The sequence below is a fragment of the Phodopus roborovskii genome, unplaced genomic scaffold (genome assembly GCF_943737965.1).
Source record: "Phodopus roborovskii unplaced genomic scaffold, PHOROB, whole genome shotgun sequence".
NCBI lineage: Eukaryota > Metazoa > Chordata > Mammalia > Rodentia > Cricetidae > Phodopus > Phodopus roborovskii.
In genome coordinates, this window is record NW_026126540.1 from 35,043,114 (window position 1) to 35,187,292 (window position 144,179).

The window sequence follows — 144,179 nt, forward strand, 5'->3', positions numbered from 1 at the left end:
CTAGGTATGAGAAAAGGCTATCTTTGAAAGACTTGAAAACCACATTTGGGGTCTCCCAGTCCAAATGGCAGAAATCTGGGTCTCAGCGCTCTCTCGCTCTCTCTCTCTTTCTCTCCCTCCCTCCCTCCCTCCCTCCCTCCCTCCCTCTAAACAGGGTCTTCCTGATTATTCTACTAATTCCAGGCTGGTCTAAAACTCACAATTCTCCCACCTTAGCCCTCTGTGAGAGTTCAAGCATACCCCACCTCATGCCACCCTTTGAGCTCTGTCTTTAGTGAGAATCGTCCCCCACAGACTCCTGGCTGGTGGTGCTGCTTAGGGCAGTGGTGGTACTCACTGGAGGAAGTACCTCATTGGAGGCAGATTTGAGAGTAAATGACCCTGCTTCCAGTTAGTGCTCTCTCTCTCTCTCTCTCTCTCTCTCTCTTTCTCTCTCTCTCTCACTCACTCACTCTCTCTGCTTCATACTCAAATCTGAAGATGTAAGCTCTCAGCTGCTTCCCTGCCATGACAAACTTTTATCCCTCTGGAACAATAAACCAAAATGAACTCCTGTAAGTTGTTTTTGGTCATGGTGTTTTATCACAGCCACAGAAAAGTAATTAATACAAACTGCCTCTAGTTTCCATTTCTCAGTTGTTCATCCTCACACTGACTTTATTTTCTTTGGACCACTGTTCCTTCCCCTGAGCCTCTGGACTTGCGATGGTTAGCTCTAATTGTCAACTTGACAAAACCTAGAATCACCAGGGGAAAGAATCACAATGAAGGATTTCCTTCATTAGTTAATTGATGTACAAAGGCTCAGTGGTGCCCACTGTGGGAGGCATCATTCCCTAGGCAGGCAAGCAAGCAAAAAGCTTGTACAAATTTGTCTCTCTCTGCTTTTGACTGTGGGTGGGACGTGACTTGGCTCAAATTTCTGCTTTGAGTTCCCTCAGTGATTAATTGTAACCTGACACTATAAGCAGAATAAACCCTTTCTCTCCTAAATTGCTTTTTGTCAGGGCATTTTCTTGCAACAACAGAAATGAAACTAGGACTGCACTACTGAAGATTACTGTAAGTAGTTTAGCCATCCCAGGAGAGCTGCTTTCCAAGAGGAAGGAGAGCGGCTCTTTCCAGGTGGCTATACTAGCACCTGAAGCTGTTTCCATATCCTGTTTTCATATCACGTGCCCAACTCTGCCAATCACTGTGGTAGAGGCTAATCATTCTGATTGGGCAGATGAAGGACAAGTACCTCCCCTGTGGTGGAGGGAGGTCAGCCCTATCTGAACCACCTGGAATGGGTTCTCCGAGGAAAAGTAGAGTTATTGCCAGAAGCAGGACAGCAAGCGTGGCAAGAAAACAGCAAATTTGCTTCCTTTGTGGGTAAGAGAACCCCACTCTGGAAGTAGGTAAACTTATGCTTGTTGGTAACATAAATTGTAGATAATCAGAAAGAGGATAGATTTATTTATTGACGGTATGTTGAAATCCGGTTTTCAGGAAGCAGGCTGAGCCCTTCATGACCACATTGAAAGCACTGGGAACAGAGTGCTGGCCACACAGCCAAAACAGCTTAACCAAGTAACCCCGACTCAATGAGAAGATTCCGCTCTGCTCTGGACCACAAGTGCTGGCAAGAGGGCTCTCCCAGAGGGCTCTCCCAGCCCTGGACCCCTTAGCTCCCTCTCTAGCTTATAGGTTCAATGTCTGTGTTTACTTAACAGACTCGGTGAAGCAAAAACAGTCCTTCAGTCCCAGCATGCCCCCAGACACCCATGAGGGCCTTGACAAATGTTCACAGAGGTGAAAGTAAATACCCCAGGAAGAATTTGAAGCAAATGCAACCTGGCCTCCCTATCATCCATCCATCCTTTAGTTTAGGAGAGTGCAGTTAAAAACAAACAAACAAACAAAAAACACCTTGATGGGCATTCCAGAAAACACAGATGTACTCAAAGACCCACCCCCACGGCCATGCACAACTGTTTCCATCCAGTTAGTAACTGCTGAGTACTTGACAACCGCTTTCCAAAAAACCCAAAAGGTGTTCCAAGCCAATGGGCAGACGGCTCATTTATCTGCCGAACAAGGCTGGAGGCAGCACTTGGAAGGGCTCAGCCTCACAGCGGCAGGGAGGAGCTCAGAGTTTTATCAGACATCCCCTCCTGTTTCTTGTCTGCCAGGCCAAGTGAATTGGGCGGCTAGGATGTGCCCCACTGGGTCCTAAATGCCCGTCACTGCAGCCCTGGGCAAATCAGGAAAACTAGTTTTATCGCTCTGTTGTCAGTTCAATTGTGTAGCAAATCCTAAACCCCCACCACTCCAACCACATTTTTACTTGAGGTTCTAAACCCCAGGACTTCAGAATGTGAGTATATTTGCAAGTGGGGCCTTTAAAGAGGCAAAATAAGGTCATTAGGGTGACCAAGTCGTCCAAGGTAACGAGTTTCCTCATAAACGACAATTAGGAGACAGGTGTTCACAGAAGGAAGACCATGTACAGAGAGAAGGTGGTCATCCGCAAGCCAAGGAAGAGGTTTTGGAGAAAACCCACCTTCCAAGGCAGTAAATGCCAGCTGTTTAAACCACCCAGCTATGGGATTTTGTTACCTTAGGAAACTGATATACAGGCTTTAAATCTGCAAAGCTTTTTTCTCATAACCTCAATTTTTATGACATCACTCTGCTCATAAGAGCCTTGAACCCTCAGTTGCTGGTCCGGAATCCTGATGAAAGCATCTGGTTCCTACTTGCAAAGGAAGTGCTTGGCCCCATTGTGTCCTAGTGCTCCTGCCCATTGGTCAGTGAGAGGGGCGTTAACATTGGATCGTGTAATCTGGAGAGATGCTGCTGCAATCAGGCTTACCCAGTGGGCTGGTTGCATTCCTCAACTTCCTCTCTGTAATAAAATGCCTGAGGAAACAAACTTAAAAAGGAGGAAAGGTTGGGGCTAGGGAGATAGCTCTATCAATAACACATTTGTCCTTCGAGCATGATGACCTACGTTCAGATAGATCCCCAGCACCCATCTAAAAATCCAGGCATGCATGTGTAACCCCAGCACTAGGGAGGCAGACACAGGCAGATCCCTGGAACTTGCCGGCCAGCCAGTTTAACTGAATCGGTGATCCCCCTCTAGGATCAGTGGGAGACCTAATTTAAAAAAAAAAAAAAAAAAAAGTGACCAGCCAGCACTTGGGAGGGAGAGGCAGGCAGATCTCTGTTGATTTCAAGGCCAGTCTGATCCACAGAATGAAGTTCCAAACCATCCAGGAATTCATACATACATGCAGGACTATAACATACATACATACATACATACATACATACATACATACATACATGTGGATAGCAACTGAGGAAGACACCTGACACTGACCTCTGGCCTCTACACACACACACACACACACACACACACACACACACACACACACACACACTGACATAGGCATGAACACAGGCACATAGATAGACATGGGAGTGGGTTATTTTGAGTCATTGTTTCAGATCGGCTCTGTTATAGGGCATGGGGATGGGGGTGGGTGGCCAGGAAGAAAAGGAGAGAGAGGAAGGAGCTGAGGACCCAATGTCTCATTTACAGAAAAATCCCAGTGATCCACCTTCCTTCTAGTAGGTTCCACCTGTCAACAGCACCAAGTTTGGGAGCTAAGTCTTCAACCCATGGCCCTTTGGGGGATATTTAAACTCCAAGCCACATCAGTACTCAAGTGGCTCGGGATCATTGTGAAAGGTGGACCCCTTGTTTCTCCCATTCATGCTTCCAAAACCAACCAATGAAGAAGTAGTGAGCTACTTTGCGGCTACCAGGCCCACCTCTGTGGTCTACTCCTAGAGTACAAAGCTCCCAAGACCGCTTGTCTGCCTTTATCCTCACTGCAGGAACACCAAGGAACTTGGGCCCTGAGTCACCATACACTTGGAGGAAAACCACTAGAGAAACAGGTTCACCTGAGGTTTGCTTTTAGAACTATTGAGGTTTAAAATGGATCAGGAGAAACAGATAGGCCGAATAGATGTTTATTCAGGGAGAAATAACTTACAACATAGACAGATGAACACTAGCAGGTTCCTGGTCCCAAGGATGCCTCTGGATACTCTCCTGTCCCCATGCTGCAAGCAAGAGAGCTCCCAGAGCCCCTCCTCAGACTTAGATCCCCCAGGTAATATCTGCCCCTGTCCCCACCCCCAGTGGGTTTGGTCTGTGTCCCAGGTGTGGACAAAGTGAATATCTCACTACAATTCCCCTTTTAGTCTAAAGAAAAGATTTAGGCTTGATACAAAACTATATACAAAACAGTGAATAACAAGTGTGCTCTAAGAAAAGGAAAATCAAGAACATACAAACTTAAGACCTACAATAGAGTTGTCCTAGGCTGGAAAACTTAAGTCTAGTACCTAATATATTTAACCTAATATAATAGTTGTGATAGTTTAATCTTCAACCTCATCAAAGACCTGAGAAGGAAAATAACAATACTGGGGTAGACAGGAAGTGTGGATGGGCAACTTCCAAAAGGTGCAGCGAGGACAGAAACAGCAGGCTACCTGGACAGTCACCCAAGGTCTCACAGCAACATTGGTACACCCAGTTTTGACTAAGGCCTAGAGTGCCTGACAGACCACAACAACAGCAGGGAGGTAGAAAGGCTGTCTTACCCTGACTTGGCAGGGTTCAGACGTCTTCTAAGTTTGTCTCCTGCAAGCACATAGGACCACATGTCCAAATCAGTGGTCGAGGTGTGGGCAGTTCTTTGCTCAAGAGCCCATTAGCCAAAGCAAGGATGGATTCCAGAAGGAACGACAACAGTGTCCAACATATTTTCGGGAAAGTGCACAGTGCTGTCAGGAGCAACAGTGTCTCATGTCAACAGAGTGCTAATATTAAAACATTTAAATGCCATGTTCTGCAGGTCTATGAAATGTTTGAAGATTAAGCATCTATGTCTGACTAATCTAATAGGTACAGGAAACATGGGTGAAGATAATCTGTAATAAGCAGGAACTTCCATGAATAAAGCAGGGACAAATACCTAAGCAATGTAACTATGTACGTATATATACATGTAAACCCCTAAAACAGAAGTAGAGTAGAAATGTCTAGACCAGAGGTAGAACTATAAAGTATAGCATGATAAACATACCCTAAATTGTATCAAAATACAAAATGTCTTGAACATAGGTAAAAGTATACTTACATAAAATATGGTAAGGATAATGTTCATAAAACATCATAAATGGAATAATTTTACACATTATTACAAAATATAATATACAATTCTATTGGGAATGGAATATAAACTTAATTTACATAGGTTATCATATAAGAATCTATAACAATGATAACAATGTAAGCTATATAATACTAATATCTCACTATTACTAAAATAATTCACAAAAAGATAGGCTAACCTATCTATATCCCATCTAAAACCATACCTTTCCCAATTATATTCTATCCCTGTCTAAAAGAGATACCTGAGTATAAGCATCACCTTCCATACCCAACCCTAAATAACTAAAACCAACCCTAAGAAGATAAAAATTATCCTTTAAATGCCAGGAGTAGGGAAAGGATTACTTCCTGTTGACACGGGATGATGATTGCTCCATGGGATCCTGTAGGAAGAAAATTTTTAGCAACAAATTTCTTGACAGGACTAGCTATGACATATGTAGCTAACCTCTGTGTGGCAGAACATTACAGAAGAACTTCGGGTGACTGACCAGGCAGTGAGTTGTCTCTGTCATTTCTAGAGTTTATATATTATCCTTCCGTGGTCTTTGATGGAGTTGAAGACAGATAGTTATGGTGATAGTTTTCCTTAGTTAAGATTAAAGATAAGTTGCATATAAGACTTTAGACTCACAAAGATAGGATAGATGATAGAATATTTTCTTTAAATCTTACTAAATGTTAATGGACTAAATATTGTTAACTGTGATTCTTATTTGATAACTGTTGTATGATATATTTTGCTATGCTAAGCTTAAAACCCTTCTTTTTTATTTTAGACAGAAAAGAGGAGATAATGGGAGATGTCATTCTGTAAATATGTTTCTCTTACTGGTTAATGAATAAAGCACTGTTGGCCAATAGGAAAGCAAGATATGTGGGACTAGGAGACAAGGAAGATTCTGGAAGTAGGAGGGAAGAGATTCAGGATGTAGAACAGAAAGAGAGCAGAATGCCGGCCCTCTCTCCAGTAAGATGAGACCATGTGGAAATACTTAGATTGATAGAAATGGGTTAATATTTAAGACAGAGCTAGCTAATAAGAAATGCTAGTAACAGGCCAACAGTGTCTCCGTGTGTTATTGGGGGCTGGCACGGCTCAGGGACAAGACGGGCAAAGAAAAACTACTCATAACACATATCTTTTCCTATGAATATTGAAAAGTTGATAGCACACCAAGGAGTCAGATGGACAGAAAATTCCAGTGGTTCAGCTTCTTTTTCCCCTTCCATATGTAGGGGTGGGCAGGGAGGGGCTGAAAGGGGGCAGGGTGAAAGTACAAGATAGTGAGGAGATTTTAAAGTATTTTTCTATATTTATTTATTTTTATTATATGTGCATGTAGGGGAGGGTATGAGCATGTGAGTGCAGGTGCCCACAGAATCCAGAAGGGGGTGTTGCATACTCTGAAGCTGAGGTTACAGGCTATTGTGAGCCACCCAAAATGGGTACTGGGACCCAGTCCTCTTGAAAAGCAGCAAGTGCTCTTAACCTCTGAACCATCTCTCTAGGCCCCTTAATTTTTTTTTTTTTAATTTAGATATCAGAATATATCAAGAAAGGAGAAATCACACCCATGATCATACCATCCTATTTCCTTAAAATCAATAAGTCCTTTCTGTTCTTCTCTAGATATACATATAATTTTTACAGCTATATCCATGGCAAAAAAAAAATGAGATTTGATATTTAACATCCTACTAGAGAATTTTTCCAAGTCACTACATAATCATCATGGTTATATTTTTAATCGCAGCATAATATAACCCAGAGCAATGGAAGCAATGTATGAGTAGCCATTCTCCTTACCTAATTCATTTAGGTTTTGTCCAATTTTTCACGTTAAGTGAAAGCATCTCCCTGAACACTGCAAGAAAGCAACATATGCCTGATGTCCCCTGGAGTTATTGGCATTGAACAGTAGCTCCATGTAGATATGGTTTGCCCAGGACTCACCTGTCAGCCTGGTAGAAAGGCTGTTTAAGAAGGGTGTCCTGGAAGCCACAGGGTGAGGCCAGCCACCATCAGCCATTTCTTCAGTCCCTCCGGTGCCCTTGTCAGTAGTGCAACTGGTGTCAAGGTAAGGGGCACTTAAGGTGAATGGCCAAGGGTCTCGATTTAGCTCCTGCAAAGATAAAGTTGGGAGAGGGGACAGCTACCTCCTCTAAATTGTGCCACTTTCTTGAGCTTGAATAGTCAGGATGTTCTGGGGGTAATCTAGCATCATCCCTCATGCTGACAGTGCCAACTGGAACTCCTGGCCTGAAGCCTCTCTCCTGGCTCATTTGGGGAAAGTACCCTGGTAATGAGAACTGCTGACAGCTTTGGGAGGTGACAATTGGGAAGGCACAGGATGTCTGTTGCTTTTAAGGTCAGCTCTATTTGGAGAAAATTCAAAATGCAGGCATATTAATGCAGTCACCATGGTCGAGTTAATTTATTACCTCCAGCTTACAGCTGCCCTGCCCCTTAGAATGATTTGAATTTTGAGGTTTAAAGGTGGGGCAGAACCTGGTGCAAAGTCTGCCATCATCTACAGTCAATGTCAAGGGCACTCGGGGCTTGCTCTCATTAGTAACAGAAGCAGCCAACAGTATTTACCGTTTAATATTATGCTAAACAGTACCTGTGTTCTACACAAGATCTCAAACAATTCTCCCAGCAACTCTGAAAGAAAGGGCTGTGCCTAGTCCTGCTCAGTAGATGAGCAGATCTCAAGGGCAGAAAAGCTGAGTAACTGACCCAAGTCAGCCTGGCGAGGAGCACTACTAGCTAAGATGTAGGTCAGGTTGGGTCTGGTAGCACAGGCCTGTAATCCGTCAAAGGCTGAGGCAGAAGGATCATAAGTTCAAGACCTTCTTGGGCTATAAAGTGAGTTTAGGGACAGCCTAGTGAGGGGCTATCTTAAAACTAAGAAGAGGTACTAATAAGATTGGCTCAGCTAGTAAAGGTGCTTATCACTAAGCCTGAACACATGAGTTCAATCCCTGGGACCCATATGATAGAAGTTTTCTTCTCACCTCCACATAAATACATGGCACATGCACACACACAGGGATCAGTCACACACACACACACACACACACACACACACTCAGATTCAGGCAGGCTCACTTGTGCCCATAAGCTCCCTTCAGGGGCACACCTGCCAGCCTTGCACAGGCTCTCTGTCAGTAGCCTTGCCACAACCATGGTAGAATAATAATGCCCGAGCCCTTGGGGAATGCCAGACATCATACTAAGAGGTTTGCTTGCATTCCTCTGGCTCCTGAATGAGGAAATTGAGAATTAAAGAGGTTATGTAAGAACTGTGGCTAGTGTGCCTGCAGAGTCATTTCCTCCCCAGTCTGATTCCTCCTTCTTACAGAATAACAGACCCCACTTTTAGCTAAAATATGGCTTTCTAGAGTTAAGGCTGCACTCCCAAACGCTAGACGATCCAGATGTACTCATGTGACTGATTATCAGACAATGAATGTAAGCAAAGATAGCCCCCCCCCCAGGCACAACCAGACTTCTTTTCCCCTCCCAGAAGGTGGGACACAGCCATGACAGTAGAGCTGAGCCCAGGGATCAGCAGAGCCCCAGGGCAGCAAGAACCTAGATCTCCAGGGAATCCATGAAGTAGAGATGCGATGACCACCTCTAGATTTTTCCATCAAAAGGAAAAAAACATCTACTTTGCTAAAGTCATTATTGTGTTAAGATGTGTGACATTTTCAGCTCAGCCCAATCATTGTTGGCATACTGGTGGAGCCAAATGTCAAAGTCAACTGACCACCAATATTTGTTGGAGTAAACTCTCCTAGTCAAGAAAATAGAATCCCTGGCCTACATGGAGACCTCATATCCCATTTGGGCCTGGGCTGTTCACTTGGCCAAGGACTCACCCCTAGAAAGATAAACTCATCTTAAGACATGCTAAAAGATGGGAAAAATAATTGGTTGTTCAATGAGATGCTGAATTATTCAGAAAAGCAGATCTTCTCCTTTCTATCTCTTTTGTAACTGTACTTTGGGCTTTTCCCCCAACATCCTAGGCTTCCTTACTCTGCCTCTAACGCAGCAGTTCTCAACCTGTGAGTCAGGGATCACCTAAGACCATTGGAAACCCTGGATATTTACATTACAATTTGTAACAGCAGCAAAATTACAATTATAAAGTAGCAATGAAAATAATTTTATGGTTGGGGGTTATCACAACATGAGGAGGTGTATTAAAGGCTCGAAGCACTAGGAATGTTGAGAACCATTGCTCCAATGCCTACTCCCTGATATGTGCTGCTCATGGCCATATGTCTGATCTACATGCCAGGTCAAATGGCATGGCTTTCTCTTCTCTATTCCATGTTCCTTCTCTGGATAGCTCCTGGTCTTCATGGGGTTTTTATTTTAAACTTTAATAAAATTGTCCTTGAGCTTCTGTTTGAGTCCATTCTTAAATTATTGTACTAATGAGACTCAGCACCACAAAGGGGACCCTGGCTTCCCCTGTATCAATGTTATTTCTACTACAAAACTGTGCCTAGCTCAGTGTCTTGCCTGGTTATGATCAATGCTTTCCCATTCTTCTTTTGGTCAGTCAGTTGACAGTCATCAGGGCAAGCTCTGTGGTGGGGAATGTATTAATTACTCCATGTACCACTGTGACAAAATACCTGATGAGAAGCAACTTAAGGAAAGAAGGGTTTGTTTCAGCTCTGTTACAAGTAGTTTTCCCACCAGCCTGGTCCCAGAGCCCTAATAGCACATAGAGATGCTGTATTAGATATAAAGCTGTTGGCCTGTTACTAATTTTTGTTATTGGCTAGCTCTGTCTTAAATATTAACCCATTTCTATCAATCTAAGTATTTCCACATGGTCTTGGCTTACCAGAGAGAGGGTCTGGAGTTCTGCTCTCTTGGCCCTACATTTTGAATCTCCTCCTATCTCTATCTGAATCCTCCTTGTCTCCTAGTCCCGCCTATCTTTATTTCCTATTGGTCAACAGGGCTTTATTCATTAACCAATAAGAGAAACATATTTACAGAATGACTTCTCCCATCATAGCTCAGTTTGAAGTTACAGTCCATCATGGCGGGGAAGGCATGGCAGCAGGAGCAGAAGGCAGCTGGTCACAAGAAAAAGCAATGGATGAACACTGGCACTCAGCTCACTTTCTTCTCCTTTGTGTTCAGTCCAAGAGTTAGGATGAGTCTTCCTACACCACTTAACCTAAACTAGGAAATCCATCGTGGATATGCCCTGAGGTCTGTTTTCAAGGTGACTCTAGACAGTGCCAGGTTGTCAATGGACATAAACCAAAGTTAGAATATGAATATGATTTGATTGATACTCTAGAAGAGCCAACAGTCCATCTTGGAAGACAGGTGGCTAAGCACATAAATAAAAGGCCATGACTTGAGTCTTGTGACAGGGATGTGAGCTCACTGCTGTGGGAACATGAGGGGTTGGGATGACTTATTAGATGCTAATCAAGACCCTTAAATCAAAGCATTGTCAGGGATCTGGGAGTGCCATATTGCGAGGAGCAAGTGTGACATGCCTGGTTCTCAGTACTCACCACCTTGCTACCTCAGCCCCTGGGTGCCAGGATAGTAAGTGTGTACACTACCAGTTCATTCAGACCACTATTCTCCAAGCCTCCATTTGGCCCAGAAATGCAGCACACTTTTCTTTGCCTGGCATTTTAAATCCTAATCTCTCAATACTGGAGACCCCCCCCAGAGCCATACCCTTGGCAATCTAGAACTTTCTGTGAAATAGATGCAATATAATGAAGAAAAATATATGTGGGGTATCCAAGGCTAACCTCCTGACAAGGAAGTGGGCTAGAGAAACATTTCCAGCATTGCTGTAGAAGATCTGTGTGTAATAACTCTGCACTTGGAAATGGTGTTTCCATTTCCATTCCAATGTGACCTTTCTACCTGCTCATCCAACAGTGGAGCTACTGTCGCTGTTAATAAAAGCCAGACATGGCTCTCCCTGACTGCAGCCAATTAGAATTACCTTGAGAAGGCAACAAGGGTAACTTGGCTGCTAATGAGGGCAGCTGACATCTTGGCATTGGCCTACTTGCCTGATCATGAAGGAACAGAAAAACTTATCCTACCAAAAGGTCTCCTTCCCTCACCCAGCACCTCTAATAACCGAACTATTCCATGAGGGCCGGCTTTGACCAAGGCAATGAGATTCACAGGGCAAAGGGGCCTCCTCCAGGTAGTGATACCCAGAAGCTCTGCCCTCATCAGCAAATACTCCTTCTCATGGTTTAACCTTCATTATCAAAACAACTGGATTTGGAATCACCTAGGGAGCACACCTCTTGGTGTGTTTGTGAGAGTGTTTCCAGAGGCTGACCTGAGAAGACAACAATGAATGCAAGCAGCACCATCCCACGGGCTGAGAGCCTGGACTGAATAAAACAGGGAAAGGGAGAAAATGCCTGAGCAGCGGCGTCATGACTCTAGGCCTTCCGGCTGTGGACATGATGTGACCAGCTGTCCCACATCCCACTGCGATGCCTTCCTGCCATGACAGACTATTTCCCCCTAAACTGCCAAGTGAATAAACCTTTACTTCCTTCCGTCACTTTTGTCAAGTATTCTTTCACGGCACTGAAGAAGTGACTAATACACTCACTAAGAAACAACCATAAGCCAGGAGTGACATAACGATATAAGTAGACGCAATGAAGGTACTGCAGTTTAAACTTGGGGACTAGAGACTGGGGCGGGGGTGTGGCTCCATATGAATCACTAACCTAACATGAGCAAGGCCCTGAGTTTGAGCCACAGCACTAAGAAAGAACACTCTGGGTCTACCATTCATACGGTCATGTGATTTGTAAAGTAAAAAAGCCTACCAGCTGGTCTTACTACTCAGTCAAAACTGCTATCTATTAGCATTCAGTCCTACATTTTGTCATGCTGACTGGTTCTGAGGAGGTCGCAGCCATTTTAGGGGCCTCACTAAGTCAGATATAAATTAGGCTTTGGGATCCTGTGGGCCATGGTTGAGCTCTCTGCTGTCACTTCTGAGTATATATAGTCTGTCTTCATTGGCTGATCCAGTGTGGAAATGGCCTCAAGAATAACGCTGTTCACAGTGTCAGCCTATCGTGGCATAGCCTTTCTGAGGTGCAAGGCCAAGGCTCAGAGAGGAGCGTGCCCTTTGGAACCTTACACCAGATGTGTGGGTAGAAGCACACCTTGAACAAAATAGCCTGTGGGGCAATGTGTCCTGTCACCCACGATGTGAAATATAAGGACAGGACCAAGTTCTCACTAGCACTAGTCATGCACACTAGGACTTAGCTGAGTAACACAGTGAGACAATTATATGCTATTCATTTGTTTTTTTTTTTTTTGATAGAAATGATGCCCAGTAGGATTTTTTAGAATTCCTGTTTGTAGGATACAAACTGCAGCAGTCCTAGGAATAGCAAGCGTACACGGCTATGAAGTCACGTGTGTTATGAACTCCATCCGTCAACATAAATATCCCTTTTATTATGCTGGAGGGAAGATTAATTATCTTTCCTTTCCCTCTACAGAAAACATCACATAATCATTGAATATGAAGAGGTGATGAGTGTTCAGCCAAACATGTGGAGAAAGTATCATAGTGGTGTACTTGGCAGTTAATTAATACACAATTCTATTATTTCTCTTTACTTTGTGTTATTTGTTACATTTTTTCCACACTAAATAAAGGTTTGTTTTCAATCCTAATCTTATGTTAGTAATTTTTTATTTTATTTTATTTTTTAGAAGCCCTCTCCATGGTATAAGCTTTAAGTCCCACAAAACCCGAGTTCATCCCTGGATCATTCTGCCTTTATTTATTGCTTGTCATGTTTAATGAGAAAGCTTGCTGCTTCATCTCCCTCCACATACATGATGTATACTCAACACATGCCAGGCTCTAAATCAGCAGTGGAAGTACACTGAGAATGGAGCAGGCCTCTTTTCCTGTGAGGAGACTAAGAGATAGAGAGGATGTTACAAGAGGAACCTTCCAGAGGACAGAGGAAATACTTCATCTGAGAACCCCAGAAGATGTAAGATTTATCTGGATGAAGAATTAGAAGTGTAGGGTTCTGAGTTGGGACAGCTTGATACACTACACTCAGTAAACACTGAATTCAAATAAGAAAATAAATATGTGGCTTGGGTCAGGGTTGAGATGCTACAGGAGACAGATTGAGCATAGTAGACCCTTTCTATGCAGCTAGCGATAAAGGAATGAAGAATAAAAAAGAGTAAGGGTGGACAAGACAGAATTCCTGATGTCCAAGTGGTGGATCAGCATGTGCAAAGGCCCTGGGGTGAGGGACAGGTCAGAGAGTAGTTCTGTGTGGTTGAACCACAGTGGCCAGTTTTGTAAAGGAGAAGTTTCTGAAGGAAAATTGCAAATTTAAAAGGTGGCTAATTGTGATAAATCTGGCAAGAATGGGGCTGGAAATAGCCATACCTTGAAAGCCTAGTAAGTTAGGGGGTTCTGGGTTGGATGCTATGGTGAGGTGTTTTCAGGGAGTGAAATGACATGCTCAAATCATCAAGTTAAAATGACTGGGCTTCTGTGGCTGACAGAGCCTGGATGATGGAGAAGGAAGACTGAGAACAGCTCAGCTCCCCTCCCTGGTGAGAAATGCCCATCAGAGAGGGTGTGTCACCACAAGAAGGGATAAGCCTGAGGGATTTTGTGTGCCTGTTACAGAGATGTGTAAGAGGTCACAGGACGGCAGGTGTCAGGCTGGGGCGTGACACTTCCTTCCTAAAGCCAGTCACTCTCACAGAAGACCCATGGTTTGCAGTGGAGGGTTATTTCTTTCTATACGGAGATTGCTGTGTCCCAGGATGGTGTACCTATATGTTTCCCATTTGCTTGTTCCCTCCTTGATTTCTGTCCATTGACTTCTCATTGGAATTTGCCAATGGGAACCCACCAAAAACTGAACAGCAGGGGAGTAGGATCAAATCCTCATTGACTCCCCATGAGGAGGCCCCAGGCTGGTCACAGCCCAATTCTCCAAGACAAGCCATTCACTCTATCTTCTCCACTTAACCTTTCTCCTTCTCAGTTCAACATCTGCTTCCCTTCTTCTTCAACTAAGATCTGAGTGGCTATCACTCCCCTGACCAGCATTGTGGTAAAGAATCCATCCATGCCCAGCCTTAATCCTGCACCACCAGCCAGCCAGCACCACCCTGCACCTCTTCTCTGCTTCTGGCCCTGGAGTTGAGTTCAGCTTGAATCTAAACCTGGTAGTGTTCCTGCCATTTGTCCCATCCAGGATGTTCCTATTGGGACAAGGATAGAGTTGGGAAACCTTAAGGTCCATTTTCTTGAACACTGGTGAGACTATTTCCTCTACTACAGGCTTCAGAGGGTTTTGAGGCTACTTTCCCCATGCCTCATTAGCATCTGTTTATAGGGACTAATCATATGAATTTACCTTTTGATTTAACATTAACCCTGATTTATATTTAAAAAGCCACCTGTAATCTCAGTAGCACAAGGCTGGGGAAAGAAGACTACCATGAATCCCAGGTCACACTGGACTGCGGAGTGAGACACTGTCTGTCTCGAAAGAGAGTCCCAGGTCACACTGGACTGCAGAGTGAGACACTGTCTTTCTCGAAAGAAAAGAAAAATTGCTTCCCAGATTTCCTAGTGTAAAACTGAGTGAGTTCCTCTTCCTCTTTCTAAGGCAAGTGATTGCCCTATGAGAGTAACTCCTTGCATTATATATGAACTTCACTCATCATTTTTCTACAAGCCAAGGTGGAGCTCTTAAAGACATGAGATGACCCATGACCCCACCATTAATGGTTTTTCCCACCTAGACTGCTGAAAATGTACTATTCTTTTTTATTTCCAGGCTCTAAATGCCATGAACAGCCTCCCTCTTAGATAATTAACAAAGAGCTGACCTTTCCAAATCTCTCTAGGGGAGCTATTGCACCTCAGGCTAAGGAATTTCACAACCCAAATGATTAAAGGTCACTTAGAAGAATATTCCCTGAAACATCTGGCCTTACCCTATGCTGTCCTTTCCCAGTGCTGCGCTGATCTACTCTACAAGCTCCCTGGCAACCAAGTCCAATGTAGCCTGAGGCTTCTTCCTACTCTGAGTGATGCCTTGTTAGTACCACTCACGGTACGGCGTGACTTCGCTGTATCATCACCTTCCATATTAACTTCCTCTTGGGGTTTGTCACAGAACATTTCAAAATCTGAACGTGTGTGTCTCTCTGACTAAATTATGAGCTCCCAGAGGGCAGACACCCTGTTTTAGATTCTATTGGCTTGGGTAGAAGTTGATTTTAGGTGATTCAGTGACTCAGGCAGAGGCCTCTAGAGAGCAAATTGGTGTGTGTGTGCACACACACGTGCAGGGTATGAGAAAAAACTAGGGTTTCAAAAGGAAAGGGCAGAATGATGACAAACATGCAGCTGAATCCCAAAAGCTGCCAGGTGGACAGGTCACCAGGACAGAGAAGGCCGTTGTGTCTGCCAGCTGGGAAGATGATGGTGGTCTTTGGAACCCTCATAAGTACAGTGTCACCAAAGAACAAAGCTACAAAGAGTGATGGAGTGAGGAAATCAAGCAGAGGCAGCATGTTCAAGAAATCCAGGTGTGAAGGGTGGTCTGCCCCATAGGAGGTATTTCTGAGCATAGCTTATCATATAAATGTGAAATGGGTGGGTGTTTTAATAAACCGCTTCAGAGTCATAAAAGAGAAGCCAAGTCTATGGGACAGGGTGGGAGGAGCCTCTGGGGGGTACCGTGAGTTTGTGTGCTCCCTTCCTGTAATACTGAGGCTTGAACTCTGAACCTTGTGCATGCTAGGTAGACACTGTAGCACTGAGCTACAGCCCAGGCCTGGAAGGAGCCTTTGCAAGGGAGCATTTGAAGAGGGAGGTAAGCCAGGTCTGGGTGGGAAAAGATGGGCTCCTCAGTCCAGACAGAGACCACAGACGGAGGAAGCAGAAAGGCGCTTCCTGTGAGACACAAATGATGGAAGGAAAGAAAGGCAAAGACAATAATAGATAGTTGAGGTGATGGCTTCCCTGGCAGTTTTGCCAAGTACTCAAAGTGACCCTGGCCCCTCCCTCTTCTGGTGGCTTCTAACCCTCTTACAGAATGAAGAAACTCTCACCATTGCATCAAAGATGTCTTCTCGTCCTTTAGTGTGTTACAGTGCTAGCCTGGCCAAGACATTTGAGGGCAGGCTCAGAAAGAAGCATCACCGAGGGCCCAAAAAAAGCAAAACACCCCCATCAAAAGCAGAGAGGTCAGTAATAATAGTTGTTTTGTTGTTGTTGTTTGGGGGTTTGGTTTGGTTTAGAAAGGGTTTTCACCAGTTAATCCACACCCTGAATACAAAGGTGGGATGAACGAAAACCGGGGAAAGCAACTCTAAACTATATGACCTGCACTCTTCCTTTTTATAACCCTGGGAAACGCTCGAAAGAGGCAAATCCCATTTACAAGGACAGCAGACGCTCCATCTACTCCCTGACCTCTCCATGCATCATAAATATTCCCATGGTCATAAATATTCCTGATGAGAAAGCAGAAGGCTCTTAATTGACTCCAAGTGATCTCATGGTGGAGGGTGTTGGGGGAGGTACACAGAATGAGAAAAGGACAGGGTCAGGGACCTCCCAGGAGAAAATTGAAGTCTAATCTTCTATCTTTAATGGTGCGGTATCTATGTGTTGATTTAAACTATGAAAATAAAAACTAGCTCGTGATCCATTGGGAAGACCATGTCCTTTCTATGTCACAGGTCAATTCCCTTCTGGTTAAATCTTATGACAGTGGATGTTCTTTATGATGTATTCATCATTAGAGGATGAGTCATCGTTGGCGTTTATTAAAAAGAAATGTTAGGCCGGGTGGTGGTGCACGCCTTTAATCCCAGCATTTTTGAGGCAGGGGCAAGCAGATCTCTGTGAGTTTGAGGCCAGCCTGGCCTACAGAGTGAGTTCGAGGACAGGCTCTGAAGCTACAGAGAAACCCTGTCTTGAAAAAAGAGAAAGAGAAAGATGCAAGAATAATGGCTAAACAAATGGCGGTGCCTCCATGCAGCAGAATACTATGTATCAATAAAAAACAATGGACTGATGATCATAGAACACGGATGAGTTTCAGAGACGTTCTGCAAAGCTGGGTATTGTGGGCCAGGTTTATAATCCCGCACTTGGGAGGCTAAGGCAGACACATCTTGAGTTTAAAGCTAGCTTGAGCTATATAGCAAAGGCCCTCACTAGCCTGAGTTTTATAATGAAGTCATTTCAGAAACAAAATGAAAATCATAAAACGTGAAGGTAGTGCATAAACAAAGCAGCATGAGTATGCAGTGGTTTGTAAACACGCCTGAGTCTGGTGAAATGTTATGTCTATACACACAGTTAAAGAGCATAGGCTTATTGCTATAGATAAGCAGACAGGAACATTGAAAGCCGAGGAGTCATTGTGAGCCAACCCAACCCCTGAGGTTCAGGAGTGGATGGAATTTCACCTGTGCCAACTCTATTACCAAAAGACCCTAAAAAAGGAACCCACCCTGGGCTCCTAGGGACCCTAGGGAATTTGGCTTGCTGAGCTAAAATATGTTGAAGGAATTCTTGTTTAGAAGCAGGGCTGAAACAGTTCAGGCTGTTCTAGTGAGGTTCTTCCTACTCAAAATGTTGCATTCTGTGGTTATAAGTGAGAAAAGGGAGGGGGAACTGGTCGCTCTAAGGTCACCTAGCAAACTGTATTGCACAGGATTTCCTTTATAGAATGTTCTATTTTTATTAGTCCTGTAACAAAATGCCTACCAAAAGCAGTTTAATGAAGGCAAGTTTATTATGTCTCATGGTTTGTGGGAATACTATCTCAAAGATAGGAGATTGGGAAGCAAGAGCATGAGGTGGCTGGTCACATTGTAGCTGTACTTAGGAAACGGGAGTGTCCATGTGCATGCTGTATTGGTAGACATGCGTCTCCTCTATTCCTTTTTATTCAGTTGAGGTTCTTATCCCATGGGCTGGTGTGACCCACAGTCAGTGTATGCTTTCCATACTCAAACACCTCTAGAATCACCCTCATAAATATGCTTAGAGGTGTCTCCTGGGTGATTTTAGATCCAGCCAACTAGACAGTGAAGATTAACCATCACAAATCTACCGCCTTGTTAACTCGGCACCCAAACACATCACTTTAATTCCTAACATTCCACTCCTGGCTACATAAAGGGCTCATAGCCATCTCATAATGCAAAATGTATTAATTTCATCTCTAAGAGCGCCCCTCCCACAAGTCTTAACAGTTCTAAATTGTTCAGAGTCTCTTCTGATACTCAAAGCAATCTCCTAACTGTGAGCCCTGAAAAGTTAAAAATAAAACATTTCAAGGGCTGGAGAGATGTCTCAGCAGTGAGGAGTACACACAGAGGACCCAAGTTCAGTTCCCAGCACCCATGTCAAGTGTTTCACACTGCATGAAATTCCAGCTATAGGGGACTCTGGGTTCTCTTGACTCTGTGGGTGATATACATATGTATCAGAATAAACATTTTCATTCCAGCGGGAGGAATGGGATTATAGCGAGGAAAGACTGAGCCAAAGCAAGACAGAAACCCAGCAGAGCAAGCACCATATCTGTCAGCTCCAGATGAAGCATGTTGTCCTCATGATACAATTGATGCAATCGATGCAATTGTCTGGGCTCCAGCAGACTCAGACAGCCTGGCTCCTCCAGTACTGCTGCCTTTCACGCACACAGCCTCTCTTTGGGGCTGGGTCCACTTTATACCTTTTGCTTTCCTCAGAAGCCATGGCATGGCATCTCAGACATTCTGGGATCATCATTGCAACTGATGTTTCTCTTCAAGACTTCACTCACTGGCCTCTTAGAGCATGTCCAACCTCTCGACATATGGTCTCACCTCACCTCAGTGGCTTGCAGGACCTGATGAAAGCCTCCATTAGCCACCCCCACCCCACCCCCACAAAGCTAGAATTTTTACATGCTTGTAAAATCAACACAACATGGATAATGCTGTTATTCTACCAGCTCTGGTCCCCTTCTACCACAGCTATAATGGACTCTGTGTGCCTTGACTCCCAAACCTGGAGAAATAAAATTCCCTTGGGCAGTTGTTTTTGAGTAGAGAACTCCTTTGCTACATTCTCAGTTCGGTGTCTCTTCTTTCAAATGAATTTGCATTTTCATAAGGTAGAGAGCTTTTGATGTGTAGGGTCTTGGCCTCAAGGCATATGTTCTATTCCTAGTGCAAAGTGAAAGATTTCTCCTTAATTGTGCTAATCTCTTTAACAAGTACAGCTGCTTCCTCTACACCTTCATCTGCAACTTTAAACACACACATGATATTATCCTCACCAAACTAATCATCTTCCTAGATTTCTCCTCCATTTGCTGCTCTTTCTCTTTGCAAACCTGGATAAGAGCAGGGAGCAGTAATCACAGTACAGCCTGATACTATCTTGAAATGTCCTGTTTCAAAACAATTATCTTTTGAATTCTGTCTCTCTCAAATTTCTCATAACATGGAAAGAATATGGGCAGAGATCCTGTGCCAGAACAGAACATCAATGACCTCTAAGCAAGTTCCTGATAGAGTTCCTATTCCCCTCTAAAACCTCATGAACAAAGTCTATATTTTTCTCCATTCTGATCCTACCAACTCCCACCAGAATGGTCCATACATCTCCACTTATAGCATCCTTGGGCTTCTCTAGTCCAAACTTCAAATTCTTCTCATTCCTGCCATAAATCATTTCCAAAGACCTATGAACTACAGTCAGGTTTGTCATAGCAACAACCCTACTTCTAGTACCAGTTTTCTATATGAGTTACTGTTCATGTTGCTATGGCAAAATATCTGGCAGCACTGACTTAGGAAAGGAAGGATGTGCTTTGGCTAATGGTTTGAGGGAACACAGCCCATCATAGAAAACAGGTATGGCATCAGCAGTATGAGACAGCTGGTCACATCGCATCTGTAGCCAGGAAGTAGAAACAGATAAATGCGTGTGCAAGCGGCTTCCTTCTTCTTCCTTGTTCTATCTCAGTCAATGGGATGGTGCTGCCCACCTTCACGTAGGTCTTCCCTTCAGTCAAACCTCTCTGGAAATGCCCTAAAAGAGCCTAAAAGGTGTGTTCCTAAGTGGTTCTAAATCTAATTAACAATGACCAGCCATCAGTAATCCACATAGGAGGAGAAAGAATGAATGATGGTTGGGAAACAGCCTTAGCGTGGGGTAAGGGAGGACCTGAGAAACAGCAGGCGTGAACTTCCTGGTGGAAACGCTCCATAGATCTTCATGGGATTTTGATTTGCATAGGTGTTTACAGATGTTAAGACTCGGAAAATGTGTAGTTAAGATTCTCATTCAGGGAATCTTAGTGTTCTATTGCTGTGAAGAGACACCATGATCAAGCAACTCTTATAAAGGAAAGTGTTTAATTGGGGTGGTACAGTTTTAGAGGCTTAATTCTTTATTATCATGGTGGGAGCATAATGGCAATCAAGCAAGCATGCTTCTGGAGAAGTAGCAGAAAGCTTGACATCCTGTCCTCAGGCAGTAGGCAGAGAGGGAGAGACAATGGGGGCTTGGCTTTTGAAACCTCAAAGCCCACCCCCAGGGCACAGCTCCTCTAACATGGACACACCTACTCACACAAAGACATACCTCCTAATCCTTCTCAAACAGTTCACCAACTGCGAGTAAGCATGCAAATATATGAGGCTATTTGGGGCCATTCTCACTCAAACCACCACAACACAGTAGTTGATTCTAAATTTGCAGACAGAATAATAAATGAAAATTCAAGTATAACCATCCACTTGCTGAACGGGAAAGTACACTAACATCTGCAATTTGCTTTGAAATGCATCACTAAACTAAGATAGAAGGATGAGTAAATGGACAAGCAAGAAAAACAGTTTAATAAAATGTTAATGTCAGGGTCTGGGTGGCTCATAAACACCTCTTCACCAGTTTTTTTTTTTTTTTTCTTTACTGAATCTTTCAAGGTTTTCACAATAAAATTAAAATGTGATGTAATTTTTAGATAGCAATGATTTACTAGGTACCTATGTATGGGAAATGCTTTGTAAACATTTTCCTAATCTTGATTTTTCAGGTCATAAAGTTGAATTCAGAGGCTAAGTGGCTTGCTCAGAGACACAGGGTTATAGTCACTGGAGCGGGACCTGCTTCGTTCTCCCGCATGCTGACCCTTAGAAGCCCACAGACTTCCTGCATTCAGGGGAAGGAACACTTGTTTTCGCCCTTTTCTGCACATGCTCCTCTGAGGTAGGACTGGAGAAGAAGACTGCAAAACCGTTTCTTCCTTGCTAGTCCCTCTCAACCTTCCTTCTTAGCACTGACCTTAGACCGACCTGAAAGGGATGAGGGATGCATTTCTGATCCTCAGCGGTGATCCATCAACAGCCCGGTGAATATTAACTGAACACTATGTTTAGGGACTTTGAAGAAATTTAAGACAGGGTCTACCTTTAAGAGACTAGTAGAAAGGCTAACCCAGCCTGGAGAACTAGACTCTTAAACTAGGTGTGATGGTACCTGCCTAGAATCACAGAATTCAGTGGGGTGAGGCAAGATATACGACAGCCTGGATACACAGTGATTTCTGGTCAGCCTGGGCTGCATTAAAACGGGGGGGGGGGGGGGCAGAACAAAATCTAGACTCTGACCTTGACTTTGGCATGGATTGTGTGACCTTGAGCAGGCTAGTTCAACCCCCTCATCTATATTGTGAGAATTTACCGCACAAGTCTCCCCAACCCTCTGGGACTTCGACCCATGAGTGCGGACAACATATGCTAATGGATACTGATGAGCAAAAATGCCTTGGGTGGAAAGTTGTCTCCTCAGAAGTGGAGTGTAAGAAAGGCCTCAAAGAATGTGCGTGGAAAGGAACAAATGACATTTTAAATAGAGAAAGGGAAGCCTCAGGGTCTGGAGTAGGAACAGACTATGCGGTATAACATGGGTACATGTGAACAAATGTTGACAATGGACCAAAGAAATTATTTTACACAAGCCTAGCTTGGTGAAGCAGTGAATTTATCAGTTACTTTTGGGAGCATGGGTGACTCAAGGCTGCATCACTGAAAAGCCCATCCAGCATGGGTGATGGCTCAGCAAAGCTACATCCCTGCAGCTCCTCATACAACTGATCACAGCATCTCTTCTTCCCAGCAACTGTTTGCTGACCATATAACCTTGGAGATGGTCCTTGGGGAATCTTGTTAACTTCAGGAACATCCTGAGCCTTTTAAGTTTCATTTACTTCCTGGTCCTGTATGTTTTACTTCCTGAATCTCATAAGCCTCCTTTTTTCCTTTCAAAGGGAAATGATTCCATTTTGGAGGAAATAGCTGTACAACAAAATACAAATAGATAGGGCTGGGGCAGGGGGGGGAGGGGGAGGGGGGAATCATGCAAGGACCAGGCTGAGATACAAGTTTTGACCTTAACTTCTGAGAAGGAGGATCCATCCCAGGGTACTGAAGCACAGTGATGTGTGGGGAGATGGTTCTGAGAAAGATTAATCTGGTTATTTATAGCATGGGAAAGGAAAATCACTGGCATTATCACCCCACTGGCACTTTATCATCAAGCTGTATAGCAGGCTCTCTGACCCTCTGGCTCCTTGGTCCTCAGCATGCTGGTGCCTCTGTGATGCCCCTCAGGACAGAAGGAGGCTGGGCACAGCATAACTGCAACAGCAAACTCACTTGGGAGTTCTAGATAAAACTTATTCTAAAAGCACTCAATAGACCTCAGCAGAATGGCATCAGTGAATGACAGAAATAAGTAGCCAACACAAGAGAGATGTCTCAGTCAGTGAAGGATTGTGACACCAAGCCTGACAACCTCAGTTTGTTTCCCAGAACCTACATGTTAGAAGGAGAGAACCACCTTCCATAAGTGTCCTCTGACCTCCACACACATGTCATGGCACGCGTGTGCACACACACACACACACACACACAACAAATGGAAAGATACAGAAATGAGTCCCAGACAAACATAAGGAGAGGAGGTTACTGGAGGTTGATGCCAAGCTACACCTCCCAAGACCAACTGAGGTGACATTACATTTTACCTGAGATGGAGCTCTGCCCAGAACTGAGGGCCTCAAAGAATTGGAATAGCCACTGTGTCTGGAGCTGGAAATCACTGGGCTAGTCTGACTCCCTCCATCTACCTTTCAACTATTAACCCCCAGCCCACCTCAGGCCCAGTGGGACCCTCTGCACAGCTTGATTCCTTCCACAAGAGCCTGCTCCTTTCCTCCCTTCTGTAGCTGCCCCAGAGTGGCGTTGGAGGGTCTCCCCCAGCACTTCACCCCCTTTTTCCCTCACCTAAACACACATTTAAGAGGTTTTCACTCTGTAAAATCAGCCCAGGGCCACAAAAACAAACTTGGGGAATTACACAGGATCTAAATCTTTGAGAACATTATCTTGAATCTCTCAACTTGTCTTCTTCACAGGGGACAATAGATGATGTTTGTCTGCCAATAGTCCCATTATTCAGATCTGTTAAGGGTCCTCAAGGACAAGCTTTAGTCATCCTGTGATCTTAGGTGTTTCCTTCCTCTGTCCTTCATGGGAAAAGTTCCTTTTAATAAGGACTTCCTCACAGCTGTGTTCCACTATACTTATGAGTGACCTCACGGTGTGTGTTCCAACTGTGTTGTATAAGAAATCGCCTAAAAGCTACAAGTTCCAGTCAATCATTTACCACCGTTAGTAAGTCTGTTAGGAACTCAAGGGTCTCTCATTCCGTCACGATCAAGCGTCATCTGGGTCCATCTTCATCAGAAGGGTAAGAAGCCCCCAATTCTAAATTGGCTCATTCGCTTGACTGGCAAGTTGGTGGCTGCCCTCTGTCTAGGCCTCTCTGTGCGGCCATTGCGCGTGACATTTACAGCCTAGCCGCAAACATCACACCCTGGCATGTCTACCTCGTTTTATGGATCACAAAGGTCCCGCCCCTTCTGCCTGAAAAGAAGAATGCAAACGGCCAGCCACTGGGTGACTGCAGGCCAGCTTGAAGCCTGGCTCCACAGACTGTAGGATCAGAATCCAAGAAAAGACAAGGAAGTCCTCACAAAAACCCAGGAAGCAAACTAGCATGGGGTGAGGAAGTCTCTGTCCTCCTGCCGCTCCCGAGCTGGTGTGAAGAGCTTCACAGGAGCGATCGCTCTTGGGATAAACCCCAATCTCCCTGGCTCTGCGCCACTTACTTTTCTACTCACTGAACTCCAACCTCACTGGTCTTTTCTGTAACCCTTTCACAGATCAAGCCTACCTTCCTCGGGGCTGGGTATTGGCTGTTCCCTGGAAATCCCTCCGCAGGCGTCCTGCCATCCAGGTCACTTGCCACAGGACCCTTTCTTGAGTGCTCCTTATCTGCCTCCTGCTACCATGGCATAAACTGGAGGGTAACACGGATTAGTCTTCCATGTTGCTTCATCCCTTGTCCCAGAGCAGTGGGAGGCAAGTCAGGAAGGAAGATAGTACCTCCTTTCTAACCAAGTTGTGTACCAATTCTTCCCTCTAGGATTCTGTGACCTCAAGCCCCAGCCACACGGCTTAGCCAGCTTGCCTTCCAAAAGTGGGTAAATTGCAAACCCAGTTTCCAACTTAACTTTTACTGCCTGCCGGCTGAGCAAGCAGCAGCCTCTGCCTTGTGTTCTTCCAGCAACTCCTCAACCAGCCCAGGCCGGATTCGGGGACAGGCCTTCACTTTGGGTTCCCTTGGCTTGATTTTCAACATCTACCTTCCTCCAGGGGAGTTCCATACTAGCCTCATTTTGCTGAGCATATGTTTCTGGCCTTCCTGGGCTGAAATATGGAAAACAGTCCCTCATTAACACTCCAGCTTTCCTGCTAGTCAGACGAAACAACATGATGCACCAGGACCCCCGCACATATTTATTTTTAAAATATGTTTTTTAATTTGAAAGCACATGACCACTGGGGTCTGCAGGCCACCTCACCTGCTGCTGTGTGTGATTAGCCAGGCCTTGTCTCACTGGGTGGCATGGCCAGCTAATGGACTCAAGCTCCCCATGTATGTTTATCTTCAGTTAATTAAAATTTTCCCAAATCTTTCTCACAGCCCTTGCTCACAGCAAGGCCAAGCCTTGGCTTGTGGCCCTGATCTGGGCTAGCAGGCTGGATGGGGTCGGTCATCCTATTAAATATTAATCTAAGAAGGCAATCAGGCCTACGGGCTTCCACCCCCGAAACTCTCCCGCTGGGAAGTCCCAGATCCTTGCCAGAGCTCAGTGTCTATAGCGACTCTTCCTGTCAGGCCTTAGCATCAGACACAGTTTTCAGAACTGTTTGGTGACAAATCTGAGCAGAATTCTGAGTGCTCTCTCTCTCTTAAAAATCGGGGTGAATTACACCACATGTCTGCCTTGGAACGGGATGTTAATCGAGGTGTGAAAGTGCACCCTATAAATGATGAATGGACCAATTGGACAGCGTTTATTTGGAAGTGCTGGGTTAGGTAAAGACTCACAAGTACCTCACACATCAGATGCCAGTTTTGAAACTGTCTCAGGGGGATGGCAGAGAAGGGCAGAGCTGTGGAAGTTGCCCTCTCTCAGGCTTACCTTCCCTCCATTCATCTGCTGTCAGCTCTACCCCAGCTCCCTGGTCATCCCGAGGACACCTTGTGCTGGCAAATTTTGCAGACAGAAGAAACATTCTACTGTGGGTTTTATCTCTCAGAAGGATCTATCTGCCGCTGTCCAGTACCTGTGTCTGTGACTGTATTTGGAAAGAGGATCTTTGCAAATATAATTAGGTAAGAAGGATGGGCCCCGATCCAATGACTAGAGTCTTTAAAAGCATACATAACAAACACAGAGGCTTGCACATTGCCAGTGAGGAGGGAAGCAGAGCCTGGAATGACATATCTAAATGTCAAGCATCTCTGAGGAATGTCAACAGATACCTGCAGCCAGAACAAGGCAGAGACAGATCCTCACAGACCCCTGCTAACACCTGGACCCTTTAGCCTCAAGAACAAGGAAGAATAAACATCTGCTGTCTTAGGGCATCAGTTTGTAATGTTTACTGTGGCAACCCTAGACATCAACAGTCCTGTGTCATCCTGGTACTTCCTCCTCAGCAGACATCCTGTCACCCTGAACCCTTCTCTTTCTGGGATGTCAAGGACAAGGAAATCCCAACTTCACTTTAAGACATGGAGTTAAAGCTAAGGAGGCGACCTCACCACATCTCAGCTCTTACCAGCGATTCTGGAAGCCTCACCATCCATGTTCTTACTCAAGCAGAGGTCAGTGGATATGAAAGAATCACTCTTGCTAATGGGGGATGTTGTTCCATCTCAGGGGAGTGAATCTAATTCAAGTCTCATAGGTTGTCATCATAGGCAGAGGGGACAAGACACTAGCATGAACTGGTACTGGCCCAAGCCAAAATGTGAGTTTGCATATTTTGGATTAATTCCTCTTTCTTGTAAAAGATGAATGCTGGGAGGAAAGTATAACTCAATGGTAGATTAATTGATTGAGTGTGGTTGAAGCACTAGGTTTTATCTCAGCATGAAAAGAAGGAAGAGAGAGCCGGAAGGAGGGAGGGAAGAAGTAAGGAATGAAGGAAGGAAAACAGTTGGGCTTAATCCACTTAGCCCTCCTTCTAGAGTTGGGGGACAGCTGAGGAGAGAAAGAGACAGACAGGGATAGAAACAGACTCAAGAGCACCATCAGTCAACTAGGTCCTCGGACAACTTCAACCGACTACTTCACTAATCAACCAAGAGCAGCAGAAGCCACACTCCTCTCACAAGCCCTGAAGAAGCCGTGGGAAGGTCTGTCCTTTGCAGTGAGATAGCAATCTTTAACACGCTTAAAAGAATAGAAATTGTATGCCCTGTGCTCTTGGGCTACAAGGAACAGAAACTAGAAATCAGGACAGCTAGAAAACACCAACACGGCTGTACAATGAACAGTATATTTACAACAACCTATGGGTCAGAGATAAAGTAGTGGAAGGAATGTCCAAGTGTCTGAAATAAAGCAAAAATGTAACATCAAAATGTGCAGGGTGCAGCAAAAGTACTATGGAGAGAAAAAAAATACATCCATGGTGCTGGATGTGCGTGTAGGCAACAAAGGAACAGCAAAATCAGTCATCTAAGCTGAGTTTAAGGTCAACAGGAGAAGCTGGGCATGGGGCCATGCCTTTAATTCTAACACTGGGAAGCAGAGGCCTCATCTACATAGTGAGTTCCAGGCCAGTCAGGGCCACATAGGAAGACCCTATTTCAAAATAAATATATAAACAAACAATAATGTCTGCAGAAGAAAAGAAATAATGTGGGCTCAGCGGTGCATGCCTGTGGCCCTAGTTACACAGTGAATGAAAATGAGGGCAGTGACTGTTCCTGGAAGAAGGACTTTATAGCAGATATGAGGGGAAAAACAGCCAGAGGCATCTGGAAAAGTCCAGACTGAACATGACCAGCAGAATGGACTGGGCCATGAGAGGAAGGTGGGGAAGAGCTAGACAGGAAGAGAAGAGAGAGGGAGGCAAAAAGACGATCAAGAAGGCAAAAAGAACTAAGAGAGCCCAAGGCCACAATAACTGGGTTATGTAGGAAAGAGAAGCTAGGGGAAGGGAAGAGAATCTGGGGAGGGGCAGGTGTTGAGAGGATGCTGGGAGAGCCTGGCAGCCAGTGTCTGCTCTGATATGTTAATTGGCATCTCAGTTAAGGGAATGTCCTGGGTTCTTTGGGATCTAACACTTAGGCAGAGGCTAGATGACCACTTGAACTCAGGAGTTTGAGGTCAGCCTAGGGTATCACAACAAGACACCTGTATCTTAAAAAACAAAAATCAATCAAAGAAACGATGAACAGAGAGAGTCAATGAAGATAGGAAGTAAGATGAGTAAAACAGACTACAAGAAAGAGGAGATATAGATTACTGGTAGCAGAGATGAAAGGGAGGTCATTACTACAGCTTTTACGGACATTAAAAGCATAACAGAGAAATAGCACAAACCACTCTATGTCTATAAATTTGACAAGCGAAATGAAGTGGGTCGATTCCTTGGGAGAGAGAATCTGCCAAAACTGGAGCCAGAAAAAACTGACGAATGTGAACAAGCTTTTGTGTATGAATGAAGTAGAATCAATAATAAACTGATTGAATGGATTAGTTGGTGGATTTCATCAAATGTTTAAGAAACCATTGACACCAATTCTTTATCGTCTATTCCAGAAGACAGGAATGTTCCTTTACCCACCCTATGAAGCCAACATGACCATATTACCAAAACCAGCAACTATAAGAAAAAAAAATGTTTACCCAATAGTCCCTGTAAACATAGACACAAAACTTCTCAACAAGGGGCCAGACAGATGGCTCAGCCAATAAGAATACTAGTTGCACTTGCAGAGGACCTGGGTCTGATTTTCAGTACCCACACTGTAGTTCACAGCTTTCTGTAACTCCAACTCCAAGGCATCCAATGCCTTCTTTTGGCCTCTGTGAACACTGCATACATATGGTGCCAGATGTACAGCATTAAAAAAAACTTAAAATAAAAAATCAGCTGGGTGGTTTGTATGTGTGTATGCCACAGCATATGAGTGGAAGTCAGAAGACAATATTCAGAAGTTGATTCTTCTCTTCTAGATGGGTCCCGGGGGTGTCGAACTCAAGACATTAGTTCTTGGTAGCAAGAATCTTTGCCTTATGAGCCATTCTGTTGGCCCACGATAAGATATGTGGGCAGAGAGAACTATGACAGTATTATTAATTCCTTTTATCTCTTATCAAGTCTAATTTATAAATTATATTTTATCATTAGTATGTGGAATCAAGAATAATATCATACATAGGTTTCAGGTATCCACTTAGATTCACTTAGATAAGGGTTTCATATATCCCTTAGAATATATCCCTTGAGGATGGCAGGACTACTCTTTTTTTTCATTTTCACATGTATGTGGTATGTGTGTGTACGTGGAGACATGATGTCAGGAATCATCTTCAGTAACTCTTCCACCTTGTCAACTGAGGCAGGATCTCTCAATCAAATCTAGAGCTCACTGATCTGAGTAGTCTTCCTAGTCACCATCTTTGAGGATTCCATTTTCTACTCTGAGGCTGGAATTAATTACAGGTGGGCCGACATGCCCACCCAGCATTTACATAGATTCTAGGGATCTGAAGTCGGAGCCTCATGATTGTGCAGCAAGCTCTTTACCACCAAGCCATCTCCCCAGCCCCTGACAGCCTTTCTTGAGAACCATGTTGGCCATGGGGGAAGGAGGCATCTCTATTGAGGCATCTCACCCAAGAAATTTTTATGTGATTCTGAGTATATTTGTACATAAAATAGGTAAATTAATCAATTACTGATAGCAAATCATACATTTATTTTAAACAATTATTTGATAGTCATATTGATGGGAGATGTCATTCTGTAAATACGTTTCTCTTATTGGTTAATGAATAAAGCACTGTTGGCCAATAGGAAAGCAAAATAGAAGGTCAATTTTTCTCCTCTTATTTAGGTATTGTGTTTATATAGCTCACTTAGAAATGTAATGTATAATTTAATACAGATTTTAGATAGTTACCTATTAATAGTCAAAACTTAGTTAGGATTTCTAGATATACAGAAATGTGTTTGAGATGAATAGGCATTCTTCAAACCTTCCAAAGACCTACAGAATATGGCACTAAAAAATGGTTTATGGATTTTCTTGACAGTGAGACATAATTGCTCCTGGCAACACCACCTACATCAGAAAAGAAGATGGACATTGAAGAAACGCGTTATGTAGTTTACTTCCAATATGGCAAGACTAGCCATTTGGGCAAGATACTGCTCTTGTCTGGACTGTTTGCCTTTATGCTGTATATACTAGGCATGCAGGACCCATAGAAAAGTGACTACTGATAAAAAATGGATATTGCTACAGGGTTCCTGCTTCATGGAAGAGTCTGCCAGACAGTCTTTAATGGAGTTGAAGACAGATAGTTATGGTTATAATTTTCCTTAGTTATGATTAAAGATAAGTTACATATAGGAGAGTCAACATGTAAGACCAGAAGAACAGAGGTCCAGGACCTCTCTCCGGTAAGATGAGACCACATGGAAATACTTAGATTAATAGAAATGGGTTAATATTTAAGACAGAGCTAGCTGATAAGAAACTAGTAACTGGCTAACAGCATTATATCTAATACAAAGTCTCTGTGTGTTATTTGGGGCTGGCGTGGCACTGGGACCAGGCCAGCAGGAAAACTACTCCTAACAGTCATATACTTTTATAATTTACATTAAAGACTAAATCAAATTTGCATACCAATCAGAGGATATGCATATATGTTTTTACAGAAAGGATTAAATCTTGATCCAAATATTTGTTACTGCATAAGAGAGAACATGAAGGTTCTTCAGAGTTCATGGATATTTTGATTTTATAATCAATGCTGAGAATGTCACTTTGCATAAATATCATGCATACTGCTAAATGCCATAAAACAAAAATTTCAGAAATTGCTGGAAAGTCTTTCCTAATCCTAAGTTCAAGACAACAGCTCAAACAGCAGTTTTTCCACTGAAACTTCTACAGTCGGATCCAAAGATACACTACTTTGATGCTTAATATGCTGAGCAATGGTGGCAGAGACAGTTTGGACTCTTTGTTTTCTGTAATTAAACCAAAATTTTCTTTAAGAGCAGAAAACTTCCCACTGCAATTCACAACACAGTCTTGAGTCTGAGCAGAGCTGTCTGGGACAGCACTTGGTGTCTCCTGGCCAGATAGCATGCACAGGGCACATACTGTTTTCCCAAACCAAGGATACAGAGAAGCCACGTGATGCAGCCAGGTTTGTCCTCCCAGAAACACCTGATTCACCGCGAGTTGGATTTCTGAGTGAATTTTTGCTTATTATACATTCAGAAAGCTTTCACTTTGGCCAAATTTTCTGGTACCCTTACACTCAGTTATGCGCCCCCCCACACCCCTTGGGATATGACTCAGTTTAAGAAGCTCAACTCTGTATGACATTCTGAAGAAGACTAAACTACGAAAGAACATGACACAACAATGTTGGATGTGTTGTGTCTGTTAGATTCCAGGATGTGAGCTCTGGGCTCTGGACTCTTAACAGTGATGTAGCAAGGTAGATCCATCCAGTTCAACAAATGAGTCACAGGTAAGTTGTCCATATTTGGGGACTGGGTTGGGTGTAACTACCCTATCACCAAGTCACACCCCATCCCTTTTCTACTCAGTTTTACTGTGACCCAAAACCTCTAAAAGATTGTGTTTGTGGAGACTGGAGTGATGGCTCAGCAGGTAAAGGCATTTGCCCTGCAAGCCTGGCAACCTAAGTGTGGTCTCTGGAACACTCATAAAAGAAGGAATACTCACACACATCGTATACACACGTTTCATTCTTGTGTATAAAATCGAGTCTTTCTTCCCTTCCACCAACTGACTCAGCACCTTGTTACCTGCAACTTGCCTGGCATAATCAATTTCTTGAGAGTTCTTCACAAATATGGTGAGACGGCTCAAGTCTGATGACCTGAGTCCAATCCCCCTGAACCCACATGGTAGAAGTACAGATTCCCATGGGTTGTCCTCCAGTCTCTACATTGTGTCATGGTATGAGAACCCATGGTTCCTCCTTCTCTGTCCCATGAATATATATGCACACTGTGTGTGTGTGTGTGTGTGTGTGTGTGTGTGTGTGTGTGTGATCTGCAGTGTGTCCAATAGGACAAACGGACTTTTTATGTCATAGCTCTCTTCTCTAGACATGTCTGGAGTGAACCTACAGAAACTTATGCCTTCCCTCAACCCTCTTTAAGCTGTCTGAACTTCAGGTGCTCAAATGCCAAACGGCCATGTTTGTATGTTTTTCCTAAAAGCTGACAAGGCGTCCTGAACAAGCCTGGTCCCTGGGGTCTGATGGGAAAAGTAAAGATCCAACAGTAGGTGGAGGACTTCACCCTCAGCTAAAAACAGAACAGAGCCATCTCCCTCACCTCCAAGGGACTGCTGGGAGCAGAAACCTTGTGCAGGGGAAACATCTGGCATGTCTGGCCTCTCCCCCTCCCTCCTCCAGTTTCTCCAATGCTTCTTCCAGAAGACAGGGAAAGGAAAGGCAGATCCCCACCATCCACACTGTTTAAGCACCGGCTTTGACCTAATTCTACTTCAAAGTACTCCCCTCTCCCTCCTACCTCCCACGGACGCCCACCCGGCTGCCGAGTGGAGAACACTGCGGAATCTTAGGCCAAATGGGAAGCTGGGATGGCAAAGCCCTTGAGAAAACAGCTGTTTGTTTGTTCGTTTATTATCATGTTTCTGCTCCTGTCTTTGATTACAAGAGCCTGTTGGGGAAAATAATGATCCTTTGCACTTTAGAGGCGTCTGTGCTGGGCTCTTCCAACCTTCATTCCACTTCAAAGCAGCTCGGGGGGAAGGGGGTGGAAATAGCATGCTGTAGCTACAAGGCCCCTGTCACAGTCCTCTCCCTGCCTCCCTCACTGTGACCTTTATATGCAATCCCGGGAGGAGGCCTGTGGTTGCAAGGGACAGAGAACTCCTGGGCTCTTGCAGCTGGAGACACAGAGTCCGACTCCAGGTGCACGTCTACAGTGGCTCTGCCTGCCCCTCACCCCCACCGTGGCTCCTCCTCAGCAGACCCTGCAGAAGCAAATGTCGTTCAGGCTGCCCAGCATTACTCCAACCTCCACCTTCAGGTCATTTCCCTTCTGAGGAAACTGCCCAGTGTGTAACACTTCCCTTCTGTGGTGACCGGAAGTACTCAGATTGTTTCTCTTCCTGACTGGGCGGGAAGGGGGGAGGAGGCGGGAAGTGGGAGGCTGGAAGTAGACACCTAAGACTTGCCCAAGTGACACTCCCTCCCAGACTCTGGATTGTTCCAGAAGGCCAGCTGCCGGCAGTGAGCAATTGGTGTTTCTCCCAGGATCATTGCTTGGGTCGCCACCGGGACTCAGACCCCTTCTGGTGGAGTTTTGTCCTGATTTTCTCCTGCCCTCTTGCCTCTTCTTCATTTTCTTCCAAGGAAGCCATGGAAAATAGAACCCATTCTCCCTAAAGCCAGACCGAAAATATGTCTCTATTCCCTGCTTTTTCATGTAAAAGTTGACTACAGGCCCTGGAGAGATGGCTCAGTGGCTGAGTTTGGGCTGTCCTTGAAAGGGACCTGGATTTGCTTCCCAGCACCCACATGGTGGCTCACAGTCACCTGTAACTACAGTTCCAAGGGACCTGCTGCCCTCTTTTGACCTCTAAGGAAGCCAGACACACATGTACTACACATACATACAGGCAGGCAAAATATCCATAAAAATAAGTCTAAAAAAATAAAAATAATTCTGACAGCAAATGTTGGTGAGAATGTGGGGAAAGAGGAACTTTTATTTGCTGCTGATGGGAGTGCAAATTAAAACAGCCATTGTGGAAATCAGTTCAGAGTCTCAAAAACAAACAAACAAACAAAAAAACCATAAAAATAGAATTACCATAAAACCCACCTGTACCATTTCTAGGCCTTTGCCCAAAGAACTCTACAGCCTACCTTAGAGATGTTTGCACACCGTGCGTTTATTGGTACTGTATTCCCTACTGCAAGGAAACAGAATCAGCCTAGCCGTCCATCAACAGATGAATGGATAGTGGAAATGTGGTATATGCCATAAAGAAGATGAAATTTGCAGGAAATGAATGGATCCGCAACGCATAATAGTAAGTAGGTATGATAATAAACTCTGGAAGACAAAAACAGCCATATTCTCCCTCATATATGAATTGCAGCTTATATACATGCATATATGTAAATGGGTGTTAAGTATGGGTACAGGCTAAAATTTAGAAAATGGGGTGATATTAGGTGATGAGAAGGTCACAATGTAGGTGAAGGACACATGAGTCATAAGAGAGGGCATAAACTCATTATTTTTTCCCTCAACTCTGTCATAGTTCTGTGCGTTCTTATGTGTATGTGCGATAGATATGTGAATTCCCCACGCCTCCTGGACGTTTAGCTGCCATCCATCCACTGAGTCCTGTTAAATCAGGTTTGAAAGCCACTGACCAGAAATGCTCCAAGGCCTCCTTCAGTATTCAGATTCCTAAGAAAGTTAATAATGTTCTCATCTAGCAGAGAACCGTTTTGAGTGGCCTGCCTTGTGGTCCAGGGAGGATTGCTACTTGCTGGTGAAGGGCCCGCTGGCGTCCTGGGTAGCTCTTCTAAGCTTAATCATCCCCAGCATGGGAAGAAGCTGCTCTCACCATCCCATCAAACATCTCAGCTCAGCAATTTGCCTCCCCCTCTGACGCTTTTGTGCTGAAGGCTGTGGGGAAAGCTGGCCTCAGAGCTCTTGAAGACACTGGCAAGTATCTCTTGACTGTGAGCCTTTTCTATTCATATTGTATCTCCCCTCAGTGATGCTGTTAATACCTCTTATGTTTATTTATTTACTTTGACATTTTTAAAGTGTTTCCAGTAACTTAGACTGGCCCCAAACTCCCTATGTAGCCAAGATGACCCTGAATTTCTGATCCTCCTGCCTCTACCTCCCAAGTGCTGAGATTATAAGCGTGTGTCACCATGCATGGGCTTAAGCATTGCTAGGGGTGAACCTAGCTAGGACTTCACACATGCTAGGAAGCATCCTACCCACTAAGCTACATCTCCAGCCCTGTTAACACCTCCTATTCAGACCATACAACAGTTTCTTACTCCTTGTGGTGGTTTGAAAGAAAATGGCCTCCAAACGGAGTGGCACTACTAGGAGGTGGGTGTGGTTACGTTGGAGTAGGTGTGGTCCTGTTGGAGGATCTGTGTCATTATGGAGGTAGGCTTTGAGGTCTCGTATATGCTCAAACTATGCCCAGCGTCTCAGATCACTTCCTGTTGCCTGCAAGCCAAGATTTAGGACTCTCAGTCACTTCTCCAGCATCATCTTTGTCTGACACCACCATGTCACACCATGGTGATAATGGGCTAAACTGAAAATGTAAGCTGCCCCAATTCAATGCTTTCCTTTTATAAGAGTTGCTGTGCACACTCTAACTAACACACTTCTCTCTGACCTGCAGTTTCTCCTCCTTCACAGCCCCACAGTGATTTTCCTAGGCCAGCCTTCATTTCATCCCCTCTGCCCAAGTCCTCTATCTCCCGATCAAAACCAGATTCCGCCCATCATTCAAGGCCTTTGAGGTCCTCAAGCCATGACTCTTCTACCCCTCCTTCAGGCCGGGCATCACTTGGAGGTGGTATAAGTAATGGATATTGTATAGTATGAAAATGTAACCGTGACTTTTATTGTACCGTTAATAGCTTCAAATAAATAATAAATGATCCACTTTGGGCTCAGGAAGCTTTGTTGAATTCTTTTCACAGGATTCCCTGGGATGATGGAGCACACACCTCACCCCCACCCCCACCCCTACTGCCTGATTTTCATGGCAAAACGTTTATGGAAATGTCAGAGGTGCTACAAAATGTCAGGGGTACTGAGCGATGCACAGAGCTCAGGCAGGGAAACTCTCCCTGCCCCTCTATCTGCTTACCAATGGCTTCTCCTTCTCTTCTAGGGTCTGCCCAGGTCTCAACCCCCAGCCCAGAGCAAGCATCCCACCTTGCCATGTCTTCCTGAGTATTTTCAATATGGACAAGTCTACAGGGACCCGGAACATGAATGTTCCTTTACCTTGCCAGCTTCCTCCGTAGCCTAACTTCCTGTGCTGCTGCTCAGTACCCATTGTGAGCTAATTAAATGAGCATACTTGACCAGCCAACCATCTTTATTTTCCCAACTTCCAAATAAACAGCTTCCTCTCCTCTTTAAAAAGCAGAGCCACCATTCCTGGGGCCATTCCCCATTCTGTGACAGACGTGGTTGTCAGCGCATTTGAGTGTCAGGTGTCAGGCACACTCAGAATCCTCCTCAACACAGTTTCCCAGGAAGGTTATATCCATCAGTCAGAGTGCACAGGTGCCTAAGACATTCCTTCCTGCTTACCATCAGTGGTCCCAGCTGGTTAATAGCTAATGTGTTTACCAGGCAAGCTCCAAAAGCTTTAATTTCATCTCCCTATGGGACCCTAAACTAGAGTAGCATCCAGTTACATTCTGTCTACCCTGAGCCTTTCTGGATGGACAATCTGGGCTATGGGTGGGCTCTGTAGAAGTCTTATTTGGTATGAAAATTGGAATAAGACAGTTACAGTCAGAAAAGTTTTGGTGGTGCATGCATTTAATCCCAGCACTCAAGAGTCAGAGGCAGGTGGATCTCTGTTAGTTCAAGTCCAGCTTGGTTTACAGAGTGAATTCCAGGACAGCAAGAGCTATGCAGAGAAACCCTGTCTCAAGAAACAAAAAAAAAAAAAAAAAAACAACTACCCTGGATGGAGGGCTGGAAAATGTGGCTCAGCTGACTGAGTGCTTGCCTACCATGCACAAAATCCTGAGTTTGATCCTCAGCGCCACATAAACCAAGTGTGGTGGCATTCACCTGGAATCCCAGCACTGGGAGGTGACCAAAGATCAGTTCAAGGTCATCCTCAGCTATAGTACAAGTTCCCCACTAGCCTGAGCTACGTAAGACCCTGGGGAGGAGGGGTTAACATTCTGAAGACTGTTCAACCCAGCTCTGCTTTTCTCCAACTCAGGCCTGAGCAATTGCCCAATGAGCTGGCTGGTCATAAGCCATAAAGAAAGGTATCTAAGAGGCTAGGAACGAATGACAAACTCCCTCACAGAACATGATTCCTGGGCTGGCAACTGCAGGCACCTTCAGTGCCCCAGAGCCCTGGCAAGGTTTTCAACCTGGCCTGAGAGATGAAGCCCTGTGCAATGGAAACACGATGCAGCTGGCAGATAGCAGGCAGCTATGGTTTCTTCTGCTCTGCCCACTCCTCTTTCTATTGCAAGCTGATCACAATCCCTCGGTGACTCCCATGCTTAGTCAGGAGACTGAAGGGACTGCTTGCCTCCTACAGGATCTTATCCACATAAACTATCCTGGACTCGTTAGTGTTGCCATCTGTAAGGTCCCCTCCTTCCTGGCGGTCAGGAGTATATACTAAACACCTGCCTTGCACTATATGGTGAGCTCAAGTGTAGAAACGAGAGCTTTGGAACTCTGACTGGAGCCCCCTGGAAAGGTGAAGATGTCAGGTCCTCTATCAGAAAACAACACAAAACCAGTGCATTTCAAGCTGTTTCCTCTCCTCTTTAGAGCACAAGAAAGTTATAACTGGGCCAGGTGGATCTCCATGTGTTCAAGGCCAGCCTGGTCTAGGACAAATTCCAAGACAGATGGGGTACACAGAGAAACTCTGTCTCAAAAAAAGAAGAAAAATAAAAAGGAAAGAAGGAGGAAGGGAAGGAAGGAAAAGAGAGAGGGAGGAAGGGAGAGAGGGAAGAAAGGAAGGAAGAAAGGAAAGAAGGAAGGGAGGAAGGGAGGAAGGGAAGAAAGAAGGGAGGGAGGAAGGAAGGGAGGGAGGGAGGAAGGGAGGAAGGGAGGGAGGGAGGGAGGAAGGGAGGGAGGGAGGAAGGCTATAGAATAGAAGAGAGGCGAGAGCCTGGCAGCTGATCTGAGGAAATCCTACACAAGTTTGACGAGACCCACTCCCATCCCACCCCAGGGTGAACCAAACCAGTTCTCAAGTACAGGATAACTACAGAGAGACAGCTGAGGCATGGAGAGGGGACTTCAGTGGTAATGCACTTCCACTCTTAAGCAGACACATGTGTGTACCCATGAGCAGGCGCACACACACACACACACACACACACACACACACACACTTTTCTGTGTATTAGATCCTGAAATGTTTGTGCCACTTTTAGTTAATACTCTTATTGTCATATTAGCACTCAAAAACATAAGAAGCAGGTAAGAAGAGGTTAAATGACCCTCAAGACTAGACAGCCAGCATGTAGGAGGTAGGGCTGGAACCTTGTTTCCCTTATGTCCCAAACTGCCTGAAACATGCACATTCAAACAAAAACCAAAGAGCTGGTCCCTGATCCAACAGGGTAGGGTAGATAACAGCTACAGGGGCACGTGACCTCCAGGGCACCCTCAATGAGGACAGAGGGCTTTCGATAAGTAGAGTGCCTGTTCACCCCATGCTTTAAACAAGGCCTCAAAAATACCATTCATTCAGTCTCCTCTATATTGTCACATGTCCCCTTAGAGACAGCTGCCCCAGGACCTAACCTGGAGACGTTTCGTGGTGTCTATCAGGCGCTGAGACAAATCTGCACGGGTTCCTTTGTGTTTCTACATACTGTACATACTGCAAAACCATGGGTTGTAATTAGTGCCTATCGGACCCTTATTACTGGTCCTAGGTGTCTGAAGCCCTGACTTCTGGAACGCAGTCCACCAACAGAGCAATTCTCCTCCATCCAGTGTTTCATCTGTAAATATTTCTTCAAGCTGTAAATAGTTTCGTGCACTCCTCGGTGCCAAGCTCCAAAACCACCAAGTTGACTTCAATATTTGCCCACGCACCTCAGTGTTTGCTAGTGGTGACAAGCATGGAAAGAGACCTTCTCCAGACAGAGTGCAGGGACTGAGAGATGGCCCCAATCTGTCCCTCTACCCTGGCAGTGGAAGCTGCAAATGAGATCACACCAGGAAATCGATTTGTAAATAGCATAAGGTGAGAATAGGGTGTGGAAAGATGGCGAGGGGAGGAGGGAGGAGAAGAGGTAGGGAGGCGGCTTTGCCTCAAGGCCTCTGCTGGCCTGGCCAAGCTGAGAGCTCAGCCATGGGCTGGGAGCCATGGCCTCGGCCTCGGAGGACAAAGCCTGGCAGCGGCCTAGAACTTTCGGAGCTCTGCACGGCCCCGGACAGATTTTAGAGTCGCAGTCAGAACTATGACAAAGGCCAGGCCTTTCCTCCATTGTGCAACCCGAGCAGGCGGATTTCCCGTTGAATCCCCTTACGTAAGGACATCCCTGAGCAATGGTGGCCTGGGTAGCGACATCAGCCGCCATTCTCTGTGCTGAAGCGCCACCTGGAGGACAGTTCTCGCCCAAACCGTTGTGTAGTAGAACTGTAAAATCAGCCTCCACACAGGGAAATAAGAAACAAAAGGTGCCTTGGGGAAAAAGGCAAAATATGGCACTTTTTGAAAGGACTGCAACAATTTGTTTACCTGCCGTCCTGCTATTTTATGATGGGATATTCACGGCTTGAAGGGCGTGGCTTCTCAATGGAACAGAATTTCTCTATGGCTTGGAACCACAGCGATCTTGTCACCTCCTCTCATGAATTCTAAAATCTGGATCTGAAGAGCATGAGTGCAGAGTTTGCCCCGCATCTCAGATCCCAGCCACTTTGTCACCTGCTGCAAAATTCAGGCTTGACTAACTTAGGGAGAGAGCCTGAGGTGCTTCGTGGGAAGAGAGCCTGGGGGGGTGCTTCGGAGCTTTCTCAGTCAGCTGCCTGGTGCTAGGCATCAACACACACCCTGGAATGTTTGTTGACAAGTAGCTGGATGGGCCTACAAAGGCACCAAGGATTAAGGTGTTTAAAATGAGCTCCAAGTTATTTTGGCCTGAAGAATTTCTCAGCTAGATGAACCCAGGGAACAGGGAGTATCAAATACATACATACATACATACATACATACATACATACATACATACATACATACATACGCAAGCAGAACAGGCTTCCAAACTGAGAAAGAGGGTTTTGCTTTTAAGACAAGCAAACAAACAATTGAAAAGGGGAGAGGAAGGGAGGGAGGAAAGAGGAGAGGGAGGGAGGGAGGGAGGGAGGGAGGGAGGGAGGGAGGGAGAGAGGAAGGGAGGGAGGGAGGGAGGAAGGGTGGAAGGTTTCTTCTTCAGATTTTTCTACTTATTCCTTTGGCAAGTCAGCAGTTTAGCTTCCTGCAAGGTCAGAAGACCCTGAGTATCTGCAGCAAATCCTTATCAGAAAGAGGAAAATGCTGGCAGTATCAGAACTCTCCAGTCTCTAGTCATATTACAGAGTCGTAGTAACAAAAACAGCATGGTACTGACTCAAAAACAGGCCTGTTAACCAAGGGGATCGAATAAAGGACAGAGAAAGAAATAAAGCTACGAAGCTGTAGTGGCTAACTTTTTGACAAAGGTGTCAAAAACATACACCATAGGAAAGATAGCCTGTCTATCAGCCAGTGCTGAGAAAATGGTTTCCACAAATGGAGGAATGACTGAACCCCTGTCTCTAGCCCTGCACAAAAATCAACCCAAAGTGGATCAAAGACTTTAATGTCCAGCCTGAAACTTTGAAAGTGCTAGGGGAAAGCACTCCAAGATGCAGGCTTAGGCAAGAACTTCTTGAACAGAGCTCCCACTGTACAGCAAATAGTGTCCATGATTAACAAGTGGAATTATAGGAAATGAAGATGCTTCTGTTTGGCCAAGGTAACAAGCACCAGAGCCCTGAGAATGGCAATAAAATCTGGCTGCACATCTGATGGGCCTTTGTATGTACAGAATAGCACAAATTAAACACCAGGAAAAAAAATCATCTGGCCAAAACCAAGCTAATGAACTGAAGAGATGGTTCTCAAAGAAGGCAATGCGAATAGCCTGTACATACTCAAATACGTGTTCAGCACCATTACCTTGGGGGAATGCAAGCCAGAATGGCTACCATCATAAAAAACAAATGAAATCCTGGCAGGAATGTGGAGAAAGAGGGATCCATGTACACTTCTAGGAAAACTGCCACTATGGACATTAGTATGGAGGTTCCTACAAAAACTGGCTCAGCAAGTAAGGGCACTCACTGCTCTTGCAGAAGATGTGGGTTCTGTTCCCAGCACCTACATGATGGCTCACAAACATCTATTAACTTCAATTTCAGGGGCTGCATCACCCTCTCTGATCTCCATAGACATTAGGCATGGATGTGGTACATACATACAGACAGGTAACACCTGTACATAGTAAAATAATTTTTAATTAAAAAACCAAAATTAGAACTATACTTGACTCAACTATACCACTCAAGTAGGTATACCAGAAGGACTCTAAGTCAACAACACATTACAGGGATAACTTGCCCATCCATGTTTACTGCTATACTATTCATAGCATCCAAGAAATAAAACTAAGCTAGATGTCCATCAATAGATTAATAAACAAAGAAAATGTAGTCATAGTCAGTCTTATTCCCCAAAAGAAAGAAAGAAAGGAAGGAAGGAAGGAAGGAAGAAAGAAAGAAATGAAGGAAGGAAGGAAGATGTGTCCACTGGGGTAATAGTAGTATAACTAATATGAGGTAACTGACCACTGATAGACTGAATTTGGACCTGTTCTACAAGAGGGAATTTAAACCTAGTCAAAAGCCCACAGCTGAGGAGGCCACAGAGGAAAGCCACTTAAATATACATGTTATGTCCTTGGATTTCTTTCTAACAATTTATACTTTCTTATTATTGCATTTAGTTATTTGTGTGTAGAGGTTCACACATGCTACAACATGCACATTAGAGGCAGAGAACAATTTGTGGGATTAAGTTCTCTCCTACAATGTGGGACCTGGAGACTGAACTCAAGTTACCAAGGTTGGCAGCAAGCATCTTTACCTGCTAAGCCAACCTATTAGCCCAATATTTATGTTTGTATTCATGTAGCGTTAGTGTTAGCCTTGGCCAGAGAAGCCTCATTTTGTTGTGGACAATGGTTACTGCAGAGGTGCATAACCCGTGAAAGTGCTGTCGAGAGCTTAGCTCTAAATGAGACTCAGGGAACATCCCAGAAGAGGAGACACAAAGCGCATAAGAGCTAGAAGAAGATGGGGAGGATGTCATGGAAAGCTTCCTTCCAGCTGTGACCTAGCTGCTCTTCTCACTCACACATTCACAGCTGGGTTACCCGCTTAACACCAGCACAGAATTGGACACTGTCCACATCGAGTCACAGGTTAGGGAGGGGCTCCTGAGGCCCCACTCCTCCCGAGGAGCTATTGGTAGTTAATGGTTGCTGGAGAATAGAGAGACCTTGTCCTTAGTGGTGTTGTCACTAGGAAGTTGCCCGTGCCCCAGCAAGCACTCCCACCCATGCTTATACAAGCAACCTCAATTAAACTCAATGGGCCACGAACGTCCACACAAAAAGTCATGATAGTAAAGGTGGTTTAGTTGGGAAGGGGTCCAGCAGGAAGAGGAGAAGAGAAGGTAATAGGGAGTAATGGAATAATCAAAATTCATTAATATTCATCATTTATATGCACAAATTGTCAAAATTTACATTTAAAAACACATACAAATGCCAAATGGAATCTTAGGCAGGTACAAAGAAATATGAAATCATAAATGACAGTTACAAGAAAATGGATGGAACTAGGCAAACTAGCAAAAAAAAAAAGCCAGTTTCAGGAGGAAGAGATCTTAAGGGAACCGGGAACTAGAGAGTGCCATAGGATATATACAATAGAAAATCAGAAGTGGGGCTGATGGGAGTAGAAAGGGACTGGGGGGGGGGGGAGAGAACAATTGAAGACAAAATATAATGTCTGAAGATGCCACAATGAAACCCAATACTTTGTATGCTGACCTATATTGACCTAAATTTTTTTAATTTTTTAATTAAAGATAAACTTGGCTTTCTGCTACTTAGCTTGCTGGATTCTCAAGCACAATTAGAAAATAATATGTGAACTAGATAAACTCTGGTTGTCAGAGCATCAGTGTGCAGTGCCCTAGGTGACCACATCTTCATATGTGGCAGCTACTGTCCAACATCTTCAGACCAACAATTCTAAGAGGCACTCCCTTAAAGGCCTTGGGAAAATGAGTCATGTTTGAACTTATTCAAAGATACAGATGTTCCCCCAGAAAAAAACATGCAGCCCACTGGTTGGCCAAAGAACACAAAGAAAGGAATGTTTTCATTTATTCGTGCTTCTGAATAAATTAGACTTACAAAAGCTGAGCTAGGTATGGTGACTTATGACTGTAAGCCCAGCTGAGACAGGAAAATTGTGAGTCCAAGGCCAGTCTGGACTGCATAACGAGTCTGCAGACAGCCTGATTGTCTAGTGAGATCCTGTCTCAAGAATAAATAAATAAGATGCCAACATTTGCTTCTCTCTAATAGAAATTACTTCTCATGGTCCTCAAAGTGACCTTGTAGAATGAGGATCATCATTACTGTCCTGCAGAGAAGAAAACAGAAGTTAAAAGAAATCTAGTCATTTGCCTGTAATACAAGTAGCCATAATGTGAACGCAAGCATTCTGGCTCCAGAATATTTGTGATCTTCCAAGATGCCACCTCCCATTCTGGCATGAAGCCAGAATGCTAAGTACTGAGGATAATATTCTGAGAAGCAATTTGGTTTGCCACAGAGCACTGTGGGAGTTCATATGCAATGATGGGGACTGCATTACATGGGGGAATGTCTGGGCCAAAGAGGATCCCCAGTCAGGAATGAAGCCCACTAACGGTCTCAACACACATTACACTTTGTAGAGGGCTCAGAATGTCTCCATCCTTTGTTTCCCTCATCCACACGTAAAGCAGCTGAACACCCTGTCCTCTTTAAAATTCTATGCATGCACTTGTAATTATTGTTCTTTAATAGAGTCTTCCCTGGGAGTTAAGAACTACTGGAAAACAACGGGACACACACACACACACACACACACACAACTCCATTGGAAGCAGTGTGCCGAATAGCTCCCAGTGCTAGCAAAGGTCTATAGGACTCCAGAGCTGAAAGGGCTTCCAACGGCATCTCAGGATGCACACGAGTCATCAGCATCAAGGGTGCCATCCAGATTCCACCATCAACAGCTTACCGAGATCAACTACTATGGGTATGTGTGCAGAGCCAGTCCACATCTCAGTCCCACTGACTCTTGGTCAATGCACTTTCATTTCTTTAAAGTTTCTTGCCTCCAGGAACCCAAATCTCCAGGGCTAGCCTTAGAAAACTAACCTTCTCCCATTCTCCCCCCAGAACCATTTCAGACAGGGGAGGAAGAAAGATGGTGCACTCCATTTTGAAAGCCCATAATGTATGGATTGCTATGCTGAGTGTCATGCTTTATTTGTTATCCTCAACAGCTGATCTAGTCCACTCTAATGGAAATAAGGCATGCTTATACTTGCATTCTGCAAATCGGAAGGTTGGGATCCACAAAACTAAGGGACTTGCTTAAGCTTCTGCGACTAGTAATAGGTGGTAGTAGGACTGGAGCCTGCCACTTACTTTTAAAAGTCATGTGGTAAATGCAGGGCCCAGCTGACCAGGAGGGAACTCTGTATACTAGCCACTGTCTCTTCAGGAGTGGGCAGAATCTGTCTAGCCATGGGACTACCACCATGGATGGCAAATTGGGGGCTTCAGAATTTATTTTTTGTACTTTTTCCCAAATGTCTTTACTGGGGTCCAGGGGATGGGCAAAGGGGGCATATGGGCACACTGGGGATTTGTAAAGAAAGAAAACAAGTCTGTTTGGGGGGGTCAGTTGCTTGGTTTTTTTTTTAAGACAGTGTTTCTTTGTGTAACCCTGGCTGTCCTAGAACTCGCTCTGTAGATCAAGCCAGCCTCTGACTCACAGAGATTCACCTGCCTCTGCCTTCCAAGTCTGGGATTAAAGACATGAGTCACCATCACCTGGCAAGCCTGTGTTCTTAACCTTGCATTCAGGAGCTCCGAAAATCTATGCTGATCTTAAATTCTTCTACCACTCTTATGAGTCATTTCACTAACAAGTCGTGCATTATGTACAATTCAAATACAAGAGAGGACTGTGAAGAAAGTGACAAACCAATCATAACTCTTTCCTGGACTGAGAAAAGCAATGAGCAGAGGCAGCTGAGAGGCTCCCTAAATTAAGGTTGCCCAAGTATAGAAACCTGGAAACATTCACAGCTAAAGGCATGGGGTCCTTTGCAAACTTCCCCTGACCTCCCTGGGTACTGACGTCTCTTGTGCTCCAGGTAATGGGTCATGTCAGAAAAAAAATAAACTTTGCAGATGAGACAGGTGACTAAGGGCTAGAAGTGTGTGAGAAGGATGGTACTGATGGCACAGGCCCAAGAGGCAGTATGCTTGCCAACATGATTCATGGCTTTCCCAACAGACACTCAATTTATTATGATTTTGTGTTTCCCCAAAAGTCAAAAGTTCTCAACATCACATGCTTGAATTTTCACCTTGAAAGTCCCATTTTTAGTAAGAGCAGCTTGTGTAGTTCCTGAGCCACCCTCTCCCCCAAGTGACATGTACAAAAAACAAGGTCACCTGGGTGGCAGCAATTTCTGTTGGAAGAGAAATGTATTTCTTCTCTGACCTGCTGTTTCTGGCATGGGATACATACTCTCATGCTTGTCTCTGAAGCTTGTTCCAAAGAATAATTCAGGAAACTGTCCCCACTGCCAACACCAGTCATGTGCCCATTGTTTTCAGGACCAAGAGATTCTCTGGTTTTGATGGAGCATTTAGAAAAGAAACAAATTTAAATTACTCAGGTCTTGGAGCTGGGATGATGGTTTGGTGGGTCAGAGCTCTTGCTCTTGCAGAGGACCTGAGTTTAGTTCCCAGAACCTGTGGCTCATGACTGTTGTCACTACAGCTCCAGAGGGATCTGGTGTCTTTGACCTCTCTGTTCTCACATGTGCATATGCTGACCCACACATACACACAACTAAAAATAATAAAAATAAATCTTTAAACAACCCAGTCTTGCAAATGCCTCAAGAGATGCCCTGTTGTTATTCTGTGTGTTGGAGTCTATTGAATCTGATCTCTCCTTGCAAAAGAATAAAACAGGAGCTTGGAAGTACTCTCTGAGCTGGGCATGGTGGAGCACACCTATAATCTCAGCAATCAGGGAGGCAGAGTTGGGCAGATCTGAGTTCTAGGCCAGCCTGGACTACCATAGCAAGTTCCAGGCCAACCAGGGCTACATGATACATAGATGGGTGGGAGGATGGATAGATAGAAAGAAAATACACACTAACTCTTGAATGCTCCAAGTACCTCTTCTTTGCTTTTGCTCCTAGACACACTCGTTTATGTGGAACAGTAATCTGTTGCTTTCTGTCAAGCTGCATCTCTGTGACCCCTGGGGTGGGTCAGACCACCACACTGGCCAATGTGCTCATCTGCCTGATCTTCAGTTTCTCCTCAGGAAATCTAAAAATGTTTAAGTCTCTATGCTGCATTTCAACATACAAAGAACTGGAGAGGGCTGGGAGAGATCGCTCAGCTGGCAAAAGCACTTGCTGGTCAACTGTGAGGACTGCGTTTGACTCCCCAGAACCCATTCAAACTGGATGCAGAGCCTCTGTGTCCTGGTACTCCTATAGGGAGATGGGAAGTGGAGACAGAACTCCCAGCTCAGCCTGTATAACAGAAACCAAGACACCCCACCTCAAACAAGGGGGAAGGTGAGGAATGACACCCAAGGGTGTCCTCTGACTGCCACATGTGCACCACAACACATACCCACATTCATTCTCTCTACTTCCCTCTCTTCTACAAATACACAAGGTGGGGATAAATTAAAAACAAACAAAAAACTGACAGCTGGTTGTGGTGGTGCATGCTTTTAGTCTCAGCACTCGGGAGGCAGAGGCAGGTGGATTTCTGTGAATTCAATGTCAGCCTGGTCGATATAGTGATTCCAGGGCAGCTAGGGATACATAAAAGAGACCCTGAAAACAAAACAAAACTGTGCCTACTCTGGAGGTGGAGTAGGATGATCACATACTCTGTGTTGAGTAGTAGGTTTGAAGCTAACCTAGACTACATGAGATCCCATCAAAAATCAAAGACAACAAACAAAATAACAAAATAACCCTCTGACAGGTCAGAGCACAGTCTCTTTCAATAGAAAGCCTTTATTTTTTTTTTTTTTTTTTTTTTTTTTTTTAGAGCACGTGACCTTAGGCAAATCACATAATCTGGGCTGAACTCTTTACTTGCAAAAGAGAAATTTGACCAGCCTGGCTGAGCTGTTGGAAGAGTATCTGCTGCAGCTGCTGTACTGTTCTATATATTGGGTAAAGAATCAATGTACAGCAAGCTGGAGAGGTGGCTCAGGTTAAAAGCAGATAGTGTTATTCCAGAGGGCCCAAGTTCAATTCCCAGCACCCATATCAGGTGGCCCATTGCCAAGAAACCCAACATCCTATTTTGACCTGTGTGGGCACCTTTGTGCACACAAAAATAAAAGGGAGGGAGGGAAAGGGAGAGGGAGAGGGAGAGAGAAATTGGTTGTTTTACAGTTGAGGAGCCGAAAAGTGGGGAGGCCTGTTTTCTAAAGGCTTTGGCTTGCACAGGGCCTTCTCATCTAGTTCATACATGGACTACTGTCTGGGCTCCTGTGTCTGATTTTTTTCTTCTTTCTTAGCACTCCCATCAAATCAGGTTAGGTCCTTCTCTTAAAAGATATCATTTTACCTTAATCATATCCTTCAAGGGTTATCTTGAAATGTGTCATCTGAGGTCCTGGGGAATATGACATCAGCATTTCTATTCATCAGGGACACAATTGAGTCAATGAAGACCAAAAGACACAACAAAGGCTTCTGAAAGGCTCACAGTTCCCCTTCGACAGAAGAGCTTGCTCTTTGAGATCCAGATTTCAGCTCCTGGCTCTCCTGCTGGCTTGATATGTGATTTGGGCAAGTACTTGACCTGTTCCATCATCTATATTGTTCTATTTCTTTGAGACAAGAGTCTGTGGAGCCCTGGCTGGCTTCAAATTCAACAGAACTCTGGCATGTGGGCTGGGATTACAGGTGTGTGACCTTAAGCTCTATCATCTGTAAGATGAATTTCTCCCTCAAAAAAAAAAAAAAGTATGAAATATGCTAAGTGTGGGGAGTGCTTAACTGTATCTGAAAGGGGTAAGAACATGTTTGCTATTGGTTTTAAAAACTTCCTGCCAGGTGGTGGCCTTTAATCCTAGCACTTAGGAGGCAAAGGTGGTGGATCTCTGTAAATTTGAGGCAAGCCTGAGTACAAAGAGAATCCCAGGATAGCCAGGGATGTTACACGGAGAACTCTATCTCAAAAAGCAAAGAAAAACAAACAAAAAAACAAACCAAACAAAAAAACTTCTTCCCAGCAGTAATTGTAATTCTTCATGTTTGCCTTGACAGACTGACAGTCTGGGAACTAAATGGACACTGAAAAAGAAATCTTAAATTTTTGCCTGCATGTATGTCTGCCCACCAGAAGAAGGCATCGGATCCCATGAGATTAGTTACAGACAGTTGTGAGCTGCAATGTGGATGCTGGGAATTGAACTCAGGACTTCTGGAAGAGCATCAGCTAGTGCTCTTAACCACTGAGCCATCATCTCTCCAAAGCCTGGCATTTCTTTTTTTAAGGGTTTGTTTATTTGGGCTGGAGAGATGGCTCAGCAGTTAAGAATACTTGTTGATCTTTCAGAGAGTGCTAGTTCAAAACCCTGCTCCCATGTCGGGAAACTCACAGCTTTGGGGGATCCAATGGCCTCTTTCGGTCCCTGCTGACACTGGCACACACGTTAATGCACACCATATGCATGCAGGTACTGACAGACATCAGATTCGCTGCAACTGGAGTTGCAAGCTATCTCAAGTTGCCAGATGAGGGTGCTGGGAACACCAAGTGCTCCTAACCATTTGGTCATAACCTCTCCAGCTCCAAATCTGAGATGTCAAGAAACTCAGGCTGAAAAATGCAACAGAGGTAGCAAATTCAACAGCTCCAATAGTCTCATTTCAGTCACTACCCCAAGCCATGTGACACCCACATTGTCAATCCATCTCCTTTGCAGGTAGACCCATGTATTTTTTTCCTTTAAGCTACCTTATGATAGTTTCCCTGGCAACAAGTCACGGCTTCCCATTCCAGAGAACATTGGCTAGAAACACGGCAAGCCTGCAAAGCAATCTGCACTCAGCAGATGAGGAGCTGGCACATGGAGGAGGCTGCTTGGCAAAGTCCTGACAATGGCTGCTTCACCAAGGCAGTTTCCTTAACTACACAATGCAGATCAAAGCTGCCTGTCTCATCTGTACCCCAGACTGTTGTTGTGGCAGATGTACACAATGAGACTGATGTGACAATCAGTCTTCAAAGAGCTGACCTGGCCCAAAGTGACCAAGCCTGAGGTGGTGGAACAACGAAGTCACAGAATACGGTCATTCCTCAAATACCATGTTAACCAAAGCCTTTACCAAACTAGAAAATATTACTCTCAAATTCTCTCTTGCAGAGAACTCTTTCATGACTTCTGAACCCATCTGTCTCCCAGCACTCAGTATCAGAGGACCTCTAGAGGGACAAGCAGAAGAGTATACAGTGCCTGTCCTGAAGAGTTCAGTTCCAGGGTGCTGACAGCATCAGGCACAGAAAGTAGGCCTTGGTGAGAGCAAAAGAAAAACCATCTCCTCATTTTATCTTGTTTAACTATTCAAAAACTCCCCTCTAAAGGGCCCAAACAAAACACACTACCCAATCCTATACTTTAGACAAGAGAATTGTGTTTTAGCTTTATTGACATCACAGTAGACAGGACGAACACATGCTCTATAAAATATACATTCTTATGTGAGAAAATATAATCGTTACCATGAAACACCCACACTGAACAGCATGGTGCATATCTCTTTAGAGGTGCCTTACACCAGGGCTGCTCAGCCCCACATCCTCTAATGGGAAAAGAGCAGAGGACAGCAGGGAGTAGAAGTCACTCGGTGGATGAAGAAGTCATCTCCAGCAACCAGGATATACTTCAAGGACACTTGGCCACCTGAAGTTCAGCTTCTCTCTGAAAACAGTTACAGATGCTACAAGATCACTTCACATTCAACAATAGGCAGTCAAGCTGTTCACTCATCACCTTCATTCCACTGCTCGATAATTACCACAACTGCAAAGAAACAACATCCACAGGGGGGGAGTGGATCCGAATCATTAACTCAAAGCATACTGGCTGCGACAGTGCTTGCCTGGGTTTGATTCCTAGGACACCAGACATCAACTGTCCTTCCCCTCCCACCATCTCACAAAGGTGGCTTTTGGGTTTTTAGATGTTCCAAGTGCAGTTCCTAATACATCCCTAATTCAGAAACTTGGTATTCCTGTCAATGAACTCATGTCCAAAAAAGAATGAAAGAAAAAGAAAATCTAGGCTAAGTCTGTACATTTAGATCATGTTCCAAGTTAAAAGCAGAAAGGGAGTTGGCAGCATACCTCCATACTGGACTGGCCAAGAACACCTCTAACAGAAAAACTCAGCCCAGCCATCTATGGTCCCATCCCTTCTTGTAACCACCCATTAGTCTGCAGCAAGACATCAATGTTTCAGCTGAGGTTGCAGATTCAAGGTAGAGCACTTGCCTGGTATGCAGGAGGCTATAGGTTCTTTTTCCCAAGGAAAAAGAAGGCCCAAACATAGAATATGTCCCACATAAAAAGAGAACAAACATGGGGTCTGAGTCAGTGGGACATTCAGAGAGATGTAGGTTCAATGCAGCCACACTTACCTGTTACTCCTTACCCTTGCAGTGCATCAGTGGATATCCAATAATGAGTGAGAAAAGGCCATCCTCACACACTTGGGTAAAACATTATAAAACTAGACACTACAATACCAACTCCACTCCAACTGGGCTCCATAGGCAAGAGTAAATACTAATCAAGTCAGACATACCTATAGTCCCCACATTTGGGAGAATGAGGCAGATTGAGAGCTCAAGGCTAGTGGGAGCTAAAAAAATAAAAATTAATAATAATAATATGTTCTAAAACTCAGAGTAAAGAGTTATAATACAACACAGGCTTAAACTTTTTTTGTTTGAGTAATGGCACTTATGTCAGAAGTGTAAGGTTTTTTTTTTTTTTCAGAAAAACAATGCTACTATTTCATGTTTTTAGCTGTGAACACAAACCAGATTCCTTTGTTAACCAAAGTCCCAAATGACTTAGTTTTAGAAAAAGAATTCTCAAGTGCACTAAATCAAACACAAAGATCAAAGGACAAACTCTCAAGCTAATGCTAGCATTGCAGATGTTATAGTAACCTTGCCCAAGTTCTACTCCATCTAAGAACTCTCTTCAGCATGGCTAGCAATTAGTGTCTGCACATACCTTCCCCCAAAAGCAGACCGTTTTCATTACCAGAGAAATATGATTATTAGACTACTCCTCTACACCTCCCTGGAGATAGCATCTGTTATTTCCTACAAGATGTAAATAAAGACTTCTGTCATTGTCCCTCTTTTCACAGGCTAGCTAACTGAAACTGCTTGATGCAGACTGATGGCCCTTATAAGCCCTCCGTGAGCACTGTACAGCCAACTAAGAGTTCAAGGCTACTTCCTATAGGTAGTTGTAAAATCAGCCCAAGAGGACCACGAACAGACTCAGAGAGCTTATGTAGTCGCAGTGAAATGAAGTGGGAACTGGCTGGGGGGGATGGACTACTCTCAGCATTTCAGTCTGCCTTGCTCTGCAATGTCCCTAACTAACTTAGTCCTAGATGGACCCTGTCCAGCCTGGAGAAGTGCCATGAGACACCAATTCTATCACTACTGGACAGCAGAGACTGCCTGGTCAAACATGTTCAAATTTTTCCACAAATTCCTTTCTCTAAGAATCTGCTGTTATTTTAAGGCCAGGGGCAGGCTCTTCTCATATGTAAATGGGTTCCTAATCAGTATTTAAGCAAGCTAGGGATATGTGGGAGGGCAGATACAACACTTCACCAACCTCCAGGAGACCAGACTGACACCCCCAGGAAAAAGAGCACTGCTGGAGCTTGGAGAGATGTCCTGGATAAAGGATTTCTAGAGGTTGAGTCAGGCCTGCTTCCCACCCTGACAGCTGACAGCGAGAGAGAGCAGTGCAGCCTGACCAGGAAGGGCATGGCCAGCACAAAGGAGCCGAAGCACACCTCCATTCTATGCCGGGCTGCAGCTCTGCTACTCCAGAGGACAATCAGACAGGAGTCTTTGCTTACTAACATTGTTTAAAGCAGAGCGTTTCCCCCTCCCCTGAGCATTTCTTAGGCCATTAGTCCTGTACTGAGAAAATAAATACAGCTCAGTCAGAGCAAGCAGCATCACTCTTATCTAGCACGATCCTCTTTGGTCCCTGGAGGAAGTGGAGAGTGGCCTAGGGCAGCTAGTAAACAGCCTCTTTCCATCAGTAAGTGTCAGATACACAGCTAGCTAGCAAGAGTAGTGCCAGGAAGAGGGACGGCCAGCTCTTCATTCCTTGTCAGACCACTGTAAAACTGGAACACGGCCCAAAAGGAAGACAGCATATTGTCCAAAGGGATGAGAATACTACAATATTTTAAAGGTTCAATGTGGAAATGAAAACATGACAATTTAAATAGAAAGCTAACAGTGCTGCTATCTGAGGAAGAAAAATTTAGGATTAAAACAAACATGGAAAAACGTCAGAAACTCATCTTAAATTTCTGACAAAAAGCTAAGAAACCAAGTTTGGAATTCTAGAAATATACAGTTACTTATGAACAGACACCTTTAAAAGTTGAGAGCCACCTAGCAGGAAGCTGGTATTACACTCAAAGACAGACTGAAAGCACATGACATTTCATTAATGTTAACATTCTTTGTTTACATAAAGCGTTCAGAAATTCAAGAAAGCTTTTTGGCTTAAATAATAACTGGTATAAAGGACCACTCTAAATCTACAGAGTACAGGAACTTCCGTGGGACCTACTCCCAAGAGCATACTTCCCTTCTTCATTGCTACATTCATGAAGGAGATTAAAAACAAAGTAAACATAAAATAAGAACAATCTTTGGTTTCCTTGTCATCAAAGTACTTTGCTGAAGGAAGACAGTCCCCAGATAAGTCGCCTTCTATGCTCACAGGGCTGTGACAAGGCTGCTGGGCTCTAGAAGAACAAGACATTTATGCTAGATCAAGATTATCACCTGACACTTACCTATAAACAGATGGCAAGTGATTGGATGCATGGAACTTCAGGCATGAAGCAAGCAGTTAATTACACCAAGCTTGAGTTTGTGAGCACACAATCACCAAGTGCCTTGCCTTTCTACATTGGCTTCATAACAAATAGTCTTAGAACTTAAAACAGAGTTCATAGACCTCACTAAACTAAGTTATGCAAAATCTGTGATCTTGAGAAGCTGCTGCCCATACAGTTACCAGACAGACATTACACATACTTTGGGCATATCAAAAATATTTACATTGTAGCCAACACACAAGGTCAATGAGTAGAAAAATTATTTATAAATGCACATATATTTACAATTAACACCCCTGGTTAAAGGGCCAAACAAATATACAACACATACACACAAAACCCGCAAGAATACAAAAGGCTTTGTCTGGTACCAGTCAGCAAAACTTGGATTCTAGCTGAAGACCTTGAATATCAAAGCTCAGCCTCCACTCTGTACTCAACACCACAGGAATCCCAGTCAGACTTAGAAGAGCTTGGGCAATACCTCTGCTCCTTGCCTTCTAAGGCAAAGTAGAATATCAAAATAGTGATGCTTTCTTATGAGCATTCTGAGGACTGGAGCAAGCCAGTCATCTAAGCAGCAATGACACTCTTCATGACAGGCAGTGCACATGTGGGCACATCCCTGTAGGGCCATCTGCAAGAACATTTGACTGTATCATCTTTTGCCAGGCTGTGTACTCTCAACATGGTACACATTTCTGTGGTACATTTCTGTCAGCCACTACCTTTTCTTCGTCAGGTGTTAAGCCCAAACAAACATCAGGGCTACTTTGGTGTTGTTAAGATATTAATTCGAAGCAAAGAGTAATGCAAATGCTGACTTTGGGGGTTCTTCTCAGCTCTGAGGTAGCAAAGTAACTAACTTGAGTCTCTGTTGAGATTTCTTCCCTGGAGCACCTTCATGTGCCCTCACTACCGTCTTGAATGTTCCGAGTCCTACTGAAATCGAAAGTGTGGTCATGTAACCTGTGGCAGGACACAGGTGAAGAGCAGTTTGGATCTCTCTCTGCCAGGCCCTCGTGTTGCTGAAGCTGTGGTGTCTCAAGGACAGGCTGCTGGGAAAAGGGAGGTAGGCCTACTTCTCTGTTCATGTTCCACAGAGGCCGCTGAAATATTTCTGGGAATGAATGAGAGACAAGAAATATCATTAATGACAATGGGAATTACAACATTAATGTCCTAAAGCCTGATATCCTATTTCTTTTTTTTTTTTTTTTTTTTTTTTTTAATATGTATGGGTGCATCACATGTGTGTCTGGTGCCCAAAGAGGCCAGAAAAGGGACTTAGATCTCCTAGAACTGAAGTTACAGATGGTTGTGAGCTGTCATGCTGGTATTGGGAATGAAACCCAAGTTCTCTGTAAGAGCAACACATGCTCTTTATCTCTAAGCCATCTCTCCAACCTGATATCCTTTTAACCCAATCACCAAAAGAAGTAAAGATGCCCAGCATTCTTGATAAAGACACTGAGATCACAATGCCAACATAAAAAACAAGATAAAAACTGGAACTATGAACTACCAATCCTTTATATTCAACAGAACTAACAAGCTAGTTTTTGAAATCATGCTGCTGCTTTTCACCTGTTATTGTAGTAGCTTTTCTGCTTTGAAAATTATGTTGGCTAGTTTCATGTCAACTTGACACAGGCTCAGGCTGAAATCACTGGAGAGAATCTCAATTAAGAAAATACTCTGCCAGGTGGTGGTGGTGGTGCATACCTTTAATCCTAGAACTCTGGAAGCAGAGGCAGACAGATCTTTGTGAGTTCAATGCCAGCCTGGTCCAGTTCCAGGACAGCCAGAGCTACACATAGAGAAATCCTTTCTTGCAAAGCCAAAAAGAAAAAAGAAAATACCATAAGATGGGATTGTAGGCAAGTCTGTAAGGCATTTTCTTAATTAGTGATGGGGAAGGCCCAGCCCATTTTAGGTGGTGCCATCCCTTAAGTGATGGTTCTGGGTTTTATTTAAAAAAATGAAAGGAAAAAAAAAAAAAAAAAAAAAAAAAAAAAAAGGCAGGCTATGGGGCTGTGGAGATGGCTCAGTGGTTAAGAATATTGCCTGCTTTTTAGAGGACCCAGGTTTCAATTCCCAGCACCCACATGGCAGTTCACAATTGTCTAACTCCAGTTCCAAGGGACCTGACACCTTCACATCAATGTACATAAAATAAAGTTAAATTATATTTTAAAAAAGGCAAGCTAAGGCTAATGTGGGATATTTTAATCACACTCTGACATTCCCAAGATTGCCCAATAAAGATATACCTTGAATCAAGGGGCAGAGCCAGTGACTAGCTAACTGGAATTGGCCACAGAGAATACAGCAATTTGGATAGAGAAGACGCACGGGAAAAAAGGATGGGAACTAGAGTCTGAATTCTCTTGGTTCTGGGATAAGGGAAGAGACGTGTCTTTTGTGGTGTCGCTATCAAAAGCAAGGTTGGCTAGGTGATCTTCAGCATCTCTGAGCTAGCAGGTTTTTACCCCAGCCTTTGACTTCTGAGTCTTATTGATAAATAGAATGATAGAGACTTAACCATAGCCACAAGACCAGAAGCCCCACCAGGCCACAGCCTGAGTGTCCATGAGGTACCGACTGAGGGACTATGGGGCAGCAAACAATAATTAAAATATCAGTAGATTCACGTGCACCTGATAAACCAGCAGAAAAACATGAGGCTGTACAAGCCACGAGGAACAAGCCAGTAAGCAGCACCCCTCCATGGCCTGCGCATCAGCTCCTGTCTCCAGGTTCCTGCCCTGCTTGAGTTCTTGCCCTCATTGCTTTTGATGATGAGCTGTTATATGTAATCATAAGCAAAACAAACTCTTTCCTCGACAAGTTGCTTTGGTCATGGTATTTTATCACAGCAATAGAAACCCTAACCAAGACAAAAATATAGTACAAAAGTCTAGACACAAGGAAAGGAATATTGTAATGACAGTTTCATGATACACAGACAATAATCGCAGGTTCAGTGGAGGTGTCACTTCTTTAAATACATTTAAATTTTTTATTTTATATGTATGGCTGTTTTCCAGTATGTCTGTGTACCACATGTACCTGGTGTCTGAGGAGGTCAGATGAGGGCATCAATCTCCTGGAACTAGAGTTACAGGCAGTTGTGAGCCACCTTATGGGTGCTGGGAACTGAACCTGGGTCCTCTGGAAGAGTGGCCAATGCTATTAACCAGTGAGCCATCTCTCAAGCCCAATGGTTCTCAACCTGTGAGTCCCACCCACCTCTTCATCTATCTGATATCCTGAATATCAGATATTTACGTTAAGATTCATAACAGTAGTAAAAGTACAGTTATGAAGTAGCCACAAAATAATTTTATGGTTGAGTCACCCCAACATGAGGAACTATATTAAAGGGTCACAGCATTAGGAAGGTTGAGAACTACTGCTATAGTCCCTCTTTAAAAATGTTTTAAAAGCTGAGTGTGGGGCCTAAGGTATGGCTCGGTTGTTAAAGCAGCTTGCCACACAAGCTAGGGACTTGAGTTCAAACCCCAGAACACACATAAAGGCAAAAGGAGAGAACTGACTCCACAAATTTGTCTTCTGACCTTGTTATGCACTCTGCGGCACATTCCCCAACACATACAATGACAATACATAAAGTTAAAAGCCAGGTATGGTAGTACACACCTACAATCCCAGCACTCAAGAGGCAGAGGCAAAACTGCTACAAACTCGAGACTAGCCCGGTCTGCCTTGCGTATTTTTAGCCAGCCAAGGCAAAAAACTTTACAAAATACTGTCTCAAAAAGCCAAAGATAAACAAGTTTTAAAAATAACCATTCTCTCACAACTTCTAGTATATAAAAATCAAACAATAAGAAACAAATAGTAAGCCAAAGTAACTACAATAAATCAGATTATCTGTACTAGTGTCTCAAAAATGTGCATTTCCCAGCCAGGTGTGATGATGCACACCTGTAGCCAAAGCACTGAAAAACTGGAGGTAGGCTCTCTCTCTCTCTCTCTCTTACACACACACACACACACACACACACACACACACACACACACACACACACACACACACCCCTAACATTCTGGAAACAAATACCCACAAATGAAAGCAAAATTCACCTAGAATGTAAGCCAGGGCAGAAAATCTCCAGGAATGGCTCACTGGGTAAGAGGATTTGTTGTGAAAGCAAGAAGACATGAGTTCAAATTCCTAGCACTCATAAAAAGCCAGGCAAGGAATTCATGTATGACTGTAACTCCAACATTGAGGAGCGTGACAAGAGGATCCTGAGACCTTGCTGACTAGTCAGCCTAGCTTGAACAGCAATCTTCAGGTTAACAAAGTGATCCTGTCTCAAAAAATAAAAGCAACGGATGATGACTCTAGACATTTTCCTTTAGTCTCCTCATGCATGTGTCTGTACATGAATGCATACAGATCTCACACACAAACACAAACAAAATTTAATACAAGCCATATGAGGTGGCTCATGCCCATAATAATTCCAGCATTTGGCTGTTATCTCAGTCCTTAGAAGTCTAGGCAGGAGAATTAGTGTTGGATATGAGCATGGCACCATCACACACACACAAACACACACACACACACACACACACACACACACAGAAAGCATAGAAATCTAACAAGTTCTAAGATAATGATAATGGATCCCAGCACATACTGTAAAATTAATTAGGATACTCTAGGCAAAGAATGAACAATCTAAGGCAGTCTCTCATTTGCTCATCTCTATACTTAAACTCAGATTCAAGTAAAGATTTCCCACAGGTTATAAGAGGTATTGTACTTTAGTTCTTTCAAGACACTGAATGTAAAGCTAAAAGACTACTTTAAATAACAGTGCTCTTTTCTGACCTATACCTCTTGGGGATCTTTAGAACTGGTCTCTTACAGAGCACATCTTCAATCTCATGTTAGATCATTTATTGCTGCCAGAAAAGACCCTGGAAGCAACACTTACCTTATTCTGTGACCTTGCAATTTTTGTTCTGTGCCCCATTCCCCGTGTTCTTCCTCTAAGAGGAAATGACAGCTAATTGGTTCAGAAGGAGCTTTGTTTTGTGGATATGGGTAATGTGATGCCGAGATTGCTTACCCGACAGAAGAGCAACCAAGCAAAACATTTTAGGCTTCTCCTGCCGTATGTTCAGCACTTCAAATCTCCATTATTTAAATGAAGATAAGACCTCTAGTTGACACTAGTTAACAATGGCAATTATTCCAGTATACTAATTTGTTTGTTTCTTGTGAAATGCGTGTGCTACCAATTCAACAGAAGGGCAGATCAGGTGAAAGTGAAATCAAAAGCTCAGAGAGAAACAAAAACTCCCATTACCATTGCTCCTCTGTGAGAAGGGAAGCTTCTCATTCATCCTTTCATGGTTTGTGGGAAAGGCAGGCAGTTCTCTCTCTGTTGATGGTATCAGACTCTCCAGAGCAGCAGCATCTTGGGGAGGATGTGACAAAAATGTCTCTTTGGGCATCTGAACCATGAGGCTGGACAGGGTCTGGTCTAAAACATCCTCCTCAGCAATATAGGTGTATGGACAGTATTCTCGGGTCCTTGAGTAGATGTTGGCATTGTCATAACAATCTGAACAGATCACCCGGGAACCAGTGCCACCTAATAACAACATGGGAAAGAACCCAAATGCTTTTCTGTTAAGGCATAGTTTTGTCATAATCAACTTTCTTTTAACAGTTGTAGCATTTACTGCATACTTACTTTATAAACCATGTGAAATTTCAAGGTCTTTATGCAAATTATCTCAGTTTTTCCTCACAACATCCCTACGGAGCACATACAATTCTCATCTCCATTTTAAAGAGTTATGATAGAAGGAAGAGCTAAAAATGCAAACTTAAGCACTCTGGCTGAGCCCATGCTCTTGAATTCTAATGTTAAATCTCTATCTAGCCTGGAGAGTCTAAACTCCAACCACAGGGTCCAGGCCTGTCTTGGACACAGCTTGGCTTGAGCAAACTAAAACAAATAAGGTGTTACCATAACATTAGAGCCCATGTTACTTTTATGAGTCAAGAAGTTAAACAACAGTATCTGCTCACACTATCCCTAGTAAATTCACCCTCCTGTGTCTTGTCTCTTTCTACAGAAGTGAGGGTGTGAGGAGGGAAGGCAAAAAGAAGTTCTAGTCACTTTACTAGGGATGGTTTTATAGCCCTCTGAAGCTCTCCATTATAGGCTGAAAGTCATTTTTCCCTTTAAAATGTACTAAGTATCTACTTGTCAGCAGGACAACCAAATGTCCTTTGGATGTTATCTGAAGGAAATTCATCTCTAACAGGTAAGAAACACTTGAAAAGAGTTTCTAGAAATCCTCTTCAGGAGCCTCAGCTGTGTCCTTCAATCCCTGTTTAAGGGTAATGTGTTTCTTTTGTAAGATGGCCTTCTTCTCTGGTTAAGGCTTTATAGTCAATTTTCATTCCATTTTGCATGAAGTTAAATGTTCTAAGTATTTTTCTTAAAATACTGCTTCAGGTTCATGGAAAAACTATACAATGAGCAATAAACCCACTAGAACAGTCTGAAATTGTAACTATGAACAGCAAAGTGCCTACCGTCGGTGCCTTTGTGTATGTATCCATTGGCAGGAGGCATAAGTTGCTGATGACTGCCTGCCTCAGAGTTGCTGTAGCCTTCCTGTGGTTCAGACAGTGTTCCTTGGGAAGACAAATAGCTGGGAATGTCTGCAGGCAAATTAAGTTCCTCTGTAAAGAGACATCTGTAACTCTCAAACTCAGGCAGTTAAAATCAACACTCAGAAGGCAACTTTATAAATGTTCCACTTTTACACTGGCCTGGAAAATGGTATGGACTTGGGACCTTAACAGCTCTTCATCCTTCCCTAACATTCTTCTTGGAGTCTCATTTTATATTTTTGGTTGTGAGCCTAGCCTTTAATGGCTGAACCACCCTCCAGTCCTAGAGTCTCATTTTAGAAGTGTGACTTGGTTTGCAAGTGCAGTACTGCGGTAAAGTGCTTGCTAAACATGTACAGGCTACTGGGAGAGGGCTGGGGTGAGGGGTTACCAAAAGAGAAACACTAAAGATTAAAATCTTGTCTAAAGCTACACTTTCATGAGCTCTCCATCTGGATCCCCTCCCTTGCAGATCCTGGGGTGATTGGGGTAAAAGACCTACTCACTCAGAAGGTTCAACTTTCCCCTAAAACAAATTATGGTGGAAAGGAACCTTAGGCTCTAAAGAAAGAACCAGCAAAAACAAAACAAAATGTAACTCTGCTAGGCATGCTTCACCACACCTGTAATCCCAGCACACTGGAGGTGGAGGCAAAGGATCACTGCAAACTCCAGGCCAGTTTGTGAGTTCCAGGTCAGCTAGGGCCATACACTGAGACACTCTCAAAAGAACAGAACAAACTGGGTTTGATGGCGCATGCCTTCAATATCAGCACGCTGGAGGCAGACGCTGGCAGATCTCAGAGGTTAAGGCCAGCCTGGTCTAGAGAACAAGTGCTGATAGCCAGGGATACACAAAGATCCAAACAAACAAGAAAATACACCTGTAATATAATTCTGAGAGCTAAATTTAGGGGGAAGTATATATAGTATATAAGAATTTTAAAAACTATTTCCCCAAATAGGTTGTTATCTCAAGGAAGCTGGGTATTTTATCAGAAAAACTTCCTTATATCTCTTATCAAGTAATCAATCACAGTACTCCAGCTTTTTTATTTTTTACTAAATCCTACATTCCTAAGAATATGCCATGTGTCGTCTGGGTACACTTACCTGTATTTGTGATACTGTAGTCTTCATTCTTCCTTCTCATGTGGTAAATAACAATAACCCAGATCAAAGAAGTGCCCACGACACAGCAGACCACAACAATGATGACAATGCCAACTGTGGTCCAACCATCATCCTCATGTCCAATGCTATTCTGAGAAGAGTCACAATTGGGGGATGAAATGACATTTAAGTAAATATGTCCCCGTTCTGTCCCAAGAGTATTAGACATAATGCAGGTATATTTTCCAGCATCTTCTAGCCCAGCATCTACAATGATGAGAAGCTGATTGGCTGCAGCAAAGAAGTGTCGTTCTGTTACTAAGAGCGGTCCATCATCTTTGGTCCAATTGAGGCGAGGAGCAGGACTCCCTCCAGCTATGCACTGCAATACTGCCGTTTCACCTCGGGTGACGGTCTTGTCCTCAAGAGGTCTAATGAATGAGGGTGTCTCTAATAGGAGGTTAAAAATACTAAGTTAAGAAAATGATACCCTAAATCCTATAGAACTAAGATTATTAAGAGTATGATGAAATGCGGAGTTTCATGAAAATTTAACAGTTAATGTTTCAGAAACACAAAAGCCTCAAAAAAGAAAAAAATCTAAATATGAAGCGGTGGTGGTGCCTAGCTATAAATATACCTACTCTACTCAGGAGGTCAGAGCAAAAAGATCACAAGTCTACATCCATCTCAGCAACTTAACAAGATCTATCTCAAAAAGAAATTGAAGTAGAGCTGAGATACTAGCTCAGTACAGCACTGGCCTGACACACACAAGCCAGAGCTATTAGTACTGGGATTTCTGCTGTTTCTGAGGCAGGTTCTCAACTATATAAGCTGACCTAGAACTCTTGATCCTTCTGCCTCAGCCTCCAAGTTAACACACTTCTTTTAAAGATTTTTGACCATCAGGTCAGAGTGGCTCACCTGTAACACATAGTGAGTTCTCTAGGGTTTTAGAGGGAAGAGAAGACGACCCCATAAAACTCTGGTATCTAAGAAAACAGAGGCCTCAACTGAACAATTTGCCTTGGATTAGAATGACATAAATAACATGTTTTAGCCAGGTGGTAGTAGCACACACCATTAATCCCAGCACTTAGGAGGTAGAAGAAGGCAGATCTCTGTGAGTTCTGGACCAGCCTGGTCTATAGAGTATGTTCCAGGTCAGCCTAAGAAACTCTGTCTCAAAAAACAAACAAGCAAAAAAGTTATTATTAAAAAAAGAAAAGGAAAGAAAAATCACACCAAAACCTCCAAATTGTTCTTCTTGCTTTTCAAGGTCATGCGTAGCTCTCAGAGGCTCCAGAAGGGCCTCAAAGCAAACATACCTAACACAGTGAGTGAGGCATTTGCTGAGAGGCCTCCTGCTATATTCTGTGCCATGCAGCTGTAGATTCCCATGTCTTCTATCTTCACATTGGCAATGAAGAAGACATCATCCTCAGGCATGACATGCATTCGTCTTTCTCGAGCTGCAGGAAAGTCAGTGCCACCATCTTTCTGCCAGGAAATCTGAGGTGCAGGGTGCCCCTCTGCAGCACATTCTAATCTGGCCATGGCACCAGTGCGAATAGTTAGATCCATTGGAGTCTTCAGAAAAGACGGCATCTCTATTCAAAAACATTACAGAAAAAGTAGACAAAAGGAAAACATGCAGAGGCACACAAATCTAATAACCTAACAGACAAAATTCTGATGTACAATAATGCTCCATTTCTTTGAGAAAACATATTCTCTGGATTGACAATGACACCAGCTTTTGAAAGCACATTTCCCCAGCACCTCAGCTTGTAGAGCACAGTAGCAAAGTACTTCTAGAGTACATGCCATGACTATCTGACCATGCTATATGGGAAGAATGAAATCAGAAAGCCAAAATCTTTCCTGCAAGCCAGTTTAGAACTTGAAAGTTAAATGAGTTTCCCTAATCTAACATCAACAGGTGTCAAGGGAACCACAGGGATTTTTTTGTTCATTTGAATTATGCTTTTATAAACCTAATTTATGAAACAAAGGAGTGGGGTATGGAGCTGCAGAGTTGGCTCAGTAGTTAAGAGCACTTACTGCTCTTGCAGGACTCAGGTTCAATTCCCAGACCTACATGCTAGCTCATAACTGTCTGTTACTTCAGTCTCAGGAGATCCAATGCTCTCTTCAGGCCTGCATGGCCACCAGGCATGCATGTGGTACATGAAGGCAAAGCATTCATACACATAAAATCATAAAAATCTTTTAAAAAGCTGGAATTTTAAAAAGAAATAGAAGCACAAGTATATCTTTTGGTTACTCATAGCCTAAAATACTATAGTTATTCAATCTCATAGACAATAAACCAAACTGCTTTGGAAAACTTTTTAATAACCACTAAAAGAGTATTTGTTTTAAAATGATTGTGGCTATATTCAGAGAACTACAGAAGCCACTGGACCTGGAGATGTTCTAAACACAGTGAACTTATTGCAAAAAAAAAAAAAAAAATCCATACTTTTTAGAAAATTGTGGTTTTGAAAAGACCATCAAAAGAATGTCGTCAGGAGAAACAGAAATGGAAGTAAGTATCTCCTAGGGCAAAGAATGTAGGTCAGTATAACAGAGATAGATATGGGGGTTCACCATCAAGCTGAAGATCAGAAAAGCAAAGCAACTGACCACTAGCTGTTAAGCTCTACCTCAGACTGAAGGGGCAACTATGTCCCTCTGACTGCTTCTCCAAACTGCGCTGCTCTCCACCAAGCCTCAGACTGCAATCCTAGACTGCTATGCTCTCCTCAATGTACCTGAAGATTAACTTCTCATCAGACCCTTTGCTTCTTCCTTTTACACATCTCAAATCTTGGGATTAAAAGCATGGGATCCCAAGTGCTGAGATCTCCTTTGTGTGAACTATTTCTCTTTAGGACTAGATCAATTTTGTGTAGCTCAGTGTGGCCTTGAACTAAGAGATCCATCTGTCTGTCTTCTGAGTCCTGGGATTAAAGGTGTATGCCACCACCAGCTAGATGGCTAGCTAGTATGGCTGCTGGGATTAAAAGTGTTTATCACCACTGTCTGAACGCTATAGCTTGTTGATAGCTTTGCATTCTGAACATTCAGGTAAGCTTTATTAAATCATAAATAATGTATCACCACAGGACAGTAAGTAAGCGGGTAATCCATATGCCACAATCAAGAGAAAATAATACTAAGAGCTCTCTCCAAGAATGGGGCATGACCTAATTTTCTTGGTTAAGTGACTAAGTTTTTCAAAGTACTTTTGCCCATCAGAATGGCCAGATAGGAATGGCATATATTCTAGAAATATATAAATAAGTAAAAAAGTAAGTATTTCACTTTATCTTAGGTTAGCTTTAGCCTTCTGGAACAGCCATTCCTTGCCCTACTCTATATATACTAACACCTCATTGGAATAAATAAAAGCATCTTAGAAGCCATTAATTTAGTACAACATTAGCTTCTACCAATTCAAAAGCTAAGAAAGTCATCAGATAGCATCTTGGGCCTATAGAATAGCTCCTCCCATCTCACTGTACCTGCCTCTCTGGTGTAGTGAGGTAGTCCTTCTATAGCACTGACCACGCCCATTGGGGGGTGGAGCGATGGGCGGAGAGGACCTGAGGAAGGAGGTCGGAGGGGGCCAGGAAGGCGCTCTCTCTTGCTGGCGTGACTCGGACAGGAGAGGATCGGGTTGAATTTCCTGGTGTTCATCTGTCTAGGTTGTAAGTTATTTCTCCCTGAATAAACATCTATTCGGCCTATTTGTTTATCCTGATCCTTATTTACCGCAATACCCACTAATGTATTTTAAACTTTCCTTGATTTATGATTTTCTTTGTCCTATAAAATTAATAAGTAAATAAACCCCTAAACGATAGATAGATAGATAGATAGATAGATAGATAGATAGATAGATAGATAGATAAAGCTGGGAAACTATTTCCACATTGGATGATGGAATATGCCATAATCTACATCTGTGTTCCTGGGCCACAGTCACTCAAAACAGCTCCAGAATGAACTAACTCTTAGTCCCTTTAAGATGAGAACTGTGTCAGTCTGTGATAGACTTTGATGGTCCTCCATAGAAGGCCTTACCCTCCCTGGGAAGCAGAAAGGGGATGAGAGGAAGAGAGTGGATGGGGGGAACTAGGATTCATATGTAAAATAAGATTGTTTCTAATTTAAACAAAAAAGAAATAAAAAAAAAAAAAAGTAAGTATTTCAAAGGCCAAGTAGCACAATTCCTTACCATTCACAGTCAGTCTGGCTTTCTGTGAATAATTAGAGCCAAAGTGATTAGTAACAATACACTGGTATTTCCCTTCATCTGTGAAGTTCACACTGAAGAGGTGCAATACACTGGTATATTCCAAAGCTTCTCCATCCTGCTGACGATAACGAACAAAGTTCTCAACATCCACATCATACAGGATCTCACTGTCCTTGCGCCACACAGTGGACATGGGTGAATCACTGCTGCTCACTGCAGTGCATGTCAGAGTCACGTTGACACCCCTTAAAGCAACTGTGCTTTCGGGATGTGTCCTTATCTGAGGCTTCAGAAAATCATCTAAAATGAATAAATCCAATAGTGGCCAAGTCAATTATTTACTTTTACTTCAGACTCAATTTTCAATTTTTCTTAGTGGTTATTTTATATCTACTAAAAGTCTCCACATAAAAAAAGAAAAAAACTTGATACACAAGTCTTACTGTATCCTAAAGTTAATAATTCCCCTCAAATTAAAGCCAACTTTCACACTACCACTTAAAGCCAATGAGAAGGCAGCATTGAGAAGGCAACATTGAGAAGGTCCTTGAGTTAATACAAATAAGAACAATATGGAAAACAACTGTTTATGAAACACTAAGTCAAAGAACACAAAATGTAGCCTGTATTTGCAAAAGTAATCAATGTGACATGGTTTAGAAAACAGCACCATAAGGTCATAAGATGAGCTGTCAAAAGCCATTTGGGGTGGGTTTTTGTTTGTTTGTTTGGTTGGTTGGTTGGTTCATCCTCTGTATTTTGTTAACAAAAGTTGAAAATTTTTAAAACAGAAATACAAACCACAGACAAAATCTTTCAGGTCCACATTCAGGATGCTTTGTCCTGCTAACCATTCAGGATGTGCACAGCTCACATTCACAGAGTGATGAAAGTTGTTATCCACCAGCCACTGAAGTAGCCACTTCAAATGACAATCACAGAGCAAACTGCTTGTGTTCAGAACACTGCAAAAAGAAAGGAAGAGAACCCTTCATTTTAGCTTTACTCTAGTTTCTTCAGTATAAATTTACTACACATTTATGCATTTGCTTGTTCAAAAAGTCCATCTATTTATAAGAAAACAAATTCAGACAGCCTTAATAATATGAGTGTTATGAAAAACATCAAAAAAGACTGAAGGACAAGAGAACCATTTTAAAGACAAGAGCCACTGCAGTGGAATGAAATGCATATGTGCATGTGTGTTTGTTTGTTCTGAGACAGTTACTATACTACCCAGGCTGGCCTCAAATTTACAATCTCAGATATATGTCATGACTTCTAAACAGGGAGGGATGTGTGTGTGTGCGTGTGTGCGTGCGTGTTTTGCTTGCTTGTTTGAGACAGAGACTCATATATTCCAGGTTAGCTTTTAGCTCACTGTACAATCAAGGATGACCTTGAACTTCTTTTTGCTTCCAACTCCCAAATGCTGGGATTACTGGTGAGTGTGCAACACCACATCTGGTTTAACACAGTACTGGGGACTAAACTCAAGAATTTCTCAGGCATGCTAGGGAAGCACTTTATTTCTGATATGGGGAAAATTTGAAGATGAGCAATCTACTAGATACTTTAATTTTGTAAATGATGGGAGATGTCATTCTATAAATATGTTTCTCTTATTGGTTAATGAATAAAACACTATTGGCAAACAGGAAGGCAAGATAGGGGAGACTAGGAAAAGGAGGATTCAGGGAGATGTAGGAGAAGAGAGTCAAGATGTAGGGGCTTGAGAGGAAGAGGTCCAGACCCTCTCTCCAGTAAGACATGTTAATAGTTAGATTGATAGAATTGGGTTAATATTTAAGACACAGCTAGCCAATGAGAAATGCTAATAGCAGGCCAACAACTTTATTATCAAATAAGGCGTTTCTGTATTATTTGAGGTTAACACAGCTGTGGGACCAGGCTGGCAGGAAAACTGCTCTTACAAAATAGCACCTACAACGTGGGTACTAAAAACTTCCACTGAAAACATGACAAAAGCTTAAAAAGGGATTTTAGAAACAAAAGAACAGAGACTAGCAAAGCTTCTTAGTAGCAGCATTGTTCTCAGTTGGGCTCTGTTTTGCTAGAGACAAGCAGAGACTCACAAGACTCCTTTAATGGGAGGTTTCCTGACTCAGCATAAGCAGCAAACCCTGCTAACAACTTAATGGTGTGTAAGAGAGCTGGCAATGGCAGTGACCACATTTCCAAGCAGACAGCATGCTGCTTGATGGCATCATAAATCAAGGTGGTGAGCACAGCTCTCAGTGCTGGTGCTAAACGTATCCCTGCCATCTTGAAAAGCAAAGTTGTTTAGCAGATAAAAGACTTGTGGCCAGAAAAAGACAAAGATTTACAGTAAAGACAGATTCACATTAAGAAAAACCTCTAAAGGTTTACAGTGTATTTTAAAATATGCGTAGGCCTAGCAGAGAAAAAGAAACAGGATAAAGTGGTTTAAAAAAGAGAGTAGGTAGGTGTGGTGGCACATCCCTTTAATTCCAGCACTTGGAAGGCAGAGGCAAGCACATCTCTGTGATTTCTAAGCGAACCTGGTATACAGAGTTAATTCCAGGACAGGCAAAAGTTACACAGAGAAATCCCATCTCAAAAAATGAAAAAAAAGAGAAGTAGAAGAAATAGAGTAATAAAAAAAAGCCACGTTAAGATGGAAAGCACACAAAGTGTCTGGATACTGTATGCTATTGTGTTGTCTTTGTATTGTTTGCCAGCTGAGGAAATAGCAACAACTGTTAAAATAAATGCTGCTGGAGTAATCCAATTTACATATTTTAAAAATGCTTTGACTTCAAAATTTAAGTCTAAAGACAGGTTACTGGGGAAAAGAATTTCTATTTTTGTTTCCACAGAAAATAAAAGCTATGGATTCTTTCCAGATTAACATGGTTTGATCAAGCAAGACCCCCTGAAGCAGTGTCCCAGGTGATCCAACATTCAAAAGAACTGGGACAAGGCAGACCACTACAGCCAGGACTTTTTCGTCTTCTTAGGATCCCCCCAAGACAGTGCCCCCTACCAGCAGGAAGCAGTTTGGAAAGAACGACACCCAAATTCCCAAATATTGTCTATAAATGTTTATTTTCATTTAAATGGGGTTGGTTATAAATGGTTAATGATCACAACCCATCTCTTTTTAAAGGTAAAAAGGGGATTATGGCATAGAAATGAATACTTTGTTTTGGAATAGATTTTCATTTATTGATACAAATTTAAGTTCAATTTTGTGATAGGTATATTTCTCCTTGTTTAGGTATTGTGTTTATATAGTTCATTTAAAAATGTAATGCATAATTTAGTACAGATTATAAATAGTTACCTATAATAGTAATATATTTCAAATGGCTAGACATTCTTCAAACCTTTCAAAGACCTACAGAATGTGGCATTTAAAATGGTTTAGGATTTTTCTCAACAGTGAGGCACAACTGCTCCTGGCAACACCAACTGCATCAGAGAGGAAGATGGACATTGAAGAAACTCAAAAGAGAAAAGAAAAAAAAAAAAAATGCCAAATTTTTAGGAAATACATGGCCAGCTATTCAGGAGTAAAGTATCATGGCTGTATTTTTTATTTTAATGTGTATGTATATGTACCATGCCATGTGGGCCTAGTGCCTGAGGAGGTTTGATGGAGGTATCAGATCCCCTGAAACTGGAGAAACAGGTAGTTGTGAGCTATCATGTGGGTGCTCAGAACCAAATCTGGGTTCTCTATAAAACCAACAAGTGCTCATAACCACTGAACCAACTCTCCAGCCCCTCGATATCTTTCTACAACTTTTAAATGGTCTGAAAACAATAAAAGTCTTTTATGTGTACAATATATACACAAAAACTCTGTATGTGTAGTGAGTGCAACGGTGACAGTGAGAAAAGAAAGGAGAATGGGGTAAGTTTGTCAGAAGGTTAATAATTGGCACATCCGGGTTGAAAGGTATGTGGATAGCCATGTGCCATCATTATATTCCTGAGGCTTAAAATCTTGAATCATGGGCAAAAGCTAATCACAGATTTTTAAGCACTGAAGAGCTTTATTGTGGGAAGTACTTTGTTATTTTCAAATTATTTTATCAAGACTGAAAGCACTTCAACCCTCTGGCAATGTATACTTTGACTTTGAATAAGAGCCACTTTAAAAAAAAAAAAAATGTGGTCTATAAAACAAATCCCTTTGAAGAATCAGAGTTTTTCTCTCCGTGATCTCTTGGCAGAGAAAACAAACAATTTGGAGAACACTGCACCTTATTCTTTGTGTATGACTGAAATATTCTATTCTTAACTTGGTAGGAAGGGGGGGGGGGTGTCATGCCACAATGCGTATGTGGAGGTTCTCTCCTTCCACTAATCTGGGAATCCAACTCAGGTCATCTGCCTGGGAGCCTAGAAAGAGCTTAAACCACCTACCCAGCCCTTAAAATATTTTTAAGTCTGCACTTACTAAAATTTCTATGCTTTTTGGTATTCCTCCTCATGCTTTACATAAATATTTTGAGGCTCATTACACATAAATTAAAAGATTTTTTATTAATATTTTATTATGTAATATTCATACATTTTGGGAAAATTTTGTGTGTGTGTGTGTGTGTGTGTGTGTGTGTGTGTGTATACTGTTAGGCTCTCTTGTAGGCAGAGTTGCTGTGTGAGAGGTAGAGAGCAAAAGAAAGAGCAATCATGGTGGTCCACGCCTTTAATCCCAGCACTCAGGAGGCGGAGGCAGGTGGATCTCTATGAGTTCAAGTCCAGGATGGTCTACAAATCGAGTTCCAGGGCAGGGTCCAAAGCTACAGAAAAACCCTATCTTAAAAAACAACAACAAAACAAACAAAAAGAAACCACTGGGTTAAATATTGTATGTGGGCAGTGCTAAATGCTACTGAAATGTTATGAATTTAATACTCAGCAGCTCAAGATGGCCTTAAAATGAGGTACTCCATTTGCCTTAGCCTCTCAGTTGCTAAGATTATAGGCCTAAGTCACCACCCTTGCCTACCAGAGTTTCCTTTTCTTTTTTTTAAAGGAAGGGAGAGGTAATATAACCATTATAATCTCAAAAAATTACACACATACATACATTTGAGGTAAGCACTGTCTGTCCCATTTTTGTAGAAACAGAAACCAAGACTTGAAGACATAGAGAGCTGTGCTTAATGTAGGTAGCAGATTAGGATCTGAAGATGTAGTTATCCCAACTTTGTATAGATAATGTTAACCAGCCCCCAGCCCTATCACAACTCTCCTTAGTACTGAGTAGTGTGAAAATCCACTGCCCATGTCCTCGATGTCATTAACCAGACTTAAAAAGAAAAACCTCAGGAAATTCTGTGAAGGCAAGAAGTATAAGCCTCTGGACCTGTGACCCAACACTAGAGCCATGTGCCATCAAGCACAAAAAGAAGCTGAAGACCAAGAAACAGCAGCAGCAGGAGCTGCACAAGTATGCAGTCAAGGCCTGAGGCAGCCAAGGCAATACAGTGCAAGATTAGCAAAAAAACAAACAAACACTAGGTGGTGTGAGCACTTAATATATTTAATGGGGGGGGGGACATTTTTATGAAAATAAAAACAAGGTTTAGTGGATAATACAAACTTTAAACTCAAGTTTCTAAATCCAGAAAAGATAAGCATGATAGCCATGCCTTTAATCCCAGCACATAGGAGGCTAAAGCAGGAGGATCTCTTTGAGTTCAAGACCAGTCTAGTCTATAGAGTGAGTTCCAGGACAACCAGGGCTACACAGAGAATCCCTGTCTCAAAAAAACCAAAACAAAAGGTACAAAGATTCTTAGACACTGATCTCAAAGCATTCAGAGTTAGGATGAATCTTGGCAACTGTCAGATTTTCCCAGTTTTCCACCCAGCAACATGCAGGAAGATAGGCTATCCCAGATTGATTATGATTACGGCAAATCACCAGCTACAACTAAAAACTTTGACAAAGGGCTGTTTTATTATGTGCCAAGTCATGATGGTGGAGATTAAATGGAAACACCATCTCAGAAAGCTGGAGAGAGGTATGAGAGCAAAGTAGCGGACTCAGAACTCAGTAAAGACCAAATAAATGTGTACTACAGAAACCACAAAGGGCACACTGTAACTTTCCATGAAACTATTCTCTCTACAACCACTCCTTCCCTTTACCCTTGTTTAAAAATTAAGTTGGGTCTCATTAGCTTTGGCTCATTATTTACAGTACAATGAGAATAGTGCTTGCCACAGAGGCCTTTTTGAAATTGCTGGAACTTTTCAAAGCCTCTCGGCAGGCTAGGAAGCCAAGCCAGGAACTGGCCACCAAATACAACCGCTAGTTTTTACCTTCAGGGAATCCTTCTGTCCTAAAGGCTCCCAAAATACTCAGAAGTCTGTGGGACAGCCAGAACATGCTTACTTATAAGGAAAAACTTACAAGTTTCTTTAGGAGCTTTATAAACATCAGTGCCTTAAGGTCAACCTGAGTTCCTTAAAACTCTCTGGTCATACCTGACTTTATATGGCATTCAAATATGACATTCCAGTCAACCCCTCCAACCATATACTGTTAAAGGGGAATATATTCCAATTCACTTTACATAAGAACTATACTGTCAAGAAAATAATGATGCCCACTAAGTTTCTGAATTCTGGAGAGCTCAGACAGAGAAAAAACAATCATATCCACACTCCATACCCACACTCCACAACCACCCCCTACCCCTTCATTCCCCCTCCCCATCCTCCCACAAAGATAGTTTGCCAACTTGTTCCAAGTCATAGGAAAGCTTAAGAAAAAATAGAAATGAGTTCCTTTAATCTGGAAAAAGAACAATAAAGAACCAGAAACTTTATTGGTTCAGTTATCATCATCGTTGTAGACATCATCATCATCACTATTACTGAGGCATGGTAGCCCTCACCTGCCTAGAATTCACTCTGTATCAGGCTGGCGTGAAAATCACAGAGATCTAACTGCCTCTGCCTACTGAGTGCTGGGATTAAAGACATGTACTACTAAATTCAAGCTCCATAATTAATTCCTTTTTTTTTTTTAAGTGTTTTATTTTTATGTGTTTGGGTATTTTTTCTACCTATATGCCTATGTACCAAATGCATGCCTGGTACCCTCAGACATCAAAAAAGAGCATGCAATCCCCTAGGAGATTAGACAAGTACAAGTGTCTGATAATTAATGATAACCACACTGGTAATCATACTGCTGTTTTCAGAAATTATAGAATTCTGATGAAGGAAAATGTAAGAATTAATTATGGGAGGGGGGCTGGAAAGATGGCTCAAAGGTTAAAAGCATTGGCTGATCTTCCAGAGGACCCTCCTTCAATTTCTAGCACCTATATGGCAGTCCACACCTGTCTGTAACTCTAGTCCTAGAGGATTGCAGCACACAGGTGGAAACACACACTCCTGACTCTTCAGAGCTGGGTATCTCTGAATGACACTGCCACTGAAACAACTCAGTATTAACACTTCTGTCTCTTGCTTACATCACTGGCTTCTGAAAACATCTGCGTCACCTTCTTTTCTTTACAGATAATGAGGGACTGGAGAGATGATGGCTCAGTGATTAAGAACACTGCAGTGGTGATGTACCCCTTTAATCCCAGCACTTGGGTGGCAGAGGAAAGTGGATCTTTGTGATTTTGAGATCAGCCTGGTATACCAGCTAGTTCCAGGACAGACAGGGACACACAGAGAAACTCTGTCTCAAAAACCTAAACAGAGAGAAAAAAAAAAAAAAAAAAACACTGTCTGCTCTTCCCAAAGACCCAGGTTCAATTCCCAGGACCCAAATGGCGGTTCACAATCATCTGTAACCCTAATTCCAGAGGACGTGATGACCTCCCCTGCCCCTCTATCTGCATCAGGCACACAAATGGTGTACTTTACATATAATAAGCACTAACAATTAAAAGAGAAAAAAATTACTTACAGTTCCTTTAAGTGAGTCTGAGAAAAAGCATTTTCTTGGATAGACATTATAGCATTGTTGTTCAAATCTCTGAAATCAAGAGAAATGCAACCTCAGTAACCATTTCTACAGTGAAGCTAAAATGTTTAAATGTCCATAAACATCTCCTGTTGACAACAAAGGTTGTTTTGTGAGGCAGTCTCAGTATTCAACCCTGTCTGGCTTTAAACTTGTTATAGAGACCAGGCTGGCAAACTCGCAAAGATTTTCCTGTCTCTGCCTCCTAAGAACTGGGATTAAAGACAGGCACCACCACACCACACCCTATGAGTAACTATATGAAATACTTACAAATACTCAAGGGATTCAAGACCAATGAATGCTTTCTGTGTAATTGACTTAATCTGGTTTCCTTGCAAGATTCTGAAATAAAATTAAATAAAATTAAATTCATTAAATATTTATGTATAGAAGGTATACTTAAGTAAAATTTAGAGTATAATACTATTAACACATTTTTAAATTACTATTTTTTTTAATTGTATATGTGTGTGTGTACATAATAATCACAGTGGTGCATGAAGGGGACAACTTGCAGGAATACATTCTGCCCTTCCATCATGTGGGTCTTGAGGATAGGTCATCTCACTCAATGGCAAACACCTTTCACTGTTGGACCACCCTCCTCCATCACCCCTTCTTCCTTTCCCTACTCTTTTTTTCCCCCCAAGATTTATTTATTACGTATACAACATTCTGCCTGCATGCCAGAAGAAGGCTCTAGATCTCATTATAAATTGCTGTGAGACACTATGTGGTTGCTGAGAATTGAACTCAGAACCTCTGGAAAAGTAGCCACTCATCTCTCCAGCCCTTAAATTATTTTTAATTATGTGTCTGTGTGTAGCGGGTAGGGGAGAGGTATGTTCTTGTGAGTGCTGTGCCTGTGAAAGCCAGAAGAGGACATGAAACCCCCTGAAGTGAAGTTACAGGTGGTTATAAGCCACCTACTATGGGTGCTGAGAACCAAACTCAGATTCTCTGAAATAACAGAAGCACTCTTACTTAACCCCTGAGCCATCTCTTTAGCCCTTTTAATGGCTGAGAGAGAAAAAAAATATACACAACTGAGAGAAAAAATATACACACCGAATTGTAGATTAATGAAAGCAAACACTTAAGAAAATTATGAATTTACTAATTAAGGCAAAGTACAACACGAAAGCTTCTGTTGAGGTTTCAGAGGCTCCTCTAAATGCCTCTAAACAGTCATCCTTACCACTAAAATACTGGTAATTTGCCAGTGCTACATGAGGTTAGATTCCCCATTTCTCTCCTTAATAAAAGATGTTCAGATTAAAGATATTCAGACAACTATAAATCTTTGGAGAAATCCTTCTCTTAGGAGACATAAAATGTTTCATGTGAGAATATTTTCTCCTATTACTAGACATATTCCCCATATATCTCACACGATTAAACATACCATCAGATCAACTGTATTTTCTCAAAACATTTCTCTTACTTGAATAGAAAACTCTATTCTGGGGCTGGAGAGGCGGCTCAGAGGTTAAGAGCATTGACTGCTCTTCCAGAGGTCCTGAGTTCAATTCCCAGCAACCACATGGTAGCTCTCAACCACCTCTAATGAGATTTGATGCCCTCTTTTGGAGCGCAGGCAGAACACTGTATACATAATAAATAAATAAATCTTTAAAAAAAAAAAAAAAAAAAAAAAAAACTCTATTCTGTAATTTAAATCCTATGGGATTGAGAACATAAATTTGTAGTCACTATGGAAATCACTATGGGGGTTCCTCCAGAAACTCAAAATAGAGCCACCATATGGCCCAGCTAAACTACTGTAAGCTACTGGTAAATATATACCTGAAAGACTCTAAGTCAATATGCCACAGCCTAGGTAGCTAATAAAATATGGATAGATAAAGAAAAGGTAGCACATACATACAACAGAATTGTATGTAGCCATAAATAAAAATGAAGTTATGAAATTTGTAGGAAAATGGATACCACCAAACATTTTCTCTCATATGCAGAACTTAGATTTAGAATTACATACTTGTGTATGATATATGTGCTAGTAGGTTATGAAACTACAAAAGGGATCATGAGAGGAAGAGATCTTAAGGGATGTGGAAAATAAAGAATGGTGCATAAGTCATAAGAAAGCAGAAGGAACGACCTGGATATAAGAAAGGGACCAACCCAAGCAGGGAGGAGGTGGGAAGAGGACAGTAAGAGAGAGGAATGAATGATAACAAACAATAATGAAACATGTATGATCATGCAGTGATGAAACCTATCTCTCACAATGCTTACCTAAAACTAATTTTTAAAAAAATTTTCATAGGAATATTTTATAAATAAAAAGTGCCTAAACAACACAGTATTTGACAAACAAAGCTCCCTCCTTTAGGAGATGGTAGGAAAGCTCTGAATTTCTGGCCATATAAAATAAACATTACCCAATAACATTTACAACTGTTTCTTGAAAAGACATCTATTAGATAAACACAAACATCACAGATACATACAATTTAGTGAGACTTTTGAGTCCAGCAAAAGCTTCACTAGCATCTTCAATGGCCCATGAAATTTCATTATTTCTCAAATCTCTGAAAGTGTCAGGAAGAAAAAGTTGTTAGCCAATATGACTACTATACCACTAGGCAGCAACCTGGTATGGCAGCATAAAAGGATACATGCTAATTTTAACCATTATTTATGGTGAAGACTCAGTCCTGCTTTTTAAAGGAATATTTGTGATACACAGAAAAATAAATAAATTAAAGCAGGCATGGTGGCACATGTCTTTAGTCCTAGCACTCAGGAAGCAAAGCCAGGAGGATCTCTGTGAGTTCCAAGCAGCCTGTTTTATATTGTGAGCTCCAGAACAGCCAAAACTTCATAGAGAAACCCTGTCTCAAAAATAAATAATAAGAACAAATGAATGAATAAATAAATAAGCCAAGCAACCTGCTAGTTAATCACATGTAATTGTACTAGTCTATTAAAAATTGTAGATGGGCTCCTACAAAAAAGGAGGATTTCAAAATAAAGAAGATTTATAAAGCTTACAAATATCCTTTTAGACTCATGGGATTTCTGGGTGTTCCAAGCCTTCCTCTGGGCCCTTAAACTTAAAATAGCTCAAAGAGTAATACCAACACAGAATTTTACAGCTCAAGAGCAAGCTAACATTCCCTTTGGGAAGCAAATATGGTATCCCCCACATGCCAGAATGGTCACTGTGTTTTCTTGAAAAGTATGTCCTTTTAAAACCCACTATTCCATTCTCATAGGAAGTACAATTATATACATCATGTGTGGATAAAGTATCAGTTATATTAAAAATATTTCATCATTTTTGTTTTCTAAAGCTATCTTATATTAAATAAAGCAAATACTTTCTGATTTATAAGACTATATATATAGTATGAATGCCAAGAGAGGTTTCTTGTTTTACCTTCTTCAAGTAAAATGCTAACATAACTCATTTTATTTTATTATCAATTCTTCAGGACATTCCCCCTCCTCCACAGCAGAAAATAATAGGAATTATTCATCCAGAGAGGCATTGTGGTTCATGCCTATAACCCTAGGACTCAGGAAACTAAGACAGAAAGATGGAAAATTCAAAACACAGCAGGATCTTGTCTCAAGAGACCAAAAAAAGAAGAGAGAAAGAGAAAGAGGAAGAGGACAGGGGAGGAGAGGGGAGGGGAAGGGAGGGGAGGGGAGGGGAGGGGAAGGAAGGGGAGGGGAAGAAAAAGGTAAATGGGCTGGGGAGATAGCTCACTGGGATAAGAACAATAGCTGTTCTTTCTTAGAGGTCCTGAGTTCAATTCCCAGCAACCATGATGTGGTGGATCAACCATCTATAGTGGGATCTGATGAATAAAATAATTTTTAGGGGGAAGGGATAGAACCCATGAGATACAAACAAAGTACAGGGAAAACAAAACAAAAAAAAAAAAAAAACAGAAAAGTTTACAGGGAAAAGAAAGCAGGGGAGTAGGAGAAGAGGAGGAAAGAAGGAAAAGGAAAGGGTGGAAAAGAATCAATTAAAGCTATGAACATGGAAAAACCTCTACCCCTAAGAAAACCTGATATTTGATAAACTAATTTAAAAACTAAAATTTAAGAAGATCACAGAGTTTTAATGGCGGTACCATGTATGAGAGAATAAAGATGCTACCATAAGTCATATGCTGTTAAATGAGAACCCCAGGACCAGGGTGGGCTACCTCCCACAAGTTATTAGACAGAAAGGCCCCAAAGGTCCTCAAAACAATGCAAGCAATCGCTACTGTTGTTGGTTGCCCACCAGAACTAGATGGCAAGACACGACTGCTGCAGGTACCACATGTTTTGGTCTCAGAACAGAGAAATAAAACTAGATGAAGCTGAAAGCTTCCTTCCTGTGGGCTAACCTCATAGTGCTGGGGAAACACTGTTATCAACAATCTTACTCAGCTGTGGGCCCTGTATGCAACACTACTTGCAAGGCTTGCAAGACATGATATACCAACTGGTATTAATATCAACAAGTCTGTTATCCAACCACTTTGTGATTGGATTTGAGGCCTGCTCCATAAACATGGTCAAAAGTTCATGGCTAGGGAAGGCGTGGGCCCTAGTGGAGAAGCAACTGCTGTTATTTTCCTAATGAACATGATGTGCCCAACATCTGACTTCTACATGATTGATTATGACTATAGATTAGTGATGCTGAATATTTTTGATCAGAGAAGCTTCTTTGTAGAGTGGGCCAGCAATTAATGACAAAAATCATTACTGGTCAAAGTAAAGAAAACAAGAGTATTTAATACTCAGCCATAGTGGCTGAAGAAATGCCTCAGAGGTTAAGAGCACTGGCTGCTCTTCCTGAGGTCCTGAGTTCAAATTCCCAGCAACCACATGGTGGCTCACAACCATCTAGAATGAGATCTGATGCCCTCTTCTGTCATACAGGCATACATGCAGGCAAAACACTATACCTAATAAATAAATCTTTGTTTTGTTTTTTGAGACAGGGTTTCTCTGTATGGTTTTGGAGCCTCTCCTGGAACTAGCTCTGTAGACCAGGCTGGCCTCGACCTCACAGAGATCCACCTACCTCTGCCTCCTAAGTGCTGGGATTAAAGGAATATGCCACCAACACCTGGCTTCTAATAAACAAATCTTTAAAAATGGAAAAATACTCAGCTGTAAATGGGAGAACACACACACACACACCAAGGTTGAGGGAATATCATGGAAGAGGGAGTGGGAAAAATACAAGGGCAGAAAGAAGGGGTAGAATGTTGTGGAGCACTGTCCTCCAGGCATGACATAACATAACAATCTTAAACTCCCAGAAGCTGTGATTACCTATATAAGATGAGCCCATTTCCTGATAGGAAACCATTTGTCAGAAGGGTTATTGCTGTCCCATACTTCACCCCACCCCACCCCACCCAACTCTTGGCCTCCTGAGCAGGTCCTGGCTTTTCCTTACCCTCTTCTACAGTGCCTGGTAGACAAGTGTTATGTTGAAGAACACAAACCTCTTGTCTTGTACTTTGGTATTACAGATGTGCTACTAGTGCAATAAAGTAAAGGCTTTCTGCCCATAAGAAAGTAAATTTTATAAAGAAAAAAATATATAAGGCCCATCAACATACTGGAATAGAGGGAGAAGGGACTCACAAGGCTCCACACCTCACTGAGAATTTACACATAGTTAATGGTTGATGGGGAAGGAAGAGACACTTCCTTCAGTCTCATGGCCACTAGTACCTGAACCAGACTCCTAAAAGCAACCTTAATGAAATTCATCAGTGGTGCTGCTATTGATTACTGGCCTTATGTGTGCTAGGACAGTGCTCCACTGAACAAGGTCAATAATCAATAACAGCAGCAGCACCACATGTACAACCACTTTATACACACACACAATTTAGCCAGACATGATAATACATGCCTATAATCCCTGCACCTGGAAAGCAGAACTCAGAGTTCAAATCCAACCTAAGTTACACATTTAGATCTTGTCTCCAAAAACCAAACAGATGAAAAAGGTTAGTTTCTTTGGGGCAAAGCATGAAGATGTAGCTCAGTGGTAAAGTAATGGCCTAGTGTGCTCAAGTTTTAATCTATGGATTACTGCCCCCAAAGACCCACAAATCACAAACTACTACTAGAGAACAGACTGCTATGCTATACATGTGACAAAGCCAGAAGTTCTGGTACTCTATCCATCAGGGAAACAAGACAATGAATGCATTCTAACACTGCCAACTGGCATGGAGAGGCTTTGCTGTTATAAGATTAACTCAGATTAAAGTATAAGCTGTTATAAGATTTATTTATGGGATACAGAACAAAAAAAAAAAAAAGCACAAAATACTAGCATATATCCATTTTCATATTGATTACTTATTTTCATTCATTTGCTTAGTTTCATTCTAAAACAGATTTTTAAAAAACAAAGAAAAAAGAAACTTACAATGTCTGAAGATTGGAAAGAAACCTAAATACACCATCAGCAATATGAGTGACTCTATTGTCCCCTAAATTCAATTTCTCCAGTAAACTCAAACCCACAAAGGCAGATTCATCAAGGCGGGTCAGCTGGTTATAGGACAAATCCCTAAAAAAGCAAGAAACATTGAAAGTCAAAAATTATTGTATTTAGCCCAATACAAACTTTACTTCACTGACATGCTAAGTTTGGTGTTCTAACAAAGCCTGAGGAAACAGGAACACTAGATCTCATGACTACCATGAGCATAATTTACTCCACTCTGCTCTAGTCTCATACCTTCCCATGAAACACCACTCAATACTTACAGTTCAGATAGTCTCTGGCAGAACTCCCATGCATCAGGGCTGATTCTTTCAATAGCATTCTGGCTCATATACAGTTGCTGTAACATTCGCAAGCCATACAGCCACCCCTTATTCACTCCTGTAAGGTTGTTATGTTCCAGTTCTCTGTACAATCAGAGAGAAGCGAGTAACTCAAAACAAGGCATTCAGCACCAATATTTTAAATCTCCATTAAATGTTTTGACAGACAGACACTTTTGCTTAACTCTAGTGACCCAAGAAACTCAAGATCTAGCCCTAAAAGGACTAAGAATCTATAAAACCAACACACCAAGTGGTACAGGATTCCTGGTTCAGATAAATTCTGGTAATTTTGGTCAAAACAACATAATTTATTTTTATATTGAAAAGCTTAAGAATGATAACAAAAATATCAGTTAACAAAGAAAAAAGAAAACCAAAACCTTAAGAGTCTGTATGAAAGCAAGGGGCGTAGTATGTGTCAGGCCCTGGGTTCAATCTTGGATGGGAGGAGAAAGGGAGAAGAAAGTGGATGTTGTTTCCATTTTACCACACATCAGAAAGACCAAGTACCTCTGTTATTTAAGCAACCACTCTAGTTATTTGGCATTAAAAGCCCAGAACGATTCCTCCCAACTCTCCCCATCCTGGTACTTACAATTCTTCCATATTATTCAACCCAAAAAATGCTCCATCTTTGAGTTTGCTAATTCCATTTCGTTGCATTTTCAATGAGCGTAAGGAATCAAGTCCTTGGAATGTAAGACCTTCTATGATTTTAATCCTGTTTCTTTTTAGTTCCCTTTAACCAAAAAAAAAAAAAAATTACAGTTAGAAAATTGGCTGAGTTACTCTTACAATAATTTAAAAAAGAAAAACTTGTGTAAAGGAAAACTTGTCTCTTATAATCCATCAATTTTGTTACTCACAAGAATTGGAGATGAGGCAGCTTGAAGACTTTAGGTGGAATCATGCTAATTCGGTTCCGGTTTAATTTTACCACCAATAAAGAACCTGATAAGTTGTCAAAGCAACCGGCCTCCAATGTAGTTATCCTATTATTACTTAAATTCCTAAAATGACAAGGTAGCAGCAAAAGAAAAGAAACAGTGATAACTAACAAGGTCTGCAACTCTGATTCCAATCCCATCACTTAACTATACACATTTTGACATATCATTAATCCAAATCAGGCTACTTTTTTTTTCATGTCAGACAAAAGTCATAAGCCAAGGTTGCAACAAGGTCATGAGAGGCACATATCATGCAAAGGCATGAATACCCAATCATCATGCTTATGAATCCAAAAAGAATCTTAACTGATATTGTGTGTGTGTGTGTGTGTGTGTGTGTGTGTGTGTGTGTGTGCATGTCTATGTGTTATCCAGGTGGTATGCACAGTGTGTCTATGTGGGTGTAGAAGCCAGAGCAGAATGGGGGAAGAGAACAACCTCTATTATTCTCTGACTTATTACCTCAAGACAGGGTCTCTCATGGAACCATCATTTTGGCTAGGCTGGCTGGCCATTGAACTCTTGGGATCTGCCTCTCACTATCCTCAATGCTGGGATTACAGGCACACACAGCCATGCCCCTATTTTCATACAGGTGTTTGGGATTTAAACTCAGGTCCTTGTGCTTGCAGAAGCAAGCTCTTGTACCCACTGAGCAATCTTCTCAACTCCTTAACTGCTATTTTAGTTCATAAATCATTTAATTACTTTCTCCCTTCATCTACAAAATTTAGCTCAGTGATGGAATGCATATGGCAAGGTCCTGGGGGTTTGAATCTAGCACTGAAAAATAAGGAGAAGATGGGACGTGGTGGTGCACACCCTTAATCCCAGCACTTGTAAGACAGAGGCAGATAGGTCTATGAGTTTGAGGCCATCCTGGTCTACATGGTAAGTTCCAGGCCACCCAGGAATACATAGTGAAACCCTATCTCAAAACAAAGGGGGGAGGACTGTGGGGGTGACAGTACTGGTTCTACTTCATTTAGGATGTTACGAAGTAGGGTGCATGAATATGTTTTAGAAACTGGCATGCATGCTATTACCATCATTATACAGGGCAAGCTACTGTTTAACAAATAGTAACAAATCATTCCTATTTACTTTTTTACAAATATGCTGGTTAGGACTGGAGGTGTGGCTCATAGGACAGCAACTGCCAAGCACCAAGATTCCCAGTACCAAAATAAAAACTCTCAAACTAAATCTCGGGTTGATAGGATGGCCTAGGGAACACCTGCCAAACAAGCATAAAACCTGAAATCCATCCCTGGAACACACTGAGCACTAGTGATACATGTCTTTAATCCCAGCACTAGGGAAGCAGAGGAGGGAAGATCTCTGAGTTCAAGGCCAGCCTGGTTCACAGAGTGAGTTCCAGAACAGCAAGGACTACCCAGAGAAACCCTGTCTCCAAAAAAAAAAAAAAAAAATGAGAGACAGACAGACAGACAGATATGGAAGAAAAAAACAATTCCACAAAGTTGTCCTCTGACCTCCACAATGTCACTGTAGGATATGTGTATTACATCAATCTATGCACAATAACAAACAACTCGGACTTCACTCTCAACGTCTAGCAATTTTTTTTTCCTGGCAAGAAAGTACTTTCTTTTCGGGTGAAGTAGAAGAATAAATAACTCCAAAAGCCCCAAACTAAGCTTGTTTTACACATGGATATCAAAATTAAATAAACAACAGACATCTGAGGGAATGTGGTTAACCAATAAATGACAGAAATGCACTTTAAAGTAAATCCAGAAAGCAGGCAGTATACCAGTTACTGCTCCCTTGCAGTTCACTCAATAAACTATTCTTCCAATTAATTCAGTAAATCTGGGTCTCTATTTTACTTACAGGTATTTCAGCGACATCTGAGGAAATGAAGATGTCTTGATTTCTGATATTATATTCGAACTGAGGTCTAAACTCTCGAGAGCAGAGTAAAGCTGCAATGCTTCTGCATTTATTTCTGGTATTAAATTATGGACTCTACAAAACAAGGATTATACTCAGGTTATTGCCACAAGGATCTAACTAATTAGGATAAACATTATAGGTACTTGAAAAAAATGCAACAGAATTGTTATATTACAGTGAAAGCAGAGTGACAGCAGCTATTGGTTCTCCAAAACAGAGATTTCTAGACACACACACACACGCACGCACGCACGCACGCGCACGCACGCACGCACGCGCACACACACACACACACACACACACACACACACACACACACACACACGAGATTCATAATTAAATACAAGATCTGAAATCTTAACTTACAATGAAAGCAGAGTAATATTAAGTGTTGGTTCTCCAAAATATGGGATCTCTGTTAGCTCATTGTAATTCATTTTCCTAAACAGAAGAGAAAACAGTTTTGAAAGTTTAATGGTGGAAATTACCTCCTAAATTCTGGTTTTTGGCTCATATCCTAGTGTGCCAAAATTTGAAAAGCCCTATAATACAGAATAAATTAGACTAATAAAACTGTGGTTTTTAAGAAATTAGAATTTTCTCTTTTGTAAGAGTATTATTTCTAATTATGTGAGAAGAGGAGGGTTATACACATTAAGTGCAGTGCCTTTGGTCCCCTGAAGCTTGAGTTACAGGCAAGCCATCCAAATATGAATGATGGGAACCAAACTCAGGTCCTCTACAATAGCAATATGTGTGCTTAACAGCTGAGCCATCTCACCAGCTCTGAGAAATCAGGAGTTTTAATGTGTTTCTTCATAGTATCTACCATTAGCATCAGTATTAAATGCTAGATGTGGTTTTAGCACACCTTAATTCTATTACTTGAGAGGAACAGGAAGAAGTTCAAAACCAGCCTGGACTATAATGGAAAGACCCTTTCTCAAAAAGCAATAGCAACAAAAGTCAGTATTATAAAGGCTTGTGCCAGATATGATGATACATGCCAGCAACCTCAGACTGTAGGAGACAGATGTGGGAGGATGCACAACTCCAAGGCCAGCCTACACAGAACATTCTAGACCAGTCTAAGCTACACAGAAAAATTCCATCTTTTTAGAAAGGGTTGAGGGGCTGAAGAGATGGTTCCATTGTTCATAGCACTGGGTGCTCTTCCAAGATCCAGGTTTGATTCCCAACACCCATACAGCAACTCACAACTGTCTCGATCTCCAGTTCCAGGGTATCTGACTTCCTATTCTGGCCTCTGTGGACCCTGCATGCATGTAGTACACAAACACACATGCAGGCAAAATCCCATACACATAAAATAATGAAAACTCTTTTTTAAAGGGGATTAAGAAGTAATGCAATTACATTTTAATTTTCAAAATGTTTAAAAAGGAGAGTGGGATGTAGCTCAGTGGTAGGACAGTAGGGTAGCTAGCTATGAACTATCTCACATGGTTGTTGGGAATGGAACTCAAGTCCTCTAGAAGAGCAGCAGGTGCTCTTAAACACTGAGCCATCTCTCCAGCCCTTCAATTCTTCTCATAGCATCTCTAGAGTAAATATTCCCAAATTCAGTTTGAAGAAATGGTCCAGGCAGTAAAGTGTTTGCTAAGCAAACATGATCAAGTTTAGATCCCTAGCACCAAAGTAAAGCTAAATAGAGTAGTACATATCTGTACACCTACTACTGAGATAGGAAAAGTAGAACTAGGCAGATCCCTAGTAGTGAATGACCAGCCAATCTAGCTGAATCAGTGAGGGCCAGGTTGAAAGATGCTGCCTCAAAAACTAAGGTAGAATGAGACCAAGAACCTGAGGCTAGATGGTCATAGGCCCTAGGGGGAAATCTACTAATATTATTCTGCTAAATGAATTAAGCAACTCTTAAGGTTGCTTAAGATCAATGTATCTCTGAACCCTTATCAGAGAAGCTTCTCTGTGAAGTAGAGAGTAATTAATTGAGCAATGCTCAACCCTAAACAGGATATCTGTATCATATCACCCCCATCAAGGTTCAGGGATGTATGAGAAAGAGGGGATAGAAAGATCCTAAGAGCCAGAGGTAAGGAACAACTTCAAGGACAGCTCCTTAGACACAACAGGGCAAATGTACACATGAACTCACAGAGAATGCAATGGTATGTGCAAGACCTGCACAAGCTCAGCCAGACAAAACCCCAAGGGGAAGTGAACACAAAATCCAACTCCAAGACAAAAAGTCATTTACAATTGGTAACTGCTGGGAGAGGGAATCGGTTTTCTTCAATGAAGTCATACTGAGGATATCAACCACAAGCAGGGAAGGCTACATGTTCAGGAATAGCTTGCCAACACAAATTAGACTCCATGTTTGTTTAGGGATTTTACTTGTTTGTTTAGGTTTTTTTTTTTTTTTTTTTTTTTTTTTTTTTTTAAGAGAGAGAAAAAGCTTGGTGGCAGAGGCAAGTAGATTTTATGAGTTCAAGGTCTGATCTACAAAGTGAGTTCCAGGCTAGCCAGTGCTACCGTGAGGCACTGTTTCAAAAACATAAAAACAAAAACAAAAAACTCCAGGCAACACTTAGGAGGCAGAGGCAGATCGCTGAGTTCAATGCCAGCCTGGGCTAGGCTACAGAGTGGATTCCAGAACAGCCAGGGCTATACAGAGAAGCCCTGTCTCAAAAGAAAAACAAAATCAAAAACAAGATAAATATATAGATAGACTATGAAGATGTGTGAGGATCTGGGAAAATCTAGGAGGATCTGGGGGAAGAGAAAAGAATATGGTCAAAATATACAAACTTCAGGCTGGAGAGATGGCTCAGAGGTTAAGACCACTGTTTGCTCTTCCAGAGGTCCTGAGTTCCATTCCCAGAAACCACATGATGGCTCACAGCCATCTATAATGAAATCTGGTGCTCTCTTCTGGTGTGCAGATATATATGGAGGCAGAATATTGTATACATAATAAAATCTTTAAAAAAAAATACGAACTTCTCAAAGGATAAATAAAAACATTATTTTAAATAAATAAGGTAGACAAACAATTCAGGATGACAATGTTCATCTCTGGACTCCACAAGTAAATACAACAGACAAGTATGTACATATGTACGTACATACATACATACACACACACCCCAAAAATACTCAAATTCATAATTATTTCAAAGACTTTAATACTGAATAAATAAAAGTAACTTACACTTCTTGTAATGTTTGTGATTCCAAGCTGATGTTCCAGATAGACAACCGATTATGACTCAAATCCCTGAAAGAAGGCAAACAGCTTAGTGGTAGAAACTGGACCTCATACAAAAATAAAACAAAACAGGGGCTACGTAGATACATCAATGGTAGAGGAACCAAGACCTAGGTGCCCAAGGAAGGGAGGAAGTACAAAACTAAAATGGGAATACTGGGGGCTGGACAGATGGCTCAGACGTTAAAGGCCAGGCTCACAAACAAAAATAAAATGGGAACACTGGAAGTCCTACTATAGGTAAAATTTTTAAAGATTTATTTTAGGCAGGTGTGGTAGCACATGCTCTTAACCCCAGTACTCAGGAGACAAAGGAGGAAGACCACTCAGGCAAAGGCAGAAGATTTAGAACAGTCTGGTCTACCTATTAAAAGTTCCAGGCCAACCGGAGCTATATAGTAAGACCCTGTCGATAGGTAGGTAAGTAGATAGTAAACAAAACCAAAGAAACAAAAGATTTCTTTTTGTTTTCAGTTATGTTCACATGTGGGTATGTGCATGGGAGGGTGCCCATGGAAGCCAAAGGCGTCAGATTCCCCTGAAGATAGGGTTATAGGCACTCTGCAAGATCCCCTCTTCAAAAGTAGTGTGTTCTTAACTTCTGAACTCCCTAAATGTGAATTTAGGGCATGGTGCTGAGTTGTCTGTAATCTCAGCACTAAGAAGGGAGAGGCATGAGGATCATCCAATTTGAGGTTTGCCTGGTGTCAAGTAAACTCTAGGGCAGCTAGGATTACATAACAAGACCATGTCTGGCCCACCCCCAAAAGTCAACTGAATTTTACTATTACCAAAAGAAACGCTTAATGAAGAAGTCTGTCCAAATTTCAAAACAGATCTAATACTTTCCCACTTTTAACTTTTTTTAGTAATTTAGAATGTATTAATATGATTCAACCATAAAAAAGCAAAACACAACTATGGTGGTCCATACCTATAATCCCAGCTCTTGGAAGGCTGAGATAGGGGGAACATAAGCTACAGTCCAAACTGGACTATATAGCAAAATTCTGCCTCAAAAACAAACAGGTTGGAGAAGTAGACAGATCTGTTACTTAGTGAGAAACTGAGACCCTCCCAAACAAACAAACAAAATCAAACTATAAAAGGACAGAAAGTCTTCCATCCCTGTCTCCAGCTTCCTAACAATTTGTCTTTTTCCTATAGCAACAAATGAAACTACTGTGTGATTGCAGTCCTCCAAATGTTTTATGCATTCACCTACCAATTCTTACATAAATGATAATGCACACATTTTGTTCCTTGCTTTCTTCACTTAACTACAAGTTTATCTCTTGTAGTGATTATATAGTACCAGATCAGCTGTAAACAAATCTGAAGGTAGATGTCAAGTCAAAATGAGAGTTTCTATACTAAAACTGGAATTAAGCTGTGTATGCAGTGGTGATACACAAAGGCTAACTCTGGAGTGCAAGGCTAACCTGGCTTCAAGAGTAGTGTGTTCTTAACTTCTGAATTCCCTAAATGTGAATTTAGGGCATGGTGCTGAGTTGTCTGTAATCTCAGCAAAACCCAGTCTCAAAAAAAAAAAAAAAAAAAAAAAAAAAACTGATCACATCCTTCAGTGAATCTGTTCTTCCTAAAAGGTGCTTCTGGAGAAGGTAATAAATCTCATTCAAATTATGTTGACAATGGTGACAGTTCTGGCTTAATATTTATTAAGTGGCAGACAGTCTTCTTCATACTACTAGTTAAATTAGCACATAGCTACAAGGCAAACATATTTACAATCCTCACTTTGCTGATATATAAAACAAGCATACAAACTAATAGATTATCAATCCAAAAGTCACACAACTAAAAGTAGAGAAGCTATTAATTCAAATTTCATCCCATCTCTAGCAAGTAGTTTATTAGTGTAGAAATTTCACTGAAGTTCACCATGAGTTTAAACTTTTAAACAGCTTTTTACAAATTTACCTGGATGGTTCCTATAGTCTTTACAATGTTAAAGTGGAATCTAGCCCACACAAGCTGTTTGACCAAGAAACCTACTTATGTTACATTAGGGCTAGTAAGAGGGACACACTGGAGAAATACTACAGATCAGTTTATCTCACTGTGCTGCCACGGGCAGCTGGCAGGTGCATGCAGGTTTGAATGATGCCTCTATCACAACACAACAATTGGTTCTCAGATTCATGCCTGTTCATCTGTAATTTTGGCCACTTTCATTTAAGAGTTTAATTTACACTGTGACAAAACTAAGCATTGTCATTGTTTTTTAATTAATGGTACTGACATAGATCTTTTTTTTTAATGATTTATTTTCATTTTGTATGCACTGGTGTTTTGTCTGCACATATGTCTGTGTGATGGTGTCTGATTCCCTATAACTGGAGTTAGAAAGTTACGAGCTGCCATGTGGGTGCTGGGAATTGAACACAAGTCCTCTGGAAAAACAGCCAGTGCTCTTAACCACTGAGCCATCTCTCCAGCCCCATAGAACGATCTTTTAAAATATTTTATTTAATAGAAATTATTTGGGCTGGACAGTGGTGGCACACACCTTTAAACTAAGCACTTGGGAAAGAAAAACAGGCAGATCTGAGTTCAAGGCCAACCTGGTTTACAGAAAAAATTCTAAGATAGCCAGGGCTACACAGGGAAACACTGTCTCCAAAAACCAGAAGAAAAAAAATTTATTTGATCAAGGACTGTCTGTATTAATGCTAAGTGACACCCATGGATAAAGACCAGGTTTAAATCCCCTATACCCATACAAATACCATGTGGACCTGGAAGCCCACCTATAATTCCAGCACTTAGAAGGCAAAAACAGGATCCCAAGAACAACCTGGCTAGATAGACTAATAGGTTCAATGAGCTCTAGGTTTAGTTGAGGGACCCCTGCTCAAAGAAACACTCCCAACACCAACCTTGAGCCTCCTCACTCATGTGCACACATGTGCACCCCATACCTGCACAGATACATATGCCCACACATACGCAAACATGACATGAATACATTACATACACATAATGATAAATTAACTACCAGGAAGATTTAGAGTTCGGTAAGACATCACCAGCACTGCTGTGATTAAAATGAAAGTCCCAACTAGTCCCTTCAACTATCTCCAAAATGTACTTAGCAATCAGTAACTTTCCTGTATTTTCTAACACTACAATATGAGTATTAATAGATAACTGATCTCAATGAAGGCTTTATCACTCCAAGTTATAGATTCCCCTCCCACTTATGCTACAGGGAAACAGATGCAATAAGCAATGAATTATTAAAGTGCTTAATATCACCCAGAGTCTGAGGTGCCATTACTGTGGTTGTGCAGTGCTCTGAGGGTATAAATTATTTACAGAATGCTCACACAAGTAACAAATTCTGCAAGTCAACTACAAAAAAATTCCCTGCAGCCACAAAGATACAGGAATTTTCTTCTGCTCAGTCAGGTATATCCACTTATGTGTCAATGATCTTTTTTGTTTTCAAGAATCAACAGCATTAGTCAGGCAGTAATATTGCACACCTTTAATCCCAGAGGCAGAGGCAGGCAGACTTCTGTGAGTTCCAGGCCAGCCTGGTTCCAGGACAGTCAGGGCTACACAGATAAAACAGCACTAGGGAAGCAGAGGCAGGTAGACCTCTGTGAGTTTGAGGCCAGCCCAGCCTACAGAGTAATTTCCAGGACATCCAGGGCTACACAAAGATACCCTATCTCGAAAACAAACAAAAGAGAAGTGGAGCTACTGATGCAATATGCTGATCATCTTGTTTTGTGGGTCTTAGAACTGGTTTGCAAGAGGAAAGAAGAATAATTTTGAGCTATGGGTTAGAGAAGCTCTAGAATGTTAAGAGGCAGAAGTTAGTGAGCCACACACTGATACCAAAATGCTGATAAGCGCATAAACAGTAGAGGTTATGTTCTTGAGACTTCAGAAAACAAGGACTCCATAGGGAATTAGACTAGAGGCCATTCACATTACACTCTGACAAAGAACATGGCTGTATTCTATGTTTTGAAATTTTTGGTAAGGTTCAATTCAAAATAATTGACTATGTTTGATGGAAGGAATTTCAAGAAAACATACATTCAGACTGTGGCAGGGTTACTATTCAGTATGCTTAATAAAGTTTATAGTAAGATTCCAAATCAGAAAGTGGAAAAGATATGAGAAATGAACAGTTGAGTTGGGAAAAGAACATGAACCTGCTTAAAGTAGTGAGTATGGACAAATCAGCTACATTTTGTTGAGACTGGCACCATTAAGGAAAAACTGCACACTTCCCACAGAGACAAGAAAGATGTCTTGAGTAGAAGACACCATACATCAAAGGCTCCAACTTGTAAAAATATAAATTCATTTGAAAAGAGAATACCTGAACTTAGAATACAGCCACACAAATAGCCTCACAGGGAAATAAATGTTTTCAGCTAGGCAAGCACTCAATAGCCCCCATAGCTGTGGTCCAATAAGATTAGGTAGCTGGGCATCTCCAACATAGTATTTATTGTCTACATGGCACTAGTTTTGCAAGCACACAGAATGCAAGAGTGGGAAATCTTGGAGGCTTGAGCCAAGATTCCAGAAAGCCAAGCCAGGAAAACTATAGCAGTATCAAATGCCCTAAATAGGCTGTACATGCATCTGTGGAGAGGATACCAAAGGTACAATAGAGAACCTAGGATACTGGCAATGCCAGAAATGTGTTAAGTTCAACAAGGAAAACTGAAGGCACCAAGTGAAGTAGGCCCAATAGAAAAACCACATATCACTACTGCAAAATATCTGGAAAGATGGTGCTGCCCAAACCCATTGGAGAACTGAAGGTGCTATCAGAGCCCTAGACACCAGACACAGAGCTGCAGGATCTGGCGTCTGCTCTGCCAAGTTTCAGTTTTCTTTTGGTCTGAACTTTTTTGTTATGAATCCATTTACTCTTTAGAAATAATGTTTATACCATTATACATTAGAAGTAGGAACCTGTCACATGAAAAATAAATGACCTGGAGACTGATACTGAGGTTCAAACTTCAAGCTGAATATCAGAAAAGCAAAGCAGCTGGCTACTAGCTTCTTGCCTTTACCTCAGGCTGAATGGGTTGATCCTGTATCCACAAGTTCTCTCTAAACTTCAGACTGTAACCTCTCTTCAGCATGGCTGGAGAATGAATGCCTCATACTGACTACTTGATCCTGTCTCTTATACCCACCCCTCTAGTGCTGGTTTTAAAGGTGTGAGCTATAATTTTCTTTTAGAGTAATTCAATCTTGTGTAGATCTGAGTGGCCTTGGACTTAGAGAGATCCATCTACTTCTTAATTCTGAGTCCTAGGATTAAAGATGTGTACCACCATCTTCTAGCTTCTGGCTGCTAGAATTAAAGGTATGTATCATACCTAATCTCTATAGCTAGAGGTTGACTTTGCTTTTCTGAATCTTCAGTAAAGCTTTAATAAATCACAAATAATGTACCACTATAAGAACTTTGCTTTCTGATTTTACAAGAGGCTCCCAATTAAGACTTCCTTGGTCTTAGATGAGACTTCGAGCTTTTGTTTGTTATGATTTTTTTTTTTTTTTGCTTTTGGTTTTTTTGTTTGCTTTTCAAAACAGGATTTCTCTATATTGCTTTGGAGCCTGTCCTGGAACTCACTCTCTAGACCAGGTTGGCTTCAAACTCACAGAGATCTGCCTGCCTCTGCCTCCTGCATACTGGGAAAAGGTGTGCACCACCAATGCCCAGCTGTGTTTTTGTTTTCCAAGACAGGGTTTCTCTGTGTCACCCTGGCTGTCCTAGAACTCAATCTATAGACCAGGCTGGCCTTGAACTTAGAGATCTACCAGCTTCTGCACCCTTAGTGCTGGGATTAAAAACATGTGCAACTACTGCCCAGTTGAGACTTTGGACTTCTGAACAGTGTTGAAACTCTTACAAGTTTATAGAGACTAGGGAAGACTTAACTAGAATATTCAGCACAAGCTAATGGTCTCCATGTAGTAAAGAATTAACCTGTTCACAACTATTCCAAAGGAACAAGTGGAAACAACTTAGTTATTGAATGAAAACAGAATGAGGGACCAGTAAGATAACTCAGCAGGTAAAAGTGCCTGCTGCCAAATCTGGCACCCTGAATTCAATACCTCGGACCCATATGGAAGAAGAAAAGAACTGTCTTCCATAGCTTGTCTCTGACCTCCACATATGTACCACAGCATGTGCCCACCCTTTACACTAAATAAATAAATGTAATTAAACAAACAAACAACCCTTACAACCCCCTCCAGGTGTAATGACTTGTCACTTGGGAGGCAGATACAGGCGGGTCTTTTTGAGTTCAAGGCCAATTTGGTCTATGGAGAGAGTTCCAGGCCAGCAGGCAGACAAAGAAAGGGATTAGGAACAATGCCAGTTCTCAACATGTAAGCCTGTGGGAGATATTTCATATTCAAACCACAACACCAACTATACAGAATTCTGAAAAAGGAGCACCACATCAACCTGTTGTGGTAGTCCACACAAGTAGGATAGGCTGAAGTGGCGAAGAAGAGGTAGAAGGACTACAAACAAGTTCAAGGCTAGCCTGGGCTATACTTTTATGTTGGTAAAATGGCTCAGAACAGCGGTTCTCAATCTGTAAGTCGAACCATTTTGGGGGTGCTGAACACCCTTTGTCAAGGTTCACGTAAGAACATCAGAAAACATGGATATTTACATTACGATTCACAACAGTAACAAAATTATGAAGTAGCAATGAAAATAATGTTATGGTTGGGGTCACCACAACATGAGGAACTGTATTAAAGGGTCACAGCATTAGGAAGGGTAAGAACCACTGGCTCAGAAGATGAAAGTATTTGCCACCAAGCTTGAGGGTAAAAGTCTGATCAGCTGGGACACATATGGTAGAAAGAGAGAACCAACTTCCACGAGTTATCCTCTGACCTCCACACATGGTCATATATACAAACAATAAATAAAATGCAATAAAATATTTTTTTAAAAAGTTACAATTTCACCTGGTCCTCTAATCTATGTATTGGGTGTGTGCTTAATTAAATGAAACACAATACCAAGTTCTGTGCCCAGAGAATCCAATTTTGCAAAACCAAATATTTTAGAGAATTTCTAAGACAGAGAATCATAAACCATACCTAACAAATTTGAAAACAAAACACTGTGCTTGAGGTATTGCTATATAATACAGCAGTTGCCTAACATGACTAAGAACCTAGATTTATTTATCCATATTTTATGTACATTGGTGTTTGCCTGCATGTATGTCTATGTGAGTGTGTCAGATCCCCTGGAACAGAAGTTGTGTGCTGCTGGAGTTTTCTTGTCCTGCCAGGTCCTGTCACCCTTCTCAGCCCCAAATAAACACACAGATGCTATATTAATTATAAAACTGTAGGCCGATGGCTAGGGCTTCTTATTGGCTAGCTCAATCTTAATTATTAACCCATAACTACTAATCTATGTATTTCTACATGGCCTTATCTTACCAGAGGACACCTGGCACATCCTGTCTTCCCAGTGTCTATATGGTATCCTCTGCCTACCATTCACAGAATTTTCACCTCCTAGTCCCACCTATCTTCCTGCCTCTATTGGCCAGTGTTTTATTCATCAACCAATAAGAGAAACATATATACAGAAGGACATCCCCCATCAGTTGTGAGCTGCCATGTGGGTGCTGGGAATTGAACCCAGGTCCTCTGGAAGAGCAACCAGTGCTCTTAACCACTGAGACATCTCTCCAGCCCCCCCCCAATTACATTTAATAAGAGAACCATTCTCCAAAACATTTCACTCCAACTGAAAATGTCAATTTTATTACAGGATATTTGAATTTTCTGAACGCATACTGGGAATGGTGCTACAGCGCTAAGTAAACTAAGGCAGGAGAATAGACAGTTGAAGGTCATCCTGGCCTATCTGGCAATACCTCCCCTCAAAACACAAGAAAACAAACAAAAAACCTAAACAAGCATGCTCAGCAAGTCTCAATGAAGGATCTCTAAAAGTAGGCCATATTTACTTCAATTACAGTTACATTGAATCATACTGTGTTTAAATCTATGTCAGATTCAGTCTATCATAATCAAGTAGCAGTCCCAACAGCTTCTTTGTATGAGGTAGATGCTATGCTAGGTTTAATTCAGATAATAAGAATCTTAAGTTTTGAGTCAATAAAAGCAGAATTCACTACAGCTGTCACCTCCATAAAATGACAGAAGCTATGTTACTATATTCCAGTTCTATATTAACTGTAGCAGTTGCTAATTTTCTCAATGAATATACGAATTAGCTTCTTTCCTGTGTATGCTAACCCATAAATGCGTACTGCAAATATATACTAACCTCTACAATACAGATGTTCCATCTGTATTCTATCTCCAATGAGAACCCAACCATTCTTCACATTTTAATTACACCCCAAAGTATTTTCAGTGATAACTCTTTTTCAGAGATAATTCTAGAAGACAATTAATAAGCATGTCGCTCAGTTAGTGGCAGAAACATAACTGTATGTTGGTGGCTAGGAAGCCCCATAATTACAGTATTTAATACCTACTATTGTATTTAATACCTACTGACTCAGACCAATGAGCTCTCCAGGTGCCACTAGCTAATACAAGTTTGTCAGGATTTGAAGTCAGAGCTAGACACTCCTGAATCCATTCAACCACTGTATTAGAGTCTCATACATAAACAAAGAGAGCTAATGTGAAGGAATGTTCTTTGCCTCAAAGTAATGTAGCGAAAACAAAGTATGATTTGGGAAGAAAAAAAAATATTTCCCTTTTTTAAGTTGACTGCTAAAGAATACGGCTCTTACAAAAATATTCAGGATCAGCAATGACCTTCCTTATGACAAAAGTATTCGGGGTCAGCAATGACCTTCCTTATGCACGATAAAGTTTTCCCACCCTGTCAAGTATTCAAACTAAAACATACAATGATGGGGAAAATGGGGACAAAAGAGAGCTCCTGTGTTTTTTGGGAGAGCGTGCTTGCATCACGTGCCCAAGGACCAGTCAAACTGGAACACAAAAATGATGCAGCCCAAAGAAGGCTTCGCACTTGGACCGGGCCCACAGACATCCACAGAACCCGCTGTGCTCAGGAGCCTGAGTCCAAAGTTAAACATCAAAGACTCCCACGAGCCCGGGGAAACCTAACACTCAAAGTTCACAATCTCTGCAGGGCAGTTCCCTTCTCCACTCGGGCTGGCGACCGCGCCCTCGGGCCCTCTACTCACAGGCTGGAGGTGTCGGGGGGCAGCGGGCCTGCCAGTGCCCTCCAGCTGGGCGCGGGCAGCTTCCTGCGACTGCAGTCCAGCAGAGGAAGGCGGCAGGCACAGGGCGCGGGGCACGGGCCGGCCCAGGCGGCGGGCAGCAGCAGCAGCGCCTGCGCAAGGACGAGCAGCCGCGCCAAGGGTCTCGCCCCACAGCCCAGGCGCCGCTGCTCCCAGACGCCGCGGGGCGCGGCCGCCATCTTCCCGCGGCCGGGACCCGCTCGAGGACAGCGGCTGGCTCGGAGAAGCGGCTGGGGAGAGATGCCAGGAGGCTGAGCCGCCACCCGGAGCCCCGGCCGTCACCTGTCCCCTCTCAAGGCCAGCGAGAGGTGGCCACGACGCGACCACGGGGGAGGGGGCGGCGGTCGGGGGCGTAGAGCTGAAGCCCTGACAGACACCGCTCATCTGCCCCGCCCCGCGACGCAACGTCCTCACGCTCAGAAACCAGCCAATCGGAGCCGCGGGATGCGATTGCGGCGGAAATGGAGTCCAGAAGGGGCGGGGCATGAGATAGCCCCGCCCCCTCAGATGGTGTGCCGTAAAGCGGCCCTTCCTCCCTTTCCCAGCTTCCTCTGCAGTTCCGCCGCTATTCCTCCGCTTGGGGACGCACTGGATCCTTAAAATAGAACGGCGTTCGCTCTACCTACGAGGCCTCTCACTGCGGCTGATCTGCTGTAGTGGTTGGAAAAGGACCTGTTCTGAAGGCTACAGAAGAAAGGAATGGCAGAAGGGCTGAACCAAGCCTAGCTTCGACTACAGCGGCCTCTGCGGCGGAGCACAGCACGCTCGCTGTCTCTGTAGTCGTCTGGATACCTCCAGATTCTATTGTAGCCTGGAGTTCAGTAAATGTCTCTATGGAAAATGCTTTCCCCGGTTTGGGAGAATGTTCATCTTCAGAAGAACAAGTGGGGCAAATAGATAAAGGATTGGGTTTTTTGTTTTGTTTTTGGGTTTGAGTTCGTGGTTTTTGAGCAATCAACAAAGTGAAGGCTAGAAGGAAATTATTCTGAAGCAAAAGCTGTGAAGACTGGTTGGGAACAGCGGAGTCTAGCTACCTTGTGCTCTGTCAGCCATGTGTTAGCTACAAAGTGGATAAGACTGAAAATATTAGCAACGGTGGTGTGTTTATACTTTTTCAAAGACTGCTTGCAAGCCAAGTGTGCCCCAACATGCCTGCAAACCCAGCACTTGAAGTTGAAACAGGGGCAGCCCAAGTCCCAGTTCAACTTCACATGCAGTTACACTTTGTATAGATGAGAAGAAGAAAAGAAAAACAGGGTGGATGAGAGGGTTTGACGGCTCAGCAATAACAGCCTTGCCATCAAGCATATCCACCTCTGTTGCATTGCCAGAGCCCACATGGCAAAAGGAGACTCCTGCAAGTCACTGTCCTCTGACCTTCATATGCAAGCTGTGGTGCTTGAGCGCATGCACGCACACACACAGCACTTCCATGTCCTCCCTTTGAGTTGAAATTTCCTGGCTGTCCTCATAGCTTGTCTATTGAATTTGACTTATAGCAGGCTGTCTCCTTCAGTTTCTTCTCCCTTCTTTTTCCCAGTAAAGCCAAGAATGAACATGAAAGCTAACAACTACTACTATTTATAATCACTGAAGCAAAATGTGAAGCCAGGAAAATGATACAGATGTTGGACTTCATCAAAATAGAAACTTTGGGAGAGATGGCTTGGTGGTTAAAAGTACACACTGCGTTTGCAGAGGAGCAAGGGGCAGTTCCCAGCACAGACACTGGACTGCTTGAAACTCAGGTCCGGGGACTCCAGTGCACTCTTCTGGCCTTCGAGGGTCTTCTAGAAAAGGAAGAAGAACTGATTTTTTTGCTTTTGTTTTCGTTTTTCAGTGTGTATGAGTGTTTTGCCAGCATGTGTCTTGTGTACCACTTGCACGAAGTGCCTGAGAAGGAGGGAAGAGGGCATGGAATCCCCTGAGACTAGAGTCACAGAAGGTCGTGAGCTGAAGAGTGGATACTGTAGATCAAACCCGGGTCTTCTGCAAGAGCGGCTAGTGCTCTTAATTACTGAGCTATCCATACCCTCAACCATCCAGCCTCAGTCTCCAGAGTGCTTGGGTTACAGGCATACACCATCATGCCTGGCAAATTTATTTTAATATAGTCAAATTTCTTATTCTTTTATGGTTATTTATTTATTTATTGGTTTTTCAAGACAGGGTTTCTCTGTATTGCTTTGGAGCCTGTCCTGGAACTAGCTATGTAGACCAGGCTGGCCTCAAACCTAACAGAGATCCACCTGCCTCTGCCTCCAGAGTGCTGGGACTAAAGGCATGCTCCACCAACATCTGGCATGGTTAATGGATCTTTATATATATAAAATCATCTATTTCTACTCCAAAGTGAAAAAAATATTCTCTGATAATTCTCTTCCAAAATATTTATAGTTGAGCACATGAATTTTTGGTCTGGAATTTATTTAAATTTTAAATTTTACTTAGGAGGCAGAGGCAGGCAGATCTCTGTGAGTTCCAGGCCAGCCTAGTCTTCAGAGCTAGTTCTAGGATAGCCAGGATTGTGTGTGTGTGTGCACGCACACACACACACACACACACACAGAGAGAGAGAGAGAGAGAGAGAGAGAGAGAGAGAGAGAGAACCTGTCAGGAAAACCAAAAAATTTCTCTAATTTATACATTTTTATGTATATGGATGCTTTGCAGCATGTATGTCAGTGAACCATATGCAGGCAGTGCCCACAGAGGACAGAAGAGGGCATCAAATCATCAAGATTGGAGTCCGAGACCATTCATTCATTGTAAGCCACCTTGTGGGTGCTGGCAATTGAACCCAGATCCTCTGGAAGGAGCACTTGGTGCTCTTAACCAACCATTAATTATTATATGTAAGTGTACATGCAGTCAGAGGACATCCTTGTGGGATGGGTTTTCTTCCTTCACCTTTATATGGATACTAGGGACTGAATTTGGGTCATGAGCTTTGAGTAACAAGTGCCTTTATCTCATGAACCATCTCCCTGCCCTTTATATTGATTTTTGCACATGATTAAAAAAAGATCCAGGTATCACATGTCTGATCCCAGCACTCAGGAGGGAGAGGCAGGCAGGTCCCTCTGAGTTTATGGCCAGCCTGGTCTACATAGTGAGTTCCAAGCCTGACAAAACTACATAGAAAGAAACAGTTGGACAGTGGCAGAAAACTCTTTTAATCTCAGCACTTTCGAGGCAGAAGCAGGCAGCTCTCTGAGTTCTAGGCCAGCCTGATCTACATAGTGAGTAGCTCCAAGACAACCAGGACCACACAGAGAAACTGTCTCACCACTGACCCCTACACACACACACACACACACACACACACACACACACACACACACACACACACACAAATAAAATAACTAAAACAAAAAGAAAAAGTATCCAACTTCTTTTTTTCTCTTATGTGACAATCCAGCCAACTCAGCTTCATCCAGTGAAAAATCTGTCCTTTCAAAGTGCTCTGAAGTTCTCTGTTATAAATCAAATATCTAATTAAACATCTGATAGGCATCAAAAGTCAATTTAGCTTTCCCTGGGGCAGCACTATATTTTTAAATTACAGTAGCCTTCAAATATATCTTGATAGCTGGTCCAGCAAGTTCGTTTACATTTTTTTTCCACAACTGTTTTCTTTGCTATTATTTTTACCTGCAATGCCATTCATATTGAGGTTTTATTAGGATTGCACCAAATCTATAAATCAACCTGTAGAACCTGATGTCTTTATAGAAATGAACCTTTCAGTCTAAGAACATAATACAGCTCTCCCTGTCCAGCTATTTTTTAATTTTTTATTTCATATATTAACTGGATGGTGGTGGCAAACACCTTTGAGCTTGGAACTCAGGAGGCAGAGGCAGGTGGTTCTCTGAGTTCAATGCCAGCCTGGTCTATACAGTAAATTCCAGCCTGGACTACACAAAGAAACACTGTTTCGAAAAATCAAAGAAACAAACCATTTCTTGTATGTTTCAGAAGTATGCAGGAGGAAATCAGGGGGCTGTTTTCAGGAGCCAGGGATTGATTCCATCACCTAAATACTGGTGTTTTCAGAGCGAATTCCAGGGCAATCAGGGCTGCATAATTAGACCCTGCCTAAAAAATAAATAAATAATAAAAATAAAACAGGTGAGCATGGTAATATACACCTATAACCCCAGCATTTGGGAGGTAGAAGCAGGAGTATTAGAAATTCAAGGCCAGCCTTGACCACATAGCCTGTTTGAGGTCAATCTGCGCTTGAGAGCCTGGATCAAAAAAAAAAAGAAAGAAAGAAAGGAAGAAAGAAAGAAAGAAAGAAAGAAAGAAAGAAAGAAAGGTTAGGCTCAATGGCTCAATGCAGGCACTCTAATCCCTGTACTCAGGAAGCTTCAGCAGTAGGATTGCTGCAGCTTAGAGGCTAGCCTTGGCCAGACAGTAAGTTCCAGTCAGGATTGAGACAGGAGAATCACAAGTTCAAGGCCAACATGGACAACAGAGTAAGTTTAAGGCCAACCTGAGCAACTTCATGAGATCCTGTCTCAAAAGTAAAAAGGGGCTGGAAACATAACTCAGTGCTAAGGAACTTGCCTATTGTGTCAGACACCAGTACTGTAAAAGAAAAAAAACCAAAGGACTTACTATCAAGACTCACAAGTCTTAGTGGGAAAATGAGGATGAAGTATGTGCACAGGCAAATAATCAAACACAGCAGAATTAAAGTCCCACACACAGGAAATGTATGGCCAAAGGTCACACAAAGCAACTGATCAGCCATCAAACTTGTTGGAGGCTGATGTGTATGTATGCACTTGCATGTACACATTAGAGCTGCTTGTTAGTTGTTTTTAAAAAGTAACTTAGAACAAAATTAGACTCCACTCACACTGAAAACAAAAATCTGGTAAAAATCTAAATGAAAAAAAAAAAAAACAACTTTTAGAAGAAAATTTTAAAGAATTTCCTTGTGTGTAGGTAGAGAAGGTGTGACAGAGACTACTTCCTGTTCTTAATAGCCACTCTCCATTTTTCCACAATAAGTAGATGGGCACGTTTCCCAATCTCCTCTGGTTCTGGGATTTGGGTTCTGTTTTGGTTTTGGTTATGGTTTTTGATTTTGGTTTCTTGAGACACAGTTTTTCCATGTAACCCTGGCTGTCCTGGAGCTCACTACTTATACCAGACTGGCCTTGAACTCAGAGACCCATCTCTCTCTGCGGCCCCAGTATTGAATTAAAGGCATGTACCACCATGCCTGTCTGTCTGGTTTTAAAGCCTTAAAATTAAAAAAAATATATATATATTTAAATGGCACACACCTCTAATCCCGATAGCCGGGTCTATATAAAAAAAAAAAAAAAAAAAACTTGTCTCAAAAACAAATAAAAATTTAAAAAGAAAAAAGTGATTAGAACAATGGAGTACAATATTCCTGTTTCTTGGGCTAGGGATGGGGCTCAGATGGTAGAATACTTGCCTAGTATACAAAAACTCCTGTGCTTGATGCCCAACACAGCATAAAACCTGGAGTGGCTGTATAGGTATAATTCCAATATAGAAGAGGTGGAGTAATGAGGGCCAAAAGTTCAAGGTAATTCTCAGATACACAGTGAGTTGGAACCCAGTCTCCTGAGCTACATGAGACCCTATCTCAAACAAACAAACAAAAGAGAGTTCCTGATGTTCATTGCCCATATTTGGAATTGCCAAACTTTGATAATTTGTCAGATTTTGCCAGTGAAGTCCTTTATTGTATTTTTTTTTCTGGTTTGTTTTGTTTTGTTTTGTTTGTGGGGGTGTTTTTTGAGCCAAGGTTCCTTTTTGTAGCCTTGGCTGTCCTCTGTGGACCTGGCTGTCCTCAAAGTCACAAAAATGCACCCACCTCTGACTCCCCAATGTTGCCATTAAAGGTGCGCCCAGCAAGATTTTTTTAAATGTGTGTGTGCCTGCTTGTCTGTGTATGTGCCATATGCATGCAGGTGCTCCAGTGGACAGAAGAGGGAGCCAGATTCCCTGGATCTGGAGTTACTGATGTGAGCCACAGGGTGTAGGTGCTGAGAATTGAACCTGAGTCGACTGTAGGAGCAGTAAGAGCATCAAATCCAACAGAAGTTCTTCCCCACAAAGCTACCTCTCCAGCCCTGAGTTTGCTGGGTTGTAATTTGCATTTCTCTAATTGTCTTCAAAGCCAGGCATTTGTCTTATGTTTATCTCATTATTCAAAGTGTTAGTCAAAGCTGGGAGTGAAACTCAGTGTAAGAGTCCATAGCATGGACAAGGCCTGGGTGTTTTCATATCTTGTAACATTATTTCTTTAATTAATTTCTTTTAAAGACAAGGACTCAAGGAGCCCAGGCTGGCATTAAATCCACCATGTAGCCGAGGTGGCTTCAAAGTTCTGATCATCTTTCCTCCATCTCTCTGGTGTTGGGACTATAAATATGTGCCACCATCCCTGGTGGTAATGATATTTTTATCTGTCTGTCTGTCTATCTATCTATCTATCTATCTATCTATCTATCTACCAACCTACCTACCTATAATCTCAAACTGTAGTCCAACTATCTATATTTATTGTCTGTCTGTCGGTCTCTGAATGACACTGTAGCCCAGAGTGCCTATATATCTGAGACAAGGTCTCACTCTAGAGCTTATGGCCTTGAACTCACTATGTGGGCTAAACTGGCTATAAATTCATGCCAATGCACTTGCCTCAGACTCGTGCATGCTGAGATTACAGGTGTGAGCTGACACACCCAGATATTTTTCACTTTAATGTAGTCAGATGTTATCAAGCAAAAACACCCCCTAGAGTGTTAGTCAGCTTTTCATTGTTATAAAAAAGGGTTTATGTTGTCTTCTAGTTCTCTACTGTGGCATTGGCACAGTAGAGAGGTGCTTATCTCATGGCCAGGAAGCAAAAGAAAAAATAAGGAAGAAGTTCCTGGGGTTCCCTGTCCCCTTCTATGCTGTGACCCTAAGGAACTGAGGACCTCCCATCTGGCCCCTCTAGACAGCTTCCACTACCTCCCAATAGAGCCTAGTTAGACAGCATACTTTTCCAACTGAACCGATGAAGGAGCTTGTGGTTCCCACACCATTCAAGGGCCCACCTAGATATTCTATTGTTTGTTTGAGTTATCTTTTCTCCATTGATTTGGGAACATTAAAAGTTTGATGGTTGCTGGGCAATGGTGGAGCATGCCTTTAATCCCAGCACTCTGCCCATATCTCTGAGAGTTTGAGGCCAGCCTGGTCTACAGATCGAGTACCAGGACAGTCAGGGCTATACAACCCTGTCTCCGAGTGGGTCTGGGGGGTGGGGGTGTCAAGTTTGTTTATTTGTTTAGACAGGGTATCACTATATGCCCCCAGCAACATAATCACTATGGGGAGTCCCTTCAAAAGATCTAGAAAAGCTGATGGTGCACACTACCAATGATCCAGCAGCATTATTCCTATTTATAAATCCTAGAGAAAGACTTGTACATTGGTAGAAAGGGCAGTACACATTGAGTGTTAACTGAAGCATGACTTTCCATAGTAAAAACTTAGCAGCCACCCTGTGTCCACCAACTAGAAAAGAGAGAGGTGCAGTAGCACAAGGGTAGATCTACACACCCAATAGAGACTGGGAAAAGCAAACTGCCAACAATAAGCACAGTATAGCCAAAACAACAAAGTTCAAAATATGCAAAACGAAAGTAGTAACAGTAGTGAAAGCAGAAACAAAATGGCCAACACCAGGTAAGATGTCTAGGGTGCTGGAGGTAGGAAATGTTTGCCTATGGTTCGGGAAGCCCTGGGCTCCATCTCCAGCAGTTCATAACCCAGGCGTGGTGGATTCCTGCCTATGATCTCTGCATCTGGGAGGCAAAGGCAGCAGGATCTGGCATCCAAGGTTATCTTTGACCACATAACAAGTCTGAGGCTAGGATGGACTGAATGAGAAAGATCCTGTCTCAACAACACAAAAACAGGGAAGGGGATAGAAGAGATGAGAGAGATGGACTGTGCAGGGGTGGGAGTGCATCACAAATGTTTCCAAGTTATCCTTAAACACAAAGTAAATAGGTGCTGGGCAGTGGTGGTGCACACCTTAAGTCCCAGCACTTGGGAAGCAGAGACAGGTGGATCTCAGTGAGTTCAAGGCCAGCCTGGTCTACAAAGCTACACAGAGAAACCATGTCTAAAAAAAAAAAACAAAAACAAAAACAAAAAAAAAAACCAAAACAGATAGCTTCATGCCTATAATCCCAGCACTTGGAAGATGAGGGGGGCACAATGTAGGAGAAGTTCATCCTTAGCTACATAGTCTGGGAGAATATATATATATATATATATATATATGTATATGTATATGTATATGTATATGTATATATGTATGTATGTGTGTATGTATATTATCAAATATATATATATATTATCAAATATATATATATATATATTATCAAACTGACCTCAGAGTTTCTGATTCAGTACATCCAGAATGTGGCTTGAGAATGTGTGTTTCTAAGTTCCTAGGTATTGCTGAAGTGGAACCAAATTTTGCAGAAGGCAGAGTGACACATCCTTGCAATCCCAGCATTCTTGAGACTGAGACAGGAGGATCTGCTCATAGGCAAGCCTTGGCTACATTGAAAGATCTCGTCTAAAAAGAAAAGAAAATGCAAGCCAGGGGTGGTGACACATGCCTTTAATTCCAGCACTCAGGAGGCAGAGGCTGGCAGGTCAGCCTGATCTACAGAGCAAATTCCAAGACAGCTTGGTCTATATGCAGAGAAACCCTGTCTCAAAAACTAAAATTTAAAAAAAGAAAGGAAGGAAGGAAAGGAAAGGAAAAATTAAAAAAGAGAGGAAGGCAAGACTGCCCTTTGAGATCTGCAAGTCCCATAAGCACCACGTGTGTTTTGTAGCTGAGAAGAAGAGGCCAAACATGGAGGAAAACACTGGCATTCTTCCTCCATTCTTCTTGGGCTGGGGCCAGCAGCTCATAACTCTAGGTGGTGAATAAGATTGTTGACATCGTAGCAAGGGGAACCAGAGATCATGATATAGCTGGAGGGAAGATAACCAAGCCATGTCCCCTGATTCCCCTAGTCCTTGGCATAAACTCTGATTGCATGCTTTGAAAGATAGGAGGAAGAGGGTTGAAGATGCTGATTTCCATCCTGTACCTATCAAGTCAGCCAGACCCTGGGCTGCTTGAGCCTCAGAGTACATTTTAGGGTTTTCAGCTTAGTGGTCCACTCTTCAGACCTGCTCCTTTACTCTTTTCAAGGTGGGGAGAGAACCAAGCTTCCTGGAAGTGATGGTGGTTAATGGACTCTTGGGAACCTCAGAGTTTGGTTCTTCTCAGCAATCAGCGGGTGCACTCATGCGTTCCTGGGCTCTCCAAGCTTCACCAGCCTTCTAGGCTGGAAATATACTCACAACCCTTAGCTGACAGAACACTGAGGGAACTTGTGTGCGTGACTGCATGAATGTGTGTGTGAATGCCCAGGGGAAGCTCAAAACCAGAACATGGAAAAAAGCCAGAAGCCTAAGGCTGGTCATTAGCTCCAAGCCAGAGCCTTCCTGTCCCTGAGTGGGCCCCAGTGTTCTGCCAAATTGACAGGCATTCGCTGTATAATAAAGTCCTCGATGATTATCCCGATGGTGTCCCCAAAGATCTGGGCGCTGGGAGGTTCAGCTACTGCCAAACCTGCTTCCTCGGGTCCACTCCCTATGGAAATGAGAATGTCCCTGTGACTCCCCCAACCATTTCACTTCCCCAGCATAATGCCTATCCCCAAGGGACCCCAATCCTGGGGCCTGCTATGACAGCAATGATTCGTTAATTGGACTAATGAGAGGCTTGGCAGGAGGAGGAAGAGAAGCTGGCAGGCTGAGAAGGAGGGCTATGAAGCTGGGAAGATCTCAGCACACAAAACTAAGGAGATTTCAGCAAGCAACCAATGGCTCACGTTCTAGTATTTGGGGGAGGGGGTAGAGGGGGACTTAGAAGACAGTTTAGCAAACTCATATTTGTTTTTTTTTTTTTTTTTTTGCTTTTAAATTGTATTTATAATTATTTATATGCATGATGGAGAGGGCATGGTATCTTTGTGGAGGTCAGAGGACAACTGTATGAAGTCAGTTTTTCTTCCACTTTTAGGTTGGTCCTGGGAACTGAACCCAGGTAGTCAAGGTTGAGCAGCAAATGCTTGACCCATGAGTTATCTATATCCCTGGTCTTTTTAAAAAACAAAGTCGTAGGTAGCCCCGTTTGGCTTTGAAATCCATATATAGTCAAGAGTGACCTTGGCATCCTAATCCTCCTGCCTTCACTGCCAAGTACTGAGATTGTAGGCTACCATGCCTGACCAAACCTCACATTCTTTATCAGAAGCCTGCTCCCTGCACCACAGTAACAAATCAGCTCCACCCTCTAACTGCTGAGATTCCAGGCTCTATACTGTTTTATATTATTTTAGGTAATCTTTGCAAGATTCACACAATACTCATCATAACAAGAAAACTGAGAAGCACAAAGTCAAAGGATAGTATAAATATCAGAGACCTGGGTTGCACAGTCTGACTCTGCGGTCCAGACTTGCTGTTTTGTTTTGCTTTGTTTGAGATGGGTCTCATAACGTAGTCCAGGCTGCCCTCAAACCGGCTTAGTAGCTGAGGATAATGGAGCAGATCCTCCTCGTGTCTCTGCCTCCCAAGTGCTGGGATTGAAGAGACATGACTGCTTGTCCCATCTTTTAGGAGTCCAAATTCATGGCCATTGTGAGACATGACAGGAAATGAGGATGAACACACAAACAAGAGCATTTACTGAGCATGTCTCTGCTCTATAGGCTAGGTTGGCCTGGGGAACTCGGAGCTTCACCTGCCTGCTGAGTGCTGGGATTAAAGGTGTGAGCAGCAGCTACCTGATAGTACTGAGCCTTCATACGTAGAATCTCTAAGCTTATAAGGCAAAGATCTTTACCCTCCTCCCCCTTTTACGGATGAAGAAACTTGCAGGTGATGTCATTTAGCTAAAGCCACCCCACCATTAAGCAGAGACTGGCTAGCTGTTTATCACCCATTGCAGTTCTGGCCTTATTCCATTGCCTTTTTACAGGAATCCACCTTTGTCCTGAGTTTCTACACCACAGAATTCACAGGTTTCTTCCACAGGGGAATGGTGAGGCTTTCTATTGGTCCACAGAAAGCTCCAGAGTGACATGAGGATCCAAGATCATCAGAATTTAGCTGACATATCTGGAACCTGAACCAAGTAAGAGGCAAGTTGCCAGGATGCAGCCTGTAACAAGCACAGACAAGGGTCCTTCAGAGCCTCCTGAGTGCAGCTTCCTGACAGACCCAGGAACAGGCCTAGGGGTGTTGATAGCATGACAGTTTCTTCAAAATTTTGAAGTTTTATTTTTTTCTTTTCTTTTCTTTTCTTTTCTTTTTTTTTTTTTTTTTTTTTTTTTTTTTTTTTGGTCAGTGGGGCCAGTGAGGCCAGTGAGGTACTGTGAGTCCTTCCTGTTTATCTGAAGCAGCAGTTCCAGCTGACCAGCCACTGGGAACCTGCTGCTTAGGCAGCTGATATGGACTGCAGAACGGCATGTGGAAAGTAGGACAGATGGTCAGCATGCTCCTGGGACTGAGAGTGGCCTTGCGGAGAGGAGCCAAGGGTTAAGGACGAAGACACAGGAGAAGAATTCATGCATGCCTACCTAGTTATTCCCTGACCTGGGCATATTTCACTTTAAAAGAGAGAGACTTTGTTTGCTTACTTATTTCTCTCTCTCTCTCTGTGTGTGTGTATGTGTGTGTGTGTGTGTGTGTGTGTGTGTGGATGTAACACATGTGTGCAGTGCCTGCCAAGGACAAAAGAGAGTGTTGGGTCCCTGGAACTGGAATTACAGGTGGTCATGAGCTACCATGTGGGAGCTGGGAACTAAGCCTGGCTTCTCTGTAAGAGCAATAAGTGCTCTTAACCACAGAGCCAACTCTCCAGCTCTTCATATTTCACTTTTGAAAGTAATAGTAATATAGGACTGCAGACACTTTTAAACCATACAGGAAAATATAAACAATGAAGCCTTCAGGGATGGAAACGTGGCTAGGTAGGGTGTCTAATATGAACAAAGCCCTTGGTTCAAGGCCCAGAATCACATAAACAGGGTAGGTGTGGGAGCACACGCTTAACAACCCTAAACCTGGTGGTGGTGGCCATGGCGGTGGCAGTGGCGCATGTCTTTAACCCCAGCATTTGGGAGACAAAGGCAAGGAGATCTTTGTGAGTTCAAGGACAGGCTGGTGAGTTCCAGAATAGCCAGAGCTACACAGAGAAACTCTGTCATGAAAATAAAAATAAAAATCTAGTACTTGAGAGGTAAGGTGGAGACAAGAGGATCAAAAGTTCAAGGTTCATAATCGTCATCAGAGAGGCTTCATCCAGCAACTGATAGGAATAGGTACAGAGACCCACAGCTGAACCTTAGACAGAGTTTGGGGAGCCTCTCAGAAGAGGAGGGGGATGGATTGCAGGAGCCACAGGGGTCAAGGGCACCACAAGAAAACCCATAGAATCAACAAAGCAGGACTCACAGAGACTGACAAGACAATCAGGGAGCCTGCATAGATCTGAGCTAAGTTCTCGGCATACATGTTATGGTTGTGTAGTTTGATGTTCTGATGGAACTCTTAACAGTGGGAGTGGAGGGTGTCTTTGACTTTTTCTCCTGTTCTGGGGACCCTTTTCCTTCTACTGGATTGCCTCGACCAGCCCTGATATGAGGAGAGGTGCCTAGCCTTGTAACTTGTTATGCCTTGTTCCATTGATATCCCTGGGAGGCCCGCTCTCTTCCGAAGGGAAACAGAGGCATGGACCTGGGGAAGAGTGGGGGGAGTGGAGGGAGGGAAAACTGGTGTCAGGATGTAATATATGAGAGAATAATAATAATAGTAATATTTAAATTTCAAGGTCATTCTCTACTACACAGTGAGTGGAGGTCAACCTGAGCTATCTTGTCTCCAGAAAAAGAAGAAAGGTAAATGAGGCAGAGACTTGCCTAGGATAGCTTCTGGCAGCCATCATTGTCTTCCAGATCTAGTTCCTGTCCAAATATCGTATACATAAGGGTGCCTTTATTGTTTAATACAAAATGGATATGTTGATCTCCAACTTCATAGGTAGTAATTCATTCAGCTTTTTTTGTTTTGGTTTGGTTTGGTTTTGGTCAGCTCACACAGTGTATATAAATTGTCTTTTGTGGAGCTACAGATAGTGTTCAATGGCAGTACACTTCCCTAGCAGATGTGAAGCTCTAGGTCTCACCCTCAGCGCACATTTGCTATTTTCTTGCATTTTAGTCAACAGTATATTTTGTAGTTTACAAGAAAATACATGCTCCTTTCCATTTTCTTCTGCCCTTTGCCCTTTCTCCTGATTCTTATTCAACTTAATCTCTGACCCATGTGCTTTACACGGGGTTCAGAAGTATATGAGCAGATGAGAAGCAGGGGAGAGGAGTTTAGGGCTCATCAACAGGGATATACAGAGACGGGGCATTACATCATGCAGATTTATGGCAGTTCATATGGACAGCTCATTAGCTGAAAAAGACAGATGCACCAGCAAGACTAGCTGGGTGTGGGAGCTCATCAGACCCTCAGATAGTCCTGCAGTTAGACAGCATCCATTGTGTCCTCACCTGCAGATGATTGAAAGATTGAACAAACATGGAAGTTTACGCTGCTGGTCCAAAGTTAAGCGCAGGGCTAGAGACACAACAGGTGTCTAGACATTGCCTAGCCTGCACAAGGCTCTATATTCAACTCTCAGTACTTCAAAAAAAAAAAAAAAAAAAAGTCAAGCTCAAATTCAGATATGTACAACTTTTATGGGTTTATAAAACAAAAGTATATATGTACTAGTATAAACTCTAAGTGCATAGTTTATAATTTGTTAACACATATGTGGGTCACTCCCCATTTTATACGAAGAGATAATAGTCTAAGTATAATGTGAGTATGTGCAATACCATGTATATAAAATGTGAAGGTGGTACATAAAGCACTAGCAGGTGGCTTAAAAATAAAACCCCACCTAAATGTGGCTTGGCAGGCCCTGACAAATACAGAGGTGTGTCAGTGACTAAACATGGTTGGGCGGGGTTAAATTATAAATGAAATCAGTATCATCATGGTTCAGGGAAGATGTTTAACAAGGACACATTCAGGAATCTTTGGAGTAGGATATATGTAGATTTAGGTTCTCTCTCTCTCTCCCTATGACTCAGCAATTGAACTTTCAAGCAATATAAAAGTACATATTTGCACACTAGAATCCCTAGTAACATTTTTCATAAAAATCAAAACAGGGCCTCTCCCAACAACTGATGTACCATTTGGCTGCACATTTAACCTTGCAGAAGCATCGCCTGCATAACCAAGACCAGTCCTGCCTTTCCCAGTTACTTTACTCTTCATTTGAAGACTTGCAGTCATAGGGAAACTAATTTTGAGGGACATCCGGAAGGACTACCCTACTCTCTTAAACTGATTCCATCCTCATATGCCACCGACTGCTGTGTTCTTTCTTCGTGCTATTTGCTTTCCCTCAAATCTGACGGCCTTTCAGGGTTCGTTCCCCTGTGCCGATTGGGCATGTAATACCTTGCTGCCACTTCCTGCCCATGAAGCAGATCTCATCTAGGTACAGCTCGATAACACTTTCTCCACTTGGCATTTCTGTAGTGCACACCTTCACTGTAGTGCTTGTCACATCATAAGCCATGCGTCTCTGCCAGTGTGCCTCCCTGATGAGACCTGGAGAATACGGCCTGTCTTTTCATTCCAGAACACCAGAGAGTTGTTCCATAGTGATTAAACTGCTTCAGGAAGAGCTTACTTTAACATCTTGGCTCTAGAATAAGAGATGTAGCTTAGTTGTAGATTGTTTACCTAGTATGTTCAAAGACTTGGGTTTGATCCTCAACATTGAAAAACAAAAGAGAGAGAGAGAGAACCAGGCAGTAGTGGCACACACCTTTAATCCCCGCACTTGAGAGGCAGAGGCAGGCGGATCTCTGTGAATCTGAGGCCAGCCTGATTGAGTTCCATTCCTGGGACCCAGACTGTAGGAGTAGAGAGCAGACTCCCAAAAGTTGTTCTATGCTCCCTCCCTCCACACACTATAAATAACTAAATAACTGGATAAATGAATGAATAAATTAAATAAGAAATAAAACCCAGGGGAGGTGGCTCCATGGGTAAGAACCCTTACTCTGCAAGTAAGAGATCTGAATTTGAATTCCACTCATCTGTGTAAAGAGCCAAATAAACAACAGCCATATTTTTAAAAAGATGACTTATTTATTTATGTTTATGCTTATGGGTGTTTCCCCTGCATGCATATCTATGCACCACAGGTATGCTGGCACATACAGAGACCAGATTCCCTGGGACTGGAATTATAGATGTTTGTGAGCAGCCATATGGGTGCTGGGAATCAAAACCAAGAGCCTCCGTGAAAGCAGCTAAGTGCTCTTAACCTCAGAGCCATCTATCAAGCTATGTGACCAGATTTCTTAATGTAATGACGTCTATTTTAATTCCAGAAAGACAGAATGCTACTCTGAGAGTATTACTGGGTTCCAAAAAGACTTTGACCCCAGGGCAATAGGAAAATAAGGGGACCTTTGAAGTTTGCAGCTCAGTCCCTGCAGCTCTCAGTAATTAGGACACCTATGAACATTCCATTCTACAACAGCCTTTTCTGTTCTCCACATAACCCTCTTGGGAAGTTTTTCCAAACCCATAGATGCTTAAGCTCAAAGCACAATGATAACTTTTCTTGCCTTTGTGAATAGGGTTATGGCTTTTTTCAATATTTTCATTTTGTCATTAAAAAAAAAAAAAGTTAAGCCAACGCTCAGTTAATACTAGCACTTAAAGGCTGAGCCAGGAAGAACAAAAGTTCAGGTTATCCTAGGCCACACAGCAAGACCCTGTCTCTAAATAAATAAGGACTGAGAAATGGTATAGCAGTTAAGAGTACTTGCTTTTGTTTCTGTTTTTGTTTTTTGTTCAAAATGGTTTCTCTGTATCTGACTGTCTTGGAACTCACTCTGTAGACCAGGTTGACCTCAAACTCACAAAGATCCACCTGCCTCTGCCTCTCACGGGCTGGGATTGCTTGCTGCTTTTTCAGAGGATCTAAGTTTAGGTCCTAGCACCCATGTCTGGTGGCTAACAACTACCTATAGCTATAGAATATCCTGACCCTCTTCTGGGCTCCTTGGGCACCCACATTCGTGTGCACATGTATGTACAGTCTGTTTTTGTTTTTGCTGTTTTTAATTGAGTGATTTTGTTTTTTAAGATTTATTTAAGTATATGTATAGGTGTGTGTGTGTGTGTGTGTGTGTGTGTGTGTGTAGTACTCACAACTGCCAGAAGAGGGCATTAGAGTCCCTTGAAACTGGAGTTTACAGATACTTGAAAACCTGTTCAGTGCTGAGAACTGAACCCTGGACCTCTGGAAGAGCAGCAAATGCTCTTAAGTGCTGAGCCATCCCTTCATCCCATTATCTTCCTTGTTTCTGAAGATAGGATCTCTCACTGAGAGCTGGGGGGGTTGAGAGTTTGGCCAAATGGCTGATTAGGAAGCTCCAGGGATTATCTGACTTCAGCACCCACCACCAGGATTACAAGCTTTACACCAGTGCAAGGAACACTATACTGACTGAACCATATCCTCAGCCTCCATCCCATCTCAGGGGTGATCAGACACCTTTATTTATGCAGAGAAGACAAAGACAACTTTGCCCTAATCATGTTCTTAAGACATTCTCTGCAAGAAACTTTAAAAATATTTGGAAATAGCCACAGCACTTCTATGTCTCTAATTAAACAGACCCAAGGCCTTAACAATTAAGGTGCAGTTTAATTTATGACTTCATTAACCATGTCTTACTTATTTCTTCTGAAAGCCCATGTACACAGTGACTCAGTCTATGGGTGGAAAAGTCATGCCAACTTGTGTTTAAATTCTGATATAGATTAAAGACTTAATTGTACTATGCCTATTTTCTTAGTTTGTGAAACAATAATGGCACCATTAAAACATGTTCCAGGAGCAAAATCAGAAAATGCATGACAAAGCCTCCTGCCCAGTGTTACTGTCCTTGATTGTTCCCCAGTTTTAAAGGGATTCCCCTAACATGCAGCACATCCAATTATATGAAGGCCCGGATGCGGCCTAAGAAAGGGAGGGCTCTTTGGTTGTTTTTGTTTGTTGTTGGTTAGTTGGTTGGATCTAATGATACAACCCAGGACCTCACACTAGGCAAGCACTCTACCATTAAGTCCCTCTTTATTTTTATTTTGAGAGAGAGTGTAACGAGTAGTTTTCCCGCCACCAGTCCCACCACAGCGCCAGCCCCAAATAACGCACAGAGACGCTGTATTTGATATAATGCTGTTGGCCAGGTACTAGTTTCTTATCGGCTAGCTCTGTCTTAATTATTAACCCATTTCTGTTAATCTAAGTATTTCCACGTGGTTTCATCTTACCGGGGAATGGGGCCAGTGTCTGTTCTCCCCAGTCTCTCCATGCTGACCCCTCCTTACTACTTCCTCTTTCCTCCTTGTCTCCTAGTCCCACCTGTCTTGCTTTCCTATTGGCCAACAGTGCTTTATTCATTAACCAGGATGAGAAACATATTTACAGAATGACATCTCCCATCAAGAGAGCTTCACTAAGTGCTTAGACTGGAAGAGCTTTTAACTACTGAATGTCTCTCAAGCCCCTATTTAAAATTTTGTTTGTTTGTTTTTCCAGACAGGGTCTCTCTGTGTAGCTTTGGAGCCTGTCCTGGAACTAGCTCATAGACCAGGCTGGCCTCCAACTCACAGAGATCTGCCTGCCTCTGCCTTCCAAGTGCTGGAATTAAAGAGGTGTGCCACCAACACCCAGCTCCCTATTTAAATTTTTAAAATTAGTATATGCATTGCTCTTTTCCCTGCGTGTATGTCTGAGTGAGGGTGTCAGGTCACCTAGAACTGAAGTTACAGACAGTTGTTAGCTGCCATGTTCTCATAACCACTGAGCATTCTCTCCAGTCCCCTAAATTTTTGTTTTTAAAGTTTGTGTATGTATAGGCAAGTGTAGAGGGAACTCACATGCTGTGACCCAGCCTCTGTATTTAGGTCAGAGGACAATTTGTGGGAGCTGATTCTGTCCTTCTACCCTGTGGAGCCTAAGGACTGAACTCAGGTCACAGCTATGCAACAAGAACTTCGCAACTCTCTCACTGGCCCTATTTTTATTTTATTTATTTATTTTTATGTGTAGAAGTTTTTGTGTGTGTATGTGTAAGCACAATGTGCTTGTGATATCCTTGGAGGCTGGAAGAGGGCATTAGACCCCCCAAGGCTGGAGTTGTAGCAGGTAATGATCCACTCACTAGGTGGATGCTGGGAACAGAAATCTCAGCTCCTCTGGAAGAGCATCGAGTGAGGGCTCGTACTTGCTGAGTCATTTCTATAGCCCCTTATTCTTATTTTTTTAAATGAGCCTTTTTTTTTTAAGTTAATTAGGGTCAAGCCATAGCTCAATAGTAGAGTACTTACCTAAAACAATTTACGAGAAGACTTCTATCTGAACTGAGCATTGTTTCCCTACATTTACCATCATCTCTGCTCATGAATCTCTTCCCATCTTGCAACATACTTGTGATAATTTTTGGCTTTATATGCTTCTTTGGTTCAGAAAGAAAACCCAGAAAACAAAGAATAAAACAAAGATGAGTCCTAGGCAAGCACCCCTCCTGGTATGACTCTCATTTATCCTCTTTATCTTTTCCTTTTCTTGTTATACCGGGCAACAAATCCAAGACCTTGCACAAGTTGGGCAAATACTACAACACTGAGCCACATGTGCAGCCTCCTGTTAAATTTTAAACTTGATAATGAAAGAGTTGCCAGTTGCTGGCAGAGGCAGACAGATCTCTGTGAGTTCTAGGCCACCCTGGTCTACATAATGAGCTCTAGGTCAGCCAGGGCTGCAGAGTGTGAACAAAGACTCCCAGAACGGAGCTGAAGCTGGCTATCAGACTGGATGGTAAGAATCTTAATGCTATGGAGAGATGGGAATGGTGCAGGTCCGAAGGCTTATTATTGTCTTGGGCTTGTTCTAGCCATTCCTTCCCCTTCTCTGTGCCAGAACTAACATTTAGTGATGAAAAGATAAAAACCTTTTGGCACCTACTAACTTAGCAGATCATTTGCTTCTACCAACACAAAAGCTCATAGAGGATCTAGGGTCTGTTAAAAAAAAAAAAAAAAAACTTCCCTCATTTCTCTGTACCTGCCTTCCTGGTGTACCCACCAAAGTATCTTAAACTTGCTTGATGTATAGCTTTATTTGTTCTGTGAAACTATAAACATGTCATGAAACTGCTTCCACGTTGGAACATGGAATTTGGGATAACCTAAATCTGTGTTCCTGGGCTATGCTCACTCAAAAAGGCTCTAGAATGAATTATCTTATTTGATTTAAGATGAGAGCTGTAGTCAGATGTGGTGGCTCATGCCTTAAATCCCAGCACTCAGGAGGCAGAGGCAGGTGGATCTCTGTGGGTTTGAGGCCAGCCTGGTCTAGAGTGAGTTCCAGGACAGCCAGGGCTACACAGAGAATCCCTGCCTTGAAAAACAAAACAACAACAAAAGATGAGAGTTGTGGTTTTTACATCAACAATAGCAAGTCAAAAAAGAAAGAAGGAAGGAGAGAGAAAGGTTTCAGGTATTTCCTAATCTGTGATTTTTGAAAAACCAGGCATTATGCCACAAGCCTTTAAATCCCAGCACTCAGGAGGCTGAGGCAGACAGGTCTCTGTGAGTCCTGGTCTGCATAACGAATTCCAGGGCAGCCAGAGCTATGTAGAGAGATCTTGTCTCAGAGAGAGAGAGAGAATAATAGTATTTAGGGAAGCTGGACTAAAGAGATGGTTTGGCAGTTAAGAGTACTTCCTGCTCTTGCAGAAGAACCAGGTTTGGTTCTCAGCACCCATATGATAGCTTAAAACCATCTGTAATTCCAGGTCCAGGTGATCCAACCCCCTCTTCTAACCTCTGTGCACACATGTACTAGGCATACATGTAATGCACATATATACATGCAGGCAAAACAATCATACATGTAAAATAAAATATCTTTATGGAGACGTTAGAGACAGAAATCTTCCTATGTAGCTTTGGCTAGCCTGGAATTCACTATGTAGACCAGGCTGGCCTCAGACTCATAAGAAATCTATCTGCCTGCCTCTGCCTCTTGAGTGATGGAATTAAAGTCAGGAGCCACCACACCCTATTAAAATAAAATAGTTTTCTAATTTTAAAAAAAATGTGCATATATGCATACATGTGCAGACCCATATATATTAGAGCTTCACAGTGACATAGCACTTGCTTCACAAGTATAACAGGGAGTTAGAGCTCCACCTCCTCAGAAAATAAAGAGATGTCTCAATCAGCAAGCTGCCTGCTGGAAAGCGTGATGACCTGAGTTCAGTTCTTAGACCCCCATGGAAAAGAAAATATGATGACTCACAGCTGTCATTCCAGTGCTTTGGAAACAGAGACAGGCAGATCCATGGTGTTCCCTACCCAGCCAGCCTAGTCATAGTAGCGATCTCAGGCCAGAATCTGTCTCAAAACAAAACAAACCACACAAAACAAGGATTGGGGAGAGGCAGCTTAGGGGCTAAGAGCATTCATTGCTATTGCTGAGGTCACAAATTCAGTTCCCAGCATCTACATGCTGGCTCACAACCATCCTTAACTCTATTCCCAGGGGATCTGATGCCTTCTTCTGACATTTGCAGGCACCAGGCATGCACATGGTATACATGCACACACACATACACACAGGCAAACTACTCATACACATAAAATAAAATAAATGTAAAAGAAAAACAAAAAACACAAAGGTGAACCATGCCGATGAAACAGCACCTGAGGTCCACTCCGGCAGTGAGAGAGCCACCCCGCCCACCTGTGGCACTGATCACGCCTGTTTGGGCCTGGTCACAGGTGCATAGGTGAGTGTGTGGTATTTGGTCTGGGGTCCAGGACATGCTCGCTCTCTCTTGGTTTCGGTTGGGCCACAGAGAGCACCCTCGGTGTGGATCCTTGGAGCAGGAACTTGCAGGTCATTGGTTTCTCGTGTGAGTGACTTCTCCCAGAATACAATACATAACCTGTATTTATTCCCATCCCATATATCTTAATCTATACACACTCCTGCTTCCATGTATTAGCACACATGTACACCAATACAAACATGCACACATATATACATATACACACACAAATAAGAGAGTTTGGCACAGGGGCCCAGGCCTGTAATTCCCTGCACTCATGAGGATCAGGAGTTCAAGGCCAGCCTTGGCTACATAATGAGTTAGAGGCCAGTCTGAGCTACATGAGATCCTATCTCACAAAAACAAACAATAAAATGTGTATATATATAAAGTACTTAGAAACACTGTAAAACTCGCAAGCATAGAAGTGTTTGTTTTCTTCGTTGCTTACCTAAGGTGTTAGTGTACACAGCAGACCCTGGGAGACAGAAGGAATTTACATTCTGGAAACACAGGGTCATTACTCAGAGGGGGCTTTCCCATTTTTCTTTCTTACAACCTCCAGGTTTATCAAGTTCTCCCGTGCTTATTCCTTTGTCCTCTCTAGAAACTCCCTTCCTCTGCCTCTATATGCAAAACAACTGACCTCTGTACCCTGACTCAAATCAGGATCTGGCTTCCCTGTAGAACCAGCCTTGCAACTGTCCACTGCTAGCCAGCCGGCACTTTCCCTCCACCCAACCCCTGGGAGACTTTCTCTTTCCCTTTCATCTTCCCCAATAACCTTTTCCTTTTTTAATGATTTATTTATTGTATTTTATGTGCATTGGTATTTTGTCTATATGTGTGCTTGTGTGAAGACATTAGATCCCCTAGAACTGGAATTATAGACAGCTGTGAGCTGCCATGTGGGTGCTGGGAATTGAACCCAAGTCCTCTAGAAGACTAGCCAGTGCTCTTAACCACTGAGCCATCTCTTCCAACCCACCCCACCCCCAATAACCTTTGTATGCAGCAGGAACCAAGATGACTTCCCCACCAATTTGCATGATGTCACCTCCCTTAGAAAAAAGAAGCAGCAGCTGGGTGTTGGTGGCGCACACCTTTAACCCCAGCACTAGGGAGGCAGCACTGTGAGTTCAAGGCCAGCCTAGTCTACAGAGCTTGTTCCAAGACAGGCTCCAAAGCAATATATATAGATATATGGAAAAGTACACTCATACTCACAAATATAGGATATGGCAAATCCAGTTGCGGAAAACTGAGAAACAATCACACTCTGCTCCATTTTGCCAGACCCTGTCTTCTTCACCATCCAAGAAAACACACACACACACCCTTCCCTTCCCTCCTTCCTTTTTAAAGGTCATATCAGCAGGCAAGAAGCACTGGATGTATCAGGCCAGACAGCCCAACGTCATGGGTGGAGTGATTACCCACTACACTTCCCCTTTTTTATCTAAATAAGAAGGTTCTAGCCTAATACAAAACTATATACAATAAGAATGGCTATCTGTAAGGTGTATGGTTTTTCTGCCCACCGCCTGGTCTAGTCCCGCCACTGCGCCAGCCCCAATTAACACACAGAGACTCTGTATTTGATACAATGCTATTGGCCAGGTACTTGTTTCTTATCGGCTAGCTCTGTCTTAAGTATTAACCCATTTCTGCTGATCTATGTATTTCTCTTACCGGGGAGCCAGCCAGAATACTGCTTTCTCCAGACTCTCCATCTTGACTCCTCCTTACTACTTCCTCTTTCCTCCTTGTCTCCTAGTCCCTCCTATCTAGTTGGCCAACAGTGCTTTATTCATTAACCAGTATGAGAAACAAATACAGAATGACATCTCCCATCAGTTATCAAGTATTGTCCAGGAGAAAGAAAGGGTAATAACATCAACAAAAATGGAACTACTACCAACAAGAACAATGTGAAGTAAGAAACACATACTAAATGTCCAGATCATAGGTAAATGGCAAATTATAGATATTACTCCAATAGCTATCTTATCCTGAAGAATCTGAATCTAGTACCTAATATGCTCTTAGTTAAGATATAAGAGGATAGTAACTGTGACTAATCTTCAGCCCCATCAAAGACCTGAGAAGGAAAATAATATTACCTGAGTAAGCAGGAAGTGCAAACAAACAACTTCCAAAAGATGCAAGAAATGACGGGAGCATCTGGCTACCTGGATAGCCACTGAAAGTCTCTCTGCAATGTTGGGGCAACCAACTTTGGTTACAGGCCTAGATCACTTTTACAAGCAGGAGTATTCGAAAGACTGTCTTATCCTGTCTTGGCAAGGTTCAGCAGTCGTTTTTCCCTGTAACCTGCTTGACCAGCTTGGACAGCATGCTGACTGTCAGCAGTCAAGGCAAAGGGCATTTCTTTGCTAAATAAGCCAGTTTTGCCAATAAGAAAACAAGCTACATATGGAGTGTCTTCAGTGCCTATCATTCTCTTGGGAATAGATCTGTGCTGCCAGGAGCAGTGTGTCTCATGTCAAGAGAATTCTAAGTTATTAAAACATTTAAAAGCCATATTCCATAGGTCTTTGAAGTGTTTGAAGATTACTTATAAAGGAGTACCTCTCTGTGCATCTAGAGAACCTAACTAACATAACTACAAGTATGACAAACTTGGGTAAGTATTAACCTATAATTCTTAAAAACCTATATAGCTTAAAGACTAAAGTTTCACATTATAATAATTAACAATCTTTAAACAGATGTGAGCACGAGATCAATGACCTCACAATCACAGGTAGAAATATATAGTGCAATATGACAAAAATATCATTAATTTGTATCAATATATAAAATATCTTACACAGAAGTACATACATACAGTATAACAAAAATAATTTTACATTTGTGCACAAAAACATTGTAAACAGAAATAGGAACATACATAGTATGACAAATATAATTTTGAATTTGTATCAATATACAAATTATGTTGGAGAGCAATACAAAAATAATTTGACATATGTATCAATATACAAGAATCTCTATCAATGTAAATTCTCTAAAACTAATAGTTGCTAAATTAGTTTACAAGTAGATACACTAATCCGTCTTATCCCATCTATTCCCCCTTTTTTTTTTTATTTTCCAAAAGAGATTCCTGAGTTTAAACTTCATTGTTCCACCCCCAATTATATTACAACTTATAACCAACACCTAACAGATGACAACTATCCATAACCCTAAAGACACAACATCTGTTGGGAGAGAGGACATCCTTTTCTTAGAATTGTTTCCTGCTGTCTGGGGGCAACAGTATCTCTATAGGAGCCTGTTTAAAAAAAAAAAAAATTAAAACAATGGTTACTTCTTAATAGGACTAGCTGTAACATTTGTAGCCAGTTTCTGAGTTGTGAGTAAGGCTTATCTAAAGTTCTAGCTAGAGTGTTATAAGAAAGTGGACCATCTCAGCTAGCCAATTTGGAATTGTTTTGAGCAGTTGGTGGTCCAAAGCCAATCTTTGAATGGTGTTTATTAGCTTGATGGCAGCATTACAAACGAGGTAAAATCATAGTTGTGGGGCCCCATCTTCCTTCTGGAGACTTCAGAGATTGCTGTTAGGAAAACATATTGTTCACTGTGGAAAACTTATTATTAATATCAAAATGAAAAGTTTAAATTTTTTTGATTTTATGTATACACACACACACACACACACACATATATATATATATATTAATTACATATCAATCCCAGTTCTCTCTCCCTCCCATGCCCCCCAACACCCCCTCCTGTCCCACCCACCCCCACTCCACAGGGAGGGTGATGCCTTCCAGGAGGGATCATCAAAATCTGTCAAGTCATTTGGAGTAGAGTCTAGGCCCTCCCTCCTATCTCTAAGCTAAGGAGGTATCCCTCCATGGGGAATGTGCTCCCAAATGTGCTCCTTTCATGCACCAGGAATACATTCTGGTTCCACTGTCAGAGGTCCCTTAGACTGCCCAGGCCTTCTAACTGAGACCCATGTTCAGGGGGTCTGAGTTGGTTCAATGCTGGTTTCCCAGCTATCAGTCTGGGGGTCCATGAGCTCCCCTTTGTTCAGGTCAGCTGTCTCTGTGGGTTTCTGTAGCCTGGTCTTGACCCCTTTTCTTATCACTCCTCCCTCTCTGCAACTGGATTCCAGAAGTTCTGCTCAGTGTTTATCTGTGGGTGTCTGCTTCTGTTTCCATCAACTACTAGATGAGGGCTCTATGATGACATATAAGTTAGTTATCAATCTCATTATCAGGGAAGGACATTTAAGGTAGCCTCTCCACTGTTGCTCAGATTGTTAGTTGGGGTCATCCTTGTAGGTCTCTGGACATCTCTCTAGAGTCAGTTTTCTCTTCAGGCCTGTAATGGCTCTCTCTATTATGGTATCTCTTTTCTTGCTCTCATCTATTCTCCCCCTGACTCAATTTTCCTGGTCCCACATGTTCTCCTCTCCTCTGTTTCTCTTTCTCCTAACTCCCTCTCCACCCACTGCCCCCCCCACTCCCAATATGCTCAGTAGATCTTGTTCCTTTCCCTTTCTGTGAGGGACCTTGTCTGAATCTCTTAGGTTCCTCCTTGTATCCTAGTTACTCTGGTGGTGTGAATTATAGATTGGTGATCCTTTGATCTATGTCTAAAATCCATATATGAGTGAGTACATACCATGTTCCTCTTTTTGTGACTGGGTTACCTCACTCAGGGTGGCTTCTTCAAGTTCCATCCATTTGCCTGCAAATTTCAAGATCCCATTGTTTTGTTTTGTGTCAGTCTGTCCCCGTCCCCCCCACCCCATGCTGAATAGTATTCCATTGTGTAAATGTACCACATCTTCTTTATCTTCAGTTGAAGGGCATCTAGGTTGCTTCCAGGTTCTTGCTATTACAAATAATGCTGCTACGAACATAGTTGAACAACATGTCTTTGTTGCATGGATGTGGTTCATTTGGGAAAGTTTAAATTTTAAGATAGATATTTATTCAAAGAAAGGGAGCAAATACCCACTATAGATGTCTGTGAAAAGTGAGGGTTTAAAGTCCAGTGGGTACGGTGGTGCATGCTGATTTCTGGTGGTTCTGGGCCAGCCTGGTCTACATAGCAAGTTCCATGCCAACCAGGGCTAAATAGTGAGACCTTGTCTTAAAAGAAAAAAAGAAAGAAAGAAAGAAAAGAAAGGAAGAAAGAAAAGAAAAGAAAAGGAGGGAGAGAGGGAGAGAAGGAGTAAGCTCTGCCTGCTTCTCCCCCCACCCCACCCCACCCCCAACCACACAGATTCGCCGAGTCTAGAGGTTGTTAGGGGCCAGAGCCTGGGTGTTTCCTGACATCAGAACGTTCTGCAGAATTTGGCTGGCACTCTTGCCTCCTCCCTAGCTGAACTCTCACCTTCACGGGGTTCACCTCCCACACTCCTGTCCTATTTTACCCTGAACTTTTTGCAACAGTTTAAATCATTTCCCAGACCAGACCCAGCTCCCCCGAGAACTGTGGGGGTCCACTACAGTCAGAGCTGGAGGGGGCAAAAGCAAGAGGCAGGAGGAAATGGGTCACTGCCCATGGCTGGCAGGAGCAACTGCTAGCCTGAGCTTTTACTCTGGGAAGAAATCTTTGCTCTTTCCTCTAGTGACCTACATGAACCCTCATTCCCAACAGCAATAAAGTGGGGCAATAAACTTGGAAAGAAGGGCTGACTCCACAGCTGTGGGGCAAGAGTTCCCTAGCAGAAGAAACACTGAAAGATGAGGTGCTTTCTGAGGCACAGAAGAAACAAAGAGGCCGAGAAAGATTTGGGGGAGGAAATCGGAGTCTCTACTAATTGCTTATAAATGATTGCACCTCCAAAATTTTCATCACTTTTCTCCTGTCTCCCTCTTCCCATTTTATTAAACACCCTGCCTGTTGAAGATGAGGTGAGGGTGAGCTAAAGGGGAAAGCGGCTGCAGAGCCAAATCAAGCTTGGAATCATGGGTACAGTGGGGCTCTTGGCAGAATTTTGCTGTTTGCAGGATGTGTCCTGGAAATACCCACTGCATTGGCTAAGTCTGCTTCCAACAAATAAGATTTTAACATGGTTTTGTTACAGCCTGAGGGGCGACCTGATGACCTCTTCTTTCTCACTGGTGTTCCAACTCCCTCCTTTTCTTGAGTGTCTTAGGGTGTCATTTACTGGTGGGCAGCAGAGGGCGATCTGGGCCTGAAGAATGACCGGGTCAAACTCCCGGGCTGACGACTTCCATCAACATTACACGACAAAGGGACATTGTCACGAAGCTTTTGACTTTCCATTCCAGAAAGCGCTACTGCCTTGGCTGACCCTTTTCCCCCTCCCTCCTACTTACTTTGCTGCTCTCTATCCTTTCTCAACACAGAGCAGCAGGAAATGAACGGGGTTCACAGGGGAGAAAAACAAATCCCAGGGCCTGCTGAGGAAACCCATAGGAAAATGACCCAGGGGCGTTAGCAGCTGCAGGGGTTTCTTTCCCTCTCTCTCCCTCTCTCTGTCTCATCTTTCTCTTCCTCCCTCCCTCCCCCTTCTCTCTCTTACACACACACACACACACACACACACACACACACACACACACCCCAAACCTAACCCCTGCAGAACTTGTTAAAACACAGCTTCCTGGGCCTCACCCTGGAATTCCGATTTAGCAGTCTGGAGAAGCCCAGGCATTTGCATTCTTAACTCTTCCCAGGTACTCTGAGGGAGCACAGGATGGAATCCGGAGCAGTGCTTATGAATTCAAATGCAGAAACTAGGAATAGACTGTTGCAATTTGGGTCAGGGGCTCGCTGGGATAAACTTTCTGATAAGATGACCTCCCCCAGATCCTCGGGACTGAGCTGCAAGACTTCATAGATCAGCCAACTGTTGTTCCCTCCCCCTTGGAAAAGGAGCAGAGAATGTGTCAACAAAAGCATTGTTTGGAGGGGGCTGAGGCCAGATAATAGGCTGCTTCTCCATTGACTGTTCCTTTCATCCACTGGCTGGAGAATCAGAGTCAGCCTCTCCTTCACCCCTGCGCAGGGATGGCTTCCCCTTCATATTAAAATGAATAATTATGCCTGAGCCAGCTGTCTTCTGTCCATTGTTTAGCACTCTGCAGATCCAAGACCTCTAGGGTGGCAGGGGCTGTGTGGAATGAGCCCTTGTCCTCAAGACACCTATAAGCCCTTTCACTCATTTGAAGAGAATTCCTTCTGTTTATTACCGGAAGATAAAACACAGACAAGTATTGTGGGCTACATATTTCCCCCATGCAATACTGTTAGAAGTAGTACCTCCCAAGAATGGTACACCACATCAACACCCCAGCACCTCCAGCTCAGCACCAGGATGCTAGGCTAGTCAGGGGACCATAGCTAGACCCTGTCTCAAAAAGAAAACAGGGGCAGGGTGCTGTTTATTGTTTTGGCTGGCTGTTTTTATGGTGCTGGGGATCAGATCTAGGACCTCACGAGTCTAACTACAGCACTATTCTAAGGTGGGGGCTGATGGGAGGTGATTGGGTCATGAGGAAAGGTCCTTAATGAATGAGGTTTCAGGGAGGCTGTTTGTCCTTCCTGTGAGAACACATAAAAACCATTGTCTAAACTGGGCAAGGAGGCACACACTTGTTAACTCAGCATTTGGAGGTGGAGGCAGGAAGATTAAGAGTTCATAGGTCAGGGCCTGCAGAAGGTTCAGCCTGTAACTAAGCTCTTAACACCCAGGCCTGAAGACTAAAGTTCAACATTCAAAACCCACCAAAGAAGTAAAGGATCGACTCCTTCATACTGGCCTCTGACCTCCACACATATGCCAAGGCATACACTTACCTGATTGTGTGCAAGTGCATGCATACCTCTCTCTCTCTCTTTCTCTCTCAAATAGTAAAATTCAATTACAGTTGCAATTTTCTTTGCGCTGCCAATTAGCTTCCAAATAAAGACATGGAGAGTTATTATTAATTATGAATGCTGGGCCTTAGCTTAGGCTTGTCCCATTAACTCTTTTAACTTAATTTAACCTGTTTCTATTCATCTACATTTTGCCTCAGGGCTTTTTACCTTTCTTTCATTCTGTATGTTTTACTTTTCCTTCTTCCTCCATGTCTCTCTGGCTGGCCCCTCTCATCTACTTTTTTTTTTTTTTTTTTTTTTTTTAGCCTAAATCCCTCTTCCTACTTACTCTTCCTGCCTGGAACTTCTGCCTATATCTTCTCCCTCAGTATGGCCATTCTGTTTTTTATTAGAACAGTCAGGTGTCTTAGGCAGGCAAGGTAAAACATCAACACATCTTTATATAATTAAATAAATGCAACACCTCTTTGCATAGTTAAACAAGACATTCAATTTTTTTTTTTAAGTAAAAGGATTCAGTGTTAGCTTTGTCTAAATAGGAATTTGAGGGCAGCTTAGGCTACATGAAATTCTGCGTCCAAATAATAATAATAAAATACCACCCCTTCTAAGGAACTGGCTCTCATTGAATACCAAATCTGCTGTCACCTTGATTCTCAATTTTCTAGTCTCCATAACTACAAATGGTAATTTCTATAGCTTTTTGAATTACCTGATTTAAAGCTAGACATGAAGATAGCTTCAAAACTCAGAAGTAGGAGAAGGAGCTTCAATTTAAGGCTATCCTGGGATACAACTGAGATCCTATTCTCCAAGAAACCAAGAGCAATGTTTCAGCCAGTGAGATAGCTCAGTAGGTAAAGACGCTTACCACTAAGTCTTATGACCTGAATTTAATCCCAGGGTCCCATCTAATGAAAGGATAGAATGGACTCCAAGTTGTCCTCTGATTTTCACACAAGCACCATGGTGCCATCAACCACAACAAAACAGAACAGTAACAACAAAATTACCAATCTGTCTTCTGTTACTACATCCTGCTCTAACACAAAGGATGCTTCTTGTCCCCATTTATTACATATGCCAAAATCAGCATAATTACCCTTAAAACAAGACCTCAAATTTCTTCAAAAGGCATGAATTTCAAGGCAATGAAATCCCCTTGAGCCCTTTATCCAGTCCTGTGTTAAATAGTAGGGGATTTGTTCTCCACTAAAGTCCTGTACTGAGCCCCAACTGACTAGGTTAAAACTCAAAAGGGAGTTGCTTGTAGTTTTCTATCACCAATGCAAAACCAAGCTAGTTTTTTTTGACTTTCCAAGAACCCAGATCAGGCAAATTCCTGAACAGGACAATTTCAGTAGGGCTGGTAATCTGTTCATTCTGCGTCAGCTCTTACACAGAAAAGCAATGTGAAAGAAACCAGTGTCAGTCAGTCAGTCCTGTTTGTCCTACCCACTGCAAGAGAAGTAACCTCCAAGCGACCAGTTTGGTTCTTGAGTCCTTTTGTTGTCATTTTGGCTTCTGCTCTTTTCATCCGTTCTCATTAGAAACTGGTTTGGCTCTTCTTAACCCAGTGGAACATTTACTTTGTCTTGTAGAGTGAAGTATCACACAGTTTTTGAATCAAAAGAAGGCTGTTAAGACAATCAAACTGTAATTTTGCCAGGCCTGGTGAAAGAGGTCTTTAATCCCAGCACTCAAGAAGCAGAGGCATGCAGACCTCTGAGTTCCAATCCAGCCTGGTCTACGTAGCAAGTTCGGAACAGCCAGGGTTACCTAGAGAGATCTTGTGTTCAAAAAAAAAATTTTATATATATATATATATATGGAGGCTAGAAAGATGACTCAGTGGTTAAGAGCTCTTACTATTTTCCAGAGGACCTGAGTTTAACTCCCAACACCTTTGCCTGGCTTCCCCTGGCACCTGCATATGCCTACATGCAGACATGCACACAGCTAAAAAGGCACATAAATAAATAAAGTAAATATTGCTACATTTCTCCCTTTTGCAGAATGAATTGACTCAGGAAACTTAGCCCTAAAAGAAAAGGGGTAATTTTTTTTCTCTGTCCACTAGATTTTATTTATTCATTAATTTATTTATAGCTTTTCAAGACAGGGTTTCCCTCGTGTATCCCTGGCTTTCATGAAATTCACTGTGTAGATAAGACTGACTTCAAACTCAGAGATTCACCTGCTTCTGGGATCAAAAGCATGGTGCCACCACCACCTGGCACATCCTCTGGTTCTTAAACTGAAATGCCTTGCTTAATAAATGAATAAGAAATGAGAAAAACAGATTTATTAATGTATGTGTGTTTTCATATGCTCGGTGTAAATGTCTAGAAGTGTCTCAAAGAAAGGATGGGGGGAAGGGTAGATAATTAAATATGTGTGCAGAAGACACAGCCAGGAAAAGCACCTCAATACAAGTTAGCTGGGTTACATGGATTAAAGTACGATAGAAGTGTACCATACAGAGATTAGCATTGTCCCTGCTCAAGAATGACGTGCAATTTGTGAAACCCGTGAATATTTTCCCTCAATAAGGAAGAAGAGATGGACTGTGACACTGATATTTACAGTCAAGGGGTCCTTGGAACACACACACACACACACACACACACAAACACACACGCCCCTACCTGCCCTTCCTCTTGACCTTCCACCCTGGCCCCCAGCCACTGAGCTGGGACACTGGGCCCAATGCAGGGGGAAATCTTGATCCAGAATGGATATGTTGGGGTCCTGTGCATCCTGACTAGAACTGGAGGTGACATCTAGGCTCCCCACATTTTCTCAGAACCATTCCCAGTGTCTGCCTCCCAGACTTCAAAGACTTTAATAACCCTTTATGGGGCAGGCTACATGCCCTTTCTGTTGTTAAAAAGTATCTAGTCACTAGTCCTTCTCTTTCTGTTTCAAAGAAGAAAGACCTCTAAAATGAACGTTTCCTTTTTAGGCATAAATTTCTCTTACTCATTGTCTATAGTTTCACAAGATAACTAAAATAATAAACATATCAGAAAGACATGCTTTGGGAAGGCAGATTTAGGTCTTCTACAACCCTATTTGAGGGTGGTCTATTGAATCTCCATACATTAAAAAAATCCTATTTAATAGCAAAGAAAGACTGAGAAGCAAACCAGACATGGTGAACCATTAATACTAGCACTATAAGGCTAAGGCAATCAGATCATGAGTTCCAACTAGTCTATATAGTGAGACCTGGTCTTTAATTGTTTTTTTAATTTCACTTTTTAATTTGTATGTGTATGCAATTTGCATGTATGTAGCACATGCACACCTTCGCTTACACATGCACAAACACATAACATACACAATAATAAAATACAATTTAAAAGCAAAGTTGTGGTCTTTTCTTTATAATTCATTAGTGTTGCTGTCAAACTTAAAGAGTTACTGCTTTAAAGGAAAGAAGAAAATGGTTATTCCAAGCCACTGAGCAACTATGGCCCAAGAACATGACTCCAATTGCCCTGAATGACACAACCCACTATGGAAAAGGTGAACTTTTATACTCACGGAACAAAAGAAAGCTATATACCAATTTCCTAATTACATGGGTGGAAGCATCGGGTAAGCAGGCTCCAAAGCCAGGAAATCTTTTCTAGAGACTCATAGATGTTATCTCATGGTGCTTTTTAGTTTTAGGCTCAGTGGAGACTCCAGGATGCTAGGCTTAGTGACACATTCCAATAAGTTTACCTATTAGCCAGGGAAACGTTGGGCCAGCTACAAAAGTTAAGGTAAGCAGCTGTTAAAGGGAGCCAAGATAGCCCAAGATAACGTTGGCTCTGGACTGACCACATTCCACCTGTCCACAGTTCCAATTTTCTATCAGACAGGCCCACACTATCTGCAGGATCTTCAATATAGATACAGATTCTTCAGAGGACTACAGCCCACAGTGCTGAGAAGGAACCCCTTCAGCAGTGACAAGCGTTCCATTCAAGGGTCATATCCCATAATTTTGTGCTTCAATTTCTGCGTGACTCAACAGTTGAGCATGTTTCAGTCCTGCTGACCTCACCAGCTCTGCTTCTGTTTCTTCCTTATCTTGTCTCCCTCTGAAGACGTCTCCACAGGTTCTTCCAATCCTCTTATTAATTAACACTTCTCTGCGGCCTTTGGTATGCTGGTCCACTTCCTCGTGAAGCACGTTAGCATTTGCTCTTCCACTAACTTGTCTTAGCATGAGAATGATTACTCTGGCTTTTCCACCATCTCCAGTAAGCCTTTAAAGCCGATCGTGACTTCATACATTCTTCTAGCGGCTTTTATGGTTTCAGGTTTTAATCTGTCTATTGCAGCTTTGATGAAATGAATGTTGTCCCATAAGCAATAGTGAATGACTTCCAGCCCCATATTGTGCCTATGCATCAATTGCTGACCAAATATGATCAAATGCCAAGTAGGTAGATATGGCTTTTGACAAACCAAAAAAATTGCCAGGCCAAAGAGCTCAGATTATAAATTTGTGTTTGGAGGTAGGAATGTAGCCTCTATGTTTTCATTTTCATAGCACATTATGGACAGCCAGGTGAACTGCCTTTTTTTTTTTTTTTTTTTTTTTTTTTTGATTGTTATTGTTTTGTTGAGACCTTTCTTACCACATAGCTTTGGCTGTCCTGGAACTCACTATGCAGACTTCCAAATGCTAGGAATAAAAGCACTACCATATCTGTCTGAATTATCTATTATTAATGTGGCTTTTTTTAGACTTACTTTTTTATTTTATGCCTATGTGTGTGATTCTATATGACTAGTTGCCATGTTGAGGGAGGGGTGCCTAAAAGAAAGTGCCTGCATCTCTTGGAGCTGGAGTTGCAAGCAGTTGTGAGATGCTTGATAGTGTGTTGGGAACCAAACTTGGGTCCTCTGAAAAAGTAGCAAGAGCTCTTAACTGATGAGCCATCTCTCCAACCCCTATTCATGGAGCTTTAGATTCCAACTCTTTTATTTCCTAGGTTCTTTTTGTTGTTGTTGTTTGTTTGTTTTACTTCTGAGATGAAATATTGCTGGAACTAGCCCATAAACAAGACATCTGTCAGCCATGTTTTCTGATATTATTGCAGAACATGAGAAGATTGCTTTTTGTTCTTGCTTCCTGGAGTGTGTGGTGGGTTTTTTCCTCCATATACTAGGAGATATATGTATGTATGTACATATATGTATATGTATGTATACATACACAAACATATATACATACATATATCCCCCAAACCTATCCATGAGTCTAGGCATCTACTCCTTAGTGTCATTCATTTCCAGGGATGCTGGCTGAATAAAGTCCTCCTAAAGGCTCAGTGCTTTCAGATACACATCATTGCTGTTGGAATATATTTTCTGGTCACACTTTCCCCCCACTCATTCGGTGCTTTGCCCATCCTAACTATGTACCACATGGTATAGTTATACCTTTTATAGTCGAGGTTGTAATACAAAATGAGCACAAGTGATAGCACAAGACAGTGGTGGTGTCAAACGCCTTTATCCCAGCACTTGGGAGGCAGAGGCATGTGAATCTCTGTGAGTTCGAGGCCAGACTTGTCCACAAAGCAAGTTCCAGGACAGGCTCCAAAGCAATACAGAGAAACCCTGTCTCGAAAACCAAACCAAACCAAACCAAAACCAAAAAGTGGTAGCACATGCTTACAGCTCTAGGCAGGAGAATAAAAGGTGTAAGGCCACCTGGACTACATAATTATATCCTGGAGAGAGAGAGAGAGACAGAGAGAGAGAGAGAGAGAGAGAGAGAGAGAGAGAGAGAGAGAGAGGAGACCAATTAATTAACCTTGAAAACTAAGACTATGGGTAAGGGGACCACTGTGTTCACTGTAGTAGAGGAGGGGCTAGCAAGTCTGTTGTTAAAAGTTAAAAAGAACAAATAAAATGAGACAAAATCATGGTCACAATTTTTAGGGTATAAGCATGGGTCCTAGAGATCCTAAAAAAAATAAAAACAAAAACAAAACTAGGATCCCCCTCAATATACCAAATAGAGACAAGCAAGAATGAAAAGCAGGGAGATCTGTTCAGTGTGGCCAGAACAGAAAGAAGAACAAATCAATAGGCTCTGTGACCTCCAAGTCTACCTTCCAGGCATAGCATGAAGTTTAGGCTTTAAGAAGGGCAAGAATTGTGCAGAAGTAAGTTGTTCTGGTCTTGGCTCCAGTCTGTCTGGCAAGGTAGTTTGTCTGATAAATGGTCAGCACCTTGTGAGATCTCTTCCTGGGAGACAGGACCCCCCTAACCAGGGCCACTTCCTTTAGCCTTTTCCCTTCTCCCAGCATGAGATCACTGGAGGAATTCCAAAGTCCTCGGGGACCATTGTCTCAATAATCCCTAACCGGAGAGAGGAGCACAGTGCCCTCTATTTGTTTTTAGATCTCAATCTTGAGGGATTTGGGCTGATAGGCTGCAGTTGTTGTGAGAATTGCTGAACTATGCTGGTGCCTGGAACAAACACCGGGATGGTATTTGCCTAGTGTCAAGTAACCGTGCCTCTGGAGCATCTCCTGGAAACTTCTAGGCTTTTCTTACCTTTGGAAGCACATTCCATTTCTGTTCTGACAACTCTCTACTCCATCTCTGAATAATTTTCTCTGAAGACATTGTGATGAACTATCTGGTGATGTGATGTTGACTGTCCCTAGCCACCAAGGTGAGACCTGTCTCAGTCTGATATGTTTCCACATTATGAGAGTTGGCAAAAGATATCAAAGAGCTAATGCCAGTAAAACCCTTTAGGGCCAAATTCAAGCTACTAAGAGGTATGGAAGAAATGACTCTCAGGTCAGGCCTGGAATCCATCAGGAATTTAATTCTGTCTGTCCTGTGAATGATGCCTCTCAAGAATAATACTGCTCCTGGTCTTCCTTTTATTAAAAGCTGTTTTTCCACGGATGTCCATGGAAAACCTTTGCAAAGTTTAACAAGGAGACTACAAAACAATCACCAGTAGCAAACACTGGGCCAGTGAGAAGGTTCAGCAGGAAAAGCACTTGCCTTGCAATTCTGGCAGCCTGAGTTCATTCTCCGGAACACACAACTTCAGGAGGGGATCACTGTGTTACATGCTTCTACACTCACAAAAGCACTCCATATACACATAGGCACACAGTGATCATGGCCATGATGATGATGATGATAAAATACCTTTTATTAAAAAAAAAAAGAGCAAATAGTTAAAGAAAGCTAATTTGAAAATGAAGTACTTCTTTACGTATGGACTTCTCTGGGAACCAATACCTAACACCTTTAAATTCTTAGGAGGCACTGCTCAGAGTGACAGTGTTAGGACATGCCTAACTATCTTTGCTCACAAAAGAACAGGAATGATATAATTATCAGTGCACAAACCCAGCACTGAGAGGTTAACACACTCACAGATCCTCAATCTCCCTTTTGGTTTTTCCTTGAAACTGATATTGATTATGGGCTCCCACATCGTTTTCTTAATAACCCTTACACTCATAGAAATAAGCCTGCCTCTGCCTCCTAAATGTTGGGACTAAAGGCCCCACCACACCAGCTTTTTCCCACAATTCTTATCTTCCCTTTTTACGTCTCCATTTTTTCTTTCTTTTTCTTTTTTAAATTTATGTTTTTGCTGCGGCAATTGTTGCTTTTTGTTGTTTGAGACAACTCACTAGGCAGTCCTGGCTGCTCTGGCACTGTCTATGTAGACCCGACTAGCCTCGAAGTTACAACAGTCCTTCTGCCTCTGCCTCCTGAGGGCTGGGATTACAAGTTTGCCATCATGCCAGTCTCAGTTATTTTCATCAAGGAACCATAAGCACCACCCTACTTTCCCCATACCTTTATGAGACAAATTACCAATAAAATCTCAGGACTTAAGTGAATTATGGGGCTGTCAAGATGGCTCAGCAGGTAAAAGTGCTTGTCATGAAAACATGATGGCCTGAGTTCAATACTCAGAACCCAATAAAGGTGGAGAGAGGGCCAACTCCACAAAGTTGCCCTCCCATCTCCGCAAGTATGATCCTCAAATGCACACACACACACACACACACACACACACACACACACACACACACACAAAGTTTTTAAACACTTTTTTTTTTTAAAGAAGAGGGGCTAGGTATAGTGGCACACCCCTTTAGTCCTAGAACTTAGGAGGCAGAGGTAGGCAGAGGTGTGAGTTTGAGGCCAGCCTGGTCTACATAGTGAGTTCTAGGACAGACGTGCACATACATATGTGCAGGCAACTCTCATGCATATAAAGTAAATATAATTTAAAAAAAAAAAACTTTGTTGCCAGGCATTTGTGGTGAATGCCTTTAATCCCAGCACTCAGGAGGCAGAAGCATGCAGATCTCTGTGAGTTCAAGGCCAGCCAGGTCTGCAGAATTATTTCCAGGACAGGCTCCAAAGCAATACAGAGAAATCCTGCCTCCACAGAAAAGAAAAAAGAAAACAAAATTATTATTTTTTTAAGTTTTAAGTTAGCCTCAGCTACACAGGAAGTTTGACACCAGCCTGTCTTAAAAACAGGCACAACAAAAAAAATGAATTATTAGCCCAGACTCGTAAAAGAGGCCTGGGATCCCAGTTACTTGGGAAGCTAAGCTATAAGGAACTAGGAGCTTGTGTTCAAGGCTTACTTGGGTTACCGAATGAGTTCAAGGCCAGCCTGAGCAAGTTATCAAGACCCAGTTTTGAGGGCTAGAGGCCAAAGTTGGTGGAAGAAACTTGCCTAGTCCTTGTATGTCCTTATAACCACTCCCAGCATCTCTCTCCTTCCATGTCCCCCAAATGGGAATTAGTAATATGGAAAATGAAGGTGTCTGTTGTTTTGATAAATACTGCTTACAACAGGTTTTTATGTTACTTTGTATTGGGCTTTTGTTGTTGTTTTGACAAATTACAGTTTTCTCTCTGGAATTTTGTGTGTAATTCCAGGGATCAAACCTCTGGCCTAACACAACACAGAAACTTAAATGATTTGGTTTTTCTTGGCCTGACTTGGTTCTTTGAGACCCAGTTTCAATATGTAGCTCTCCCTGGCTTTGAAATCTCAATCCTTCTGCTTCAGCCTCCAGGGTGCCCAGATTACAGGGGAGCATTCCCATGCCTGGCTTAAAGAGCCGCCTCGAAGTGAACAAGGGTGGCCAGACATGCTAACACAGGCCTGTCCTACCAGCTCTAGGGAGGCTGAGGGAGGAAGACTGCCTAGAGTTGAAGGCTTTCTTGAGTCAGAGTGAGTTATGGGCCAGCTTGAGCTACAATAAAACCTCATCAGAGAGAAAGAGAGAGGGAGGGACAGAGAGATAAGAGAGAATATGAATAAGGAAGTACATATTTTTTCAAACCTTTTGCTGTTTTCAATTTTTTAATAATGCATTTTATTTATTTATTGGGGGGTGCAGTGATATGGCATACATGTGGAAGTCAGAAGACAACTGTTAAAGGTTGGTTCCCTTCTCTACCAAATGGGTCATGGGGTTGATTCAGCTGTCAGGCTTGGCAGCAAATGTCTTTACCATCTCAGCAGCCCCTTGTTCCATTGGGGTGAGAAATGGGCTGTTTTGTTTCTATCAAAGGTAGCTTGCCCAACATAGCATAAACTCTGACTCCCTATCCCCCAACTCCCATTCCCATTTTTACTCTCTCTTGAAAATCTTTTAAGCAAATCTTTACACACACACACACACACACACACACACACACACACACACACACACACGTAAAACTTGGGTTTACACCAAGCTTCCCTACTGTGCTTCCCTTCCAGAACCTGGTGGCCTCCTCCCCCATCCTTCATTTCTTTTGTGCAGATTCTTTTAAAATTAGCCAATTTCAAAAGACTGTGGGGGTGGGCGGGACTCCAGCAGTTGGGGAAGACACCTGCATTAAAATGAAAACCAGGTGAACTCCTGGCTAGTTTGGTTTGGTTTGCGGTACCCTTTGTGCAAAAAGCAATCTGCCTGCTGAGTTACATTTGCTTTATTTGTGTGTTCCTTTGTGGGACACCAAGATTGTTCATTTTTTTCTAACATGTACCTCAAACTTACCACATAACCAAAGCTGTCCATGTCTATGTTCTTGTTCCTCCTGCCTCCCACTTCTCAAGAGTGAAAATTCCTGAAGACTGAGACTGTAGGCCAAAACTACTTCGAGGAACCAGAATGCCCAAGACTTGCCTTTCCCCTTATCCATAACTGGGCCAAAAAGTCCACACAGCTTCCTCTTTAGTCTCTTCCTCCCACACCCCAGCTAGCAGCACAGGTTACTCACGTTGGAATCAAAGAGCCTCAGGTGTGTCCAAACATGAGCTGAACCCCAGGCCCGCTTAGGTAAGGGACTAAACTTCTCTGTGCCTTTCTTCCTAATTGATAAAATGGGAATTATAGACACTGCCCCCCATTACCATATTTTTGAAATAGGATCTCATCAGTGGCCTGAATTTCATTATGTAGCTAGCTTGGAACTCAAAAGAATTCTCCTGCCTCAGCCTCTAGAGTGTGGGTATCATATGTGTCAGCTGCCATGCCGGGGCACTATACCATTTGTCTGAGCTTCACTCCTTTTCAGCACCTCCCACCCTACTCCTATTCCAGACATACACAAGCTCCAAGAGTGTTTCCTTTTGCTTGTTTGTTTTAGTAATTTTAACATAGGGTTCTCTGTGTAGCCCTGGTTGTCCTGGAACTCACTCTGTAGACCAGGCTGGCCTCAAACTCAGAGGTCTGCCCACCTGCCCTCCTCTGTCTCCTGAGTGCTGGAATCAAATGTGTGCACCACCACCACCACCTGGCAAGCTCCAAGAGTCAGTCTTTCACTGCAGATCACCATGGAGGGATAGAAATAGGCCCGAATCATACCAGCCTGCTTACATGGACACTCAGATAGAGATGGGTCAGGGAGAAGTCAGTGGGGCAGATGAGCACACAGCAGGTAACCCGAGGCAGAGAAAGGAGGCATGGTGCTGAAGAAATGAAGGCAAAGGATTAGCCAGAGACTAAATAAAGGACAGGCAGGGCAGGCCAGAGGCCTGGTTCTTTCCTCTTAGGTCCTCCTGTCCTACAATTTGCCTCCTATTTTGAACTATTCTAATTTACCTCCTTAGAGCCAGTCTTTCCTTCCCCATCACAGTCCTGCCAGATTCGAGGGTTTAGAATGAGAGGGGTCTCACATTCCTTTAGTCTGAAGTCTTGACATTTAGTTTTGTTGATTTACTTACTAATTTGCTCTCTAAAGCCAGGTGAAATGTAAGAAATACATTTGATACCATGACTCAAGTCCTATATCATCAATTATAGCCAAACCAGGTTCCTGCCTGAAGCATTCCTAACCCTACCACAAGCCATATAGAAATTTCAACATTAAAACACCAGTTGTAACCTGCTAAATTGATGATGCAACCCTAGGACTCATTTTTGTAGCTTTTTCTGTAACTGGGCTCAGAGAAAGGGGTTATGATTGGAACTGCAAATATTAGGGTGGTGAAGTGACAGAATCTTGTTATATGACCCAGGCTGGCTTCAAACCAACAGAATCCTCCTGCCTCAAGCCTCCAGAATGCTAGGAACATGGGCTATTTCCACCTGGAAATGTTCTCAGATGTAGTATTACATTACAAAAACAACTGGTCTGCATTTATAAATACTGTATCATTCCTTCATTCCTTTTTTTTTTTTTTTTTTTTTTTTTTTTTTTTTTTTTTTTTTTTCCCCTCAAAACAGGAGCATGAAGGCAAACCTCTATAATCCCAGCACTTGGAAGGTGGAGTTAGGACAATCAGGAGTTCAGGACCAGCCTCAGCTATATTAGCAAGCATCAGGCCAGTCTGGACTGCATGAGATCCTGTTGAGAAAGAAAGAAAGGAGAGAGAGAGAGAGAGAGAGAGAGAGAGAGAGAGAGAGAGAGAGAGAGAGGGAGGGAGGGAGAGGGAGAGGGAGGGAAGGAGGAAGGAAGGAAGGAAAAAGAAAGAAAGAAAGAAAGAAAGAAAGAAAGAAAGAAAGAAAGGAGGAAAAAATATGTAATAAATTCTACTGGTGGTCCCAGTCTGGCAATGGAGGCAGGCCTGCCTTCCCTCACTAGTGTGTTAGGGGAGAAGGGGCAGGTGAGGAAAAAGACTTATAATGGGAGCATGCAAGGAGCTGCTGGTGCTTGGAGCTACAGGGATGGAGTCTGTGGACAAGGAGGAATGAAGCCTGTAGACTCAATGGCTGAGTGATTCAACCAACACCATTTGTTAGAAAGAACAAGCTCCTTAAGGGAAAGGGTCTAAGAGAGGACACCTGCCAAGCAGCAAGATCTTTTAAAAGGTTACAGAACAAAGAAAACAATAGCAGGCGAGAGATAAACCGGTGCCTTGTCTTCTAGTACACAAATGATGGAGCAAAGGTACTTTGAACCACAGAGCGTCTGGGGTTAGCATAGGCAGAATTTGTCCAAATGGTTGGAGCCAGTCCTTGACTGGTCTATCTCTCCCATTTCCTGTTTTTTTTTTTTTTTTTCCTTTTATGGTGGGTGGGATAGGTTAGGCTTTCTCTGTGTCACAGTCCTGGCCGTCCTGGAACTCACTCTGTAGACCAGGCAGGTCTCAAACTCACAGAGATCTGCCTTCTGCCTCCTGAATGCTGGGATTTTTATTTATTTACATTTATTTTATGTACATTGGTGTTTTGCCTGCATGTATGTCTGTGTGAAGGTGTCAGATCCCCTGGAACTGGAGTTACAGACAGTTGTGAACTGCCTTGTGGGTGCAGGTGATTGAACCTGGGTCCTCTAGAATAGCAGCCATTCTTTTTTTGTTTGTTTGTTTTTCAAGACAGGGTTTCTTTGTATTGTTTTGGAGTCTGTCCTGGAACTAGCTCTGTAGACCAGGCTGGCCTGGAACTCACAAAGATCTGTCTGCCTCTCAGCCAGTGTTCTTAACCCCTGCGTCTTCTCTACAGTCTCTGAATGCTGAGATTAAAGGAGTGTGCCACCACTTCGTGGCTCCTGTTTCCTGTTTTAGAAGTTATGGGTTTTCCTCCCCTTTGTCATCTAACTCTCCATCTCCTTCCTTCACTCTCTTCCTCTCCCTTTCTCCCTTCCCTCTTTCCATCCTTCCTTCCTTCCTTCCTTTCTACCTTTCCTAGATCCAGCAGCAATCAGGTGTTAACTCTTTATCATATCCCAGATCTTATGCTAATTTCTACAAATGAAATCCAAAAATAAATCTCTTGAGAAACCTCTACTATGGTGAATAGTAGAAGTCAAATGATCAGATGGCTGCACAGAGTTTTAGTCTGTGTGAAATGTGAAATGAGACGATAAGCTAATACCCAACTGCATCTCTGTGGGGAGAGATGATGGGAAGGCTCCCAGTCAGCTGTGATATTAGCCAAAGGAGGAACTGGGAAGATGCCTCCACCATGCCTCAGCCTGGAGATGGCCTTGTTTCATTGCTTACGGTTCATACAAAGAACTCTTGATCAATTCTAGGGAACCAATTGCCAAATGCTCACTGATGTTCAGCTTAGGGCAACGAGAATGGTCCACAGTTATTAGTTCATTCACGTAATTTAAAAATTTTTTTACAGCTGGGCGTTAGTGGCACACACCTTTAACCCCAGCACTAGGGAGGCAGAGGCAGGTGGATCTCTGTGAGTTGGAGACCAGCTTGATCTACAAGACCTAGTTCCAGGACAGGCACCAAAGCCACAGAGAGACCCTGTCTCAAAAAAAAAAAAAAAAAAAAAAAAAAAAAAAAAAAAAATCATTACAATGGCATAATGGAGGTAGGTGATTTTGTTTTCTTTGACTCTTGTTGAAATTAAGGAACTCAATAAAGCTGCTGCTCAATATCTATTAAATGATATTGTCACTACCAATAGAATCTGTCTTAAAAAAGAACTATATTTTATCTTCATTAGTTTGTTGCCTAGACTTGATACTTTATGTCTGATGTCTTGGAAAAGTGAAGCTCTGTGGTCAGGTGTGGTGGTGCGTGCCTTTAATCCCAGCACTGGGGAGGCAGAGGCTGGAGGATCTTTCTGAGTCTGAGGGCATACTGCTCAGAGCTCCAAGAGAGCCAGTCTCTAGCAACAACAAGAAACAAACATTCCCCACCACCCCAATAAAGAGAAAAAGGAAGAAAGAAGCCATGAAAAATATACTGCCCTGCTAAGGGATAGCTCGGGAGAGGTAAAGGACCAGGATTAAGAGCCCAGGTTGCTGCGGAAAGCTGCTGCACATGCTCAGCCCCTGGGTTCAGTCCACGGAGCAAAACACAACGAGAAAACCTGGCAGAGTTTGAAGCTCAAATTGGGCCCCTGAAATATCAGGCCTCCCACCTATCTTGGAACCAGAACTCTAAAAATTGTGTCTCGGAATCGAACTTGAAGCAAAGCCACTTGGTATGTTCTTGGTGAGCGTCCTGTTGAAAACAACCCCACCCCACCCCAACCCCGCCAGCCACAGACAAATTAGGATGGCATTAGAAAGCCAATGGCAAGCTGTGGCCTGGTGGCAGCTTTGTCCACCCTCTTCCCCCCCGCCCCCGGGGGACAGCAGATTTCATCCAGGTCACAATGCTGTTTTGGCTCACACTTTATCTCAACTAAAAATACCCGAGGTCTTTCTAGTTTATTTCAACCTGACTCGAATTTCATAACAAAATGTGTATTGTCGCCAAGTGTGGTATTACAAACACATCTGTACTTTTAGCATGTGACAGCAATTCAGAGGGGTCGTGAGTTCCAGGAGAGCCTGAAATACACAAGGCCCCTGTTTCACACGCAAACAAAGCCAACTGGTAGTACTCAAACTTTTAATCGATGCTAATTAATACCATCGTTTGACAGCAATCTGTGTGTGTGTGTGTGTGTGTGTGTGTGTGTGTGCGCGCGCGCGCGCGCGTGCACGACTACTGAGCTATACATCCTAAGCCTAGGATTTCCTATCATGTACATAGAATAATTACAAGAATTGTTTTATCCCACAAGATTCAGAAAATAAAGCAGAAATTGACATCTAAATTAGCCTCTCTCCAGAATCCTAACCTGTTCATCCTAACACAACACTGTGTTCTCAGCTGATTGGCTGACAGCTCCAAGCGGCATCCTTAAGGTGGAAGAATACCCAGCAGGTAACTCCTGACAGCTCTTCCTCCCCCCCCCCCCACATCCCTTTTCCGCACTCATTACTCAGTATCTTCTCCTCACCCTTTAACACTCCAACAAATGAAGCCTTCTATGTAATGAGAAAGGTGGGAATGGAACTTCTATGTCCTCCCCCCGCCCAGTGCCCCTTCCTCCATGGAGGTGTTAATAGAGATGTAAGAACAGTTCCGTCCATTTCAAAAGAGCCCAGTAGAAACTGTGAATTCCTTAATTCATTTGTTTTTGTGTAGGACCCCATCAATTGTTGTGGTTGCTCAGGTTATCTTAAGGGAAAAGGAATGAATGATTTAATGATAAGCATTGAGATCCAAAGAGAGTTACTTAGTAGTGAAGACATTAGGGAATTGTAATTAACTCTCAGAGATTGTTTAGAGGGCTGAGGGTGCAACCCAACAGTACAGTATTGGCCTAGCATGTGTGTGTGTGGGGGGGGGGGGGGGACAGGAAACATTCAGGCCACTGCTCAAGGCTTCATTGAAGGTGCCAATCCAAAGAATGAGGGTTTTCTGTCCCTTGAGTAGCATTTATACAGAGACTCGTTTTGTATTACAAGAAAGGTTAGCTGGGCTTTGGTATCTAGGTCTTTAACGTAGGATAGGTACTTTCTAGTAGTTATACTAATAGCCTTGACTCACCATGAGAACCTGAAGACTGAGGATGTAAGAAACTAAAATGCAAAAGAATTTTGGAGCCAGGTGTGGTAGCATTCACCTATTATCCAAACACTTTGGAGGCTGAGGCAGGAGATCTGCTTTAAGCACAAATTTTCAGGTTGGCCTGGGATACACAGTGAAACAAACCCCTGCTCCTTGAAGCAAAACAAAACACATAATGGGACTTTGAAGGCAAAGACACACAGTTCAAATCTTGACTCAAGTTTTGTGCTATTTGCTGTGAGGCACCAAGCAAACGGTTAACCTTCTCTGTACATGAGCTTTCTCATCTACAAAGCAATCACACCTACCTCAGAGGAATGCCAATCCCTTTAAAGGACAAGGTGGGGGGGGGCTGTAACCTGAGAGCAGAGCGCTTGCTGACTACCCACCACAACATATAAGTTGCAAGATGCTTGGCATATGCAATGTATTCGACAGATGTCATAAAACAAACTTTAAAGGGTCAGGACCCAATTTACCTTTCATTTATATAGAAGCACACTTTATCCCTCACCTCACCTGCTTCTCTCCACCCCCACCCCCCTTTTTGCTTTTGTTTTTTTGAGACAGAGGTTTTCTCTGTGGCTTTGGAGCCTGTCCTGGAACTAGCTCTGTAGACCAGACTGACTTCGAACTCACAGAGATCTGCCTGCCTCTGCCTTCTGAGTGCTGGGATTAAAGGCGTGTGCAACCAATGCCCGGCTTCCCTCTCCTCCTCTTAATAGGATGCTTTCAATGGCCTTAAGTATAGAGGCATGGTGGCACACACTTGTAATCCCAGCACTCAGGAGGATGGAGAGGACAAGATGGGCCAACAAAAGCCAAGGAAGAAAGAATGGAAAGGAATGGAGGGCGGAACGAAGAAGGCTCTGGAACAAAAGGAGTAATGTTTGCAGGTTTGCAGTGTGTCTGTTGACTCAATGAGGCCTATGGCAGAGGAGGGTATTTGGACCTCTGCCCCAGAGGGAAGCAAGAGATAAAGAAGAAAGGGTCCATTCTCAGGAAGCTCATTACCCTTTAGTGGGGAGCCAGGAGTCTTTGTTCTGTCTGGAATGTCCTCATGTCTCTCACCTTACCATTATTCCCTTGGGGGGGGGGGAAGGACACATACCTAAAACATGTTTGGCTAATTAAAGAAGTTGTTCCATGAATTGGATACAAAGACTCATTTTGGATGCCCACCCTGAGGAAGACTTAGGGATTTCTGTCCTCTTGAAGCATCTCTCCCCACCACTTCTGCAACTGTCATGTGAAAGGATCTAAAGCGCCATCCTAATCATGTACCACCTCATCTACACCATAGGGCCAGCAAGATGGCTCAGCTAGTAAAGGTGCTGGCTGCCAAGCCTAATGACCTGAGTTGGGTCCCACTTCCACACATGCCCTTGTGTGTATACACACATTTTTAAAAATGTAATAAATCTTTTGTAAAATACCCATAACATTCCATTGTCCATGACATTAAGCTCAGCCTCCTTAGTCTCCTAAATTGGCTCTCAGCTTGTGTCCCCTGGCTCCCAATGAGGGTCAGACTGTTGTTCCACCAGCACATTCTGAACCCTGGCTCCTCCACAAATGTCTCCTAATTCCCCCAGAATTCTTCTTCAGGAAGCTTGGGGTTATAGATCTTTGCAAATTTATCTTAAACCCGTTAAGAGTGTAATCAGCTGCAGGAATGGTGGGACAGGCCTCCTATTCCTGCATTCAGGTGGGTGAGGTAGGGGACCTGCTGTCAGTCAGAGGCTAGACTGGGTTACAAAGTGAGTTCCAGGCCAGTATGGACTACAGAGCGAAAACCTGTCTTTAAGAAAAGAAAGGAAGAAAGAGAGGGAGGGGGAGGGAGGGAGGGGAGGAGGGAAGGAAGGAATAAAAAAGTAAGCCAGGTGGTAGTGGCACACACCTTTAACATCAGCACTTGAGAGGCAGAGGCAGGCAGAGCTCTATGAGTTCAAGGTCAGCCTGGTCTACAGAGTGAGTTCCAGGACGATCAAGGCAGCACAAAGAAACCCTGTCTGGGGTGGTGGGGAGGAAAGAACAGGTATGATGATGCCACACTTAGAAAATGGTGCTGGTGCAGTAGCCTGTGACCAAGGCCACAGTGCTGGCAAGATTGAAGTAAGAGGATTACTTGAGTTCAGTAGTTGGAGGCCAGCCTGGGCAGCATCATAAGAGAGTAAGATCCATTCAAGAAAAAGGGTTAGTAGGCATGGTGGTGAACACCTTTAATCCTCAGCACTTGGGAATAGCCAGGACTATATAACAGAGAGATCTTGTTTCAAAAATAGAAAGGAAGGAAGGAAGGAAGGAAGGAAGGAAGGAGGATTAATCAGAGTTGAAGTATTGCCTTCTACAACCTTTTCCACTTTGGTTTTTCTGTTTATTTCTTTTCTTTTTCTTTTTCTCTTCTTTTTTTTTTTTTTTTTTTTTTTTTTAAGTTGTTGTTGTTGTTTGAGACAGGGTTTCACTGAGTAGCTCTGGCTGTCCTGAAACTCACTTTGTAGTCCAGGCTGGCCTTGAACTTACAGAGATCTGCCTGCCTCTGCCTCTGCCTCCTAAGTACTGAGGTTAAATGTGTGCACCAATACCACCTGACTCCATTTCGTTTTTGAGACTAGGTCTCCCCTAGTAGCCCAGGCTGGCCTCCAACTCCTGATCAACTACAACGCCACCTCTCCAGGTTTTGTGGACTGATTCACTTTGTGGCATTAATTGCCCTCATGATAAATACCCCTCCTGGTGAAAGAGAATTGGTCCTCTCCATTTTACTCAGGAGCAGAAGACTGAGGCTTGGAGAATAAAAAAACTGAACTATATGAGTTTGGAAGGAACAGGGCATGGGATCTTTAGACTGGAACATTCCAACAAAGACTTTGCAATTCTCCTAGTTATTTAGTCTTTTCAGGGGTTGTGTGACAGCCTAGAGCCTAAATAGCCACTGCAGGTCACTGGGCCTAGGTGGAAGTTATGCATTTCTTCAATTTTTATTTATCTTTTTTGGGTGTTGTAGATGAAGCATGGTTTTGCACCTGCACCCTTTAACAGTTAGAGTCTAACTGAACTACCCACTCCAGCTCCCTCATTGAGGATTTAGAAAATGGCCAGGAAACTTAGCACCTACAGAAACTGTACTGCAAAACAAAAGCATACACAGCTTTAAAATTCAATGTTTTTGTCTTCTGGAAGATATCTGGGGACAGTTTGTCATGGCTGTTTTTCATCACACAAATTGCTCTGCTTGAAAGGCAAGTGGGGCTTAAATATAGCAACAGCGTCTCTGATGTAACATTCTCTGGCTGGACCAGGACAAGCCTTTGACATTAACCTTTAGGAAGGAGAGAGAAGGAAAGTGTCCCCACCCACCAGTGCCTGAAGGAGAAACTCTTCTTCCTGGCCATTTTCAGGGCAAGGGAAGGGATGAGTATAAAGAGGGAAACGAAAGAATTGAAGGATGCTAGCCATCTGCCAGGTTTCTGGGCTTGGCAGTCTCCGGCAGGCCAGTCACAGCCAAAGCCCGGTAATCAGCAGTTCGCCGAGGTGAAGGTAGCCAGATGCCCTGCCCTGGAACCACACAATGCCGGGCTTCCAGTTCTGCCCATTGCATTTTGAAAAGTGATCTGCCTAAACTGACCTGTAGATTGAGGAGACCCGCTCTCCCCTTGCTCTTTCCAAGACCTCCCTCTCCCCCAACCCTGCCTTAAGTGATAGCAGTAATGAAACTTTAATTGGAAAATGGGCT

At 42.7% G+C, this 144,179-nt stretch overlaps 1 protein-coding gene and 1 non-coding gene across 3 annotated transcripts; both read right to left on the reverse strand.

Moving 5' to 3' along the window:
• Positions 1-53,591: 53,591 nt before the first annotated feature.
• Positions 53,592-96,064, reverse strand: Lrig2 (leucine rich repeats and immunoglobulin like domains 2). Of its 2 annotated transcripts, none has more exons than XM_051199308.1 (18): positions 95,606-96,064; positions 86,301-86,366; positions 83,471-83,545; positions 83,042-83,176; positions 81,101-81,244; positions 80,830-80,973; positions 80,172-80,315; positions 79,828-79,971; positions 75,872-75,952; positions 73,668-73,739; positions 73,338-73,406; positions 66,206-66,369; positions 65,384-65,704; positions 62,466-62,747; positions 61,135-61,584; positions 59,941-60,069; positions 58,697-58,984; positions 53,592-54,468 (listed from the first exon to the last, which is right to left on the reverse strand). In XM_051199308.1, the coding sequence occupies exons 1-18, from the start codon at positions 95,839-95,841 to the stop codon at positions 54,251-54,253; spliced, it is 3,162 nt and encodes a 1,053-aa protein (XP_051055265.1). In that variant the 5' UTR covers positions 95,842-96,064; the 3' UTR covers positions 53,592-54,250. The 2 variants fall into 2 exon arrangements, with proteins under 2 accessions (XP_051055265.1, XP_051055264.1); XM_051199307.1 differs by having other exon boundaries at positions 59,941-60,090.
• LOC127233172 (small nucleolar RNA U13) lies at positions 81,381-81,485 on the reverse strand. The gene has a single exon (XR_007835471.1). It is a non-coding gene; the product is annotated as a small nucleolar RNA U13 (small nucleolar RNA).
• Positions 96,065-144,179: the final 48,115 nt, after the last annotated feature.

Excerpts from the sequence above, each read along its gene's own strand:
- Lrig2 (XM_051199307.1), bottom strand. The coding sequence starts at position 95,841 with ATGGCGGCCGCGCCCCGCGGCGTCTGGGAGCAGCGGCGCCTGGGCTGT. Across the intron at positions 81,245-83,041 it reads CAGATGTCGCTGAAATACCT|GAATTTAAGTAATAATAGGA; the intron begins GTAAGTAAAATA and ends TTGTCATTTTAG. Across the intron at positions 60,091-61,134 it reads CTACAGTATCACAAATACAG|AGGAACTTAATTTGCCTGCA; the intron begins GTAAGTGTACCC and ends GTCTCTTTACAG.